Source organism: Ochotona curzoniae, unplaced genomic scaffold (assembly GCF_017591425.1).
Source record: "Ochotona curzoniae isolate NIBS_2020 unplaced genomic scaffold, NIBS_Ocur_1.0 contig_3622, whole genome shotgun sequence".
NCBI lineage: Eukaryota > Metazoa > Chordata > Mammalia > Lagomorpha > Ochotonidae > Ochotona > Ochotona curzoniae.
In genome coordinates, this window is record NW_024465926.1 from 21,791,726 (window position 1) to 21,913,621 (window position 121,896).

Genomic DNA, 121,896 nt, shown 5'->3' on the forward strand with positions numbered 1-121,896 from the left:
CAGAGGGCAGCATCATAACAAGAGAAAAACACTTCATGCCATGCTGAGGCTCCCTCAATGCAGGTGACAAAATATTGTACAACTTAAACAAAACAGTTAAATTAGAAACTAGCACTAAATATTGTTATCCCTTTTTTCTGTAATATTTGGAAAGGGGTAGTTTATAACTCACTACTTGGAGAGGATGACTGAGATGATTCAACTGAAATGGGACAGAGGTTGGGTCTGCAGTAGTTCTCTTACTCTAGTTTTGTTTTTGCTATTTGTCCCTGGGAATTGTCTCGGATACAAATGCAGGAGTGTGCCCAGCATCTCCTAAAACCACCTGATCCTTCTCCTCTGTAGTGGGCCCTTTGAATTCTAGCACTTTTGTCCAGTCCTTAAGACCAGAGTTTCCCTCTCAGCGTCTGGTCTGAACCACAACTTTGTTCACTTCTATTTAGCTCACTCTCAGGCAGAAACTGAGATGAGAGTGGGTGGTACAACCAAGCATTGCAGCTAGGACACTGCCCTGTGTTGTGCTGCTCCGGTAACCCTGCCCCAAGTAAACACCCTTCCCATAGCTAGGACAGATGCCATTTAGCCATAATCCTGTGCTCTACTAAAAGTTGTGTAAAGAGAATGTTCAATTTTATTCCCTGTAAAGGGAAGGGTAGGGGACGGTAAAGCTTACCTTGATTTGTGATCATGTCAAAATGTAAGTCAAAGACATTCATTGGGGAAGAGCTACCATGCTCCAGTATGGACTGGAGCTCAAGTCTAGACGTGAAGAATGGGTAGGAAGGGGAACAGCCTCCACGGATGTGCTGGAATTGTGCCCGTGAATGTGCAGTGAGGATGAGGGGCTGCTTGGTGGGCAGTGCTGGCGCCAGGTTGCTAAGAGACAGCTGTTATAACTTACCCTGCAGGTGAGAGACTTTCTTATTTTCAGGATGCCAATACTAGCCTGTTTTCTGTTGTTATAACAAATTACTTGAGGTTGAGTGCTTTGTAGTGAAAGAAGTTCACTTAGCTCACAGTTGCAGCAGAAAGATGAGGAAGGCATTTGTGACAGATGGCTCTCCCAAGGTGAGAGCGTATGCACAAGAGATCACATGAGGAGACAGGAAGCCACAGACCAGGCAGGCTCTGGGCTCACTGTGGTTTTTTTGCATTTTTTTTTATTATATTTTGACAATCTTTACATAGTTAATTAGGGTAAAAAGTTTCAAGGGTTACAGGAAAGTGGGTAAGACTATTATTTTTTCCATATTGTTTCCTTCATGTTTAAAGGGGGGTATTAAGGGAGAAGGCCCACCCAATTTCCCACCCTCCCCAGGTCCCGGATGTAGGGTATGCTCTGAGGTTCTTGTTCAAGTGGTTTTGATATTTCGACAGTTATGAATGCTGCCAATCTTGCCACTCCAAGCACTATGAGGTCTTTGAAGAATCCACTGATCAACATAGTCCATCATAGAGTCTCTGTTTGCCCCGTATTTCGCTGCCCAAGGTATAGCTGAGATGGTTGGTTGACTTGTTCTGTCTTCTCTCTTTTCTTGGTTAGGGTTCTGAGTCCAGCATTTTGATTGGGGAGATCTCCAAACAAACTTTGAGGTTTTCTCAAACCACATTCTTGTATGTGCTTGGCAAGTACAGGGCCCGGCACAGCCCATCGCCCCGATCAGCTGGTGGTTGCAATTGCTGGGTTGGTTCTGTTTTCAGCCCCAACTTCCACTGGAACCAATGGGTGTTGCAGTCCAGCCTCGTTCTGCCCAGCACATACTTGGCCCACGCATAAACCAGTGGGAGCTGCAGCCTAGTTGAAGCGACCCGCGATAACCCCCACCAGGCCCGCCCCCTACCCTGGTTTGCCAGTATGTACAGCAGTAGTCCAGTCTGTCCCACACCCCATTCCACCCCAGCCCCTGTCCTAGTTTTATGCCCCCCACCCTGTGGAAGTGGTAACCCAAAAGGGAGGAGCCCACTGTTTCCCTCCCAGGCCTCTCCCACTCCCAGATTATGCACTCTCCAGATAGTTCTGTGGTTTGACTTGACAGAACTAGCCCCCCAGTGCCAGCTTCTGCCAGCTGATGCTGTGGCTGAGCCCAAACAACTCTCACCCACTCTAATTTTGTTTGCACCAGTAGGAGTAATCAGCCCAGCATGGCTTTTCCCTGATCTAGTCCACATGAGGCATACAGGTGTTGTAGCCCTGCCTAGTCTGGTCTGCCCCCATCCCAGCCCAAGCTCTCCAGCGGGAGTAGCTGTCCAGCAAAGGAACCACCCCTCATTCCCCTGCCGGCTCTGCTCCCTCCCTTCCTCCATTACTTGTAGGTTTCTCCAGGTGTCAATATCCACACCAGGACTTGGCTGGAGGGGGAGGAGGCACTCAAAACACATGCAGAACAGGGATGATATGAAAAAAAAAAAAAAGAAAAAGAAGGGCTGTTTCTCTTCTTTCCCTCTCTCTGTCCCTATATCATTGAAGTTCTGTTTACTGCCTGAATTTCTCATTTATGCGACTTTCAGCTCCTCTGCTCCACAGCAGTTCTCCTTGCTCTGTTGACTTCCAGCTTCCAAAAAGTGACCCTGACCTCTACATCTGTGTGTCCAGATTTGTAACTTTAAAAACTTCATTTCAGTCCTTTCAAAAGTGTTTGTGAAGAGAAATGGTCCCTCTTTAGTCACAAAAGTGGTGAAGCCATTGTTACATAAACGTTTTTAAAATGGTGTTTTTCTACATTGCTGACAGCTACGCTGCATCCCGTGGTATGAATATGTAATGAATTACTTAGCCTTTTACTGTTGTTAGTTATTTGATTTATTTCATATTTTTACTATTGGCAGCTTCATTGAAGTTAAATTCTGATTGTAGATAGCTTCTTTCAGCTTCTTCTAATTCTTTCAGAGTTACTCCTAGCAAACAGTGTTTCAAAATAACAGGTGCTATTAGTATTTTAGTACAGCAAGCTCAACAGATCAGCAGACTGCCAAGATTCTAAGAGCAAGTGGCACCCCAGGCCAGGGAGGGAAAGGATTGTACAGGACAGCACCGGGTTCGGTCAGAGAGGGCATGGGGTAAGGAGGGAGAGTCTTCACTGAGGTATTTGCAGGAAGGAATAGCAAGCAGGGTGTAAGTCAGCTTAGGCTGGCAAAGTCTGTGTAACTTCAGTTGGGTCTGGGGGAACCCTACTGTGGGGCGATGAGGGCAAGTGGTTCATGGTCCAGGGAGTTGAAAACCTACTGAGAGGTGATTGGAGTAGGGGCTCTGGATTGACTAGGCTGTGTGTGACAGACAGGTTCACAGCGAGTGGCTTATCATTTCTAGGAATCAGTTCATCCTGGATGGGGCAGTCCTTCCAGGGCCAGTAAAGTCCCAGAAGTCAACGCATCAGTATAGTGGTCTCCTTGGAACTGTACCTACAGAATGCATAAAATCTCTCCTTTTTATCTTAATTTTTTTTTAAATGGGGAAAATAAAGAATGTAATCATACAAATAGCCAGAGTAATGAAATTTGTGTTGGGGTAGATTTTCTTTTTCCAAATTGCTCCTAAGAAGACTTTTAGTTATTCAACTCTCTTATTGGTAATGTATGTTTCTCATCTTCCATATTCTCAATAAGACTTGGCACTGGCTCTCAAGGCATTGTGGTAAAAATTTCTGCCAATTCTATGGGTACAACATGAGTATCTGCATCTGCAGATCCCTCTGTGTAGGTTATAGATTTTCTAAAATTGCATTGTGTCTGTGTGCAGCTTGAAGTCCTGGGAACCTGGTTGATGGGTTTGAGGAGAGGCCATGAAATGACTCATCCCACCCATACCTGTATCACGCCTGGTGTGCTCCTGGCCTTCTTACATGGTAGGTCATGTATAAACAGAACCGATGGTGAATGTGGAGATCACAAAAGGGCTGCTGAGCAGCCGAGGAGACATGCTAGTTATTTCATACCACCATGACCTTCTGACATGAAGGCTGGAGACCAACATCAAAGCTCTGCAATTCAGATGAAGTGAGGTGCAGTCCTGCTGTTTGGAGAAGCTCCTGCCATGTGTTCTCACGGAGTGTTGTATGAACCCGAAAGGCCACGCTTTCACACAGGATTTTCTCACCTCTAAAGGGAAAGTTTGTCTTGTACCCTCTGGATAAGCCTGTAGCAGGTTTTCTTTCAGATTACCCCTGCAGGTTCCTCCCATGGCTGGCCTGCTTTGGCCAGATTTTACTTTTGAAAACACCCTTTTCAACTTGCCATTCACACACGTGCTTAAAGGCTTTCAATGACTGTCCACTCTCTGGAGATAAAGTGACTTATTAGCTTGGCATTCAAACCCTCCTTCCTCCATTCACCTTTCTGGTTCAACTTGCCTTCCCAAGATCGCTCAAACCTGTTTTGAATCACTACTATTGTCCTCTCTTCTCTGCACCTCCAATCCCTATTTATCTTTTAGTGCCCAGTTCCATTAGGAAACAGCACAGCCAAAAGTTTTGAGGCAACAGCAAATATAAAAACCGGCAATTTTCAGAGGAAAGAGATGAAATCATTCTCCATATTGAAGCTCCTCTATCCCCCCAGTGTTTGTGTGACATAATCTAAAGTTTGAATGTTCTGAACGCTTTTGGATTATAATTCTGTCTTCAATGATGGGTGGAAGAGTTTACAGGTTGTTCTGAACTGCTCTTTTTCTTCTTTTTATACTTGAAAGGCTGAAGGAAACCTTTTAAGAGCAGCCCTAGCAAACAGGGACTATTTTACAATTGAATTCTTGGTTTCTGAATCAAAGAAGCATTGTGTACTCATTCCTGGAGTTATGCAAGATCACTTTAGATGATGCAAAGGCAAACTTAAAAGCAGTTATGTAATGGTTGTAAATTATCTGTACAGGAAAGCAATATCTTACATAAAATTTATGATTGAATGTGTATTACTTGCAGCATGGGTTGAGAGATGTTTGCTAAATTCCAACTCGCTTAGTTTGGCTTGCACGCAGACCATATTTGCTAGCTTTTTTTTTTTTTTAGTAAAAGATTAACCGTATGACTACATTCTCACCAGTAGTACATGGAAGGAAGTGAGAAGTGTTGCAGTCAAACCTGATCTCTAAAACCCTCTCATGGTGGAGTTGGGATCATGGCATGGCAAGTAAAGCTGCTGCCTGCTGTCCTGGCATACCATATGGGTGCCCATCTCAGCTGCTCCATTTTCTTTCTCATTTTTTACTTCTTCTTTTTCTGTATTTAAAGACTTATTTATTTTTATTGGAAAGGTAGCTTTACAGAGAGAAGGAGAGACAGAGAGAAAGATCTTCCATCTGCTGGTTCATCCCCAAGTGGCCAAGATGGCTGGAGATAAGCCTATCTAAAGCTAGGAGCTTCTTATAGGTCTCCCATGGACCTTGGAAGATATAACTACCAGCCCCATAACCTGAATGTCAAAAAGAAGGCCTTGCCTGAAGCTGCACGAAGTGACTGCAGGGACAAAGCAAACCGATGTGTCCTCACCTGCCAAGACTGTGAAGGCCTTTAATTATTCAATATCTGTCAAGGGTTCATTTTTCCCAATGAGCAACTCATTTGGGGGAATGCACCTGCAAATCAGATGTAATTACTTATTTTTATCCACTTTTGTTTTTATCATTATATAATCTTTTAAAAAAAAGTATGTGAAGTGGCATACTTTTCTTTTTTTATTTATTTTTTTAAAGATTTATTTTTATTATTTTTTCATTGGAAAGGCGGATATACAGAGAGGAGAGACAGAGAGGAAGATCTTCCATCCGATGTTTCACTCCCCAAGTGAGCGCAACGGGCCGATACTATGCCGATCCGAAGCCAGGAGCCTCTTCTGGGTCTCCCACGCGGGTGCAGGTTCCCAAAGCTTTGGGCCGTTCTCGACTGCTTTCCCGGGCCACAGGCAGGGAGCTGGATGGGAAGCGGGGCTGCCGGGATTAGAACCGGCGCCCATATGGGATCCCGGGTGTGCAAGGCGAGGACCTTTAACCACTTGCGCCACCGCACCGGGCCCGAAGCGGCATACTTTTCGTAAGATTTGACAAGTAATATACATTTTCTATTTATGGAAATGATATCAAATCTCCTTAATGAATCCATGTGTTGAAATTTTTAAAAGTTAACCCATTTAACCAGAATATAGGGGGTCTCTTGATATGATGTCAGTATTTAAGCACAAAAGAGAAAAAGAAATCTTGTAAACAGTAATATTTACTTAGAAATAGTCAGGAAGCCCTTCAAAGTAGAACATGCATAGCAAGAACATTCTTGGCATTTTTGAAGGCGGCAGGGTAAAATGGAAACTTTAAACAAGGCAAAAGGAAGAGGATTATGTAAGTTATTTTGAAACAATAATCTTTGGCCACAGGATTAATAACAGCGGTTTCAAATAAGCAGAGGCAGTAGTGGTTGCCCTTGGCAGAACTAGCTGGTGTCTCAAGTGAACCTGTGATTGAACATTGATTTGAAAGAATAATTCATTGCTACCTTTTACCTTTTGCTAAGGCAGCACTGTAAAATCTCCATTGACAAAGAATTGGGGGTTGTTGGCCAGTTTGCAAAGGCCAGCTGGCTGGGGCAGCAGGCAGGTTGGTTATGCCTTAACAGGTGTGTATATGTGTGCTGTGCTAAGGGATTAAAAATAGCCTTGTTGTCTCCATATGGGGGCTGTCCGAATGCCCCATGTGGATAGCGGTGGGAAACACTTTATGACCTGTGTTTCTCTGCTAGATAAAAAGTAAGGGAGCATTCCCAGCCCAGATCAGTGTACCCCGAGTCCATCTTTTCTGAGCACTGGTTCTAATACTGTCATGATGTCTTGACCTCTAGCACAGGGCTTTCACACCCCAACCTTCAACTGTGACCAGAATGAGTACACACAAGCATTTGCTTTTGAATCTGTGTCTGTACAAGCCTCCTTCCATTTAAAAGCCTATGGCCTTGGACTAGGATACATGGGCCACTCTGGGATTTTTAAGTTTGTACTTTATGTGCCAATTGCCCAATCCTTACTGATACCAGTGTTGATCTGGCCTGGGCATGAACGGGCATGACAGGACACACTGGGAAAAAGAGCTCATCTCTCCAGATACCAACCTCCTCCTCTGGCCTTTTCCAATCCTTCACCCCAATCTCCTACTCCTGGATTAAGGAACAGACAACTCAATCATGCACAAAATCCAGGTATATTTTTACCAGATGATAAGGCCAACAGATAGATGTTTCTCTGATGTTTTAAAACCAGAGAAAATAATACTCTCCCTGCCCCCCAAAAAAATGTTGGAAGTCAAAACCTGTGAGTTCTGCCCATACCCAAGCCTTGGTTCCCTCTGGATGCATTTCTTTGCATTGTGTTAGAACTCTGTGTTAGTCTATTTAGGTTGTCCTAGCAAAATAGCACAGATCAGGGGACCTACACAGAAACTTCTTTTCTCCTGGTGCTTGTAGCTTGGGAATCTGAAAGGAAGGTGTTGCCCAGGTTTACTCTGTTCTGAAGTTGGAAGGGGATTCCACTTTCTGCCTCTGCATATGGTCATCCCACTGTGTATGTGTCCTCCAGTCTCTCCGCATTCTAACACCCACTTCTAGTGAAGATACCATTCATACTGGCTTAGGGTTCACCATGATGGCCTTGTTTAATATTTTTAAAGATACATTTATCCATTTTTTGGAAATTCAGAGTTACAGAGAAAGAGGAAGACACACAGAGAGGGATCTTCCATCTGTTAATTCTCTCCCCTACATGGCCACAATGGCCAACGCTAGGACAAGCCAAGGTCAAGAACCAAGTGTTTCAGCAGGATCTCCCATGTGGGCCTTCATCTGCTGCACTTCCTAGGTAATTAGCAGGGAGCTGAATCCAAGAAGGAGCAACTGGGACATGAAGCAATGAGCAATGCTCATATGGGATGCTGGTGTTACACGGGTTGTTTTTGTTGGCTATAGTGCCAACACCCGGATGGCCTCATTTTAATGCCATTACCATGTCATGGATTTTTATCTCCAAATATACCCAACATGCTGCGGTCCTAGGAGTTTGTACCTCAACCTCTGAGTTTTGATTGAATACAGTAAATTAGATGCATCATTTGCCTAAGGTGTTAGGGATTTTTGTCTTATTTTGTTTGCCCAGAAGTGGACCTGAAACAAGGACTCAAGTGCCAACAGCTTCCTAGAAAGCTCAGGAAATGGTGCCAGGAAGGAGAATGGGTGTGGTGAAGAGAAAGCAACTGACAAGGTCCACTGTGAAGCCAGTTATGCTTTGAATGACTGGAGCTTGGACCTGGGAGGAAACTGTGGGAAGGAATTTAAGTTACACAGTTCTACCATCAGTGGAGTGAGAGAAGTCAGGATAGATGCACCTACTCCTCCCTGTCCTTGCTTGACATGTACTACCGGGGGGCAGGAGGACCAGCAGATTCCTTCAGCTTTCCAGCATACAGTGCACTGCATGGTCTTGGCTGACACCAGGAAAGCCCCTCAAACAGAGAGGTTCTTCTGGAAATTGAAAGTCATTAGGGATTACTGAAATGGTCAGACCTCAGGGCGAATGGCCAGCCTCCTGCATAACCAGCACTGTGTTCTAGTGCTGAACTCCATGAAAAAAGCTGTGTGAGCAAATGTGCACACATGCACAGGGAAGGGAGTAGGGACCCAACTGACATCCCTTACAGCACTTTCAAAAGTATTTCCTAGGGCCCGGTGTGATAGCATAGTGGCTAAAGTCCTCGCCTTGAACATGCCAGGATCCCATATGGGTTCTAATCCTGGCAGCCCTGCTTCCCATCCAGCTCCCCTTGTGGCCTGGGAAAGCAGTCAAGGATGGTCCAAAGCCTTGGGACCCTGCACCCACGTGGGAGACTCATAAGAAGCTTCTGGCTCCTGGCTTCAGATTGGCTCAGCTCTGGCCAATGTGGCCACTTAGGGAGTGAACATTAGATGGAAGATATTCTTCTCTGTCTCTCCTCCTCTCTGTAAAACTGCCTTTCCAATAAAAATAAAACAATAATTCTTTTTTAAAAAAAGTATTTGCAATCTGTCTATCTTCACCAGGATCAGGTTACTGAAACCTATACAATGGCTTTCACATATAGGCATTTATTTTCTTGTTCGCATCAAACCCAAAATGTAAAATGGAGAACAGCCTTCATTCATGTACAGACTGGAGAAGCACACTCCTGCCACTCTGTAATTTCAAAATCCCTTAGGTGTTAGAGCCTCTGTCTCCAGCTGGCTGTAGGGAAAGAGTGAGCGTGGAGAAGGTCCAGCTGCCTCTTCACTGCACTGTCCTTGGGTCAACCCTGCCCCTTACCCTGTTGGCAGCAGACCTAATTTGATGACTCCAGTCACATTCCAGAGAGCTAGGTCACATGCTTTCTCACTGGACAGTGCTTTTTCAGTGATTCCCCCTAGGAAAGGGAGAGCATGAAGTCATAATGGTTACTAACTGATCACCTGCCCACTGTCTCTGCCAGGGACCTTAACATTCATGCTTCTATCCGTGAGTCCTTCTCTGAATAGCTCCACTCAGCCAAACCAGCTCTCCATCCTTCATGCAGCCTGCAGGCTTCAGGAGGGGTCCATGGACAAGCTTTCAGGGAAGGCTTAGAAATGTTGAAGGAATGGAAAAAGAAGAGATCCCAGAATCGAGAGGCCACATGAGATCACCCACAGGCCAATCAGGCATGTACCTACCATGCCAACTAAATCAATTGTCAAACATTCTGGCTCACAGCTGTGGTTCAGGAAGAGTATGGGTAGGGGCTGATGATGTGGCCTAGTGAATAAAGCCACATCTGGGACCTAGCATCCCCTATGAGCACCAATTCACCTCCTGGCTGCTCCACTTCTGAACCAGCTCCCTGCTAATGACCTGGGAAAATCAGAGGAAGACAATCCAACTACTTGGGTACCTAAGCCCATGTGGGAGAGACCCAGATGACACACTTGACTCCTGGCTTTGTCTTGGCCAAGTCCTGGCCGTTGCAGACATCAGGAGAGTGAACCTGAGATCATCAGAAAATGGATGATCTTTCTTTTTATCTCTCCCTCTCTCTCTGAAACATATTGATACTTTCATTTTAAATAGGAAGAAAAGGGGCCATAAGACTTGCTATTTTCCTCCGTCCTTCCTCTTACTTTGAGGTCACCTTGGATGGGGTCCTTAGCACCTGAACCATCTGCCCCTTTCTCACAGGTTGTTTAGAGCCTGTGCACAACACACTCAGCACAGTGTGTGCCACACATTAAGCACTCAATAGTACATGAGAAGTACATGCAAAGGAATGAAAATGGCAAAAGCAAGTATCTAAAACCACTGCCAGGAAATGGATGCTGTAATGAGGTTTATAATCTTACAGAATTTTTCTCATGCAACTAAAGACACAGATTATTACCAAAATGAGATCACCTTACAAAAAGTTTTTATTTGTATATAGATGCAAAATGTATTCCTTATTTTTAAAGACGTGATTCACACATTTATTTAAAAACATGTATAATGCAATGGTTGTTCTTATGATCACAAAGCTGTGCAAACATCACCACCATCTAATCCTAGAACATTGAATTCACCCCTAAAGAAACCTAACATCCATCAGCATCTTTACTTAATTTGCCCCTAATTCATCTCTTCCTCAGCCCCTAGTAATTACAAATTTATTTTTTGTCCCTCTGAAGTTTCCAATTTGGGAAATCTCATATAAGTATAGTCATACAGTGGGAGGTCTTTTGTACTGTCTCCACTCATTTAACGTAATGGTTTCAAGTTTTATCCACAATGTAGCATGTTTTTTTTAATGCCTAAATAATATCTCATTGTATGGATAGACCACATTTAATTTATTCATTTGTCAGTTGATGGACATTTGGGATATTTCCAATTTTGTTGAATAACATTGCTAATGGTGTGTCATTTTTTAACTGACAAATGTTCAATGATCTATACCTGTTTTTGAAAGGCACTTAAGGCTACACAATGGCTTGGTTTAAATTTCTAAGAAGTTGACCAACTGTTTCCTGAAGCTGTCATGATGAGGTTATATCCTATTTGCCTCTTCAGAATTGGTCAAGCCTTCTTTTCCATGTCAATGAATACACAGGGACATTACTACTTGGAGTTCCCTAGTAATTCTGTAACCAGCTTTCTCAGAGTGTCTTGAACAAACTCCCACTTGTTGGACTTTCAATGATTCTGTCCAAGAGGCTCTCCTTGTCATCTTTGCATTGTCAGAAGTTTGTAGGTTTCCAGATCACTTGGCACTCCACTGATTCGGAGCATTCACATCGAATTGATTCCTCCTCTCATCCCACACCTGCCCGGTGTACTGTATGATGAGCTCTGTGAGAAGAGGAATTCCACCCATTTCCACCATAACATCTGTCAAGTGCCAGGCATTTTGGCAAATGTCCGAAGAAGGAATAGATAAATGCATGCTTGGGTGAATAGGACTGAGGACATTAGAGAGATGAAGCTCACCAGCTGTAAGAACATTCTGTCCCCAAATCTCTCATTTTAGGTAGAGAGTTCCTTGACCCTGGCCAATCGCTCAGGGTTCTGGGTCACTTGTCAGGGATATTGCTAAGTTAATGGAGGCATCAGATGGGGGACTGGGTGGAATTTAAGATCACTCCCAAACTCAAGACCTAGAACCCTATGAAATTGAAACTCCGAGGAGCCAAGAGCACCCCTCAAGCCTTATGTCATTCAGCTTGTTCTGAGGAGACCAGGCCCAAGCTTCTCTATGCTTGTGTCTGTCTTTAAGCAATTCATGATGCACCAACAAGAAAGTCCCACAAAGGAGAAAATCTTATGTAACGAGAGTTGTTCCACCAGTATTTGGCTGTCTGTAATCTGAGAATTTGTTCTGAACTGTAAAGATAAAAGACAATGGGTGTGGCTTAAAGGCCACTACCAAACCAGATGGTGCTGCCTGCAAGGGGAAGAGCTTCTCAGGCACCTCGATTATGCAACCTGAGTTGAGGGGGGTGGAGGCTGGGGCGGGGCTCTGCCTCTGGAGCTGGACAGGCACAACACAGAGGAACAGCATCAGAAGTAGCAGAGCTCCAGACCTCCGACAAGGCTGTCCTTCAACCATGTGGCTCTGTGCATTGGCCTTGGCCTCTCTCACCACATGCGTGGCTTGGGGTGAGTCTTTCTGAAGGACAACTATTGAGGGATACATTTGGAATCTTGCCCTGGTGAGAGATGGGTGGAGAAGCAGAGAAGGCCTTGCTCCGTGAGGTCTCAGGCTGCAGCAGTGGCACGCTCTGCTCTCAGACTTGTAGCAACGGAGCCCTGCTGGCTCTGGCTATTCTGCACACAGGTGCATGGCAGGATTAACTCTCCAAGCCCATAACTGCAGGAATGTGATGAGCTGAATGCAAGCTCCACTCATGAGGAATTGAGAGATTTCTGTTTATTTTCCTCTTTGAGTCAGATATGGCCCAGGACATCAAGCCTGAAGACAGATGGTATGGGTGTGAGTCCAGTTCAGCACTTCCTGAGCCTTGGTTATCCCATTCCTAAAACAGGAATGATAGCTGTGCCTATCTCAAATGGCTGTATATAGGAAAGTTCCTGGCTAGGAGAAGTGTGGAGAGACTGGATGAAGGGGCTGATTTACAAGGAGGTGATTTAAAAGGGGTGGTAATTAGAAAACTCCAGGTATGGCGAGGTTAACGATTCAGGAGCCAACCGCTGTGAAAAGGAGCATTTGTGTTTCCCAGTTGTCCTGAGAGGAGGTACATCAGCATGGTGGGATCAGGGCTATCGGGGAGGATCCGGGTCAATTAAGGTGGGGAGAGGGCGGTGAGTGTAAGTGAATTGGGTGATTGTGGAAGGTAGAGGTAATGCCAGGTCAGCCAGCATGGATCATTTCAGGGAACTCTGAGGCAGCAGATCCACCCCTACAGCTTGTGGCTGTCCATGGGGAGTTTAGGGAAGGGAGGAAGGATAGCAGCTTGGAGTGTTAAAGCCTGTTGGGGTATGGACCCTGGATTGGATGGTCTCTCAGTTTGTCAAAAGTTGGCAAGGTCAAAACATCAAATAGAAAATGAAAACATTGTTAAAGCAGGGTAGCAGTGAGGTCTTCACCCTGTCCACATGCCCTGCTGCAGATGGACAAATAGGCTCAGAGCAGAAAATAAACCTGGCCCAGGCCACTTGTAATACTATGCCCTGGTCTAACTGGTTCCTGAACCCTGGGCCAGTGTTTGGACCCTCAGTGCCCTGTCAACCCAGGCTCTGTCAGTGTTTTATCTGCCTTCAGACAAGGTGATACTGAGAGGCCTGAGCCTGAGTGTAGGGGCAGAGCCAGGAAGACCCAAATGTGGAGAGGAACTTTCCTTTCTTACTGGCTAGGCCCCAGTAGTGCCTCCACACTCCCATTTAAGAAATGCAAACCAGCTGTTTTCATCTCTATAAAATGGCTGAGAATGCATGCATAGCAGAACCAGTGCGCTTCCCACATGCCTACTAATGTCACCCACTTGTTTGTCTCTTTTTCACACTTGGCAACTTTGCACTGTTTCTTGCAACTCTACTGAAAGTGGTCACTGATCCAGCTCTGGCACATTGATTTACATACATCCCAGGCAGTTTATCTCTGCCTTATTTGTGATAAGCAGTGACTCCAAGCAAAGAAAGAAGACCATATATGTCCATGGTAGGGGATTGGCCATTAATAACATGAGATAGGGATATTGCTCAGAATTTTTCCTGTTGCCTCTCTCCTAATAAAAACCAAGTTTCAGCTTGACATACAAAAATCTTCTCATTCCAGGCTTCCTTCCCATGAACCTCATCCTTTCCCCGGGGCATACCTTGAGTTGGCTGTCCCCACATCTCTGGACCTTCTCCTCCTGATACTGTATATCTCTCCTTCCATATCCCATTACACCAGCCTTCCTCTACCACAATCCCAGATCCTCCACTAGGCCACACTGCTAGGGAGGCACACCCTCTCCTCTTCCTATAGCAGTCTGCTGGTGCCACTCCTGGGACAGCAGTACTTTCTTCCTGGCATTGGGGTCAGTACTCCCTACAGTGTTGAGCATACTGCTCATCAAGTCTGCAGTTCAGTGCCCGAGAATCAGTGGGTAAAAGTCTCCAGAGGCCAAGAGGGAAACCAAACATCATATTAACCCCCAGAAGTTCTACTTCCTGCTTTTGCTTTTGTATAACTGCCTTACTTGTGCAGCTAAATTTGTTCCTTCAAGTAGCCCTATGGTTCTGGAGGACAGCTCCCTGGATCCCACTATGACATAAGCAGAAGCAGAGGCCTTGAGGGCTTAGGTAACTAATCAAGGTCGCTTGTCCACTTATGGAGTGCAGGTCAAACTTTCCCCCTCTAATAGATTCTCACTTCTCTCCAAAGGGCACCCATCTGCAGGACCTGTGGTGGATACCAAACAGGGCAAGGTCCTGGGAAAGTTCGTCAGCTTGGAAGGAGTGGCACAGCCTGTGGCTGTCTTCCTGGGAATCCCCTTTGCCAAGCCCCCGCTGGGATCCCTGAGGTTTGCTCCGCCAGAGCCTGCAGAGCCATGGAGCTACGTGAAGAACACCACCTCCTACCCTCACATGTAAGCCACACATGGGGCCAGCGTCCACCTCTTTCAGTGGGGGACTTTGGGGTTATTCTGGAAGGGGTTAAGGTAACCTTTTGAGTAGTCTGTACATTTTCCTAGGATTCCCCCAGGATAGAACCTTGAAAACATTCCATGATGTTCACCCATTCTAAAGTCTTTTCATTAGCACTCTTTAACATTTTTTGAGCATTTGGTTAAGGACTGTCACATTGGCTCTGTTTCCCTTTTTTGTGGTCTCAGTTTGGTTTGGTCTGGATATTACACCCTTAGATGCCAGTAAGGGAACCTTAAGTCATCTTTGGGATTCAGCCTCTTGACACGGCTATGTCCTCTGGCTTCTGAGGTCTCCATCAGCTCAGCTGCATCTCAGGATAGCTCTGCCTGCCTTACGATCACCCTGAAATCTGGGATTGGTGTTGTTCATGTACTTGAACATGCAAAGCTCTCACAGCATGACTCTTCCTGGATAAGCAACCTCAGAGATGTTTTATAAACTCTTTGTAACTCAGTTTTCTCAATGATAAAATGGAAATAGTTATAGACCCTCAGTCATGAGACCGATCTGAGGCTCAGGTGAATTTTCTCACAGAGAGCTCTTTTAAATGAGTGACCAGCTCACTGGAGAGCCTCCACGCACCTAGAAGTGCTAACCTAGATCAGATCTCAGGGCAATTGGTTCTCATCAGAACAATCACCAGCGCTTTCCTGCAATGATAGGGCATTAGCTTGTCAGGCCTACAACCCTTAAAATGCCACTCTCCTCCCTCAGACATGGAGATGCCAGCTCAGAGCAGGAAAGGGACCCACCCACCATCACCCTGCCAGACAGTGGCAGGGGTAGTAGTGAGGCACAATTGTTTTACAAAGATTTCAACCCTGATCTGCCATTTTAGGGGCTTCTTATGGGTTACAGACGTTTTCCAGGCATTGGAACACACTTGTATGTTGAAGAAACATGGTCATTGAATTCGTGACTATTTTGAACTCTACTGAAACATGTAAAACTCACTCATCAAGAGAGAAAGTTTATCCTGGCTCATGGCTCAAGAGTCAAAAACTTGAGTGGCTCATGGGTTGGGTATTTGGTGAGGGTGTTCTAGCTGGTAGAGTCCCAAGATGACACAGAGTGACACATGGCAAAGGGGAGCACCTTTTTCTCTCCCTGCTAAAAAAGCAACCAGGATTTCCACATGCAGGCCCCACCCTGACAACCTAACCCCTTCTAATCCTTTCCCAAAGGTGTTACCCTCAGACACCACAATCAGATGAAGCTTCTAACCTCTTAGTATCTCTCACATAAGACTGGCAGACCAGGTCTTCAATGTGGGAGCCTGGCAGAGGGCAGAGATGTATCTTGGGAGTGCAGGGAATGTCACCTCCCAGGGGCAGGGGTCAGCCCATGGACCACCTCCTTTTCTTGACTCAAGGAATGCCACAGACGATGGCTCAGGGAAGGGAGGAGGTGCCGAGGCCTCCTCACTCTATGTGGTGTCAGAGACCTGAGTGGCCCCAGGATCCCAACCACCCACTTCAACAGATTTCCACCTGTTCTAGTGCCTGCAGTCACAAACAACAGCTCTTTCGACTGCTATCAACTCCCCTCCCAGCACCCCTGCCCCGCCCCACCCACCGCAGGGCCTGGCCACAGGTGACTCTTGTTTCCATCTGGCTGGACTTCAGGGTTTTTCCTTTGCCTCCCCAGGTGCTCCCAGGATCCTCTGGGAGGGAGTTCGCTCTCAGAGCTCTTCACCAACAGGAAGGAGAACATCCCTCTCACGTTCTCTGAAGATTGCCTTTACCTGAATATTTACACCCCTGCCGACCTGACGAAGAGAAGCAAGCTGCCTGTGAGTACAGGAACCACCTGGTTGAGGCTGGAGAGCAGTGGAAAATGGCTTGAAGTGAGGGCACTGTGGACCAGGAGCTCCTTTTGGCACAAGTTTTAACCCCAGATTCCCGCAGCTCAGTTTTACCTAGTGATCCAGAGCCAGCTGGGGGAGTTTGTAATACACCTGCCTAGCAGAGTGAATTCCTTTAACTCTCTCCTGCTAACATAAAGGCAAGGATGCTAACTGTGTGTTGCTTTATTACCAATCTGATATCCAGGCCTGCTAAGACAATGTTTCCAATAAAGACAGAGTTGGAAGAAATATCAAAGGAAAGCCAACAACTCAACTGTTCCATTACAAATAGGGAAGTTGAGGCCCAGGCAGGGAGAGGGAGCTCACTCAGGAGGGTTGTCAGGTCAAGAGATCTTGTAATCTTCAAATCAGGGATCTCTAACACAAGCAAAGGAAGGCAGTGTGTATGTGCACATCCCACCTCCCCACACACACACACCAAGATCCACCTGTGACAGAGATGTGGGGGCAGAGCCTCATCAATTATCTGGCATTTATTATAGTGCATTTTCTGCCCCTTCCCCCCAAACCCAGCAGTCTTGGCAGAAGCTGATGAGTCAGTGAGTCAGCATTTCCTGAATGAACAAAGGCCAACATGGAGCAGGTCGTGTTACACCGTAGAGACAGGGGTGAGGATAAGGTCTTTGGGACAGGAGGTGTTCCCAGGATAGAAGAGGGAGGGGTGTCAGCACCCAGTCGGTCTCACAGAAGCATGCCCTGCTAGCTGGCCAGAATGAGGAGAAAGTGTGTGACATTGGAATTTGAAGATGTTCCAGGGAAAAAGAGGTTAAGTTTCACTCATCTGCTCATGGCCTTGTTAATTCACTCATTTGCTTATTCACTATTTCATTCTGCTATTATGTACTCAGTGCCCTCTTAAGCATGGATGACCTTACCGGTTAGTGGAGAAGGAGAAGCAGCCCCTTCACCCCACAGGCCCTGCCTCCAAGGACCTTGCCCCCTTGGCTATACCAACAAACAGCTCATTGTTGCCGACCAGCCCTGGCACAGCCTTCACTCAGGATGACTGGGATTCAGTCCTTCTGGGGTGGCAGGCAGGGGTCAGGGCTGTCAGAAAAGGGGGCTCTGGGAACCTGGAGACAAAAGAACCTCTAGCTAAGGGCACTGGCTCCAGAACTGTGGGGTCTGGATTTAACTCTGGCCTCTGCCTCGGACTGACTGAGAGCTGAACCATTTCTTAGCGTCTGTAACAAAGCTTTTCCTTCCTCAGCATGGGGATCATTGCCTAGGAGTGTTTGAGGATGACCATCAGGTTTAGCTGAATCGAGGCTGAGGACATGAAGCAGGGACTGATGATACAACAGTTAGAGTTGAAGGGAGATGCTCACGCCTGCTCTAACAGCCAGCTGACTTGCTGTGGACATGAGCAGTGAGTGGGCATGTGCTACAGGCAGCCAGGAACTCAACATACGGATTTAGAAGCCAGACAAACTTGTCTGAGTTCTAGTTTAACTACCTGGTAACTACAGTACATGGACCGGTAAAGTGCCACAGTTTTTCTATTTGTCAAATGGGGCGATATCAATACCTAGTTCATGGATGAGCTATCTTAAAGTTTTTGAAGAAATACTTGGTGCATAATTTACGCTATCAGATTTTTTAAAAATTATTACGGCATTGTTCCTTTAGCTATTCACATCTCCCCTGTTATTTGGTCCTTAATATTTTTAAAATCTGAAGTCTGTGGTTCAATTAAGGGTTATTTATCTCCTCTTAACCTTACTTCTTAGCAAGTCCTGGTACACTGCTTCTCAGAAAACATTAGTCAAATGATTGAAGAACTCTTTTAGGAGGTGGAATTGGGGCTGGCATGGAAGCATGTGAGGATGGAATCTGGGAGTTCATAGACTTGGAGGGATACCATCTATGTGTACCTTCAGATAATCATTCATGCACTGTGAAGTTTACTTCACTTCAGAAATTTTAAACAAAGTGAACCTGATTTTCGATGTGTCCAATGTGTAGGTTGAGCCGGGTGGATGGTAGGAATGGTGGGAAGAACACACATTCTCGACCTTTTCTATTCCCACAATAGCGTTTTTATATTTATTTGAGGATCCTTGGAGTGGGGGCACTTAGAGCTGAGCATAACAGCTGGTGTCACCATGGTACATAGAGTGGGGCTGTCACTTTGGCACCATGTGGAAGAGTTAGGCAGTAGAGAGACTGCCGTTTGCAACATTGCTGGGCTGTGATGGACTTTGGTCAATGTCTGTCTGAGTCATGCTCATGATCAAACTAGAGAAGTGTTGAGGTCATTCAACAACTTGTCTGTTTGCCTCCTCCCTGGGCAGGTCATGGTGTGGATCCATGGAGGTGGTCTAATGATAGGTGGAGCATCGACCTATGATGGCCTGGCTCTTTCTGCCCATGAAAATGTGGTGGTGGTGACTATTCAGTACCGTTTGGGTATCTGGGGATTCTTCAGGTAAGATACAGAATTCTTCTTACTTCAAAGTCTGCACAGTGACCACACCTACCATGAGGTTGCAAGGATCTAGCTCTGGCCATGTTAGCAAGGGGACCTTTGCTAAATTCCTTAGTACAAAATCCAAACTCCTTCATATCTATTCACACCTATCCTCCCTCCCTAGGAAGCACTTGTGTTACCTGCTTTCAAGTGAACAATACTTTCTAGAAGAGTGTTGGGGACCACTCATTTCAATCCTAGGATCTGGATGTGCATAGGTCAAGGCTGGAGCCTGGTCTGCATACCTCCATGGGGACAGAAAGTTATTTTCCCTAGAGACTCAGTTACTATTTGCCTTTTCTTGAATATGACTGACCCAGAACACCTGTCCCAATGACTGGTATATGTTCTAAGGTGGGGATTTCTGCTCACCAAGGAGAAGGCTAAGGAGCTAGAAGAGGGTTCAGGTTTACCTGAGGGCTTTCCCAGCCCAATCATGTCCCAGAAAACCCAAGCTGACTATACTTTTTTAGTATGCTTTGGACCCAACGTGTTTTAGATTTCAGATTTGGAGACATTTGTATATAGATAATGAGATAGGTGCAAACCTGTTTCTAAGTAGAAAATTTGTTTTTATTTTACATACAACTTACATAATTCTATACAAGGTTTTTTTGGTGCACTTGTGTTTCAGTAGGAACCTGTCGTGCGAGTATAGTTGTAGAATCTTTCTATATGACAATGATTCAACTTTCAAAGGGTTTTCAATTTTATGGTCAGCTCCACATTCTGTGCAGCCGTGACTGGTGTCTCTGCTCCCAGGGAGTGAAGCCGCTGTAACTGCCATGTCCAATGCCTTCTCATGGTCTTAAGCCATGCAGGCTCCCTGCCAGTCATGTCACCAGGCTCTAAAGCCTCTCACTTTTCTCTGGGGCCTCTTGCATGGATGCTCCCTCTTCTGTGCTTTCTTAATAAACCAGCTGTGGCAGCCTGCTTTCTTCTCACAACCACATCTGTTCAGCCTACAAACCCTTTTGATTCCACCTTTCAAATACATTCAGATTTCAATCTCTTATAATTTTTTTGTTGCCTCATATTCTGAACCCTGTATCTCTAGTCTGGATATTGTTATAACAACACACATTTACAACCTTGCTACTTTTATCCTGTGGCTATCCACCTAGTAGCCAGAGGAATCATTGAAGGCATACAAAGAGTCAGGTCATACCTCTGCAGTGAGTTCCCATGTCACCTACAATGAAATCCAAGTCCTTCCCAAGGTCCATACCAGATTGCATCGGCTGCTTACACACTTCTGTTCACAATGCCCCCAGGCCCTTTCTTCTTTTTGTTCTTCTGACTACAGGTCCTTTCTTGGGAAATTTGCTTGTCTATTGTCAAGTTCTACTGCCTCGGACACCTTCCTCAGTCAGTCACATGACATGAAGCACCACTCACCCAGACTTTTCATTTGTCTAGCTTTATATGTTCTTTAAGTACTTTTGCTACTTGTCATTATACTCTGAATTCATCTGTGTTCTGTAGTATGAGCTCAGGGTACTGCAAGATTTTGATTGTGTTGTTCTTAAATGCACTGCAGCTTAAAGCATGGCTGGGCACATGGCGGATGCTCAGGTCATAGCTGTCAGGTAAAGACATGGAAGGCTTAACCTGGAGCTAGGCTATAGCAATGGAATGCAGATGAAGGCACCTGTGTTGGGGATGTGGAAGGTAGCCCTATTCTGGAAGCCTGACTCAAGTCCCCAGGCCACTCTGGTCCTGAGAGTCCTGCCATGACATCCCCACTCCACCCTGCTCTCTTATTCACAGCACAGGAGATGAGCACGGCCGAGGCAACTGGGGTCACTTGGACCAGGTAGCTGCACTACGCTGGGTGCAGGACAACATTGCCAACTTTGGAGGGAACCCCGACTCTGTAACCATCTTTGGAGAGTCAGCAGGAGGTCAAAGTGTCTCTATTCTTGTAAGTTTCCCCTGCCCCTGGGTATGATGGCTACTAATAGGATGTCTTGGAGACAGACCAACCAAGCCTTGGGTATCCTATTCCCTGCACAACTTTATAAGGTAGCAAGTTAAAGATCCTAGTGTCCTTGGTCCGCAGGAAGCTCAAGACTCACTTTCCTGTCCCGAGACCATCAGAATCCCTGCAGCAGCGATGCTTCTCCTCTTCCCTTCTCTACCTTGCCTCCCTTGGTTGAGTTCTGTCTCTCCATCCTAATCATTTTAATGTGAGGACTTTCCTCACTTCTGTCAGGGAAGTAAGGCTGAGTATAAAGTACATATAGACAGAGGTGAGGCTCCAGCTGGATGGAGTGTCATTGCTTTATTTGAAGACAGAGCTACAAAACAAAGGAATGTGAGCAACAAGAGCAGGCCAGAGCTTCCTCCAAAGGGGTATGAGGGCTTCTGTGTCCCAGAGGGAGCGAAGCAGTCTGTGTGGCTGAGGAAGGAGGCTGGTGGGGGGTAGGTAAGGAAGGTAGTACAGAGAGGGAGGGCACAGGGGACATGGAGCATGTACCATGTGTAGGTGACATTTTGCTGGTGTGGGCAATAGGGCTGGGAAGGCACTGAGGGAAGCTAAAGGTGATGCCTCACAGACAGGAGGGCAGCCCTGTCACTGGTCTTCATGCATGTATTGTTTTCAGAGTTACATTTGCCAATGAAAATATTTTCATATTTTTAAATTACTTAACAAACAAAAGTACTAATCCTCTCAAAGAAAGATTTCTTTTTCTTTGAGATTTTCTTCTGACCCCTCCCTACAGTGTCTTCAGGAGAATGGTCCAGGGCAGAGGAGGAAGTCTTAAAAAGCTCATATGTCACTGACTCTCTCCCTGTGACCATGGCTTCTCCTCTTCTTCATCCCTTTTCTAGGTGGTATCTCCCCTGGCCAAGAACCTCTTCCACCGTGCAATTTCTGAGAGTGGTGTGGCCCTCATTTCTTGTCTTTTCAAGAAGGACATCAAACCTGTGGCTGAGGTAGGTCTCACCCTGGATAGTTCCCACACCCTTTGCCCTGCTCTGCTCAATCCTGTGGGGCTCAGGTGTGAAGCAGCTTCTGTACTTTTTTAAGTGCCTTTGTGGCATTGTGCTACCCAGGCTGCTGCATATCTACACATGTAGTGTGAGTGTGTGATAGGTACACAGCCTAATCCACCACACAAGACAGGTGCAACTACTAGCACTCCCATCTAGAATGATGACACTAAGACTCTAGAAATTGAGTGGCATCCCCAAGGTCAAATAGCTAGTAAGAGGAGGAGGCAAAAGTTGAATCCAGACGGTGCTTTCTGTGATACAGAGCTCGTCATTTCACTCCACATTGCTTCTGTTGAGACACGAGTTTTTAGACCATTATACCCATTTTTACAGAGATCAGATAATAGAAGCATGGAGATTGTGCAATTAGCTCCCATTGCAATCCAAATAATAAAAGCAGCAGCAGCTTCCTCTGAGACCCGGAGTCCACACCTCCAGGTCTGGAGTGTTTCCAGCTACTCCCTATACCCTTCAGAAGTTGATGTGGCCTAGAACAGCTGTCTCCATATGGATAGAGGAGAGGAACAATGCTCTTGATCTTTGCTTGTGTCTTTGATCTTTACAGAAAATTGCTATTGCAGCTGGGTGTAAAACGACCAGCTCAGCTGTCATGGTTCACTGCCTGCGCCAGAAGACAGAGGAAGAACTCATGGAGGTGACACTGAAAATGGTAGGCCTACCTGTTCAAGTATCCCCAGACTTACACAGACTGGGGTTCAAGTTTCATCCTTTTGGCTATTCTTTTTATATTTGACAAGGGGGAAATCCTGGAACAGTTCATCACCTCACAGGAGCAGCGTCAGCCTCCACATCTGAAAGGGAACTTTAATTTTCCTCTTTACTATTAAATATGTCAAATATTAAGAGAAGTCCACAAATGACATGATGAATAAGTACATTCCAACCACACAGAGTTATAAAAGCAATATTTTGCCATTCCTGCTTTCCCATGTATTTTACAGAAAATTTGTGTTCTGTATTCCATAAGTAACCACATTCCTGTCTTTGAGAAAGGGCAATGTTAAGCACAGATAGTTTCAGAAGAGTGTCACCATTTGTCTTGGCTGATTTGGAAGCTATCAAAATTATAACCCTTTAGTAACTCCATATTATAAGTTTTCAGAGATTCTACCTCCAGTGTTATTCTAAGATAACAATGTATCCATACATTCTTTCATCTGTTATCTCTCTGTTCATCATCACTCAAATATCCACTAATTCATTTAATCTACCAATATAACTTAGTGTAATATTAGTCAAGTCTTCTCATCTATTCATTTTCAACTGATTCATAATCCATGCATCATTAAGTTCCCTTCTATCTTAACTCTGTCATTAGTTTTTCCAAAATTAATTATCTGCTCATCACCAATTGCTGATTATCATCATCAGTGATCCTTCGATCATCCATCTTCTAGCTACCCATTCAATTCACCCAGACTGCATGTATTGTACAACTCAGTCCGTTCATCCATGCTAACTGGGATATCAGAGGTGGTGACGGTTAGATATACTACTGTTCACAAAGAACTATCTAAAAAGAAACACCAAAATGCCCTAGGATTTGAACTGTGGAAGCACAAGCTGGGAACACACTCAAGCTAGCAAGCAGCAATGTTTCGCAGGCAAGATTACACCTGAGGGTTGATGGATGGTGCTGTCAGTCTGTCGCCACAGAAGCACAATAAGACACACCCAAAGAACACAACATCCTGTGACAGCAATGGTGTGACTGTGAGCTGAGGAACAGTAGGAGACCTTGGTCTCTGTGAGCAGACCCCAAGCACTTGTCCCCAGGCAAGGCCTCTAGCACAGATCTCTTCCACAGCTTATATTCAACTTAGCTCTTGAGTTCTGGCTCATTGGGCTCCAAAAGGTTGATCAGGGTGTTCAAAGAATTAACAGGTGAATGCTTGCCTCTGCTTGGAAAGAGTGGCTGTCATCCTTTCTCTGTCTCTGTCTCTCTCTCTCTCTCTCTCTCTCTCTCTCACACACACACACACACACACAATGGAAATGCTCTTACTTGTCACTTCTTCATATGCTGTCCACTACAGTATATAAAGGAAGTAACATTACATCACTACAGTTTTGCTGAATACATACCATGGAGGAAAATGGAATAGGATGAGTTTCAGTCAAGTTTATGATTCAAGGTTTTCAAATGTGTAAGAAAATTAATCTCATGCTTCATTGAACAGGAAGGAAACTGTGCTATAACAATCTTGAGGCAACTGGAAAGTCCAGTAGTATAAGATTTTAGGTTTGGCTGGATCCAGATGCTTCCAGAATGTTATTGAGAATAACTTCTCTGTCTTGGTGTGCACTCGTGTGTGTTGACTCCCCAAGAATATCTGTATCCTGGAGAGGTTACATCTGGCACTGCTTAGAAGTATCTACTCTGCTTGTCAGTAATTCTAGCAGAAGCTCTGAGGTTTAGGTGACAGAGTTGTGTTCCTATCTTTGAAAAGGTGATTTCTGCATCCCAGACATAGAGTACCTCTCTGTGATGTAGATATTGATCTTACCAGGTCAGAGTGGGAAGAGGAAGTTCCCTAGAGGACAAACAGGACATTGTTGCCAGGGAACAAGCAAAGAATGAATGCAAGGAGGCACGCACTAGCAGATGTCCTTCCAGAGCCTGACACTGGAGCTGGTCCCAGGGCCTGTGCTTTCCTTATTGATGCCCATGTTTCACCCAGCTCAGGCCTCAGTGCCAAGCACAGCATGCATCCTGCCCACTTCCTCTCAGCTGGACAGGGAGGCCCTGGGAGGGAGTACCTGATAGCTCAGTGTCCCGTTCACAAGATCAGCTTTTCCCAGGAAGCCTCTTCACCACATCCTCTGTGTTTGTCTTCACAGAAATTCTTCGTTCTTGATTTAGTTGGTGACCCCCGAGAGGTAAGAAATTTTTGGTTTCTTTACTTCATATTTTGAGCCGCAGGGTCTTCAAACTCTGATGAACTATGAATGGCACATTCTCCTTTGCGGAATCAGTCATGCCTTGTGTCCATATTGCTGAGGTCCAGAGAGGGACAGGGACTTGCCAGCATCACGCAGCTGGAGTAGTGGGAGGTCCCTGCCCTGCACCAGTTCATTAACTAACAGACCACCTCTAGTCTAGGCTGCTGGTGAGCAGGGTTGGAGTCAGGGCAGGGAAGGAAGTGCTGCTGAGATTGGCTGAGGAACAGGCTGTGAGGTGTGAGACAAAAGAAATAGGGACACACTAGTTCCTCACCCCAAGCCTATGCTTGTGACCTCCTTGGGACAGCCCCTGCAAGCCAGGAGTGGATAGCAGCATGACTGTGGTTCTCACTGTTGCTGAGGTCACTGCTGCCTCACTGATGTCACCTTCTCAACCCTCATTGTCTCTTTCTGGCCTTCCACCGTCTTCTCCCACATTTTCCTGTCCCCAACTGAATGCCTAACTTGCTCTCTTAATACAGGCATATGCTTTAAAGCTGACAATGCTTGCTTCTTGAAAAGGACAACACAAATGTCCTTGTCCCCTCTTTGAGTTAATTCTTTCACCCATGTCTGAGTACATACCGTGCAGAAAAAACACCCCACCCTTAGACCCTAGTCAGGCCCTGCCCTGTGTTACTCTTCCAGGCCCAGGACACTTTGATCAGCACTGCATGGTGACACTCCTGTCCCTTGGCTCCTGCTATTCCTACTGTTTGGGCAGTCCCACCCCCTTATTCACCTGTCAGTTCCTGCCCCTCCCCAGGGCCCAGCACGTACAGGAAGCACGTGCCGCTCCTGGGCTGCATTGTGTCTTCTTTCCAGATGAGTGGTTCTCTTGTTGACTCCCACAGGTGCCCTTTCTGACCTGACTGCCTGTGTAAGGTAATAGTCACTGCACACAGATTCTGTTCTCCACTGTCTGCCTGTTAGATTGGGGTTTGCATGTGTGCTAGTCTTGTCACCAAAGTATTTCTCTTTCATGGGGAAGCAAGCATATACTGGAGCACTTACTATGTGTAGAGCTCAGTGCCTGCTGGCAGAACAGCCTTTGTCACTGAGAGCTCCTGTTTAAATGCAGACAGATAGGTACAGTCAACACTCATTCGTGTTGGACTCTGCAAAGTCACTCACTCATGAAAATGTACTTGCAATTCCCAAATTCACACTGTGACACTGTGGTGGCCACTTAGAGACATGAATGGAATGGTCTCAAGTTTGTCACACATGATGTGTATATTTCCTTCTTGGCAAAAGTGGTATACCATGTTCTCGTCTCATCTTCACTAACAAGAAGTGTCTGTCACATGGTCATTTCGTGTCACAGTTTTGCATCTTGAGTGCATGTTCAGTAATTTTGCTGTATAAAGTGACCCCCCAGGGCCATGCCCAAGTATTGTCAGGGTTTCTGAACACAAGAAGGCCATGCTATGCCTCACAAAGAAATGCTGTGTTCACGCGCTAGTCATCCTGCCTGGGCAATGAGCTCAGTGCTAATGAATCAACTACTCGGTCCATTCAAAACAGAAAGAGGGAATTTGCTTATCTGAAGGTTAGACCCTTCTGGAAAGTGTGTGATGAAGTTGCAGAAAGGATGGAAAAACAGCTAACATGTGGACTTAGGAGATGATAAATATATATATATATATATATGAAAGAGTGGACAGCATTATTGTGAAACTGGAAGTCAGAGACATTTACAATTTCTTTTGTGACCAGGGTCAGGAAAATGTTATTTCCTTCCCAAGTTGTACTATAAATAAAAGCTACATTGACTTATTTCAATTAGACCTGTGTTACATAGAATGTCGTTCAGCAAGAGCCCACACATTAAAAGAAGATTGGCAAAATGTGACTGGAGACACATAGCAACCTAACCCTGTATTTGTCCTTGGGGTGACAGCTTAGCTTACCTGTTTTGTAATTCAGCATTCACTGTAACTTCACAGAATATGACATAATCAAAACTGACACTAGAGAAAAAGATAGACCTGTATAGTCTTCACATGTATTCCTTGGAGTAAACATCTGCTGCCCACCATGCCTTACTGTGAGCCACGGGTTGAAGTTCTTCCCTCTGCTGTTATAGTTTCCTTTGTTGTGATTCTGAGCTGCTGCTGTCCTCACCCAGGTCCGTGCTGGTTCTTTGTGCAGGTCTCAATCTCAGAAAGAGGGAGTGAAGTGGATGTTACCTGGGGAGGGGAATCCCAACCGTTGTGTTGCTCTCTCTTCCCCAGAGCTACCTCTTCATGACCACTGTGGTGGATGGAGTGCTGCTGCCCAAGTCACCTGAAGAGATTCTGGCAGAAAAGAAACACAACATGGTGCCCTACATGGTGGGGATCAACCAACAGGAGTTTGGCTGGATTATCCCAATGGTGAGAATGTGCAAGCCACTTGAATCCTTGCACCTGCTGACCCTCCCTCTTCTGGTTGCAGGAGCTTTTTCCTTCTCAGACCCCACACTTGAGTCTAGAGCAGTAGCCTCCGACTGTAGGAGTTGATATTTCCATTGAAGCATTCTCTGGAGTGACTCAACTACCCCTTAGATTTCTCAGCCCTAGCAACGTCTCCTCCTAACACTTGGGTGGTCTTCTAGTTAAAGAGCACTGAAAGAGCAGGTCTGGGATGGCCTGTGACGAGAGTAACCATGCACATGGAAAAAACTGTGGGCACACAGAATGAAGAAGGAGTTTGGGAATGGCAAGAATTTGGTTTGGGACCCAAGGCCTTCTCACGTGGACTATTGTTCATTTGTTCCAATAGATCTGCACTAAGACTCTTATTCATTTCGTTGGAATGATCCAGAAAAGATTTTGCTTCGTGAATTAAGCTTAGTTCTTAAATGTAAAGAACAACTTTTTTTTTCCACTGAAGATAAAGAAAGATAGATACTAGCTAAGGCACTGGACACGTTGGCTTGATTAATATGAACTCAAGTATGGAAAATATGTTAGCAATACCTGCATGAAATTTCTGGAACAAACAGATGAACATGTTTAAAGGATGGAGTGTGCTGGAGAAGGAAGAGTAGAGTGTTGGAAGGAGGGGACATAGTCTCTGTCACTGGACCGCCTGGATTTGTGAATCCATGCCTACCTCCAAAAGAAATGGTTCTCCTATAGGGATGACAGGAAGCAGTGGTGTAAGTTAGAGTAAGGTCTCTGCTCAAGTTAAGCCTTCACTTTCCACCAAGAGGGGAATATCATCAAGCCTTATCTCCTGTTTTCATTTTGATAAATTAAAAAAAAAAAGTGCTATCCTAACCTTCAGGCCATAGGTACCTTTACATCTCAAAGAGCAGAAAAGATGTATTGTTGCACAGTTTTTCAAGGAACTGCTCTGAGAGCTTTAAGAGCATCTCTGCACATCACCACTAGATTTTTTTTTTCCTGCGGTAAAAAGTAAATTCATCCGTCAACACTCACATTTCCAGGCAGCCACCTGCTAGGAAGCTAAGTTCGCCATAGCACCCTGGTTCTTTCTTACCAGAAGCTTTGCTGCAGGTGGGTGAAGGGTCTGAGTGTAGAACTTTGAGTAGAATCATCGTGTCCTGAGTTTTGTAATCCTCACTTCAGAATTTCATAGGTTATTCCAAAGCACCAAGGTGCAAAGGCAGGATTTTGGCTTTCTCCATCATCTGAGGCGGGTGCAGATGTTTCTGTATTCCTACACTGGCCTGACCTAAACCTTCCTTCATGGTCAGAGGTCTGCCATAGCTTCAGCTAAGCTTTTTTCTTAAAGCTATTTTTTGGATAGTTTAAATTTCTGAATATATAAGTCCACTTGGGTCATTGTTTTTATCCAAATCATCAAATATACATATCCATAATGAACAAAGCAAAAGGGCCTTCAGTCTGTATTGGTTTGATTGTTTTTCTAGTTAATTCTTGGTGATTTACAAATATTTAACTTATGTTTTAGCAAATGCTGGGCTATCCACTCTCAGATGACAAACTGGACCAGAAGACAGCCACAGAACTCTTGTGGAAGTCCTACCCCATTGTTGTAAGTGTTCAGCGGAATCAAGCGATTGGTTGAAGCTTGCAAAGCAATGGGGGGCGGGGAGATTTCCCCAAGTCCTAGCCATATTAAATGACATCTGGAACCTGGGGCTCTGCCCCCATATTTCTGCTTTTCCCACTTCAGCACACCTGTCGGGGTGGAAGGGAGTATTGCACTGGTTTCAGGAAGTTCACCGCTGACCCAAAACTTCCTCACTGACTGGGGCTGCCTGCTCACTCACCAGAGCATGGTAGTGACATTCTTGATCCGTTTCAGGGTGTCGCTAAGGAGCTGACTCCAGTGGCCACTGAGAAGTATTTAGGAGGGACAAATGACCTTGCCAAAAAGAAATATTTGTTCCTGGATATGCTTGCAGATCTGATCTTTGGTGTCCCAGCAGTGACTACTGCTCGTTACCACAGAGGTGAGTCCCAGAGGTCGGGTGAGAGGAGACAACAACTCCATCCTGCTAGTGCCCATTGCCCTTACCTCGGACACAGACACAAGTGAAAACTGTTGAGAATCAGGTCTCAAAAGCTGATGCCGTTTGGCCTGGAGGGGTGAGATGTTCCACATGGTTTTCTCTCAATAGCAGACTGAGTGAGGAGTTTGTGTGTAAGGGAGGTAATCAGGAGATGATTCCAGAGAACATAATGAAGGAGATAAAATTATGACACAGAAAACAGCTGGAAGTCAGCCAGGGACACACGGTTGGACAAGCATCCACTTGCTCCTTGCTCCTGGGGAGGCTTGGGGAATTAACTGAAACATCTCAGGACTCTCCATCTGGATGACAAGGGGACTGGCATACTGATTCACCAGCTTTCACATGCCATCGGTTGGAGACTGCTCCAAAGGACTGTTAATTCCATAGTGCTTTAACTCACTGCACATGAGCAGACCAGTGTCCAGGGACTGGACGGGCCCCTCAACAAAGAGCTCCAGGGACTGGACTGTTCCGGGTTTTATCAACTCTCGATATTTCATATATGTCTCTTTTTTATAAGAAGAACTTTCTGAATATAAATTAATATATTAACATTGCACAAAAATGTGTAAAAACGGATTTTAAAAATAAACTCTCCTTTTTTATGTCTATCGCCTTTTTGGTACCAAGGACATCTCTGAACATAAAACTAATAGGTTGTAATTGTAGAATGTTATGAAAACATGGAACTCCTCATAGAAGAAACACCGTGTCACTGATAATTCTTTCATCTGGAGGTTTCAGCTATATTTTTTCCTTTATTTTCTTCTAATGTTTTGTTTTCTTTTTGGAAGTCACTTTAAATGATATATATATGAAGTGTGAGTTTATTTTTTCCAACTTTTATTTAGTATTTGGTACAATGACAAAAAAGTTGATGGAGAGATAGAAAATTTCCATTTGCTTTTTCGTTCCCTAAATGCCTGCAATGACCAGGATCGAGCCAGGCTGAAGCCAGAAGCCAGGATCTCAATTTAGGTCACCCATATGGGTGCCAGGTACCCAAGTATTCAAGGTACCATCTCTTTTCTCCCTAGCCACATTATAGTGGAAAGCTGGACAAAAAACAAGGGCAGCACTCAATCCCAGGCCCCTCGGTTGGAGTACAGGTGCCCCAAGCACTGACTCCAGTTACTACACCACAATGTCTACCCCAATATGATGTTTTGATTCACAGATCCATAGAGTAAATCAAGATAATTAATATATTCATCCCCTCATAAATCAACTATTCCTTTCTCATGTGACAATTCAGAAATCTTTCTTATTGATATTTTGGAATATGCAACACTATAGGGAAATGGACTTAAAAGGTATAAGTTTATTTTGGTATAAAACATTTTTAAGTCTAGACTATTTTTGTAATATGAACTTCTGTAAACTTTTTTGAAGATCACCTGTGCATTTTGTGTGTTATAGTCAGTCTGTGGTGCAATAGAACAACTGAACAAATAACTAAAACTTGATGGTATTGGCCAACTTCTCCCCAGCCTCCCACTTCCTCCTTCCCCAGTTTCTAATAGCAACGATTGCATCTCTGCTGCTATAGGGTCACCTTTTTCAGATTACAAATGTAACTGAGATCATATAATGTTTGTCATTCAATTGGCTTGTTTCATTAATCACAGTATCTTCTAGATTCATTCATGTTGTCACAATTGACAACATTTCATCCTTTTGTGGTTGAGTAATATTTATATGATATGACATACATCTGACACATATGGTAGAAATATCTATCTGGTATTTGAATCCTCTTGAGTTTTATGCATTAAGATTTCAGTTTTCAGTGTTGAGATCTTTTCCCTTCTTGATTAGATTTACCCATGGGATTTTAATAGCTACTGTAAGTGAACTAGCTTCTTGATTAATAGCTCAGAAAGTTGCTAGATTGTTGTATGTTGATTTTATATCCTGCAAACATACTGAATTAATTTATTGACATAACAGTTTTAGTAGCACTTGGGGTCATCTGTGAACAAGAATTGAACCTCCTCCTTTCCAGTTTGGGAGTCCTTGGTTTCTTTCTTACTCTGGCAGCTTCTGGTGCTCTTTTGAATGAAAGTGCTGAGAGGACACTTTCTTGGCATGTTTCAGAATCAGAGAAAAAAAAGTTTTTTATTCTCATTTTCTTAAAATGTGTTTTTAAAGAGTCATTGCGAGCCTGAGTCAAAATTTTACCTAAAAACTCTTGGTCAATGATTCAGAATTGTCTTCCAGTTTTTGAGAGTATGGATTTTCTAACTTTCTTTTTCACTTGGGACACTGAGATTAAAATGTAAAAACAATGCTGCCACTGTCATGCCTTCCTCCTTAGAATTATAATGAAATTGATAATTTGTACCACTTCAATTATTTTACCACTTTAATTATTTCACTTAATTTGCACCATTACAATTATTAGCTCTCTTTCTCTCTCTCTCTTTCTGAGTTCTATATGGTTACTATTCATGTCTATGCTTTTCTATCCTTTGAAGACTCATGTTGTATTGTACATATTTAATACATCTCAATGCCTTTAGGCAAAAAGTTCAAGAAGTATGTTTTGGGGGTAGCATGATTCACTGATTCTCAAAGGAGTCTTCCTCCATGGTTAGGTTCTGAGTTCACTTATAAAATGATTGATTGGCAGGGACATGTTCCACCTTTTAGCAATTTCTGCTTGACCTTGAAGTTACTTTAACAGGTGGATTAGCAAGCCATAGAAGGGTTTTTGTTCTAAATGACACTGCTTGCTAAATCAAGGGTGCAGCAGTGCAGGCTGAGGGTGTGTTCAAATAAATCATTATACACCCTTGTTCTCAGAGTGGCAAAATTACGAGTGTCTTTTTCTTCAACTAAAATGTTGTTAAATTTCTCCACTAGCATGACTCGAGATTGACCTTTCCCTCTTCACATCATATTTCTGTGTGCATTGGAATATGTGGAGCACTGAGCTGCAAAACAAGGGGCTCCATGAGTTAGCCCTGAAAAAAACGGAATGGCACCTTCAATGACCCATTTGGTGGGAATACTGAGGTCTTCCTGGGCTTTGGTGGTAGAGCTTTGGCTGTGAGGAAGGAAGACAAGAGGCGAGGAAAGCGAGCTTGAAAGGCTCACTGTCCTTGGCCCACTTCTCTCTTCTGCCATTATGCTGATAACCTTCATACCATAGCCATAGGCCAAAGAGCAAGAATAAAGAAGTGTACAGTGGCAGAAGTATGAAATGCTGAATATTGTAGTTTCTTGAGAGGCAAGAGACACTTTTTCTCTTTACTATGTTTGTTTTAAGTATCCTACCATTTAGACAAAGAAGTTGTACTGCTGCTCTCAGAAAGGATGAGAGAAACAGTGGAAATGTTCAAAACTAGGAAGAATAGAAAAGCCCAATCAGGTCGTTGAACACTTGTCTGTAATCAATGACATACACCCAACATGAGATGGAAATATATTTCTGGCATATGATTGTATCAGGAAACAAACCGACTCGGTATCTTTGCCATGTAATGTTATCTTAAACATATTGACTCATTTATTTATTCAGCTTTTATCAAACTCAAACACAGTTGGACTTCATCTGGAAATGCAGCCCTAAGCAAGGATAATCTCTTCCTGAAACTGTTTCTCACTGGTCTTGCTAACCAGGGGTTTCCGTAGAATATACCTTGATGTAATTGTATTCTGCAGATTACCAGAGAATATCTGCAGGGCCAGAGATCTGAATATCAATTAGGGATGCATAAAATATTTAAAACAATGAACTGTTCATGAATCTATATCTTTCAGATGCTGGTGCTCCCACCTATATGTATGAGTATCGATATCGCCCAAGCAGCGCATCAGACTTGAGACCCAAGACGGTGATAGGTGACCATGGAGATGAGATCTTCTCCGTTTTTGGGGCCCCATTTTTGAAAGGTAATGGCTCTTGACTGGCTCTGAACTTCAGATAGCAGGGTTAACTTACAATGGCCAGTCTCCAATATTTTGCCTACTCTAAACTGCATGAAATAGACTGTGTAACCATGTTCCCTCAGAGAGTCACTCAGAGTCTTAGCCCTCAACATGAATATGACAGGTGATTGGTCTTTGAAGGATCCTGCTCTAGGATGCCAATGCCATCACTTGGTTTCTCAATCCTAGGAACATATTAGAATATGAATCAGGATAAGGTTAGCATATATGTCTCTGTTTATCTAACATAGACATTTTAAATGTATTTAATGATATAGTATGTAAAAGAAAAAATTCTCACAATGGTCTTCAATATCTGAAGTCTCAGCAGTTACGTGTGACCATCTCATAGCTGTTTATGATGCATCTGCCTCTCCCTGTTAGGTGACTCCTTAGCGTAGTTGCAGCTCTATTTCTCAGAGTTGAAGCAAACTTAGGTGTATGTAGGTTTGGGAGAAAATGCCCAAGATAGAGCAGCTTGGGGAGGTGCCCTTGGTTTGTGATGCTATGCCAATTAAGGGGCACTAAAGACAAGGACAGCTAGTTGGAACATTAGCTGCATGCTTACTGCTGAGTCCTAGCTCATCCAGTCTCAAACACAAATGTATGCCAGTTAACCAAGTTCTAATGAAAATATAGGTGTTGACTTAAATGTGTGAGGTAAGGGAAAAGGTACTGTGTTTCAAATAAGTAGTGCTAATGTTTCTAGCCATGGGTCACATTTTGGGTAACCAAGGATCTTCCTCTTCCCCACAGGGGGTGCTTCAGAAGAGGAGATCCAACTCAGCAAGATGGCGATGAAGTACTGGACCAACTTTGCTAGGAACGGGTAAGACGCTGGCGAATTAGCAAAGGTGGAACAGACTTAGTAGGGGGTAGAATGTGTTTATTGGGAAAGGAAAGGTTGTAATGCTTGAATGATGAAACTCTGTGCCCTGTTGCCAGAGCATTCTGACAATGAGAGCTCTGTGACAGGGACAGGCTGCCCCAAAAGATGCAAAGTTCCTTTTAGCAGGTGCTATCTGAGCCTCTCAGTGGAGGGAACTTGGGTGTCCCTGTAAATCTGTGAAACGTCTGGGACCACACATCAGCTTTGGAGACATTTCTGTTTGATTCTGTTTCCAGGAACCCCAATGGGAAGGGGCTTCCTCACTGGCCAGAATACGACCACAAGGAAGGATACCTGCAGATTGGAGCCTCTACCCAGGCAGCACAGAAGCTGAAACATGAGGAAGTGGCTTTCTGGAATGAGCTCTGGGCCAGAGAAGCAGCAAAGTCACCTGGTTCAGAGCACACTGAACTGTGAATGGAAAGCCCAATCAGCCTTGGCACCTGGAGATTTCAACCTAGGAGTATTACAAAAGAAATATTTGTAGACCAAAGAGGCATCTTATTGTAGAAGCCAAAGAACCATCTAATGGGGATGGTCAGAGGTCATGGTGGGGTAGGGGGTACTTTTGTATTTGTGGTGTCAGTTTGGGGAATAAAGGTTCTTTGGGAGACCAAATCAATGTCTATATCTTGGGCTAAAGATTGATCCAAACCTATTCAGACTAGAGAGGAATAGAGAAAAAAAATCAGTTTAACCCTCTTTCCTTGAGTATCACTTGAAAATGGTTACCTGAAATCTAAGGGAACATAGGCATTTTGGAGGAGAGGCAGATGTGCCTCTTGGATCACCTTTCTGCTCTGTGGGGAAATCAGCACAGCATGAATTTGAGCAGAATGACTCAGAGCCAGGTGTGAGGTAGTAGAAGAACATGAACTCCCTGGAAACCACAAAGGTATCATGGCAATTCATACAGTCTTCTCTATGAATATTTACTAGGTGCTCACAAGAAAGGTTGGAAACAGGTAGTGAGATCAGAGGAAGCTTGACTCGGGGATGTAGATACGATGCTACTCAGCTTCTATGCTCCAGCTACCAAAGTCCTTTGAACATGCGAGAAAGAGCAGTAGATGTTTCCCACAGGGTACTACTGACAGAAGACTAAAACTCTGTGCCTTAGGCTGTGGGATAACACACTCTCCTGGATCAAGATGAGCATGAGCAGCACAAGACTAGGGAATATTAAGCCTCTATGGGTTTGAGGATTGACAGGATGAGTCATTCCCAAATGCCATAATTAAGTCAGAAATTACCCAGTACCACGTTCCAGACTCATTCCACATACCAGACTCATACCACTGGGAGAGGATGAAAGTGTGAAGAGCATCTCTGAGTGGCAGGTGCACAGGACATACCTGTAGCTGAGGGTGTAATAAGACATTAAAAATATACTTCCAGAGCAAGTGTTGTAACATAACTTGGAAAGCCACAATACCAGCATCCTGTGTGGGTATCAGCTTGTGTCTGGCTGCACTTTAAGTGTTTGGTCTAGTTTGACTTTTTTGTTGTTGATGAGAAATAGTGGTCTATTTACATTCTGTCCCATGCACATATCCAGTTTCCTCAGCACCATTTATTAAAGAGAATGTCATGTCTCCAATGCGTCTTCTAACGATCACAATCAAAACTCAGTTGGCAGGGGCCTAGTGTTTTGGTGCTGTGGATCATGCTGCTGCTTGAGCTGTTATTATCCCACAGTGGGTCTATTTTTGAATCATAGATGCTGTGTTTCTGATCCAGCATCGGTGGAATGTATGGATGCTACTGTTCTCTCTCAAAAAAAGAAGCAAACCAATTAGTTCTCATCGATCTTTCGTATTCTTAGTCTTAACTGTATCTATTTATTCTCTGATCTTTATATCTTCATCTTGCTAAGTTTTGCCATTGTCCCTTAGTATTTTATTTACTTTCATTTTAATCTTTATAATTATTTATTGGGACTTACACTGTGGCATAGTAGGCTAGGTATCTACCTTTAGTGCTGGCAACCCACTTGAGCACCTGTTTGTGTCCTGGCTGCACTACTTCCAATCCAGCTGCCTGTTTACAGCCTGGAAAAACAACAAAGGGTGGTTCAAGTCCTTGGGACCCTACACCTACATGGGAAACCCAAAACAAGCTCCTGGCTTCAGATCTGCTCAGCTCCAGCCGAGGCAGCCATCTGGGAAGCGAGCCAGTAGATAGATTTTATCTCTCTGATTCTCTCGGTGGTTCTGCTTTTCAAATAAGAATAAACAATTAAAAGGATTAAAAATATTTTTAGAAATAAGGTAAGCAAATATATTTGTTCTTTATAATTTACTTATATAAGATGAGCAGATTTCATGTACTTCACAGTACAGATTTAGGAGAAAAGTCATAACTTCCCAGTCATCATCCTCCCTCCTTATTTTTTTTTTTTAATTTTAAGAATAACGTGTATTCAGTTCCCTCACCAGTCAGGCTTACCCCTCCATTTGGTAAAGAATTCAGCACATAGCAAGTAGACACAAAAACACTGTTCCTCAAGAGTACATGCTAAGACAATAGTCAAATCTCAAACTGCCCAGTTTGTTCATATAGGTTTTTTTTTTTTACTCTATTTTAGGTACCACAGATCAGAGAAACGTTTTTTTGTTTTTGTGTTTTTTTTTTTTTTGGAACTGGCTTATTTCACTAAACACAATGAATGGTTTCTAGTTGCATCCATTCTGTTGAAAAATTTTCTTTATCCGGCCATCCACGATGGACATCCAGGTTGATTCCATGTATTAACTACTGTGAACTGGGCTGCAATAAATATGGGCACAGTAACTCATCAATTTTACTTATTTTGGTTCTGGTTTGTCCTTGCTTTCTGTTTCTTTGAGTTGGACCATTAGGTTGCTAATTTGAATTTTGTTGTTGTTGTTGTTGTAGGCGTTTATTGCTAGAAACTTCCCTCTGTGAACTATTTATACTGTCGCCCTTAGGTTTGGGCATTTTGTTTTTCCATTCTTACTTCTTTTAATATTTATTTCCCTTTTAATTTCTTCATCAACCAGTTAATATTTTAGGAGCATGTTGATTCGTCATTGTATATATGTGCTACTTCCACAGTTTGCTTTGTTGGCTTCTTATGATGTTGTAATCCAGTGAGCAAAGACAGCTGATGTGATTTCGGTTTTTACAATTGGTTGACAAGTGCTTTGTGTCTCCTGGAGAATGCTCCATGCCCTGGTAAGCAGAATGTGTATTCTGCACTTGCTGGGTGAGCAGCCCTGTAAGGTGAGCAGCTTTGAAAGTGGCAGTTAGTTCCATCTGCTCCAGAGGGTGCTCCCCAACTCTGGTACGTCTTGGTTTGTTTTCTTTAGAGATGATCTTGCAACTGACCAGTTGGATGTGGGAGTCCCTGTCTCTTTGCTCTGTTGATGTGTAGCTCTCCATTTAGAACTAATAATGTATATATTTGAGTGATCAGATTCTGGGTGTCTGTCTGTTTACAGCTGTTGTACTCTCTAGCTGAATCGACCTCTTACCCATAGCTAATGACCTTCTTTGTCTGTTTTCCTAAGTTTTTAATTAAAGCTAGGTCTATTTGGCGTGAACTGAGTGCGGATGTGTGTGTTGGGCATGGGGTGTTGCATTCTGGGTGGACTCAATAATGTGGTCTCTGGGAAATGTATTCAGCTGCAACCGCCATCAGTGAAGTTTGTGTTGCATTAGTGGCATAGGTTGCTGTGGTTCTGAACAAGATGCTATGACCTGTTTGTGCTCGGCTCAGGCTGCTGCTAAGTACAGACAGACACAGGTGCATGCCAACTGGCTGTGAAATAGGCACACCACAGGCTGGGACTTTCATCACCAGATATGGAGAAGAACTTTCAAGGAAGAACTTAAGAAAGTCTTTTTTTAACTTTTTTTAATACAGGAGGTCATATTGAGAGAGAGCGAGAGAGAGAGATCAATCTTCCATGCTCTGGCTCACACCCCAAATGGCTGCAATGACTAAAGTTGGGCCAATTAGAAGCCAGGATCCAGGTACCTCCTCCAGATCTCTCTCAAGGATGCAGGGGCCCAAGCACTTGAGCCATCTTTCACTGCTTTCCCACACCATATACAGCTAGCTGGATCAGAAGCAACCAGAACATGAACTGGTGTCCACATATGATGCCAGCACCACAGGTGGAGGCTTAGCTTGCTGTACCACCGTGCAGTCCCTAAGAAAATCCTTAATGAAGAAGGGAAATGGTACAAAGCAAAACATTAATTTCTGTGGAAAGAAGAAATGGAACTCTACATCAATCTTTAAAACAAAGGTGAGTGTAAAATTTTAAAAATCACTATCTAAAATGAAAGGAGTAGCAATGAACTGTGGGTTAGAGCACAAATATGAGAAATACATGACAAAATATTGACCAAAAGATGGAAAGCAGACACTTAGAGCCCATTGTGGTACTTTATGCAATAGGTTCATATGGTTTTAAAGCGCAATGTGTACCTTAATCAAAAATGTATATTCAACACCCCAAGCAGCCACTAGAGATTTAAATAAAACCCTAGTAGTGGAGATAAGTGAGTCATAATAAGATCTTAAGTCCCAAAGCAAGCAGACCAACAGAATGAAGATAACAAAGAATGCATGAACACATGGAAAGTCCTCCTAAAATAACCAAATTTAAACCAACCATATCAATAATTACATGAGATAAACATGCCTTAAATGTACCAGTTAAATGAGATTTTCAGATCTTGTGAAATAAAAGCAGGACTCTAATCCTCGTCCCTTCCGACCACTCTTGTCTCTTATCTGGAAAAGCTGATTAGAATGCTTGAGGGCTTCCTTCTTTGGTGCCTATGGTCGGTAGAATGTGGAGAGAGCTGACCATGGCCCGCCCGTAGGCCCAGGGGGAACTCCCAGCTAGCCCCCAGTCTGTGCTCTCTCAAGCCACATGGGAACTGCATGGGACACCCTCCTGGCTCGCCCAGTGATCTCAGTTACGCAGTCATCTATGTGTGTAATTGCTCATTGTGTGTGTGTGTGTGTGTGTGTGTGTGTGTGTGTGTGTGTGTGTGTAATCATTAGCCTTGACTTCTAAACCAAACTTGGGCAAAAATGCAATTTTAAACACAAGGACATGGATTAATAGACATAAAAGTAAACAGACAGCAAGAAAATATACCGCACTGGATAATAATAAAAAAAAAATGTGTGGCTGTATTTAGAGAGAGGCTGTGGATACTACTGCAAAATGTCAAATCATCAAGAAAACAGGAGGGTTAGTGTGCATGCACCTGGTGACAGAATCACAGAGACGTTACAGTTTACTGGGCTTTGTGCCTTTCAAAGTGGCTCTTGAGACCAGGATTTGACAGCGATCATTCCTTTGGAAAGTGACCTGTGGACACAAAGGTGGAAGAACAGCAAGGAGACACAGGCAGCAAATGCAGATGTGCTCTATGGCAGCTTCCCTATGCACAATGGCATTCAGTCCCACGGGGGACCAACAGGAGAGGACATCAAACAAACCCAGGGTGGTTCCTGAAAACAGGCAAAGAAGCCTGGGTATTTACACACCAACTCCATCTGTGATTGACTCAAGGATGCTTTACGACTGGATAAAGAAGGACCACGCCACATGAAAGCCAATTGGAGATCCAGTGGCATCTGAAGGTGAATTTTCTTCATGGCTTTTTTTTTTTTTATTGTTGCTTACACTGTATTGTGTAGTACAGTTTTATAGGCGCTGGGGATTCCCCCCACCCCTCCCCATACCCCTCCCCCCATGGTGGATTCCTCCACCTTGCTGCATAACCATAGTTCAAGTTCAGTTGAGATTCATTGCTTGCAAACACATGCCTAGCATAAAGTTCAGCGTCTTATTGTCCAGATAAGTTCAGTGGCCTCCTGGGGAGACCTTCTATGGTCTGAAGATAGGTCTAACAGAGTAAAGATCCGGTCGGTTAAAAGCCCCAACAAGGCCTCAGTATCAATATACAACATTATGGAATTAATTGACATAGTATTGGGTAAACAATATGTTAAAAATAATGCAAGTTCCATTCTTCGAAACATCTGGGTTGAGACAGCATCAATGACACGTTCAAAAAATAACAAACAACCAAACAATAAATTACAGGTTAAATCAAGGCGAACATGTGGTATCTAATCTTTTGGGATTCACTCATTTCCCTTAGCATTATAGTTTCCAGTTGTGCCCATTTAGCCACAAAGAACTGCATTTTGTTTTTTTTAACAGCTGAGTAGTATTCCATGGAGTAGATGAACCAAAGCTTTCTTATCCAATCTTCTATTGATGGGCATTTCGGTTGCTTCCATGTTTTTGCAATTACTGATTGTGCTGCAATGAACATGGGGATGCATGTTGGTTTGTCGTAAAACAGGTGTTTTGGATATATTCCTAGGAGTGCTATTGCTGGGTCATATGGTATGCAGATTCCGAGTTGTTTGAGTGTTCTCCAGACTGATTTCCATAAAGGCTGTACCAATTTGCAGCTCCACCAGCAGTGGAGTAGGGTTCCCTTTTCCCCGCATCCTCGCCAGCAAGCGTCGTTGGTGTTCTTGTTTATGTGGGCCAATCTTACTGGTGTTAGGTGGTACCTCATCGATGTTTTAATTTGGATTTCCCTTATTGCTAGGGAGCTGGAACATTTTTTCATATGTTTGTTTGCCATTTGGACTTGCTCCTTTGTGAAATGTTTGCCCATTTCCCTTGCCCATTTCTTGAGTGGCTTGTTTGTTTTGGTTTTTTGGTTGTTTTGAAGTTCTTTGTATATCCTGGAAATTAGCCCCCTATCGCCTATATCGTGTGCAAAGATCTTCTCCCACTCTGTGGGTTGCTTTTTTACTTTGTTGATTGTTTCCCTTGCTGTACAGAAGCTTCTTAGTTTGATGAGGTCCCATTTGTTTATTCTGTTCTCAACTGCTATTGCTTTTGGTGTCCTTCTTAGAAAGTCGGAACCTACTCCTAGGTCTTGCAGGGTATTTCCTACATTTTCTTGCAAGAGTTTGAAGGTTTCTGGATGTAGGTTTAGGTCTTTTATCCATGTAGATTGGATCTTAGTGTATGGTGATAGATGTGGGTCTATCCTTTTGTTTCTACAGGCTATCAGCCAGTTGTCCCAACAACATTTACTAAAGAGGCCTTCCCACTTGCTTGAGCTATCATTGGTCTTTTTGTCAAAGATTAATTGGCTGTATTTGTGTGGGTTCCCTTTTGGTGCTTCTATTCTATTCCATTGATCTTCTTTTCTGTCTTTGTGCCAGTACCAGGCTGTTTTGATAACCACTGCTCTATAGTATGTCCAGAGGTCCGGGATTGTGATTCCCCCTGCTAATCTCTTATTTTTCAGGATGGTTCTAGCTATTCGTGGTTTTTTGTGTTTCCAGATGAACTTTTGAATCATTGTATCCAGTTCCGTGAAGAATGTTTTGGGCAATTTGACTGGAATTGCGTTGAAAATGTATATTGCTTGTGGTAGTATAGACATTTTAATGATATTGATTTTGCCTATCCAGGAGCACGGGATGTTATTCCATCTTTTGAGGTCTTGTTCAATTTCCTTTTTAAATAGTTTGTAGTTTTCTTCGAATAGGTCTCCTACGCTTTTGGTTAGATTTATTCCCAAATACTTCATACTTCTCTCTGCTATTTTGAATGGTATCCTGTTGGTTAGATCTTCTTCCATCTTGGTGTTATTTGCGTACACTATGGCTGTTGATTTTTGTTCATTAATTTTGTACCCCGCCACTCTGCCAAACTCTCGTATAAGTTCTAGCAGTTTCTGTATTGATTCTCCTGGTTTTTCTATGTATAGGATTATGTCATCTGCATATAGTGAAAGCTTGACTTCTTCGTTTCCTATACGTATGCCTTTGATTTCTTTTTCTTGTCTTATGGCCTCTGCAAGTACCTCTAGGACTATGTTGAATAGCAGTGGTGATAGCGGGCACCCTTGTCTTGTTCCAGATCTCAGTGGGAAGGGTTCTAGCTTTTCTCCATTCAGTATGATACTGGCGTTGGGTTTTTCATAAATTGCTTTAATTATGTTGTGGATTTTCCCATCTATGCCTACTTTGGCTAGAGTTTTTAGCATGAAGAGGTGTTGGATTTTGTCGAAAGCTTTTTCTGCATCTATTGAAACTATTATGTGGTTCTTGTTTTGCAGTTTTTGGATATGGTTTATAACATTTATGGATTTCCGAATGTTGAACCATCCCTGCATTCCAGGGATGAATCCTACTTGATCCGGATGAATGATCTGTCTGATGATTTTTTGAATTCTATTGGCTAGGATTTTGTTGAGAATTTTAGCAGGCTTTGGGAAGATCAACAGCACAACATACATTTACGATAAAGAAATACTCAGATGAAATGACGAATGACAAAATGACATCACACATATTTTCATTCCACTCATGATCCATACATTCCCAAATATAGCTTCAATTTTGGCTGGTGTCTATCCGTGGAGGACACATTTCCAAATTCCCCAGACGTAAGATCCTCTCTCTGTCCACACACAATCATTTTCCTCTTACTTCTGTCAGTGGTTTCTGGCAGTGATGTAACACGCATCACATGAAGGACTTCCCCACATTTTCCCAAGCCCGGCTGTAGCAGAATCTGTCCCCAGGTGCACTTCAGTCCCCAGCTGCTCTGACACAGCTCTGTAAGGGCCCCGGGTGTGAACAGCGTGGCCTATGTGTACTCCAGGATGCTGGGAGTGCTCCAGAACACCTGCTTTTCTACCTGCCTGATGTGGCTCCGCTTCCTCACTGTTAGTCTGATGCTGAATGTTTGTGAGTAGGATTTGATGAGCAAGTAGCAAACTGAGCACTTTCGCTGTTTAAATGCTATTTTTGACATGCAGATTTGCAGAAGATAAAAGAGGGCTAAGTCCAGGTCTTTTGAAATTACTCCTCTTACATTCCTTACTTCAATGTCCCAAAGCTCTGTGTCAGCTAGTATTAGCTATGAGAGAGTACTACGTATTTCAGGATTATCTCTGGTTTGCTATCACTGGGGACATATCACCAATTTACTTTTTTCTTATAGGCAATATTTTGTATGTCTTCTTCTCTTTCTCCAACAGTCATGGAGCTGATTGATTCGACCAAACCAAATTGTAACTTATAATTATAATTATAACTGGATCCACTTTTATCTGTGATTCTTGCACCGTCCAGAAGAGGAAAGCATTACAATAGAGGCAAAACACTTCCCTCCTCGCAGGCCCGCGGGTAGCTGGCAATATAACAGTGCACAACTTCATTGGAAAAGAAAACCACAAGATAGTTTATAATTGGAGACACATACCATATGCTTCTGTCCCTTCCTGTGTCACTTACTAAAATTGTTTACTATGCTACAATTTTGTGGGTATGGGGGTTCTACTTCTCCCTCTTTTCCCTCCTTCTCTATTCCCCCTTCCACCATTTTCCCCCTATTATCACAGTAGTTTAACTTTCTGCATGGTAGGTACTGGCAAAGGTAGAACATCCAGAACCATACTCTAAAGGTGCATTTAGATGTTTCGTTGGGATTCCTACTCTGATTCTGGAGTGGAGACACGTATTGCAATGTATCATTATTTCCTGGTATGCTAGTCTTCATGATACAGTTCATCTGTGAGAATATAGGTACATATTGATTTTCTATATTTATTTCGTACTTTGCAAAAAAGGTGTCATACATCAGAGAAAACATACAATATTTGTCCTCTAGGGACTGGATTACTTCGCTATTTTTAAAGGACAAGTGGTATAATCTATCTCTGCAAAGGTTATCTGAACAGACTAAATTCACAGGCCAAGAAGCAGGAAGCGGAAGACTACAGTGTTTTTCTTGTTTTTGCACTGACCTGCAGGGGCCAGGGACTTTGTTCAATGTCTGAATAACAAATGGGAATATGGGTGAATGATGAGTACTGGGAACAATGCAGTTGCAGAGTTCATTGCCAGCAAGGCTCTCCTCTGCAAATCTGTCTGCTTTGAAAAGGTAGTGAGCTCACTGGCCATGGAAGTCTGCAACACAAAGCTAACCCACATGTCAGCCACTGGAGGAACTTTAATATTGCTTCAAACTCACCAGTATAGTTCTGTGAAAGGCAGGTGCAGGGTCAGCTCAAGAGAGGATTCTTAGCAACACAGCAGAACCCTGTGGGCTGTGAACTCCCTGATGCAGCAGAGCCCTGTGGGCTGGCAACAGCCCTGCACTCTGCCAAGCTCATTCTGACAGCCCCTAAAATCAAGGCATCTGCTCGCCTGCCTGTGTGCACCTTTAGGAGGCTTGTGAGCACTACGGTTCACAGCTGACCTGGGAGGAAGCCTTATGCAACAAGCTGTAGGACCGGTTTGTGGGATCTGTAATCTCAGAGTTTACCTGAGATAAAAGAGGGTAAACTGGATGAACATGACTTTGATTCTCAGCAAATCCCTCTGAGATCTTGGGAAGGAAGAGTGTTTTTCTGACATCCCATGAGTGGTCCATGGAGCTGTAGGGGTGAGGATGCAGAGGCAAGGATGAGGTGGAGCCCTCCAAGAAAAGATCTGCAAAGCCTCTCAAAGACACCCCGAGAACTCCCGGGTCCTTCCAGAATGGGGCTCCAGGTTCTGGTCTTGACTTCTCTGGCTGCTTCTATGGCATGGGGTGAGTTTGAAATACAGACATCAGGGGCACGTATGGAAAATTTTCCCTCAGGACTTGGGGCTACCGAGCCAGCAAGCCTGGCCACTCTGCAGAGAGCCATGGAGCATAGACACCCCATGACTGAAGAGCAGGCTGGGCAGTGAGCTGGCCTCCTCTAGCACGCACCAGGAAGGAGAGAGCTCAGGTTGTTTCCTTCTCCACTGCCAGTCCGCTTCACAGCTGCACTACAGTGACTCAGGAGGCAGCATGATTCAACACTTCCTAGCTGTGCACCCTCAGACGAGGTACTTCTGGGGCCTCCTGACCCTGCCTCTCGCATGGGCCACCCACAGCCTTGAAAGGCTGTGAGGAAGGAAGGGGGTGCTGATTCGCAACTGGGTAGAATGGGGCCTGGTAGAGAGAAGATGCAGAGAAGGCGTGGAGAAGGGTTCAAAATGATGTAACACGTAATGCCTGCAGAGAAAACTGGAGAAACGGTCAGGCCAGCAGAGTCGCTGGAAGATAGTGTGTCCTTGCAGAGTAGGGTGGCAGAAGGTCAGAGGGAGGAGCAAGGCCCAGGCAGTTCAGCCCCAGTCATTCTGGAGATGGGCAGGAGCCTCCATCATGAATTTCCATGTAGAGGAAAAGCAGGGCATGCAACCAGGCTGATTGACCAAGGGGAGTTGTTTCTGGAGACTCTGGGGCCCAGAGTTTGCCCTCGGGTGTCTTGTACCTGGCTCCGGGTGATTAGGGCAGGGAATGGAGTCTCTGGGCATGAACACTTGGTGAGGCAGGAGTGCTGGACTGGTTGGATGCTGGAGGACACACTTCCCCAAGGGGCAACAAGGTTTCAGCCTCCTAAAAAGGAAATGGATTCATGGTTTAGACAGGAAGTGTAGCATGGCTCCTCATCACACACTCATTTATTTTTTAAAGATGTATTTTATACTTTCCCAGGTCATAAGCAGGGAGCTGGATGGGAAGTACAGCAGCCAGAATTTGAACTGGCTGCTGGTGCTGCAGATGGAGGCTCAGCTTATGATGCCATGGTCCCGGCCTCACCTGTGTCCTTTTACAGCCAGAGAAGCTAAGACTGAAAGAGGAAAATGAACCTGCCAAGGTCCCCATGCACATCATGCCCTGCTTTATCTCTGGCACCTGAATGCAGATCTGGGGCTCTGATCCCACTAGATCTTTATCTTTTCTTAGGTGGTGGGACTCTGGGAGAGTCTCTGAAGATACAGCAGGAAAGGACCCAGATTTGGAGAGGAACTTTCCTTTGCTTCTTTGCTTCTAGCCAGAACCAATTCTTCTTGGTCCACAGACAATGCGTTCTTGATCCTGTCTTCATAAAGTCTGTCTCCTTTTCCTCAGTTTCCTCATCTGTAAAATGGGCTTGCTATTGCTTAGCTGGCATGGCTTTGGGAGGCACGATGTAATGAATAAGAATGCACTTCAAGCACATGGTGCCTATTCAGCAGGTGCATGTCCTGTGTGACATCCAGGCTAAGCTCTGCCTCCTACACCATCTGTCCACTTTTAACCCTAAAGAGGCTGGCTTCTGCCCACTTCATCTCTGTCAAAAGTGAACACTTGGCTTACACAGGCCGGGCCCAGGAGTTTCAGGTTCCTTCACCTCTTTGATGCACTCAGCCCTCTGGCTCACCACCACTGTTCTGTCTGGGCCTCCACGATGCAGTGCCACCCTCCTCCCATCCACCTTGGGGGTTGACTAGCCTCACTACCACTGTCCTCAAGTCTCTTTCCCTGCTCTCACACTGGCGTCCGCCATGAGGTCAAACACACACAGGGTGTGCAGCCTCACCTCCAAGTGGCTGATTCTCCAGTGTCCCCTTCCAGTCTTGAAAAGCCCTCCTCCCCTGGCATCATCCTGTCTGGACAACTTGCTGACTCCCCACCAAGCATATCCACATGGAGCCCAGTACTCCCAGCCAGTTCTCTTGTATTCTCTTTCCTGCCCACGGATTTGAAAATCTCTTGTGCACATAAGTGTCTCATAGAGCAACGTTATTTTCAGTGCTGCAACAGACATCTCAATTTACAGGTGAGATTGAAACTGATAAACTCACAGTCATGAAGCCCAAAGTTCAAGAACCAGAACATGGTAAGTTAGTAACTGACTCATGCGCTGCCCAGGAAGTTCATCTTGGTGTCATGTTACCACAAGAACAATGAAAAATAATTTATGTATCAATGTTTATGGGGTTGGTTCTTTTTTTTTAAAGATTTATTTTTATTATTATTTTTTTAATTGGAAAGGCAGATATACAGAGAGGATAGACAGAGAGGAAGATCTTCCATCCGATGATTCACTCCCCAAGTGAGCGCAATGGCCGATACTATGCCGATCCGAAGCCAGGAGCCTCTTTCGGGTCTCCCACGCGGGTGCAGGGTCCCAAAGCTTTGGGCCGTCCTCGACTGCTTTCCCGGGCCACAGGCAGGGAGCTGGAAGGGAAGCGGGGCTGCCTGGATAGAACCGGCGCCCATATGGGATCCCGGGCGTGCAAGGCGAGGACCTTAACCACTGCGCCACTGCGCCAGGCCCTGGGGTTGGTTCTTAATAACCAGTGGGGCAGATACTGTTGATAACCTGATTTTAAGTCATTTCCCACCTCCTTGGATAGTCTTTTATAAAACAAAATCCAGATCATTCCTTTGCGTTCTGGCCACATGCTTTTGGGTGTTGGCATATGGTCTGTATTCAACAAGAGGGAAAACAAGAGGCTGGAACTAATTTCCTGTCATGGATGCTGAAACAAGCTGAGGTTGTTGAGATCAGAACACAGAGGTCTTGAGGGGCTGGCTTGGTCTGTGGAGAATAGTCACCTGTCTATGGAAAGAGAGATCAGGTGGATTCCCTACGGTCTCATATGCAGTGCAGGCAGGACTGAGGTGGGAGACACTGGGGAGATGAATTCAATGCAGAGGAACTGTCTGAGTGGTGGACTGTCTTGTGGATGATCCTGCTCAGACACCAAAAGAACTTCTTCTAGGAACCCTCATACTTATTCCAGAAGAGCAGCTGCTATTTGTCCATTACAGAAAGCCCAAGCCCCAAGTCTGGCCTTCCTGGACCTCCCTGAGATGCACTTGATTCAGGATTCCTTCCTGTTCCCCAGGGACTCTGTCTGGTGCATTCAGGCCACTCGCTGTTCCCAGAGCAGGCCCTGTGCTGTCTCCAAGCTTCCACACTCTCTTCTCTATGGCGTATGTCTCTCCATTACTCAGTGTGCTCTCCACCACACACACACACACACACACACACACACACACACACACACACACACACACACACAGAAATACCAGATCCTCCAGGGGACCCAGTCCTGAGGCCTCCCTTCCTTTTCTTACACCTTACTGGGACAGGAGAACTTTCTTCCCAGCAGCAGGGTGAGGTAATCTGTAGCTTATCCTCCCTTCAAAATTTGACATTCATGTTCAACTTCTCTCCATTTATGCAATTCAGAACTAGGATCCTAAAGGGTCAATATTTCCAGAAGCTTCTAACAGTGGGACCAAATGTCGCTGGCCAACAGTTCTTTCTGGCATGTAGTTGAGGCTACATGCTCAATTCTAGTTGGCTCCTTACACACTCAATTCCAGTTGGCTCCTTCAAGCAGCCCTCCTTTCTCTATTATTCAAAGATAAACTGAGTCTGGAAGATTTGGCTGACTTAGCCAAATCACCTGTTTACATGGTAGAAAAACCCACATGGGATGCAGGGCAATCCTTTCTCCTCTGATATATTTTCTCTTCATTTCCACGTCCCATAGGGCAGCTGTCTGAACCACCTGTGGTGAACACCAGGCAGGGCAAAGTCCTGGGGAAGTTTGTCAGCTTAGAAGGAGTTGCACAGCCCGTGGCCGTCTTCCTCGGAATCCCCTTTGCCAAGCCCCCGCTGGGATCCCTGAGGTTTGCACCACCAGAGCCTGCAGAGCCATGGAGCTACGTGAAGAACACCACCTCCTACCCACCCATGTAAGCCATGCATAGGACTGGCGCTGGCATCGTTCAGTGGCAGAAGTGATCTCAGGGTAATGCACATGCACACCAAGACAATACTCTGATTGTCTGTACTAGAGTACCCAAGAACATTCCAGAATTCTCCTAGCAGTCTATAGTCCTTGGTGTAACACAAGTAGGCAATGGAATTAAGTCCCTTGGGAAATAAGGCCATTTCTGGGCTCGTACGTAGAAACACAATCAGTAACTCTGCTCACTGAGTGTGAACTGCAGTTTATAGTTATCCTCCTGGGTCTTGGGTTCCACCAGGCTTTTAAGACAAAAGGTTGGCATGTCATGGATGTAAGACTCTTATAGAAATCCCTCCCCTCATAAAGATCTTCCCAACTGGAGCTGAGTGTAGGAAAGAACCTTATTCAAGTTGCCCAGAAAATTGGATGGCAGAGGTAGGCCTGGAATGTAACTCTCCTGAGGTTGTCACACGAGGATGCCACTGAACCTGTTTTTTGCAGGCTGTAAGTGCCTGCCACTTGGTGTCCTCTCTTGGTTTGTGGAAGTCTAGTATGAAGTATAGACTAGAATTCATATTAATGGTGGGAATCCTGGTAATACTGCAGTCCACAGTTAGAAGCTGAAAAGAGAGAGGGTTCTGGGAGTGTTATCTCCCAGAAGTGGTCAGTGTAGGGGCCTCTTTCTCTTGTTTGTCCAGGGCTTCCATAATGTCCTGGGAAGGAGTGATGCTAAAGCCTTCTAATGTTGCAGGGTCTTTGGAGACTCCTGTGAGTTACAAAGACCCTACCTGAATCCCCCAAAGAACCTCCCACTTATGCCCTTATCTTGAATCTGCACACAGAAACATCATTTACAATCTTAAATCTCTCAAGCCAGGTCTAGCCTAAACCCAGGTACACCTTTCCTGGATCTGATTGAATCTCAGATCTTCCTTCCTTCACAGGTGCTCCCAGATCACAGGGGCAGGGCCAGTGCTCTCAGAAGTGTTTGCTAACAGACTGGAGAACGTTTCTCTCGTGTACTCAGAAGACTGCCTTTACCTGAATATTTACACTCCTACAGACTTGACGGAGAAAACCAGACTGCCAGTAAGCATGGGACTATCTGGCTAAGTGTGTGATGTTCAAATTTTATGCTTCTTTCTGCTGAGAACTAGAAAGGGAACAAGGACATTTGAAGTTGGGGGGAGGTGGCGGTCACAGGCCAAAGTTCTTTCAAGTAATTCAGGGTTCCCTTTGAAAAGCAAGTTTTTCATAGTTCAGTTTCCTTCAGCGGCACTGTGTGATCTGAGCCTGTTTGTGACACATCTGTCATGCACGACTTAACTTCTCTAAGTCTCCCATGCTAAAGGAAGGACCAAAAAAAGCTTACTTTACTTCCCACATTAAAATTCTGATATCCAGAGCAACTCAGACCCAGTTTCCAATAAAATGGAAGCTGAAAGGAATATCCTTTATTTACAAGGAGAGAAACTAAGGCCCAGGCAGAAAAAAGGGAGTTCACACAGTAGGGCTGTCAGGATGAGATATCTTATCATGATCAAATCAGAAATATCTGACATGGACTAGAGAAGGCGGCATGTGTGTGGCCTCACTGTCCCCCCAAGTTGCACCTGTGACAACTTCCTCTGTCCAGTGACACAAGTGTAGGGGTAGATTAGAAGGACTTTGCTTTTGAGATTGCAATGGGCTCACTTTGCCCTGTAACTGTCTTTGGCACAAGCTGGTGAGCCAGTGAGTCAGCATTGCCCAAATCAACAAAGGAACAGAGATAGGGCAGGCTGCCAGGTGCAGCAAGCAGAGAATACGAGTTCAGGTCTGCTGGAGGGGGGTGGGGTGTAAACACCCAGCCAGGTTCCCAGGAGCACGCCCTGATTGCTGTCCAGAGTGAGAAATGAGGTTTTGAACTTGGCACAGAAAGTTGTCCCTGTGCATGCTTTGTAAGGCACAGCAAGGTGGGAACAAATGTCCACACATTCCTTCAATCATTTATTTTTTTATTGTGTAGCCAGCTTTTATTCTACATTCATGGATGGCTTTGCTGGTTAGGGGAGAAGGAAAAACACAGCAACCTTATCTGTGTTTTAAGGACCTTGCCCCCTTGGCTATACCAACAAACAGCTCATTGTTGCTGACCAGCCCTGGCACAGCCTTCACTCAGGGTGACTGGGACTCAGTCCTTCTGGGGAGGCAGGCAGGGGTCAGGGCTGTCAGAAAAGGGGGCTCTGGGAACCTGGAGACAAAAGAACCTCTAGCTAAGGGCACTGGCTCCAGAACTGTGGGGTCTGGATTTAACTCTGGGCTCTGCCTCGGACTGACCAGAAGCTGAACCATTTCTTAGCGTCTGTAACAAAGCTGTTCCTTCCTCAGCATGGGGATCATTGCCTAGGAGTGTTTGAGGATGACCATCAGGTTTAGCTGAATCGAGGCTGAGGACATGAAGCGGGGACTGATGATACAACAGTTAGAGTTGAAGGGAGAAGCACATTCCTACTCTTACAGTCAACTAACTTGCTGTGGGGATGGGCAGTGGGCATGGGCTCTGGGCAGGTGGAAATCTCCATGTGTGGAACTGGAGCCACACCACCTGACTCAATCATTCTTGAGCCACCTGTTAGCTGTGAGAGCTTGGGCAGCTCTCTATCTGTGACATGGAACAATAGCAGCACCTATCTCATGGAAGGTTTGTTTTGTCATGATGTTTGCAACAATTTATGTGACAGAAGTCATGTTGTATATTTTTTCACTAGCAATATTATTGCAATGTTATTATTACGACAATGATATTATTCTAGCCATTCTTCTACCCTTCCATGTGAGCTGGTTAATGTAGAAATCATGAATTATATACAATGTTCATTCTCATGATTAAATCTTGCAGTCTCTGGCACACAGTAGTGTCTCAGGTGATGGGAGTTAAACAACTGAGCAATTCCTGTGCAGGTAGATTTAGGATAGGGCATTGGAAGGTGGATGGGACTTAGGAGATACAGGGGAGGCAGAAGAGAGACACAAGAGGAAAAGAAACTCTCAGATATCTCTGTGCTCCTTGAGACAACCTTTGATGCATAGAGAAATTTAATTCACTCTGAAAAGAGTTCAATGATATGACCCAGTGTGTGTTAAACTGGATGAATGGTCCAGACACGTGGATCACAGAAGTGTTGAGGAGAACTTGACAATTTGAACTTTTCTATTCCCATAATTACACTGACAACCTGGAAAGCCTTGGAAGGAGGTGGCCATTAGTGATGAAGGGGAAGCCAGAGGTTGCCAAGGGATGCTGGGTGGCTTTATGGCCTTGGCCCCAACAGGGAGAGCTAGGGAGAAGAGAGAGACTGATCTTTGAAACGTTGTTGAACACTGGTGGACATGAGGTAACAACCAGCTGAGTTAAGGCCCATAGCTTGGTAGTCAAACTGACAACTTCTGAGATCCTTCTCAGCTCTGTTTCTTATAACCTGTATGGCTTCTTCCTGCTATCCAGGTCATGGTGTGGATCCATGGAGGTGGGTTACTGTCAGGTGGTGCATCAATCTATGATGGTGTCGCCCTCTCTTCCCATGAGAATGTGGTGGTGGTGATCATTCAGTATCGCTTGGGCATCTGGGGATTCCTCAGGTAAGGTGCTGGAGTCTCCTCCTGTGCAGTGGTCCCACAATGAAGATGCCAGGACCTATTTCTCGTCTTGTCAACCTTCAACCAGACCTTTGTTAAGTGTCTTTTTAAAAAGATTTAATTATTTGCATTGGAAAGGCATATTTACAGAGAGAAGTAAAGATAAAAAGGAATATCTTTCATCTGCTGGTTCACTCCCCAAGTGGCTCCCATGGCTGAAGCTGAGCCAGTCTGAAACCAGAAGCCAGGAGATTCTTCCAGGTCTTCCATGTGGGTGCAGGGTCCTACGGCTTGGACCATCTTCCACTGCCTTCCCAGGCCACAGTCAGGGACCTGAATGAGAAAAGGAGTAGCTGGGACATGAATCAGTGTCCACACAGAATGCCAGCACTTAGAGAGACTAGCCATTGAGCCATTGTGCCAGTCCACTGTTAAGTGTCTCAATGAGGCGTCTAAATCCCTTCATAGTTGAGCTCCATGTATATTCTCATTCTGCAGAGACACAAGTTTAGTTGCTTATGAGTTACAAAAGTATTTTTGCTGCTGCTGGAATGCCTTCTTTGCTGTATTCCTAATTACCCTGCAAGACTTACTGCTTCCTATAAAACAATCATCTTTTTACCTATATGACTCCAGTACGTTGCATTCCTCTGATGACAGCCAGTAAGCCATACCGTAGTTAAGCACTCACACACTTCCCAAGGCAAAGAAAGGAGAGGGAGACTTGCAGAGGGCATGCAGTGAGTTCTTGTGTAGGCAGAATGGGTGGCTACAGATAGAACGTTGTCAGAGTATCTGACCCAAGATATTGTTCCCTGGGGGAGCTTTGATGGTGATTCATTCCATTTCTTCTGGGGTCTGTACATGCAGGAGTTATGGCTAGCACCATCTCTTCCAGGCCTTTATGAGAATCATAATCAGGACTGCAGAGCAGTTACTCTGAACATTTTCTGAATGTGTCTGACCCAGAATCACTGACCCTGTGATGGTTGATGGGTGGGCAGGTACATGAGTTCCATGCACCAAGGGAAAGAATTCAATTCTGCTAAGCAGGAAGAAGGGCTCAGGTCTGCCAGTCCTAGGCTGTTCTTTCTTAGTCCCTTTGCTGGTCCTGCCTCTTCCTCCATTCTCTTCTTCAGGTCACTGTATGCCCCTACTCCCCCTTGGTGAATCACCAGGTGATCTCACTGTTGTTTTGAAAACTCCCTTCTGAAATTTTGATCTTCAGTAAAATCCTAGAGCATGGAGTCAGTCTTTGTGATGGTGAAACAGGGTCACATGTACTTCCAACCCCAATCAAATATTCAATTCCATCAGAGTCAAGTTCCCCAAATGTCCTTGTCTTCTGAGCCCTCACCAGAACTGCCTCTCTTCCTCCCCTTACAGCATTCTAAACTTCCTGTAGTCTTCCTGTCATCCCCAACTCTTCCAAATTCTGCCCTCACTTGAAAATGCTTTCCTATATTTTCACAAGTAGTTGCCACAGTGATTCCACTCCTTGGTACCAATTTTCTATGATAACCTTTTGTCTGTAGCTCTAAGAAGATACCCAAGATGAGGTACTTTGTGTATAACAGCTTCTTTAACTCATAGTTTTGGAGTCTGCCATTTCAGGGAACATAGAATTGGCTTTGGTGAGGGCTCCCTTGGCTAAACTACATCATGGAAGACAGTATCATGGCAGGATCACAGATAAGATACAAAGCTAGAGAGTGGATAAGGGACTACTTTCTCTTTCATAAAAAACCCTGTGATGGCAACAAGCAAGGGTCCTGAAGGAACCACACTGATTACTTCCAAGGACAAAATATTAACAACCCATTCACTTGGTTCCACTTACTAAAGGTTTACCATTTTCCCATAATTGCCATTTTGAAGACCAAGTCTCTAGTACAATGATCATTGGAAGAAATAAGCATATCCAAGTCATGGCAAACCCCTATCCAACATGTGATCTAGTATCTGGCCATGGCAACTTTTATCTCCATTCCCACCCTCTTCACTTGCAGCACAGGAGATGAACACAGCCGAGGGAACTGGGGTCACTGGGACCAGGTGGCTGCACTGCGCTGGGTCCAGGACAACATTGTCAACTTTGGAGGGGACCCAGGCTCTGTGACCATCTTTGGAGAGTCAGCAGGAGCTGAAAGTGTCTCTGTTCTTGTAAGTGTCCTTGGCATCAGGTTTCATGCAGCTACTTATGTACCCTCTTAAAGACCAGAAAATCTATTCATAGCTACCTTTGCCTTCAAGATTTGCACTCACACCAGACTCTGCTCACTGCACAGCATCAAAAGCTGAAGTGCTAAGGATCAAATCGTCCTTTGAAAGGAGGCTCAGGACTCACTTTAAAGTAACCAGGGCTGCAAGAAGCTCCATTTGAGGGCCTCCTTGGTGATAGTCCTCCCCTTCCAAATTGGCTCAGGTCACTCTCTCAATCCTAATCTTTTCAATGCTAAGAATCATCTCACTTCTTTTAGGCAGAAGAGTTGGCATAAAATTTGAGTAAGAAGAGTCAAGAGCTTTTGGTGGGCAGCTTATTGTTTGGCTGGAAGCAGATCTACATGTCAAGGATTGCAGCTTCTAAAAGCAGGCAGGGAGCTTCCTCCAAAGTGATCAGGTGGCTTGTCCACACCCAAAAGAGAACACAGCCAGCTCTGGGACTGGATGATGAGGTGTCCAGGAAGGGGGAAAAGAGGTGAAAGGGATAGTTAAAGGAAAGAGGGAAATAAAGACAGGCGATATGGGATAAAACAGACTGGGGTGTGAGGTTTCTTGCTGGTGTGGTAATGAAGCTGGAGAGACACTGGGGGAAGTTAGAGAAGTGCTGGGAACTACAGGACTGCTAGTCTAACTGCTTCTAATTCCCTCAGGAAGAGGACTAGTTCTACTACTGTGATTTTTCGAATGTGTATTGGTTTCATAGCTGCATACTCGGAGGGAAATTGTTTATACAATAGAGGGAAATAAACAGAATGAGTAAGCCCTAAAAAGAAAAAAAGCACCCACCATCCTACTACCCAAAGACAGACTGTACGTATTTGACATATATTTTCCTAGTCTTTATTTCATTACTGTTATGTATCTAATCATCAACCATCTATTATATATATATATAATCTACCTATTTAATCACCTACCACCTGTTACCTTTATATCTATCCTATATTTATCATCTATCATGTGGGTTCTCTCTACCAATGTTTGCTTGTTAGCATTTATCTGTTTACCTCTCCATCTTCCATCTATCTTCTCATACAAAAATCTTTCCTCAATACCACAATATAATATAAATATGTCCTCCAACATAATAGCTTATGGATAATTTTATGAGTTAAGAAAGCAGGCTAGGCTTGGTGAGGTGATTTAGATCCCTGTATCTCCAGGGAATGGCCTAGCACAGAGCTGTAGATGAAGGAAGACTTGAAGTGCAAGCACAGCCCCCAAATACTCCATGAGTCGAGTATGAACTCTCCCCTTTCCAGGTTCTAACTTCGTTGGCCAAGAACCTCTTCCACAGGGCCATTTCTGAGAGTGGCGTGGTCCTCACTCCCTGTCTATTCAGGAAGGACACCAGACTGGCTGCTAAGGTAGGTCTCTCCTCAGAGAGCACCTGTCTGCTACGCTCTGTTCTCCTCAAGTCTCAGGAAGGAGTCTTTCTGAGGGAAGAATGACTGAGGAAACAGGATAAGGAAGCACCACACCCTAGCTTCTAATTCTACAACAAAACAAAGTATGCAGAATGTAGATGTGATTTGCTATGAAGAGTGAGTTGAGCTTCATGCATGACTCTGAACTCCCAGAGCAATGCACTGTCCATGGACTGTACTTGTCTCAGTGAGCCAAGATGTGTGGCTGGACCATGGTCTGTGAGTATTCTGTGATGGTCTCAAAGTATGAATCTCACTGGATGTTGATCTGGATCTGGATCTCGAGATCTTCACTGGGGGCCTTTGTTGGGGGAATTAATTTACTGATTCATTTATTCATCCAATACATAATTTAGTTTTGTTACACATGTAATGACATCGTGAAATTCTACTCTGTTGGATGAGACTGACTAATGACTTCAACATCACATGAATTAGTAAATGTCAACTGTAACAAGAACAATAAAGGAAAGATTGAAGTCTGATGTAACAATAGAGTCTTAAAGAGCATCTAGGTCAGGTATAGGGAGAGAGCATCAGTGAAGTCTTCTTGTCAAAGTAACCAATGCATCAAGATTATAAATGTGTCCTGTGAAGTATTTTGAGTGTAAGAGAGTGAGAGAAAGTTGGTTTAGCCAGAGATTAGAAAGCAAATAGAAACCAGAATGATCTGAGGGTAGAGGCCCATCAGGGATCCATGGAAAAGATCTTATCATTTTTATCTGGAGAGTAAGAGGAAGCCCAAGAACTGGGTGATCAACAGCATTGGCTTTGCTGAGAAGCACCTGTTGGAGCCAATGATGTGGAGAATGTTGGTAGAGCTGTGAAATCTAGGGTTGGTGGGATGGTGAGTACAGCATCCATAACCCAGGGACAGATAAGCAGGATGGGAAATGTTTAAAATTTATGAGAATGCCTTAAGAATCGGTTTCTCATGCCAGCAGATGTCCATGTGACCAGCAGTAAGTCAAAGAGAGAATATTGTTAAGGAAACAAAAGTGATAAGAGCAAGATTGAACTGTGTAAATAACTAGGAGCCAGAATTCGCAAAATTAAGGGAATCCAGGACTCTTTGTGTATTGCTCATTACCACTTTTTCCCCTCTAAGCATTGATTCTGGATTGTACCCTGAAACAGCCTATCTGTTCACTCTGACCCCACCACCATAAAGCTACACTAGCTGTCAGTATCCTCCACTATGATTAAACCTCAAGTATGCGTTGAGATTGCCAATATGCTGGTTTCTTGGCACTCATATTTCAGTGACATTCTGTGCTTTGCTAAGTTTTTTTTTATTAACCTTCTTTTCTAGGCTGCTATAATTCTTCAGTTTAATATGCTAGTTACACAGTGTTCTCGTAAGTGTTACACACGTATTAGTTCATCTCATAGGAGAAATGCAATCAACATCTTAACATTTATGGTAGAGAAACTAAGGCAGAGAAATGTAGTGGTTTGCCTAAAGTGCAATAGCTAATGAAGTACAGGAGGCAAGACTTGAAGGATTCCATGCTCTTAATTCACTCTGCATTGTCTCTGATTCATCTTTGAGATGTTTATTCCCATTTAATAGAGACCAGATAATAGAGACCTGGAGATTGTAATTGGCTTGTGTCATAATTCAAATTAGTAACAGAAGCAATGTTCTATGAAACCCAGAGCCCACAACTGCTTGTCTAGTGTATTTTCACAGCTTTTGAAAGTTGGACATTGAATATGATACCTCTTTGCTATGAATGGATGGAGGGGACATCACACTTGAACTGTGTCATTGCCCTTCATCTCTGCAGCAAGTTGCTATCGCTGCAGGTTGTAACACTACAACCTCGGATGCCTTGGTTCACTGCCTGCGTCAGAAGACAGAGAATGAGCTCTTGGAGGCAACATGGAAAATGGTAAGCTTGCCCACTCAGGTGATCCTGGGAAATGGGTTTCAGGCTTCACTGCTCGAAAAATTACCTGGCACAATGTCAGCACCTGGATGTCAATGTATAATTTAATTTTCTTTTCTTTTCCATTGTGAACTGTTTCAAATGTCAGAAGTCCAAAAATAATAAGTAAACATATCCAAAGTAAGCGTCATCCTGAATGTTGCATTTGGAGATATTGATCACAAAGAGCTTCTGAAATGTGTCACAGATTATCTTTGCTGGTTTGGAAATACATAAATCATGCAGTGTAATTGCCCATTCTCTAGATTTTCTGAGACTTTGCCTCAGTTATGACTTTAGGTTGCTTGGCCAACCATCCATTCCTTCTTTATCCCTCCTTATATGCATGTGTGCATCCATCTGTTCAACCATCTTGTGATTCATCTATCCATTGATGAACCAATCCAATCCATTGACATCATTCTCTATTCTAATAATGTAATAATCATCTAAATATCATTAAGCCATAAAATATCTTTAATCCATCATACATTTGTCTAAAAGCAATGATCTATACATGTCCTAACTGCTGGTTATCATCCATCTATCCATGTACACATATGATTCACACAAACTCTGTCTATTGAAAACTCCCATCCATCGATCCGTCCATCCATACAAATTTTGTAATGGGGTTGTTATCAGGGATGGTGAGGAAGGCTTCAGTAGGACATAGTCTTTACTCAAAAAAAAAACCTGTTCAATGAGAAATACACTCATACCCACTGGACTGAGTTGGGAGTAGAAATTGGAGGGCAAGGGACACATCAACTATGGCCAGCTGGGCAGCTTCCAAGGGAAAGCAACATTTGAAGATTGTTGTTAAGCAAGACAAAGACCCAGCAAACACACAAAATCCAGGCCAATGGAAACCACTGTTAGTAAGGTCTAGCCCTGGGCTCTGCCTGTCCATATGAAGGTTGTAGCAGATATAATTGCTGTCAGATAAAGATACTATTAACTGGGCTCCAATGAGGCGACTACAATTTATTTCAATGCCTGGAAACATTCAACTGCTTTGACTGTTCTACGTATGGCACAAGAGTATCCCCTTCTGGAAGTGAAGATAAAGCAATAAGCAATTTCTCTAGAGCTCCAGTGTCCCTTGTGCTTGCTCCTAATGACTGTCCTTCACTTACTGATGCCTACCCATCTCTTGACTCTCACATTTGTCCAGTAAAGCCTTTGTCAAAGGAGTCTGCCAAGCAATGAGAAGCAATAGACTCTCAAGTGTCCAGCTCACATCATCAACTTTCCCCCACGTAGCCTTCTTACCACATCTTCTATCATTGTTTTTGCAGAAATTTTTCACTCTCAATTTACTTGGAGACCCCAAACAGGTAAGCACCTGCTCCACAAGGCCAGCACTGTGTCTTTCTTGCAGGTAAGATCATTCTTTGCCAACTTCCCATGGCTCTCCTTTCTGCCTGCATAGCCTATCTGGGGCAGCAGCTACTGCCTCCAATTCCCATTCTCTATTGTCAACCTGGTTAAACTGAATTGGGGCTTTGTATGTCCTTCTTGATCGGGATCTCTTTACAGAACTTATGTAAATAGCCAGAATGGAGTCATTATTTATTGGTCTTTGCAGAACAGAGACAAGTTTGAGAAACCATAAGGTTCCAATCACTAGAGTTGTCTGCTTCCATGTACTACCCAGATATGGAAATATGGCCCACAGGGGCCATTGAGTATAAGGATGGTGCTTACATGAGGCCTCTGCCCTAACACTACCAATAAATGACATCTCACCTTCTCTAGCCCCTTCTCAGGACCAGGTACTATGCTGAACATTCACAAATTATTGAGTCCTTTAATCTCCCCAACTATTGTATTAGTCCATTTTCATCACTGTAAGGAAATCCTCAAGTCTTGCAATTTTATGAAGAATTGGAGTTTAATCAGCTCCCAGTCTTAGACATTTAGAGGTATGTCACTGTCATCAGCTCGGCTCTGGTGAGACCTGAGGAGGGCACTGCAGTGACAGGAATCATGTTGATGACAAGAAGCCTGAGATCAACTCAGAGCTTAGGCTTGCTCTTCTAACTCCCTCAAGAGAGGATTAACTCAGGGTGCAATAACAGCTGCCCTAGCCCCTTCCAAATTCAGCCCCTATAATGACCTCAAACTTCCTACAAGATGACACTGCCATCTCCTAACATCACCTCACCAAGGGCCAAGCCACCACCTCACAAATCCTTGGGTGATGTACTCCAAACAATATCCAAATTGAAAAGTTACCCACCCTGCAGATGAGGAAATGGAAGAGTAAGCAGAAAGCTACTTTCTGAAAGGAGGAGCTACTCAATAACAAAAGTAGGCTTCATACATAGGTAGTCTAACTCCAAAATGCGTGTTCATAACAACTTAACTCTTAGAGCCGCCTATGGACCATAGACCATGCTTAGCACCAATTGCCTGGATGATGATGACTTTTGAGTCAGCCCAGAGTCAATCTGTGACCCTGGAAGTACTTTTCATCAAGGGTAAAATCTAAAATGAAGATAATTTTGTGGGTCCATTTCTGATTCTTGTGTTTACCACATCCTGTCAAATGGGGAATCAAGTTTCAGTGTAGGTACCTTGAATATTAAGGAGCTAGCTATGCACTTCTTTGGAACAAACCCTCTCTCACCAGAAACCCCTGTTGGAGACAGATAAGATTAGTCCTCATTAATTATGGACTCTGTGCTTGCTGATTACTCATTCAAATGTATTTATTATCTTGAATGAAACGAGTAGTTCTGAGGAGGCAACTCACAGGCATGGACAGAGCAGACGTTGGAGTCATGAGACGCGCATGTTCCCATGTGAGCTCAGGTGAAGTGATGCTTTACCTTTTGCCCATATTCCATGCTGAGAAGTGCCCTCTTTGTGGGCTATTTAGGACCACATTTTTTGTATTTTTGTCCAGTTCTTAAACTGTTTTACCTGTTTAATGTGGCTCCCATGTGACATGCTCAAGTGCTGTCTAGTGTTCCTATGCCCAGGTAAATGGTGATGGGGTCCTACAGAGCATTTGGCTGGAGTCACAGCATGTTGGCTGTGAGTGCAGTGTCAAGCAGCTGACAGCACAGGACATCCAAAAAGGGAAAAAAGGAAAAGGAGACTTGTCAATATGTGCGTTAGATCTTTATACATTCTGCTAGAGTGGCATCTTCAATGTGTAATGGAAGGGGAAAGACCATAATTTATGGATTCATGAGATGGTAGGAATATCTAAAAATCTTAGCGGGTGGTGTTGTGAGATTGAAAGCCAATGGAATGCACAGGCACATTGCCCAGGGTCTTGAAAATGACACTCTGGCTGGTGTTGGACTCTTTATCAGAACTTTGTATTATGTATGGTGTTTAAAGATAGACCTACACATGCAGGTTGATAAAATGTGAAAAGAGGCTATCAGCAGCCAAAAGCTGTGTTTTCCCTTGGGGTAAGGCCTGTGTTTATGGACTCCGTGTCCCTACCACTGCTATGAGACAGAAACACCAGGAAGAATGAGATTCGGTGATAGGTAAAAAGGAAGATAGAATTCTATATATGCTATCTATGTGAGTGGAGGTTCGCATCCTCTCCTCCACCTGTGTTGCTGTCTTCCTTCTGCTAGCAATGGTTGAAGTTCTGCCTCCTGGAGTCACACAGACGCATCCCTTTAATTAGGACTCTAAACTTGAACACTGTTCATGGTCCCTAAGTCTATATCACTAGCCTTGTCCTCAAATCGCAGAGAGGATACTGTGAAAGTTACATGAGGTAGCGATCACAAATCTAATATCCTTTCTGCCTTAGAGCTTCCCGTTCCTGCCCACTGTGATTGATGGAGTGCTACTGCCCAAGGCACCTGAAGAGATTTTGGCAGAGAAGAAATTCAACAAGGTCCCTTACATTGTGGGAATCAACAAGCAAGAGTTTGGCTGGTATATTCCAACGGTGAGAATGTGTAAGCCTTTTAGATAGACCCATCTAAGCTCTTGTCCCCAGAGTTCTTCTTTCTCAAAGAAACTGTCCCTAACAACGTGAATTGACACTGTCATAGAAAGCTTCTCTGGGATGGATCAGCAATCACACTGGATGGCTTAGCCCTGCAAACACTTCTCACCCAAACACTCTGGTCATTCTTCATTAAAGATCCTGACTTAGTAAGGCTGCAAAGCCTAGGAGAAAAATGACTGTCCGAAAAAAAAAAAAAAAAACAAAACACCAAGAATGTTTAGGTTTATGAAAAGGAACTGGGAGTTAAGGAGAGGCAAGCCTGTGACCAAACAGATTATTATGTAGTCTGCCAAGCATGAGTGCCTGTAAACCTCTACAAAACTCATGCCTCTCCATATTTATCACCTCTGTGGGAGAACTCAGAGAAAGCTGCCACCTCCTCAATTAAAACTGATTTCTAGAAGTGAAGAGTGCCTTCCCTGACAAGCATAAGCAAAGTTATACAGGAGCTGAAGCACTGAGCTGATTTTGTGGTGTGCTATTGTTATAATTGGGATAAAAATGAAGCATTGGCTGAACTCAAATCTAGAAACCAGATGCTGGAGGCATTTAAATCTGCGGAGTGCAAAGGGAAGGAACTCGTGGATGTGTATGAAGGGGATGGTCCTTGAGCATGTATGTGTTCATGTAAGTCTTCGGAGAAGCAAACTTCTCTCACAGTGATTATGAGAAGCACTGGCATAAGTTTAATTAAGGAACCAGCTGAGTCAGACCATTATCCTCTCACAAAGACTAGGGAGAGCACCCATGGTTAGCTTCATGTGGTCATGTGTTCCAGAGTCTTCAAAAAGGTTAAGTAAAAATGTCCTCTCATGTCCTGCAGGAAACAGTTTGGATGATAGACGAACATCTCAAAAGATAGGAAATGGGTGTAAGTGAAAACTCTTTGAAGTAAGAGAGGATTAGAAGAAATAATTTCTCCTGGCTGAATTGAGCTTTCTCAAGCAGGCATTTTAAGGGAGACTAGGGTCATCCTACAGCCATAACCGTTAGCATCTAGAAGCTAAGTTAGAGTTGGGTCAAGCCTTTGCACATATAAGTTTGGACATTGGTTCTACTCCAGAAAGACACCCTTAAAGGATTGAAACTATCATGGCAGGATTTGGCGTTTTCTCAGCCGTCTGGGACGGTGGGGTCTATGCACTCTGTCCCGGAGTCCTTAACTTCAATACTGAATATCCTACACCTTCCCTCTGTGCCCAGCTGACCACTGTGCATGTTCTTGTCCGATAAATAGGCAAGTCTATATTTATATAACAAAGCTCCCCAATAGCTTCTGCTGGACATTTTTTTTATCCCCATTGTACTGGTTCTGTCCAATTCATCAAAGATACACATCCATAAGGAAGATCTAAGAGAATCTTCACTCTACATTGGCTTGGTGCACTAGTCAATGTATTTTTTTCTCTGTTAATTCCTGTTGATTCACAAATGCTTAATCTCACCTCCCCCTTTTTTTAAAAACAGGCTATGGGATATCCATTCTCTGAAGGAACGCTGGACCAGGAGACGGCCACAGAAATCTTGTGGAAATCTTACCCTGTTGTTGTAAGAGTCCAGGGAATCATAGGAATTGCTTGAGACCCAAGAAAAGGCTAGAAGTTTCCCCAAATTATGGCCTAATTAAATGGAGTAAGAAAGATGGGGACCCAGGTTTCTGTGCCCATTTTCTACTATTCCCATGCTTCCATATCCTGTGGTGGGGGATTCTTCCGGGGATCAAGAGACTCACCAATGACCCAAGCATTCCTCACTGACTAGGGCAGCCATCTCACTCATCCATGGAAGGGGATTCATTTCTTTATCCTTTTCAGAACATCTCTAAGGAACTGACTTCTGTGGCCACTGAGAAGTACTTAGGAGAGACAAAGTGCCATGCCAGAAAGTTAGACAAGTTCCTGGCCTTGGTTTCAGATGTGCTGTTTGGTGTCCCATCTGTGATCGTGGCTCGTCGCCACAGAGGTAAGTGCTGGGGGTTGGAAAGGAGAGGGACAGTGACACTATTGACTTCAGTCTCTGTGTTCTCTAACCTCAAGTACAGGCACTTGTTGAGCGGGTTGAAGGCAAAGCCTCATGACTGATTCCCTTTCCAGCAGAAGACTCTTAAAAAGAATCCAAATGCAAGTGGTGTGTCTGAGACATCCCAGAAAACAGCAGCAGGGAGACATGGAAGAAACAGAAGCCAATCAGAGATGCAATGCCAAGCAAGTGACAACTGTGGGCAGCTGGAACTGAGGAGCTCTGGGGAATGAGCAAAAGGCACACCTGAGGGCTTTTTCATCAGAATGGCAAAAGAGCAGGAGTAGTTATCAACTGACCCCCAAGTGTCACTGACTGAAGCTGTTCCAGGAAGTTGACAAGTTGACTCTCTGCTTTTCTTTTTTTTTTTTTTTTACCTGCACACATGTAGACAGAACAGGCTCTAGTGACCTAAGAAATTCCTGAAGCAAGTAGCTATAGGTTCTGGAAGCAGATCTCAGGCTGGCATGCCCAGAAATAGGGGATACAAGTGAGGCACCCACAGGATCCATTGCAGAAGTTCCTTATCAGAAGTGATGATGATACTAGTGTGTGCAAAGCGAACACCAAATGATGAGTCTGCAAAGATATACTAGTCAGAGTATGGAAGATGATATAGAGGAGGACATGGATACATAGAACAGAGATACTAATGAAGGAATATTCCAAGATTATTTTTAGAATATGTGTTTACTTGAAAGATTTATAGACAGAAAAGAGTTGGATGTAGGTCTTCCAGCTGCTAGTTTACTTCCCAATTCACCTCAGCAATCAAGGGTGAGCCAGACCCAAGCCAGGAGCCAGAAGCTTTATCCAGGTCTACCACACGTGCTGTTGAGGGTCCAAGTACTTGGCCCACCATCCAATACTTTCCTTGGTGCATTAGCTGGGAGATGGATCAGAGGAGGAGGAGCTGAATCTTGGCCCAGATCATATGGAATGCTGGTATTGCATGTGGTTGCTTAACCTCATGAGCCACAACAGTAGTCCCTCCTAGGAGTACTGATTCATGAGTCTGTGGAGATTGAGAAATCCCATGAAAGCACTCCACAGGTTGGAGACTCCTGGATTCCACTGACATGGTTCAGTCCAACGTCCAGAGGTCTCAGAACTAAGGAGGCCAATGATGTAACTGGAATTCTGAAGCCAAAAACTTCAAACTACTGGGGGCTACTGGTATAAATGCTGAATTCAATTGGCCAGGGATCCTGGAGTTTTGATGTCCAAGGGCATGAGAAGAGAGTCCTGGCTCTCGGAGAAAAAATGGAAAGTACCTGTTATTTGCCTTTTTGCACTTTTTGATTGGTTTCTGCCATGTTGACAGCCAGTCTTCTTCCACTCAATCCATTTACTCCCAGGCTGATTTCCTTTGGGAATATCCTCACAGACGGTGCAGAACTAGGGTACCACCAGCTCTTAGGAATTCCTTCATCTGGTTGAGTTGACAGATACAGTCATCACAGGTTTCTACGGTCACAGCCAGCTGAAACTTAGTTTGTTAAAAAGAAGGAGGGATGATGGAGGAGTGAGTGCCAAACCTGGGATTCTGCAGGACAAAAAAGGTGCAGAGGAGGGAGTAGTGAGATGTGGGGTGAAACGGGGAGGTGTTTGTGTCTGTTTCTGAGTTTGATTTTTAGTTTCCAGAATACAAATTTCATCAGGCTTTTTTTTTCATGTTCTTTGAGTAATGAAATTATGAACGTTCTTCCTTTTTTTTTTTTTTTTTTTTTTGCTGCATTTCAAGTTTATATAAACTTTCACCACCAGCCTGATGGGTGCTGACTCTTCCCTCTTCCAATGTCTCCTCTGTGAGCATCACAAACGATGCCAAGTTCTGAGTCATCCTGCTGGGGTGGTCCATGAATTATTCCTGAAGGAGCAGGGCATGCTGGCTCTGAGGATCCCAACAACTGCGACAGCTGATATCTTTGGACATGGACAGGAAGGCTTTGGTGGTGTGAGAGGAAAACACAGACTAAAGGAAGAGAGATCAGGAGAGACAAGCTCAGCTCCTCCTGACCTCTCTCTTTTCTGCCACCATCTTATAGCCTGAATGTCATAACTTTCTCCTGGGCCAGAAGGATGTAAAACATGTGAGGTGACAGAAATTGGAAAAGCCTAATCCTGTGATTTCCTGAGATATGGGACAAATTGCTTCTTCTCTGCCTGAGTTTGTAGTTACAGATCTGGTCCTTCACTTTAAAAAATGAGCATTGCTTCCCTTCTCTCAGAATGCGTGAGAAAAACTCTGAAAATGTTCAGCAACAGCTCAAAAAAGAAACCTATTATGTTGTGGTCATTCTCAAAATGAATACAATGAAGTACACTCATGTGTAAATAGTATGAATATAGTTTCTGGTTTATGCATTCATGCTAGTGAAAGAGGTTTATGAGAATTCACTTAGTGTCCCTTTAATATTAGTTATTTTAGATGGAGTGAACTGGGGCTTCAATACTAATTCATTCAATATTCATTCATTTATTCAAACAATATCAGGTTCAAATCCCAGGACCTCCACAACCAGCTAGGCTGTCCATAGCTTCCCTTAAGCAGCCTTTGTCTTCCTAGAGCCACATCTTGATGTCACTGCCCTGTTCTTACAACCAGAGGGTTCCTGAGATGACACGGATGTTGATAACGTCCAGGTGTATGTCTGCTAGCATGAACTGTGCGTGAGTCTGTGTCTTTCAGATGCAGGGGCCCCCACCTACATGTATGAGTTTCAGTATCGTCCAAGCTTCTCATCGATCATGAAGCCCAAGACAGTGGTAGCAGACCATGGCGACGAGGTTTACTCTGTTTTGGGAACTCCATTCTTGAAAGGTAAATCTCTTTGATACCTATGAAGGTGGCGTTAGGAAATCTGCGTCACAGCCTTGATGTGGTAGCCTTCAACACGCTTTTCCTTCTTCCTCATCTAACCAAGGAAGGAGAATAAGTGTTCATTTGCCCTCAGCCATAGCCAACCTCAGAATCATGCCTGCTCTAGGGTGAGACCACCTCCACTGTGTCCCGCTTAGGAAAAGATCAAATGCGAGTGAAGGGATGGCGAGAATTAGGATAAATTTTTGCATCACATCCAATGTGTATCTGTCTTTCTGTCTATAATATATCCCTTTCTCTCTCTGTCCCTTCCTCCCTTGCTCCCTACCTCCCGCCCTCCCTCCCTCTTCCATTAATTCATTCAGTCCATATATGGCTCAAATTCCAGTTTTATCTCAATCTGTTATACAGTCTTCATCTATCTATCTATCTATCTATCTATCTATCTATCTATCTATCTATCTATCTATCATCATCTAATCAGCTCCTTTTACATCTATTTCAAGCTCAAATTTAATCTAGAATATATTTAATTGCTAACTAGTCAAAAGCAAACTTCTCCCAAATGCCTTTAAAACCTCAACTTTCACAATTACGCTGTGACTCTCTTTTTTTAAGATTTATTTTATTTTTATTGCAAAGTCAGATATACAGAGAGGAAGAGAGATAGAGAAGATCTTCCATCTGCTGATTCACTCCCCCAAGCAGCTGCAGTGGCTGGAGCTGAACCAATCTGAAGCCAGGAGCCAGGAACTTCATCCGGGTCTCCCACATGGGTGCAGGGTACCAAGGTTTTGGGCCATCCTCGACTGCTTTCCCAGGCCACAAGCAGGGAGCTGATGGGAAATGGGACTGCCAGGATTAGAACCGGTGCCCATAAAGGATCCCAGTGAGTATAAGGAAAGGACTTTAGCCACTAGGCTACTGCACTGGGCTCAGCCCACCAACGTCTCTAAGCATCTCCCAAGAGACAGACTATTCAGATGGCTATAGCTCTGCTATTTTTCAAACTGAAAGTATGAGTGGGTGAAGTAGATGGAGAAAAATCCCAAGGAAAAGCAATGCTGGAATGTGAGTTACTGTAGAGCAGGGGTGGAAATGACCAGCTTTTGGGCCATATAATATGAAATCATTTGGTGTGGTCTTACCAATGCAGCTGCAGGTAAGACTGGAAATTCAATAAATTGAAAGCAGCCTTTTTGTGAGGCCCACAGTGTGGGTATAAACATCTGAATGGCCCTGCGTGGCAAAAACTTTGCCCATCTGTGCTATGGAGGAAATAATAAGGTTTGACATTGAAATCCTGGACAAGTGCATACAGAAGACCAAGGCAGTTGTATGAGTGCATGTCCATTAGTAAGTGTTAGGTCACTCTAAGACCAATTATTGAGAACCTTAGCAACATAAAGGTGTTGCTCAATAGGTGTGGAGTAAGAGCCAAGACCCTATTTCTACAAGCTCCCTAGTGATGCTAATGCTGATACTGCTGCCTCCTAGATCATACATTCAGTAACAAAGAATTTTCTTCTCTGCCCCAATAGAAGGTGCTTCAGAAGAGGAGATCCAACTCAGCAAAATGGTGATGAAGTTCTGGGCCAACTTTGCTCGGAATGGGTGAGGCTGATGGCAAAGACGGAGCAGGGTTGGATGGCTGGGAACATAAACCTAGTGTGAAAGGGTAGCTTCTGAGATTTGAGGACCAAATTCCCAACTCTACTTCAAGAAATTAACCTCCAAAATGATAGCGTTTACTCTACAAGAGGAAGGGCACCTCATAACTTGATATGAGAGCAAGGGGACCCCTGCATGCTTCAAAGGGGTGTGGTGTTGCACATCAGCCTTGAATAATTTCTCTTTGATTTTGTTTCAGGAATCCCAATGGGGACAGGCTGCCCCATTGGCCAGAATATGACCAGAAGGAAGGGTATCTGCAAATTGGTGCCATCACCCAGGCAGCCCAGAAACTCAAAGACAAGGAAGTAACTTTCTGGACTGAGCTTCTGGCCCAGCAGGTGCAGGAGAAGTTACCCTAGACTGAACATACTGAGTGGTGAATGGGAGGCCAAGCCAGACTCATGAATCTAAAGGAATCCAGACTGTGACATTGTACAGCAGTTTGCGGAGCAACATCTTGAGGACTTGTGAGAGGCAGAGGCCAGGAAAAATTGTACTTGTGACATCAAGGGAGGGAATAAATGTTCTCTCGGTGACCATATCATTGTCTTTGTCTTGGTGTTTGGTCCATCATCCATAGAGAATGATGATAAAGAAAGAGCAGCCAACAGTAGGCAAGTGACTTTGCTGGGGCTGACTTGATCACTTGGCCTGCAGAGTGCAAGCACAAGGCTCAGGGAATTAATGGGGAGACTCTCAAACTAAACTAGGCTCTTAGTTACTGAGAATTTGCAACAGCAGGATCTGGGACATTGTACTCCTTGCCTTCCGAATAGAAGACATCCTACTCCTCAGTTCAGAGCTGCCTGTGGAGATGAACACTGTTAGGTTGAGAAAGAGAAATGGAAAAGAAAGGGGCTGTGGTGATACTATAGCAAAATGATGTAACCTTTAGTGACCCTTGCACCTGTCTGATTATCTTCCTCAACACATGAAGTTAGCATCCAAGTTAGTATCCAAGGTCACCCTAACCTCAGAATCAGGCAGGTACTTCCTCAGAGTAAGCCCCTAGAGTGTTGCTCTGAATATGTCTCTTTCAGAATCTGAGGGGAACCTTCTGTCTTGCACAGGAATGGAAGAAGCTCTGATAAGTGAGAATTCCATTTTAATAGCAATAAGCAGTTAATTATTCCCCAAATCATAACTTGTTCTATATCAGTCAAAAATAAGAAATTGTAAGTTATGCAATCACCCCGAAATCTAAGGAAAATGAGGCGCTTTGGAAAAGTGAGGTGGGAGCATTGTCTGAACTTCCAACTGAAGTGGAAGAGATTGCCATCATGCATGTGAATAGACTTACTCTAACATGTTCAGTCAAGCGCTATGGTTCCTGTGTGGGCTGGAACGAAAGCTTAAAAGCCCTAAAGACTCTGGAACCAGGGGTGAGGCTGCACCCATCACAAACTTCTCTGCAATCGATCGTGAGAGATACTGAGTTAACAATTATAAGAGTGGAGAAAGTCTGCCTCTAAGGGTGTAGGGCATGAATCTCAGACCCTTTCTCTGAGGGAGAAAGAAACGTAATCCCTGGAGAAAAAAAATTACACACATTGCTCATCTCAGGGCACCGCTACAGACCAATTAAAGTTAGGGACTTGCCAGGGATCCAAATCATTGCACATATTTTCCTGTGGAGGGAGGGACAGGGTCACAGAAATGTCCCCATACCTGGACATCACACGCACAGCAGAAACTGGTCACTGAGCAGAGAGAGAAGCCAGCGCTGCTGTCAGAGGTGGGAGCCCTGAGCACTCTGGGAGTGCTCCTGGATGAGGGCCTGTAGTCAGGGGCTTGTGGAGACTGCCTGGAGTCCATGGCTCTCCCACGGCAGCAGTGCTGGGTGAGGCGATGGGAATCGGATGGGGAACAGCAGGTGGCATTGGGCAGGTCTCCAGCACTAGGCTTTGGAAGAAGCTGGAGGTGATTTTTTGCAAGGCTGTCAGATTGGACTCAACTTGAAAAGGCCCACAAGTTGCTGTGAACTAGTAGGGTTTAAAAGAGGCTCGTGGGGTTGCAGGTGAGCGAGATGCAGGGGTACTTGGCCCCAGAACACCTGCCCTGGCCTGGCACTCCTCACAGGGGCTGTGGGGAGAACACAGGACACATCTCCAGCGGAATGTGATAGTTGAGGGAGTGAGGCCCTGCTGACCTGGGGTGCAGGCACTGTGACACAGCAGGCAAAACCCCATGATGTCAGCACTCCTGAGAAGCCTGTGTCCTGTTTGCTGGCAGGTACAAGGTCTTTGAGTTTGGTAAAGGAGCTACAGCAAGGGATGGACAGGTCATCCATGGTTTGTTGGTTACTCTGAGAGGATCTGGCATGGCAACAACAAGCTTTGCCCAGTCCCATTGGACTGAATCCATTTGCCCTGGCCGTCATCATCCATGTATCCAAGCAGATCCCATACCCCCAACATGATCCTCTGCCCCTGTAGAACTCCTGAGCGAGGACCAGCTCTATGCCACCCCATGCCCTGGGATGCAGCCAGCCCCTGCCCAAACCCCTTCGTGTCCAAGCCCTGGGTTCTTAATACAAGGGGTTTCTTTCTCCATGGCAGATGGGACAAATAGTGGATGCTCTGCCTGCTCTACTGGGCTAATCCACGGCCTCTTGTTGGGATGATCTCTTCAGGCATGGCTACAGTAGCGCTTCTTGCCAATAAGAGGGACAGAACTGGGTAACCCGTGGTGAGTCTAGACTGCTCAACCACCTTGCTTTCATAAACTGTGGCTGTCTCTGCAAACCTTTTTTCTCCTTAACCCCCTGCTCCCTGTTAGCTCCAGCCCAAGAGAGGTGGCAGCAGGGACCAGGAAGAATGGAGATGCTCCTCGGTGCTGGGGAGAATATCCTGACAGTGCTGAGTGTTCTCAGGCTGTGCAGCTCCATGCCATGGTGGTTTTCAAGACACCCAGCACCAGCCTTGTTCCCTGATGGGAAACATCCTGTACCCACACCTGCTGCCACCATCTTCACGGGTCAGACAGGAATAGGAGCTCAAGGCACAGCAGCCTCTCTCAGACCTCAGAGGACAGGCACTCAGTTCCTACCAGCCCCCAAGTGTAAACATCCAAGTTTAGTGACTCCAGCCTTCTGCTGGAGTCTGCATGCATCCTCAGGCCTCATGGGGCATGAAGCTGCAGGAGAACAGGGGTAGGAGGTGAAGAGGCTCTGAGGACTCTGCTTACATGAGGAGACTGAGGTTTCTCAGGGAATCAGCTCCAGCCCCAACTTGCTGTGTGGCCAGGGGAAGTCTGAGAAACACTTTTCTGTCCATGACCAATGGCCTGTCCCCAGGCCTTCTGCTCAGCAGCATGCAGCCCACCCAGACTTTTGTCCAGCCACAACCTGTTGCTGCTTCCAGAAATCTACCCCCCTGTGTGGGCTGTTCTTGTTCTGTTTCCAACTTTCAGTTTCCAACCAGCAGGTGCTAGACTAGAAGACGTTCCTTTTCCCATCAAATGACCAAGTAGGGAACAATATGAGTGCACCAGAACTTTGAGAATTTCTTGTGCATGGTTTTTATGACAAGAACCAGGAACGGATGAGAAAAGGCAGCCTTCGTGTCCGAAGGTGCTCAGGCGTTCACTGAGCACAGGAGCAAGGCAGTCCCCTCCCTGTGAGCCACTACCACACATCCTGGAGATGCCAAAGAGTTCCCTGCCCACCATGTGGTTATAGGTAACATGACTGTGCCCATCCACCAGCCAATGCCTGCCTTTCTGAGTGAAGTTTCACACAAATGGTGGCTTTTAATATTTTATGCATTTCACTGTAATACTGTAACATTTATTGACTTGTGTTTCTGTAAATTTGTCACTTATTCAGTGCTGTGTATGCCCTGCACAATCTTGTGTACCCCATTTGTCCTGCAATTTCCTTTATGCCCTTGTTGCATAGTCCAGTGGATTGGAGAAGCACAGCAAAATGCATGAGCGTCCACTGAGCAGTTAAACCATTTGGGCCTTTCTGAAGTCCTGGGTTTTATTTGTCCATGAGACAAATGAAATAAAGTGCTAATTGCTCATGGAGATTGTCATTATCCAAAGGTTGTGTTTGCAGTAGAGTGTAAAACTACTGAGTAGCTGACATACTGAGTCCAGAAAGTGAGCCCTGCTTTTTCTCCCTAACACCCAGCCTGAATTGTGTGCAGAGCAAGGGGGCTCAGGGACAAGCTGCCAACTCTTCCCAACCCAGAGACTTGCTCAGAGTTAGGCAGCCCCTAGAGTAAGCTGCACTTGAAAGTCTGAGCTGGGAATGGATGAGTCACAATGTGTGCTTTTGGCACACACCATGCAAAGGTGCTTCCGACAAACATTTGATTTAGAATGGGGAAGGGGGAAGGCAGGAGGGGGGGAAGCCCATCCTATTCCAGGCTATGATGCTGCCAGGTTCAAAGCCCAGTCACTCCCAGATCTGGGGATTCTTTGCAACCTTGTGGATCATTGGCCTGAAGCCCAGAAATCTTCCTCCCTCCAGCTGGTTTTCCTGGTGGGAGGGAATGGAAGCTCTGAGGCACACAGGGAGAGGCCCTGCTGAAAGGTAGCAGCAAGGAGTAAGTGCAGCGTGAGAAAAGGCCAGCAGAGGGCGCGTTGTCAGCCACAGGAGTTACTGGTGGTGTGGGCTTCAGCAGCTGTCATTTGGTCTGTGGTGACGCTGCTTCACAGCCAGGCACCAGCCGGTCTCTACAGGAGTCCTTGGACCACACCACTGTCAGTTGTCCATCTGTCCTGTCTCCTCGTGCCAGGAGGGACCTCCCTTCCATCTATTCCACTCTAGGATTTTCTATCCGTCCCCTGGAGATATGGTCCTTCCTTTGTTTTTCTGGAATCTGTCTGTGGCAGAGTTCAGTTCAGCCTCTCCCTGTCCAGGCTGCTTGGATGCTTGCTGCAGGACATTCATGCTGGACACTGTCTCCTTGGGTTTCTATGGAAAGAACAACCTAGAAAGACCTTTATTTCTGGGGAGAGGGCAGTGGAGAAGGGGAGGTCTAGAGTCCACCAGCCACAGAGGGCCTCAGCAGCTCTTCTGTTCTCCCCCTCTCTTCCTGCTCCCTCACTCTACCTTTCAAATTATATATATATATTAATATGTTATTATATATATATATATATACATAAAAGCCTATATGTATATACGCTTTTTAAGAAGTTATGGTTCCATCAGTTGCCAGGAGCTTGAACTCCTTTACCATAATGCGGTTGGTGAAAGGGGGTCCCTGGAGCCCCACTTCCCAGAGTACCTGCCAGGCTGGTGATTGCTCCTCCCTCAGTGCAGTGAAAGCTGGGTACACTGCTGCCTCCCACTGCCCTTCAGTGGTGGCCTCAGCGAAGGACAATGCCCTCCGGGTTGGGCTGTTCTTCACATTCCTACCTGGAGCAGGGGGGCACCGTGCCCACCTCCACATACCATCAGTGGGGCATGTTCACCTTGCTACAAGTTCATGCTGGCCATGTGGATAAATTATCATCATGGACACTATTGTGAATCCTAAAGCAAAGTAACCCCTGACTCTCTTGCTTTCACAGTTCATCCTTGGGAGCCAGATGCTCCACAAACAAGTAGGAGCACCCTTGGCAACAACAGAGAAGGTGTTTATAAGTGATGCAAAGTTATCAACAGTGAGTTAACCACTTGCACAAACTCACGCAGCAGACGAAGAACAGATGATGTGACAGTAGGAATGATGAAGGGGGAGGAGCGAGAGGTGCCAGGAGATGGACTTGAAGGTGGAACACGGACAATGACCCAGAAGAGGGTCCCAGCCTCCAGAAGCTGGAAAAGGTAGGAAACAAATTCTGCCCCTGGAGGATGAATGGATTGAAATACAAAGTGGCAGAGACACAGAGATGTCTTCCATTTGTTGATTCACTCCTGGAACCCAGCCCAAGCTAGGTCAAGCCCAAGCCAGGAGTCAGGAATTCCATCCAGCAATCCCACATGGATGGCAGAGAGCTTACTACCATCCGCTGCCTCACCGGGCTCTTTAACGGGAAGCTGAATCTGAGCAGAGTAGTAAGACTGGAACTTGCCCTCTGATACGGAGTACAGGAGCCCCAAGAAGCAACTGGATGCAGTACACCTCCATAGCTGCCTTAGGATTCGGTTAAGATCTTTATTTGGGTTTCCTTGAGCTCTAATGTTTGGTTTTTCCAGGAACACCCACTTAACTGATGGATCTCTGCTGCCCTCTGCTGTGCAGTGACCATGTGGGCAGGCCTGCTCTGCAGAGGAGACTGCCTGTACTGACTCAGCCACTGGCCCCTTGGCTCCTTCACACTGGAATCTTAATTACTCAGGGACTATTTGGGTGGAGGCTCCCACATCTTATTCCTCTGTCAACCGGGGATTAAATGAGGCTAGCCCGGTGGCCTCCCAAGACTGAACCGATCTCACTTTGAACATTCAGGAAACTCCTTCCACACAGCACTTCTCTACCAAAGGTCTGTGCTGGGTCTCCCCAGCAGGCTGGTCTAAGACTCCTGAATAAGAGACACCCAACTGTCTCCTCTGTGACATCACACTGACCTCCTCACTTTGACTCGGGGTTCTTTGCCCAGGTAGCCATTTCCCAGTAGACACTAACAGAAGATCCTGCAACTTGCTGCCACTCCTATCCACCCAGCGATGGCACCAGATCCTGCAAGACGAGTCCTAGACAGTAACAGATTGTGTGCCGGACACTCACATGTAGCAAGGTACAACAAGTGGCAAAGCCAGCCAGGAATAATAGACACCCAGGATTTGTTATGAGCCAATCCCCCAAAGCTTGGGAAAGCTGCTCAGGACAGCTCACCTGCATGTACCCCACTTGTACCACTCAAGTGTACCCCAGAATACAGTTCATGCTGGGTTTGCACCCTGGGACATCATGCCACTCTGGGCTTGATCATGGCAGGCCAACTTGCAACCCAGGTTAACTGAGGCCATTGCCCACTGATACACTAGTTAATAGCCAAAGTCCATTACAGTGCTTGGTTCCTTTAAACGTTCACTGGCTTGCCATTGCCTTCTGGGGAGACCTGCATATTTATGCAGACCCTTATGCTCTCTAAAGAACCCTGCACCCACATGAGAGAGCCGGAGAAAGTTCCTGGCTTTGGATCAGCTCAGCTGTGGCTGTTGCTGCTGCTTGGCAAGTGAGCCAGCAAATAGAAGATCTTTTTCTCTCTGTCTCTCCATCTCTCTGAATCTGCCTTTCTAATATAAATAAATAAATGCATAAATAAATACATAAATTCACAGAAAAGAGAAAAAGGGTAAGCTTATTTTAGTTCAAAATGTTTTAAAACCTATGGGTGTTTCTTCATGTTGTCTGTTTTCCATGAACTTCTTGAAGATCCCTGGTGCTGAGGGGACCAGAGACGTGGGTTGCCAATGATTAAAGGCACAGACAGAAGCCACACTTCCTAAGTTTGAATCCCAATCCCAACAGTTATAAGCTGTTCTTTGTATCTCTCTCCCACCACTCAGAGGTGGGGCACAGAGCGAATGTAAAGCACTAAGAAAGCCAATGGGTATAGAAGAAACCAACCTGCTTGCTAATGAGGTGTCCACTCTGGCCGTTGGCCTTGTCCAAGGTGCTGAGGTCCCTTAGGTTTCAGTCCTCCTGGGAATTCATGGCTTGCTTGTGCAGCTGGGACATGCCCCATGTCTCAACTGGATTTTTAACAAAACCAGCTTTGTTGGGCAGTGCTTTCCTTCCAGTTCCAGAACTCCATGGAAGGGAGCTACAGGTGTGGAATTGGGAAGGACAGGGTGGCCCTCCTTGAAATCTACTCTGATCTTAACATGTTGCTTTGTCTGGCACAGCTCAGCCTCTGCAGACCTCAGGCTGACAGAGCTAGAGGTGAATAAATACCATGCCAGGACCCAGTTGGTTGCCAACTCATGGCGAGTCTCTGCCACCATACTTCTGTCTCTGCCCCTTTTGGGTCACTGCAAAGGTCACGGGCAGCCTAAAGGATTCTTTCTGCTGCCAGAGGATGCGGGGAGCAGGTGAGTCCCATGGAGGAGGGCAAGGCCTGTGTAAGTTTTCTGAAGCTTGGATTTCCTGCCCAGCCTGCCACCTGCTCTCAGACCAAAGGGCCCCCAGGTTGTCTGCCTAGCTACAAATTAGGGAGGGCAGGATACTGTTTCAACTGCAAGGACAGGGACACTGTTTCAACTGCAAGAAAACTGGGCTACTTTTGAAATGAGCAGTGGAGTGTGCAGGAAAGGATATTGAAGTTCAATATGTAGATGATAGAGACCAGATATGTGACAACAGGCCCTGTTCTGACTGCTATAATTCTAACACTGTATGCCCCCTTAAGTTAATCAGGGGGCCACTCTCACCATTTCCACTCACAGACAATGCACCCAGGCCAGGGGAAGGAGTAAATTGCCCAGGGCTTCCATCCATAGGGCAGGGCAACCTGGGCTGGAATATACACACAGCAGTCCTGAAGAACTTAGTCTTGTGTATCCATCATTGTATCTCATCTTCTAGAAGACCCCTGCCAGGGATCTGATTTCCACCCTTCAGAAGTGAGGAAGTCCCAGAAATGTGATATTGTTCACCTAAGACTCTACAGCAGTAGGTGGCAGAGTTGGATTTCAAGCCAAGGTTGGTCTAACTGCGGGTATGGAATTCATGGTTCACATGTTTCTCTGGCTGCTTCTGACACACTTATCAGCTCAGGGTGCACAAGGAAGCCTGGGCTGCCAGAAATCCCAAAAGAGCTGCCCTTCCCGCTTCTGGTCCAGCCTCCCTCCTCCACCACCCTTCATCACCCTGGCAGCTGGACCACTCCCCACCCTTGAGCATACACGGTGGGGAAGCAGGAAATGGGGCTGCCTTTCGTGAGATTCACTGTAACGAATTCCAAGTCCAACTGTGGGTGGAAGCAAAATGATCAGGATGACAATACCCTCATGGATATGTCTTCCTACGTCTTGTTTGACAGGCAACTCACAAGTGTAAGTGTATACACACACACACACACACACACACACACACACACACACACATCCTTGGCAGCCCTCACAGCTGCTGGCTAAGGTTAGGCTTGTGGTTCACCATGTAGCCTCCCAGGAGCTCCACACAGGAGACTTTGGAGGTTATACCAAGAGGCAGGGCCTGCCACGTGCTTGCATATCACCAGTGCCAAGAGCTGAGTGTATCCATGATAGTCCCTCCTTCATTCTGGTCTACATTTCTCGAATCCTTTTTGATCTCACCATTGGCTCTTGGGCTCACCCACCCCTGATAGCCTTAAAACATACAAAGACATGAATAGAAATGTGATGTGGTAATGCCTCCTGCATATGGGTGCCACCCAGAATGTGTACATGAGGGTGGACATTTCACCTGGTGGATAAGCTATCGGTTAGGGTGCCTGTGTCCCAAATGGAGCATCTGGGATGGATGTCCAGCTCCGTCCTCCACAACCCCCACTTCTGACTCTGATTGGAGCTTGCTGCACCAATGCCTGGGAGACAATGGTGAAGGTTCAGCTGGGTCCCTAACACACACACGAGGGACCTGAACTGATCTCTAGGCTCCTGGCTTTGGCCCGTAGTAGTCAGGGAGTGAAATCGTGTCTTCTCTCAAAGACATTTTTTAAATAACAAAAAGAATAACTATAGGTAAGTTTACAACTTTCCACAAGCAATCACAGGACTCCACTCTCAGGGCCTCAGTGTGGAAGGGCTTCTCCATGAGGAATCTGCACCCACACTAACCTGCACATCCAATTCAACCAAAACAGCAGCCCAACCCCCTTAGAAATTCAGCCCTAGAAAAGAGGGAAAGTAGCAAAAATAAATGGGATACCTAAACCTGCTGTAACCTTTTAGTGTCTTGTAGGAAAATTTAAAAATGCATGCCAGTTTCAGAGATGAAACTTGTCCAGTCCCCTATGTAATTAGGAGATACAAATGGTATAAAAGAAGTTATGTGGGTGACCAGAAGCTTCTTTTCTGTGCACAGGCAGCTGGTGATAGCCCAACCCTCATTGCCTTGCATAACCTGCAGCACTTTGTGGTTGCAGCACAAAGCAGTCACAACTCCGTCAGCAGAAACACGGCACGAGAGATAGCCTTTATTATTCTGTACATCTATTTTTCCGAGAGGAGAACAACTTGGAAATAAATCCAAACCAGACATAGCAATTGTCACGACACCGGGACAGTCTCTGGCACAGAGAGATCATGGCTGAAGCAGCCCTGCTTGACACAGAAGCAGCAAGGTGGAGGGGCGAGGCTGCGCACCAGGATGTGACGTCACATCACGGCGGGATGGGGGAGCGAGTGGCTTCTTTGGTGGCAACATTATCTCCATTTGCCTACCAAGAGTGATCCTGGGCCTTACAGGGGCCTGGCATGGAATTGCCCTGCAACTCCTCCAAACAAACCTCAAAACACAGTGTTTGGAATTAAAAAAATAATAATACATTAAGTGCTTCTGGCACCAGCTATAAGAAATATCTGTGAAAGGTGAAAGACTGGATGATCAGAGCAAAAGCAAAGTTCTGGAGGCGGGAACCTGGCACTCTGCTCATGCGCCACTGGGGCATTTGGGCAAGTTCTGCAGGAAGCAATGCACCTGTTTCACCAAGAATCCACACAAGACGTGAAGACGTGCGCTTGGTGAAACATGTAAGGGAGCTTGGATGATCTGATCCACCCGATTGTCCAGACAGAAACCTGGGAAGTTCTAAGAGACGCAGCTGCGGTCCCCAGGCCACCAGCTGCAGAGACAGAGCTGCACAACTCTAAAAGCTGCACAGTTGCCACCACACCACACACACTCTGCTCTTGCCCATCCCAGGACATTTAAGGGAAACCAGTAAAGTAAGCACAGTGGGTTGGCTTTTTTTTTCCACTAAGAAATGACTTCTTTGGCAAAAATGCTTCAGTCTCACGTAGCCAAGGCCAGAGCGCAGACACAGGGCAAGAGATGGGCTCCTTCCTGAGCATTAAGGCAGTTTTGAGGGCTGTTGGCAAGCACGGTATTTGGCAAGAATAGGTAGCTCCCCTCTCCTTGGTCTCATTTGCATCTAGCATGAAGGTGAATAAGTGAACAGCAGACACCTAGATGGGGAGTAGATGCTCACGGGATGGTCTCATGCAGATATTTTACATTTTGCGCAAATAGGAATTCCTTTAAAACTTGGCAACATAGCCAAAGTTCCAAGTGTCCCAGACAGTACACAGAAGCACCCTTGTCATGGGTGATCTCGTCTATTAAAAAATGGTAGGGGTGGGGAAGGGGGTCAGAAGCAGGGCACACAACAGAAGTGGAGCTTTAGCTAGGACAGAGCACAGAATCCCTCTTCATTCAGCCTGAGCAAAAGATGCACCAGACTCCAGGACTCCCAAGGACTTTCTGGGTGACCCTTCCCACCCCAGACTCCAGGAAGCACCATGGCATTAGTTGGTGTTGGGTCAGCTAGCACCACTTTTCCTATGCACCCCGGGGCAAGGATTCTGCAGCCAGAAGGACCATCGGAAGCTGGCAGCTCCCTGTCACACGGGTCCCTTTCCAACTCACCTTTTCAGGTCCCCTGTTTCCAGGAGCTTCCCGGAGCAGCTAACCTACTTCCTTCCTGAACAAAACAGCCACATCCTTTCCCCCACTTGCCTTCTTACAATACATGGCTCTTTGCTGAGAGCCAATCCTCTGGCACTCGAGGGCACTCTCTTTGAACATCAGCCCTGAATGGGGCGAGCCCCACTGTGCTCGGGGCTGAGGACTGCAGAAGGCTCACTGTGAGTCAGACTGGATCCCTTAGGAGCTGGGAGACCTGGAGCGAGACGGAGCTAGCAACGCTGGGCATTGGTCTTTTCATCTGGAAAATGGGGAGATGGAAACCAGTTCTGCCATGCTCACTGGGCAGAGAGGAAGCCATGTGGGTAAAGCTGCTTTGCAGGACAAAAAGGAAGAAGAAATGTGTTAACAGCCGTGAAGGCATCAGCACTCGTGTGAGGACTCAACCTCACTGGGGGGCCCAGACCCCCACCTTTTTGCTCTGTTGTGTTGGATGCTCTCCAGCCTTGCCTTTTGCAAAGAACCGAGATGCTTACCACTCAGGCTGCCTCAGTCTTGAGTGAGGACCCAAGAGAATTCCAGCCATAAATGGAAATCCCACGAAGATGCCACCCACTACTAAATCCCAATTTCAATAACTGAGCTAAAACCAACTGCCACTAGAGGGCAGCACCCGCAAGGTTGTAACAGAATGAGCCTAGCAATTCTGTGAAACCTGCTCCACCCACGGAGAATTTGCCCCTCCACTTGAGTGATGCGGTTTCTTTGTGCTTGGTCCCACCCTCCTCTCCAGGGTACCAACTCCAGTCCATGAAGAGGGACAAAGGGAAGTTTGCTGGAGACTGTGTGCAGGACAGGATTTCCAGAAGTCTGAATAATCAATAAACAGGCCATGACAACAGGCTGCCCGTGGGCACCCACCTGGCGTCATGAGGACAGAAGAGAATCCCTGGGGCAAGGAGAGACATCCATCCAGCATCAGAGTGTCCCTGCTAAGGTCTTGGGGACCACGGATGGGCTTCTGGGTCTCGTGTGTGGCAGCGCAAGTCCAGCACCTGGCCTTGGTGGACGTGGCTCACACCATGGTCTCTGCCGGCTGGTCTGGTGTAGCATCTGCTCACGGTGCTTCATCTGCATTCTTCTCCTGACACCATGGTGGTATTGGACCCTCTGGTGTCCAGAAGTCAGAGGAAGGTTCTGGAACACGCTCAACCCAGACTCAGATTAGCCGGGGTAGACACGAACTAGCTCAGGATCCTGCAAAGCCTCTGGTCCCTGGCTTCACTTGAGGGACAACCAGACCCAGTCTTCCAGACTGAGGCTCACAGGCCAGAGCACAGACCAGGATGGGCCAGGGAGACGGAGGATGAGTGGTACTTTCCCCAGAAGCCAAACAGGTTTTATGTCTGTTGCTTGCTTGCTCTCCATTTTCATTTTCATTTTCTCACTGAAGCCCCTCTTCTGTCTGATTTGGTGGCCTGACAATTTCTTCCTTGTCCCAGAGGACAAGCCAGCGTGCTTGGAGGTTCTACCTTTTGCTCAGACAGTCTCTCCCCAGTGCTGGGACTCTCTCAAACCAAGGGCTTCACCAGGAGCTGTCTCCCCTACTCTCTCTCTTCTCCTCTCCCTCGAGGCTGGCAGTCCTCCAAGTCACAGTCCAGAGGCCAGATAAACGGAAGATGAACACAAATCAGAGTCACTAAGTCATTTGGAACTGGGCAAAGGAGAGGGGTTCAGAAAGGACATCTTCCAGGAGGACAAGCCCCAGACAGACAGTGTCTGGGGCAGGAGCGGAGCGGATGCAGCTGACCTGGACACTGGCTTGGCGGGGCTCCACCTCCGCCTCCTCAGGGCCAGGTTCAGATGGCCAGCCAGTGCTGCAGCTGTGGAGAGAGACGTGGAAGGTTTTCAGACAGGGCTGGGGCAGGCTGGGGTGCAGGGAACCAAATTTAAAAGGAAGCACATAGAAGGTAGGAGAGGAGTATCATGCTCTCTTTCCAAGCTCAGAGGCTGCGCAGCCCTTGCCACTGAGCCTCATCAGGGCAAAGGAAGCCACCCCAAGTCACATCTCGGGGCAATCGGAGCAGAGCCTGTCCACCCCCAAATCCTGACCTTTTCAAGGGTAGGACATGTGTCACTTTGCTACTGATAGAGCTGCAGCTCTTCTATCAAGACAAACTCCCGGGCTCATTGGTGACAGCTCACAGGGAGGGGGTGAACATGGAGTTGTAGGGACATCTGGGCATTGGGCATTCTAAGGCCTGTGAGGCTGGAGATGGAGGGCAGGCTCCTCTCCTCCTCCTCCTCCTCCACTGCAACACCACATCCATGGGCATCTCTCTACCTGCAGCTGTTTTGACTTTGCTGTCTGTGTGGTCCTGCCTGTGTTGTGCACAGCAGGGAGCAGCCAGGGCCCACCCCAGTCTCATCCCAGCTGTGCAGGATGTGTCTACCTGGAACTGTTTGACGTCTCTCTGGGCCACCAGGTGGTGTTCATTCTCTGGCGTGATGCCGTAAGCCAGTCTCTGCGAGGAGGAAAAAAAGGAGTAGGAGGCCTCAGCTGGGCCAGGGCTACCTCCCCAGGCACCCCGCTGACACCCCCAGATGAGGGCCACCTGCCGACCAATCCCACACAGATAGTGCCTTGTTTATGGAGCTGGCCCATTGGCTCTGAGTCTTCTCTCCTGAGGACATTTATCAAGCTGCCTCTGTAGTGGGACACTGGACCAGACCATTGAACCTGGAGCTGGGGGAGGCAAGATCCCACACGAGGGCCTAGCACTGAACCAACACTCATAGACAATCACAGGAAGAGCTGCAGCCAGAGACCCCAGGCAGCCCCTGGCCCTCCGTGGAGGGCAAGGAAGACCTCCCCGGGATGCAGGCACAGAGTGCAGGTGTTGGGAGTCAAGGGCAGCTCACAAGGTCATGGAAACCCTCATCACTGCCAAAGTGTGAGGAGGGAACAAGCTCAATTCCTGCTTCCTACATCCAGGGTGAGCTCATGGAGCACAGGTCCGCTGGGGGGTGGGGAGGGGAAGAGCAGCTGGGGGCAGGAGACCAGGACAAGGAATCAGGGCCAGCCAGAAACAGGCAATTCCATGTGCCTGGGACATTCTCCCTGCTTTCCCTGCATTCTCACTGGGTTCCTCAGCAAGAGCTTCAGGCAGGGGCAGGGGGCAGGACTTTTGCCTTGTGTCTAGGACACTGAGCTGCGCATCCTGGATCCTCAGTGAAGTCCCATAGGGGATGGGGCAGAGGAATGAGGGAACCAGGTGTTTGCTTTGCATGTGAGGGTGTGGGGAAAAGGCTACTTCCAGGAATCTGTAAAAGAGAATGTATTTAACAATCAAATACTAGGAGCCACTTATCAGAGAACAGGGTGCCATTGCTGGTAAGATATTTACGTATGTTGATCATCACACCTGTGTATGTTAGAGTACTTTAAAAAGTTCAGGGGAATGGAATGAAGAACTCATGTTATATCTGTGCAAACTTTTTAAAAGATATGCATAGTATTTTGATACATACAATTTCTAAGAACTTTTTGGATTTCCTTCGTATGCATGATTTAAAAAAAAAAATTTATACCAAAAGAACCTTATATTTTAATCCTATTTTTCAGGTAAAACACCCTGAGAACAGTTCCTTGTGTGATTGGATGGGAAGAGTTAAGACAGCCCATGGAGGAAGACCTTCTCCTTAACCCCAGGGGACTCAAGTAGAGATGCACCTTGCCACAGAACCGTAGGAGCAGCAGAGAATGCATGCTGAACACTCCCTTTTCCTTCCATGGAAGGCAGCATCGTCCTAGGCCCACAAATGTATTCAGGAGGTCCAGGGAAATACAGAGCTTGGCCAGTGATATGGCTCTGGCTGGCAACCACTTCTGTTTTCCTGCTTCAGCCCTCACACCCAAGCAGAAATGGCTTGAAATGCCACCCCTTATCCCACCCCCTTAACCTGACCCAGAGCTCACCTCCCAAAGGGAACCCCGGATGCTGAGGAACTTGTAGATCACGTAGGCAGGGACCAGGACCATGGAAGAGACGGCAATGCCCCAGCCCACCCAGTTGGCCCAGGATGGGAAGACGTAGTCGTCGTAGGTGAGTGGTTTGAAGTTGATGATGCTGACCACGACCACAAACTGCAGGACACAGGGTGCGGGGTGGGGAGGGGGTGCCCAAGGAGGCAAGAGGGAAGTAGAAAGGAACAGACTCCGAGAAAGATGAGAGGGAAATACACAGCAGTGAGTGATATGGGTTTAGGAGAAAATAAGAAAATGAGGAAGGAGGCGGAAAAAAAAAAAGAGAGGAGAGAGAATTCAAGAAAGCAAATGATAATGAAAGGAGGTAAAGATATCAGGGACCAAAGAAGAAAAGGACCAGAAGGGTGCATGGAGTTGGCACACGGTCCCCAGAGACCTGGCCTAAGGCTTGAGACTCCCTGCTAAGGTGGAAGACTCCCAGGGTAATCAACAGGGCTGGGTAAGGCTTGCAGATCCCAGTGCCCCTTCTCCTAAGAAACAACTCTGCCAACCCACACCACCCTAGGCACAGCCTCCCCCCTCCTGCCCCAGGGCCCCTGGCTGGCATACGACTCACCAGGAGGAAGGCAGGGCTGACGAACTTCCAGCATAGTCTCCAGTACAGGCCTGGCTTAAACCCCATCATCTGCTGGATGTCGTTGCTGAACCTGTCCACACCTGGACACGCAGAGGACACTGAGACAGTGGCTCCCACATGTGGGCCTGGCAGAGAGCCTCAGACTCCCTATTGTCCTCCCATGAGATGCTGCCCCCAGTGGGCAACAGGGCAGCAGGGCTAGAGAATGGTACCCTGGGACCTTGGAAACCTTGGAACAGGTGTTTTGCTGACGTGGAACAGTTCAGAGGACAACTTCGGGAGAGTAACACCCCAGCACATTTATCTGAGGAAAGCAAGGGCTCAGAGAGAGCCAGGCTGGCCTGATTGCAAAGCCTGACTCTTTTGTCTGGCTCACTCCTCTCCATACACACCTTGAACTGCGCATGTGCTCATGTGTACACACTTGTACATCCCTGATGCCTATTTGAGAGAAGAACTCTCACACTTATGCTGCCATCTTTTTGTAGGTAATAGAGCAGAGTAAGACCAGTGAGTCTGATCTCCTACGTCACACTGAATAATTGCCATGTATTAGGGCCAAATACAAATGAAGCTTTAGCATAAGACGACTGGATACAACTCAGGAAACCCAGATAAGTTTGAAATATTTGGAACATACTTATACTGAAAATATTGCTCATTGTTTATCTGAAGATCAAGGTCAGCTGGGAGTCCTGTGCTTTGCTACATCTGGGAATCCAGCAGAAAAAAAAAACAAAAACAAAAAACAAAGAAACAAAAAAAAAACAACAGGAAAAGAACGAGTTCCATGACTTGAGGTCAGTCACATCGTGGGTTCTTCTTTAGAAGCGATATTAGGATGCCTGCAGGAGCCTCAGCAGCTTCCTGTTCTAGAGCACTCACCCAAAGGCCAGCTCAGGGCTGGGAACACTTGCCCCTGAGGATCCAGTGACTCAACTGGAACTGCAGGGGGCTGATTGGACACAGGCAGTCCCCTGCCTCCCCCAGGCACAAGGGCTCCCACGCTTGGCAGCACACCTACATACCGTAGAACCAGGACACTCCGATGGCCTCCACGAGCACAGCGAATAGGATGGAGGTGCCCGCCGCAAAGGTGTCCAGCAGAGTCACCACATAGATGCCACCCTGAGGCGCAGAGGGGAAAAGCGGAGGCCATCTGTGACTGGAAATGGGCACCCCCTGCAGCATCCATCCACCAGGAGGTGGCTGGCCCACCTCCTCTGGGCTTCTCTGAGAAGCCACCAGACCTTACTCATTTGCGTTCTATCCAGGGCCTTTGAGAGACACAGGGTCTAGGGTGAGTGTGTCATCCGCTGAGGGTGGAGATGGGTTTCCAAATCAAGATGCAGTTGGCAAAGTTGCCTGGAAATCCCCAGGCCCGAGGTGAGAGGCAGTAGTGCAGGGCTAATCTTAGGGAAACGGGCCACAAGGTGGGGATGGGATAATGCTGGTTCTGACAGTGGTGGCCATTGGCCCCAGCCTGGCCCTATCACCCCCAGGTCTGTAGCTATGAATATCTGCCTTTAGTGAAAGGTAGCCTCAGGATCTCCAGGTGACCAGGTCTCGGCTCCTCCTTACCTTGGTTATACAAAACAGGGCCAGAAGGAAAGTACTAATGGTGACAGCGAGTGTGAAGAGTTTCCGGTGTCGCTTCAAGATCTGGAAGTCATCAGCCAGGCCCGTGATGACAGCCTCCATGCCTCCCATCTGGGGAGAAGCAGGGAGGGAGGGGCTGCAGGTCTGAGGGTCTCCCTGGACCTCAAACTGGGGTTACCTGCAGCTGGGGACTCAGGCAACCTGGCTGCTCCCTCACCTCCTGTCTTTCTCCCCATCCTCTCATACATGTGTGCCCTGCTCCCAACCAAACTTAGAAAGCACATGGAAGAGGGTGTAGGGTGAACTCTGGGCTACTCCTACTCAAGAGGCTCATCTGTCTTCAATGCCTTGGTGCTGATAAGCTGACCTGAAGGGGAGCTGGTAAAACAGACAACACTCTTGTATCATAGTTGCATAAAGAGTTTTAGTGGTGGAAACTCAAGGTAACCATTTGGGATGATGACTGTTGACGCCTTTCTGGCTATCAGGCCAGTGGGCATCTCAAACTTGGGACTCTCAGAGTCCAAGAGGGTCTCATACCCCAATACTTTGAGAAAGTGCATTCTGCGTGAGGCTCCTGCTATGGCACCTAAAAAACAGACATGTCATCATGCTCCCTCTTCTCTTGGAAGATATTACATTCATCAAAACTGATACTCTTCCCTAAGAGCCTGGAGGTGGGCTCAGCAGCCCTCTCACGGCACTCCTCCCGGCAGGGCTAGCAGCTGAAAGGTAGAGGCAATGAGAGGAAACCTATTTGTCAGCCCCACCTTGCGACTTTCTGCTAACTTCTTGGTATAGTGCACTGCTAAGGGTGGCACCGATTGAGAAAAGTGTCAGTAAATCTGATCCCATATGGGGTAAAATAAAAGGCTAAAAGGCTCTGTGTTGGTTGTTGATGGCAAAATACACAGGGAACGTACTTGCTTAGAGACCAAGACTGTGTCTCTTCCAAATCCAGTCTTCCCATCTCCAACAGGAGAGTGTAAGGCAAGTTTGTCTGAAGTCCCATCTATCAGGAATCCTTCCATACCCAGAGGTCTCTATGAGGTCTTGACTTTGACCTTGGTCTTATATTTTTGTGCATGAGGACTCACTTCTTTGTTTGCATCCCAGTAGGGCCTTCTGGAAACAGCTACTCATCCTGGGTACCCATCAGGGGATGTCTGACTGAGAACTGTGTGTTTGGGGATGGTGTTGGGGCTGCCTGAGTAAGATCAAGGTCACTCACTGAGCTGTCGAAGCCCAATGCCAGGAGCATGATGAAAAACACGACAGCCCAGAAGGTCGACCCCGACAGGGTAGAAATGGCTTCCGGATACAGGATGAACACTAGGCCAGCTCCTGGAAGAAACATCAAGGACCTCATCAATGGCTAGGACCTTCTATCTGAGCTGCAGATTGGAGAACATTGTGAAGCCCGGTCAGCTACAGCCCAACCCTGTGCTACGTGGTTGGTCATGTGTGGGCAGCACAGGCCAAGGATGTGACAATGAGTTTTCCTGAGCATCAGTGAGCCATGCTAGGGAGCAGTGTCTTGCCTGAAAGTCACAGGCTCTTTTCTGTGAACTTCACCTCATCTCCTACATCTTATTCTCTAATACGTGAAGTCCTCCATAGCCCAGAAGAGGCAGCTACTCCTCTTCTGCCTCTCTGCCATGAGTTGGACTGCATATCCCTCAGCACGAGCTAACCAGATGTTGGCCCCCTACTCTCGAACCTTTATGGCCATGACTTAAATTTCTTGACGAATCCTGCAGTCTTAGATTTTCTGCTATCGCAACAGGAAATAGACTCCTTAGTCTATTGGATATTAAATTCTTAGCATAGAGACTGAAACAGAGTAGACATTTCAAAGTCTCTCCTTTCTAGCCTGACCCTAAGGCAGGTTCTGTAACACACTCAGAGACAAGAATTTCCTGGAATTTCTATTTACAACAATCTCCAAGGACAGTCCATAAAAGGAGTGGTTTGGAAAAGTCCCTTACAGTTCCCTAGTCACAGGAAAGCTGCACAGCCAAGAATGAGATGGCTTTCTCGGCCCCTTCCATGGTAGGCTGGGCCCAAAGTGGTCTGCCCACTCACCTTCAGTGGCAACATCTTCAATGTTGACCTTGTGCTCGTGGGCCATGTACCCAAGGATGGAGAATATAGCGAATCCAGAGACGAAGCTGGTCACGCAGTTGATGGTGCTGGTCAGGAGGGCGTCCCTGGGAAAGGAAGCCTTATTAGTTAGTTCAAGTCACCTGGCTTTCCCATGAGCCACTGACAATCCATGGGGACTGCAGCCTGGGTCCAGCCTTAAATGCCATCTCCTCCTTTAGTCACCCTGCTCACATGCATCTCAGCACCCATCATCACCGGGTTGGCACCTGCTAATGCAACCAATAGGCTAGCAGTTTGCAGATGGACTAACTCGATAGCAGAGTGCTGCATCAAACTCCTAGAGAGCTGATCACTAGCCTCCTTCACATTGCACCCCAATACCTCCAGATCCCTGATGCCAGCATCTCAGAACTTTGCTGACTCAGCCTTCCTTTTGGGCTCACTTTCTGTGACTTCCACCCATGCACTCTTTGAACTAATCAAACCTCTCTGCTTTCCACACACTGCCTCCTATTATTCCATGCCATGTATGCCATCCACTCCATGTTTCTCTCATAATCTCAACTATTCTCTCAGGATCACCTCAAACTTATCACCATGCTCATGATGGTCTTCTGCTAGGGTGTCTTGCCTCCCTATAGCCTGTCCCACCAGCAGGCATTCACACTATTTTGCTTTGTCCTAAATGTCCCAAATTTCTGCCTTAAGCCATTGATGGACAGTGACAGAGGTATATCAGATTGCAGTCGTCATAGCACTAAGCAATCAGGAGTCAGGATTAATGTGTACACATTCAGATCACCGTGGAGTCTTCCAACTTCCAACCTGTCATGTTGTCTTAACTTCTGCAGGTCCTTACTACCCTATCTACCTGTACATGTGAAGCACAGAGCCAGGTAGCATTGCCTACTCTGAAAGCCACACAGTCCTCCTCTGTCCCAGCCATTCATCCCTATGATTCCCCAGCACCAACAACTTCAGCATTCCTCACTCCGTCCTTTACATCTATTTCAGAGGGATCCAGAAGTGAACTGTGTTGATCAGGACCCCATGGGCCATGTCAGGTTTCACAGAACACCCAGGATAATGCATGCACATCAGAAACAGAAACAAAAACAAAACAAACGAATAAAAACCTGTTTCACTCAAGGAAAATGGACCCCCTCTTGACTCCCATCTCCAGCACTTAGCAGAACTTTCCAGGACTCTGAAATGGAGCTTACCTGTAGCAATTGTTGTCAAATTTGTTGTAGCTGGCAAATGCGATCAGGACACCAAATCCAGCCCCCAGGGAAAAAAATATCTGGGTTGCAGCATCAATCCACACCTGAAAAACCAGCAGGCAAAAGCCACCACCCTCAGTTTCCATCTCATTGTTCCAGAGCAGCTGAGGAGTCCCCGGGATGCTCTTACAGCTAAGGAAACAGGGACTAAACAACTCTACCCCAGAGAAGAAGTGGGGTGTCTAGCAGTGTCTGGTCACAGAAGTCCTAACGGACTTCATCCTGGGAAGACTCATTGGCTCAATGTAATCCTGTTCTAAGTTCTTCCAACTGTGCTGACAGAGGGCATCCCAGAGGAGAACCCTGATAGGGGAAGGCAGACCTGCTCCAGAAGACCACGCTAAGGGCACAGTTCCCACAGGTCTGAAAGAATAATGTGTGCATGGGAAGGGGAATGCGAGGGCAGAGAAGGGAGTAAAAATTGCAGAATGAGTAAAAAAATGCAGAATGAATGGAAATTTGACATTTTTTTTAAACAATTCACAAGGCTGACTCCCCCCATAGGCTATATTACATTCTTGACAGCTAGTAAGAAAATAACTTTCACTTGGCCACTGGTGTGCAATACTGTGGCCTGTTGGGCTATCAGAATCATGAGAAAGCATACTGGATGTCTTCTTCCTAATCCTGCATAGCTTCTGCCAGGATTATCACTCACTGAGCACCCCACAGCCCTTGAGATTATTGAGGTGTTCTTGCTGACAGAAAGAGCTGGGGAAGGAGGTTGTATATAATCTCAGCCATTATTTGAAGATGCTCAAGGTACCTGGAAGTCTCTAGATCTTCCTCACCCTATTCTTTGGACTCCACTGTCAACTTCTTTCTATTCCCTTTATTGTAATTTGGGTCTCTGGCCAGGATAGAGAGCTGGATGGGACCGTTGGTAAGGAACGGACCTCTTTGGTGGCTGAGGTTATTCCTTGTATTGATCACCCTGGATGCCAGGGTTGGGAACCAAAGAGCAGAAATAGGGCACAGGTAGCTGGGGGATGACTAGGAGACCTAAGCACAGGGTAGGAATAAAGACTCAGAGTTTCCAATCTTCTTCGCTGAGTGTGGTTCTAATGTACAGAGTGGTCTAAGGGGACCAGGAAATGGAGCTGCAGAATCCATACCCGGAGAACTAGACGGGCTTCTGGAGATCAGCAGGCACAAATCAGAGCTGGTGAGAGGGAGACATTTACAGCTCAGAGGGAAGGGTCCTTTCCAAAGCTACACTGCCACCTTGTGGCAGAGCTGAGACAGATGAGATTTCCCACCACCACCCGCCCCCAGGAGCCCATCCATAACCCCACCCAAAGCTGGGTGGTCACCGGGCCCTGACCGTGGCCTCTTTGAGGCGGTAGAAGTCGATATGCAGGTAGGCATTAATGCCATTGGAAGCACCGGGCAGCGTGATGCCATGGATCAGGAGCACAAACAGCACAAGGTAAGGCAGCGTGGCTGTGATCCACACGACCTAGACAACAGACAAACATGGATGAGAGCATTGTTTTGTCCCCAGCTCTGGACACAGAGTCCTCTACCAGAGAGTCAGCCTCCCCCTCCCCCACATTCCCTCACCCCATGTGCATGCTGTGAGCTGAATCCCAAGGCCAGATCATGAGCCAAACTCCAGGAACAGTCAATAGACACAGGTACACCAGAGAGAGAGGCTCAGAACCATGGGGACAGTGGGTCACACTGGAACAGCACTACAGTGGAAGTGGAGGCACCAAGGGCAGAGCTCAGGTGCTCCTAGCACCTGATGTCTTGTCTTCTACAAAGCTGCCTCCTTCCACCCCTACAGGCTGCCTCAGGTGCACACCTGCCTGTGTACTCCTCCCATTCCCACCCTACCCCAGTCCTGTATCCTTCACTCATTAGTGTTGGTAGTTGCACTCCATTCAGGCACATTGTAACTACAACAAAAAGCATCCTGGGAAAGCCTTCCTCCTAATCCTGTGTTGCTTCTGCCAGGATTATCATGCATTCCAATAAAGCATGGAAACACCCTGGAGAATTATGAAAAAAATAAATGTTGCCATGTTCTCGATGGTGGGATATTCAGAAATCTCACTCTCTCCCTGCCTTTCTTATACCGTCTCTCTTTCCTGCTCCTTTTCTCATCTCTCCTTGTCTCTCTCCTCTTCACCCTCACTCTAAGGGCACTGCCCAAGAAACCATGTAACTGGGCAGAAAGCAGAATCTATAGACGGCCTTCTCCTGGGATACATCCCAGGGGTCTTGTTCCAAAACAAGGGGAGGTCATCTCCCCCACTAGAAAGATACTCCCTGCTTCCTTGCTGAGGCTGGAGGGACCCAGGAGAAAAGTGAGTGCAGGGGAGATTGATGTGGTCTTCCTTGCAGTTCCTTCTCACTCTTGGCTATGCATTAGAATATTCTGGGGGAGTCACAGACAAGAATGTTCAAGTTCGGACTCCATTCTGATTTCCCTGGTCTGGTGTGGTGCAAGGACTGCGGGTGGGAGGAGGGCAATGCTGCGTTTTCATATTTTAAAGCTGTTAAGACGCCATCAATGTGAAGCCAAGGGTGGAGGTCAGTGCTATAAGCAGATGCAGAAAGCGCAGTCAGAGCCATAAAGCCTCAGCTGCAAGAAAAGTGGACACATAACTTAAGGGCCAGAATGTTCCTCCCCCAAGCCCTGGCACCGTCCACCCCTGAGAACCTTTGCACATTCTTAGGAAGAAAACAAAAACCTTGAAACTTGACTGAGAACAAAGTTCTTTGCCAACCTAGAAAGATACAGTCTCAACACAAAAGTTGAAATACAGGACATAAAATGGGATGTTCCCTATCAGTGTTTGGAATACTGGAGTGTATCCTCCTTGTTTACTTGCTTGTCTGTCCCACTTGGCCATGAGTCACTTGGAACCAAAATCTTCTATTTTCAGACCTGGATCTCCAGCACCTGGCATAAAGTGGCCTGCAAACATATTTGCTATGGGTGGTAATTGGCATAATGTCTACATTGCCACTTGGGAGGTCTGTGTCCCACAGAGATCCACCTGGTTTGAGTCCTGGCTACTCCACTTCCAGTTCCAGATTTGTTGGTAATATACACACTGGAAGCCTTGGGTCTTTGCCATTCACACAGGAGATAAGAATGGAGCTCCTGGCTCCTGACTTCAACCTGACCAAGCCCTGGATATTACCAGCATTTGGAGAGTGAACCAACAGATGGAAGACATCTCCCTCTCCCTCTTGCTGTCTCAAAACAAAAATGAATTTCAAAAACAAACATATTACTTGGCTAAGTGATTGGGCAGTTGCAAAAATGAATGGTTGGACAGCTAGGTGGATGAATGCATGAACATCTGATTGGAAAGCTGGGTGAGTAGCTTAGATCATTAAATTGATGGATGACTAGGTAGATGGAAAGTTGAGGGGAGAGTTGGATAAAAGGATGAGTAAGTGACAAATCAAAGGGTTAACATATGGCTAATTTAGCATGAGAACATGAGCAAGTAAATGAATGTGCAATGAGTAAAGGCATCAATGATGGCCACATCTTCTGGACTCGAGGGTGTCAGGGAAAGCATCTTAGTTTCACATTATCCACTTATGCTTCTATCAGCCCTTGTTCTCTGGAAGGTCCCAATAGATGTGGGGTTTTGGCTTTTTCTTTCTTTCAGCAGGGCAGAAACAAGAAAGACAAATTTCCCATAAATGAGAACAGAAACATGCCCTGGAAAGTGAAGTCATTGCATGTGGGTGGCCTCACATCTCTCTTGAATTCATTCTCCTAAACTGGAACAAAATGGATCTGAGTCCTTAACAACAGGCACACAAAGGAGCCCTCACGTACTCCAGTGATGGTGCTAAATGTCAGGATGCCCTATAATACACATCACAACTGCAGCCCAGCTGCCCTGCCCAGCCCAACACAACGGGTGTGACCCATTCCTACCATTGACAGACAACACCCTGTACTCTGACTTCAGAGTATCTCCCACAGGGCCTGGAGGTGGTTCTGCATTAACTATGCCTGAGGCTCCAACCTGGATTCAATTTCCACCCCGCCCCCCAGGAACACATCAGGATATGACCGGGCTGATTCTGGCTACAGTCAGACACCGACAAAGGGTGCTTATTCTGTCCAGGCACATGTGTTCCAAGCTAAGCCATCTGGGACTTACGAAGGTTCCCAGAATTGATGGCAGCTGCCAAGACCATTGGAATGCTCACTGATTTCTTCACCTCATGCTCAGGGTTGCACCCAGTCCATCTTCTCAGGATGAGAGATGCACTGCAAGTTGAGATTCTGAGCTCAGAGAGGTCCTAGATGGAGAGGACAGCGCCCATGTGCCCCTTCTCTTTGCCCTGTGTGTATACACGGCCCACATGAGCTCCAGTGAGCTGTTCAGGAGCCTCGTTCTCAACATAAGATCTGACCTCACAGCTCACATCTGAGCTTACATCTACCAGATCAGGATCCCTTTCTGGATGCCTGACCACGTGTTCTCAGCCTCCATGGCAAATCACTGCTTTACGTCACCTTAAGCCCAAATTCTTGCTCACATGATGTTCTTGTGGATAATTTGCAAAGTTCCCAGGGGACCAGCTCAAGCCAAAGACAGGAAATCAGAAAAAAGAATATGTTGGCTTCATAACAGGAAGAATTTTTGAATGAACTGAGATTTTAATGGGAATGAGCTGCTCATACAGTAATTGTCACTGAAGGTCTTCAAGCCTTCATAGGAATTCAAGAATCAGGCCGAGGATTGCCTAGATCAAGGTGAGGCCTCCAGTGCAACAACAATAGTATCAGCCAGGGATTGTCAGATATGCAAATTCACAACCATTTCCAATTAATCAGCCCCTATCAAGGAGAATCCCATGGGTCCACGCTTTAACAAGTTTAAAACTTGCTGTAACAAGTTGATTCTTATGTGTGTCACAATATGGTTAGTGCTTGACCTGCCCCAAAATATACTCTAGCACTCAGGTTATGAATGCCTGCATGCCATCACTGTAAAACTCCATCAGCCGATCTTCACTGGTCTAGTTGTGTCAGCCTCTAAAGTGGGTTTTGGAGATATTTTCATCAACTCTAATGGTTTTCAAATAGAAACAAAAAGACTGAGCTGTGGGGTATGCATTGATAATGCTTAAAAAACCACCAATCTGTAAATATTTTACTACATGCATTGCTCACTGGCAAATGGTACTATTCATTACAATTGTGCCCAACCAAGTCAGTAAACAAACCACCACTAACCCATACTGGCAAGTTACTGGGAGGATTTGGCTAGAATTTTGACCAGTACATAGAAAAAGACAAATTATTTACCTATTTAAATGTTTCAGAACTCAAATTTTCTTTGAAGTATTCTTTCTCATCTATGGTTAAACCACCCTGAATGTGTCTGACCTTACCTGGGTTACTCTCTCTCTTTCCAATCTTACAGACTTCAGCAAAAAACAGGAGGTGCTCTAGCTACTCCCATCTCCCATACCAACTGGGGAACTGGTGGAGAGTGGTGGCTTATCTTTGCCAGAGAAGTCCAAAATTTCTGGAAGTACATATTCCAGCACCAAACAGAGCAGGTCGCGTCAGAAATGCACTCTTTGAAACTTGGTAGAGTACAGATGTTGACGAAGGGACAAATATAGGGACCATTTATTATGCAGTCGCCACCTGTCAGCCCTGCACACAGGATCTTTCACCCTGCCTTGGCTACAGCTGCGTGGCCAGCATTTGATGTGAATCGCCTTAAGTGTCTAAGTGAGGAAACTAAAATTATGGGGGGTCATCAGTCCCTTTGCCCCAGGTGGAATGACCCAAAACTCATGTTCTTAGCAACTCACTCTTCTCAGGGACTGGTGTGAGACCCTGTGCAAGGAGCTTGGCATCATCTTCCAGCTCTGACAGCAAGCTCTTCAGTTACATGTGGCTGCTGGATGCCAGCTCCCCCAAGAGCTGAAGAGGCAGGGAGGCGTGCAGGACTCCAGGAGAGCAAGTGGTGGTGCACCTATGGTTGCAGGCACCCTGGGGGCTGATCAACTTCTGTCCTGGAAATGCTCCATGGGCCAATACAGACCACACAGGGAGTGTGGTCTGACTCTGCCCATTCCCTGCCCCCCACCATCCCAGAGCCATGGCGTCACTCATCTCCTCCCCAGGCATTGCCTTAGTTTGCCAAGCTTGGAAGTGTGAACATTTGCAATGCATTTCAGGCCGACGCTGTGGCTGTGGATGCTGGCCAGGGAGAGCTCAGTGCCCTGTTCCAGACACCATCTGGGAAACAATAAGCAACACTCTGGATTTCCTCATCAGCAAGTTTATAAAATCAGCTAGAGACATGGCATAGGCATGTCCTAAGTGAATCTCCTCATTCTAGAAATTCCCTTCACACAGGCTGTCTGGAGCACCTCCCTGCCAGAAAACCGGGGGACTGACGCAAAATGTGGGCTGTGGCTTTATTGACGCAGGCAAGGGGTACGCATATTCCTCAGTCCTTGTGTTTCCACATGGAGGGACTTCCCCAGTGTGCTGCTCCTGTTCCACCCCCCATTGCACTCCTCACCTCTCAGGGAATATTTGCAAATAGGAACTGAGCTTGCTCAGCTCTGCTCCTGGTCTCTTTTAATCCCTAGTCTGCCTAAAGACAGCTTCTGCTATGCTCTGACCAAATATTATGCCAGGTGGCATAGGCTGTGCCCCTGTGGCAATGCTGCCTGGGGGATCTTAATCTGGACGTGACAGACTAGAAGCCCTGGGTGGGTTTTTGACACAGAAGTTGAGAAGCTGTTGAGAGTACTCTCCTTTATCAGAGACCCAGGGACTCTGCTCTCAGTTCCATTTCCTGTTGATGTGCAGAGAGGCAGCAGGTGATGGCTCAAGGACTTGGATTCCTGCCACTGAAGTGGGAGATCTGGACCGAGGTCCTGGTTTCTGGCTTCAGCCTGCCTCTCTTTGGCTCTTGTGGGTATTTAGAGAGTGAAACAGGAGATAGATCTGTCTCTCTGCCTTCCAAATAAAAATGAAAATTAATATATGTTAAGATTAAAAATATAAATGAAGCCCACACTTAGTCCAGTAGCTCATTCATCTTTGGCAGTTCCCAGGGATAGACTGTGATCCGAGTGGGGATATCAGAGAGGAGGGCCTGGCTCCTGGTTCCACAGAGGGGACTAAACAAAGCTGAACTGGGGCTTCTTCCCTTGACAGTCTCTCCTCTCTCTGTCCTGACTCAACCTGTGCCTGCCCTTATTGATCCAGCTCAAATACCATCTTCTCTATAACCTAAGTGGAGGTTCTCACACAAGAAAGCTTCCACTGTGGAAATTCCATCTGCATTTAAACAATTACTTACACATAAAGACTGCCCGGTACAGCCCTTACTTTAAGCTCTTACATACTATGCGCAACATATTTCTCTTATCTAGTCTATTCCATTTGTAAAAATTGTGGTATCCCATTAAATCGATTTCATGACAATTGCAAATCTCAGTTTGTATTTCTATGAAAGAATAGACTAAGTGTGGAATTAACCCCCTGGTAAAAATTTTTTTTTAAGTTTACTTATTTGAAAGAGAGACAAGAGAGAGGATCTTTCATCCACCAGTCCACTCCTCAAATGTTGAAACAGTGCAACAGCTGTGGTTGGTCCAGACAAGAACTAGCAACTCAATCCAGGGTTTGTTAATGAGTGGCAGAGACCCAAGTACATGATCTGTCATTTTCTGCCTCCCAGAGTGCATATTAGCAGCCAACTGGATTAGACACTGAGATGGGACTCAATCCCAGGCATTACAATACAAGATGTGGGCATCTCAATCCACAGCTTAACCTTCCATGCCATGACACCTTTCCCCAGTAAGGTGAGGCTTTTAAAAATTAAGACATAGAGTAATACAGATATAAAGGCCTTGTGGAAGCGACACAAATGGCTGACTGCTTTGCCTAACTCCTCATCAGTGTCAAGCATCAACAATGTGTGTGCACCATGTAGGATATTCCAACAAAGACCCCAGATATGCAGCCTAAGCATTATCACATGGAGCAGAAGAACCACCCAGCTGATCCCGGTCAACTTACAGAACTGTGAAAACTAATAAAATCATTACTTTAAGTGAGATGATTTGTTACAGACCAATAAGCAAATCAAAGCACCAGAAATAAGATTTCCCAGATAGCATTCTCCATATGACTCCAGAGGAATTGTTTTGTTCTTACGATATTCTTCAGGCTAACAACCTTCTAAGGCCACTTTCTGAACCCTGAGAGACTGGCATTGCACCCAGTGTCACCCACATCACCCATCGTCACCAGAATGCCAGCTGTGGACTGGCCTCACTGGCCATCTCATCTCAGGTGCTTCTCTCCAAGTCACCTCGAACCTAAGGGCTGCTCAGCATCCCATCAGAAGAAGCTCACAGCCCCAGAATACATCTAAACATCTAGAGAACCCTCTTGGGTTCAAAAATTCTGATGAGGGATCAATTCGCTTCCTAGTGAAGCAAATGATTATGTTCCAGAGCAGGGGTCAACACTGTAGAACAGAATGAATGCTTTATTGCAGACACGTGAATGGTTGCTTTAGGCTTGGCCCCAACACTCCCAGACCCCGCTCTCTGCTGGTGCAAGAGCTCTCCGGTGAGAAAGCAGAAGGAGTCATGATCTACTTGAACCCCCTCACCCTGCTACTGAGGACACTTAGGCTTCAGGAACAAAGCGCAGACTTTGTTCAAGCCAGTGGCAAAAACTGGGGCTGGTAACCAGGCTTTGTATCTCCCAGCTCCACCTTTGCGTTTCAGCAATGGCATGGCTATACCTCCCAACTGAAAGAGAAGCAAAGAGACATTACCTTTCCTGATGTCTTCACTCCTTTCCAGAGGCTAAAATACAGGACGATGACAACGACCATCAGACAGAGCAAGAGCTGCCACTGGGGCAAGCCAATGTCGTGAATCCCGCTGCTCTCGTGAAGGTGCAGGACGCCACGCCTGCCCAGGGGAGAGGGAAGGAACCGGGGAAGATGGTGTCAGGGAGGACAACCAAGACTGTAACCGCAGGCAAGTGCACATTGAAGGACATGGAGCTCGTCCATTTTCCCCTGACTCTGGGGTCTTGGCCAACAACATACAAGAGTACCTCAAAAGTTTGTTTATTTTAGTATAAAAATCTTTACAAACTGCATAGATTTTTTTTTTTTTTTCATAATATGCCTTTAGTGTGAGCTTTTAAGAGACTTCTCTTACAGATACTGTGTGGGCCTGCTCTGGTCAACCATGGCCTGTCTCCAGGATGGCTATAACCCATCAAAGCAAACTGTCCAGGGAGAGTTCAAGTTCAAAGCTGTTGTTCAAGGACAAAAAATATTTTAAATGTCTACTGCATGTATAGCTCTGGGAACAAGATGACAAATCAAACAGGGAAGGCCCCTACCCTCACAAAGTTCATTGTTCTAAACCAGCAGTTCTCAACAGGCAGGAGCAATTTGCACACCAGAGGGTGTTCAACAATGTCTAAGGTGCTTTCTATTGTCATACCTTGGGTGGAAGTAGTGTTACTGGCATCTGTGGATAGACCTACTTGCTGCTAAACACACTGCAATGCACAGGATAGTCTCAAAACACCGACTTATCGACCTGTTCTAAATGTGCATATGATCAAAGTTGAGAATTTCTAATCTAGAAACTAACACAAAAGTAAACATCTTGGGGCCCGGTGCCATAACACAGCACACTAAGTTTCCATGTGCAGTGTCAGCATCTCATATGTGCCATTTCAAGTCCTAGAGGCTCCCTGTTAATGGCCTGGGAAGGAAGCAGAAGATGGCCCAAGTAGCAGGACCTGCACCCACCAGGGAGACCTGAAAGAAAGGAAAAGTCAAATTCCCACACTCTGACTTCTCTTGGAAGCTCCTCCCCCCTTGTGACAAATTCCTAGCCTTTTATTCTAGCACTTTCCCAGGGAAACCACCCATTTCTCCATATAGAAACTTCCCTGTGGTTCACTCCACAGGTGTTTACTCTCAGTCAGGGAGGGGTCCATTCAGAAAGTGGTGGATTAATGAATTCATACGGAAGTGTTATAGGCAAACAGGGCTTAATATTTTGTCCTTCCCTGTAGTGGTCCTTTAATCTGAAAGAGCAACACATGAGCAGCAAAATCACCACCCCCCTGAAAAGGACATCAACATGTACTTGCTTCTCTCTCTCTTTTCCTTTTTCTCTCCCTCATCTCCTGCCCCACCACAAATTCCAAGGAGATCAAGGTTTAAGGGTTGATAGTTTGAGGCCTATCAACAAGAATGGGGCTTACAACCTATATGTGAGACTCACCTGGGGAGTTTTTAAAAGTTAATAATCTCAAAGTTAACTTTTTAATAAATCTTTGTACCATAGCATAGAATTACTGATATTCCGTCTCTGCTCTCAGCTAATTAAGTCAGAACTTTTGGTGAATGGGACTTGGGCACCTGGCATTTTTCCATTCCCTAAGTAATTTTCAGGAGCAGGCAAACAGCAATGCCCTGACTACTCCTTTAAGGTCAGCGGAGGCATTCTGGAAACTGTGCTTAGCTTCCCAGGAAACTAGAATTGGCTTTCTATGCCCGAGGAGGCTCAGAAGAGGTAGCCTTGCAGAAATCTTGAGGCTTGGTTGGCCAGAGGAACCCACAGCGTAAGAGGCAGATGAATGCCTCTGTTGGAAGCAACAGGAAAGATGGAAGGATTGGAAGGAAAATGCCCCCTCCAAAGCTGGGAACTCAGTTTGCTTCTCCTTGGTCAGGAGTCACTTTTTCTGTTTCCCCTGAGCATGTGAAAGCATGGAGGCCAATGCTCACTCCTTCAGTTACTCAAATCAGAGGTCCACTCTTCGCAAGAAGAGAGAGAGCAAGAGAGAGAAGAATGTGGGCCAGCAATCAGACAGACTCTGGGTTCCAACAGGTCCAACTCTGCAATCCAGCTGCTGTGTAATATGCATCCTTTTACTGTTTTCACAGGTTCTTCTTGCATCTCTTCTCTTAGCTGAGCAGCATGCTACAGGCTGGTCACAGGAGTATGGACAGGCTACAGCCCATGTGAGGTTCACAGGCAAGGTGCATGAACCCTCACCTCTGAGCCATCTTCCTTTACCATAAAACAGCTTTGGTAAGAACTAAACTACAGAACATGAAGCAATGCCATGAATCCAGGGAACATTCCCCACATGGTCATCCCATCCACCATCCTGACTGAGTTCCAGGTCCAGGAGCAGTAGACATCAGCAAAGCAGCTAAGGAATATTCACCCAGAAAGCTCAGCTGGGCGGGCTGCCCTGAGGAGGTGGCTGGTGCCTTCTGCACTGGCCAGAAGGAATCCAGGAGGAATGACAGGAGCGGAGCAGGGAGCATTGAGAAGACTTGGAAGTGAACACATGAGAAGGAATGAGCAAACTTGTGTGGTTATGAGTGGCCAAGACCTAGAAAGATTCATGTCCCTTCACTTTGACCCCACCATGAATAGACCCCCATCCCTCAGCCTCCTCCAACCTCCACCTTTCTGTCTCCTGTTGGCCCACTTAAGTGCAGTATCTGTGCTCCTACATGAAGCGTCTTCTCCACCTTGTCATTTCCCTGAGCCCAAATCCTCTCCTCAGAGGTTCCTATCACCAAATCACTGGAGGCGATTTTGCCCTCTTTCTGATCTGGATAATTGAGGTTACTACATCTGTAAGGTAGGAGGTATCCCTCCCCCACAACAGGTAGAGTCAGAGGTGCTGTCAAACCTCCAAAATGCACAGAGCAAAGCCCACCTGCCCGCCAAGGAATGAACCAATGCCAAATGTCAAGAGCATCAGGGTTGTGAAATTCTGAAGGATATAAATGCAAGGCTTTCAGAATCCGAGGCCTTTCGCAACCCACCCCCACTAACTCCATCACTTTTTTTGTCACACCCTGCCTCTGGCTCCTGGCAGTGGGAAGCCACGTGTCATTCTCCAATCAAAAGATGCCCCATGGCTCTGGGCCTTATGACCTTCTGTTCTTGCAGCCTGGAAAGTGCCTCATCTTGCTCAACTCAACTCAAAAATGAGCCTGTGAGGCTCTGGCTTAGACCGTCTCCCATGCGGGGGTGGGGGATGGGGGGAGTGGAGGAAAGAGAGAGAAAGAGAGAGAGAGAGAGAGAGAGAGAGAGAGAGAGAGAGGAAGTGAGATAAGGTGTGGCAGGGTTTTGGTATCTCCTAACAAAAAGAACCATAATCAAGTACTGACCTCACCCGACATTGAATTCTGCTTCTTTCCATGGTTTAATGAGCCAAGTGGTGAATGGTATCAATCACCATTTAGTTGATTTAACTGGTAAAATCTTACAAAGAAGCAAAGAAGGCACTGAACCAACTGGGCTTGCCCTAGAACTCACTCAAATGTGTCTAGTGTACAAACTGCTAGCAGACATGCCCCTTCCCTAGGCCCAGGCAGCCCTTCATGCGTGGGAGGGGTTCTTGCAGGGCTGAGGTGGTTCCTATGCATCTTGCCAGTGAGGTAGACCAGACCCCAGAGCTAATTCCCAAGAAAACAACAACGAATCCAGCTCCTCTCTCCAAACTCTGAGGATGCATTGGTTTGCTTTTGCCTTCCAAAAGTTTCATGAAAATGAATCATCATGAAAGGGAACATCCAGGCTTTCTGAAGTCTACAGGCCAAAAAGACTCATTTTCTCCCTTGACAATAGGCAGGGGAGCTTTGTGTTGGGCTGGGAGGAGAGCTGTGTTCCTCACTGTGAACTGAAGTGCAGTAGCAGTTTTCTGGTACCAGACACACGAATACCCCAGGTGCCTCCTCACAGACCAAGTTTCAGGCCTTAAGGTCTGGTTTAGCCATGGGATTGCTTGGCTGTGGGCCAGAGCTTGGAGAGCCGAGCCAGTCATTCCCTGGAACAATGGGCTCAATCCATCAGCTTAAATGAGTACAAGATGGTAACAAATTGGCCAGGAGGTCTGGGGAAAGAGGGAAAATCAAGCCAATTTCCTCAGGGTTGGCACCGGGAGTGCCACTTGCTGGGTTCCCAGAATGAGTCAGGATGGCAGTTTCAAAACTGAAACATCAGGAGCCAAGAACTATGTGCTATTTTTAAAAATCCACAGGGACACTCCAAAGAGATGAGCATAAGATGGGCTCCCGTCGACTGGCAGAGGTGCTGGGACACCTACATCAATTGAATCCCACCTCAAACTCTAACAGGGCAGAGGAGAAAGACGGGAGTTGGGCCTATGCATGGAGTGAGAACACTGATTAAACAGCTTGTCTCAGATCCTAGCTTGCCATTTGCTCTAACCTGAGCCTCTATTTTCTTATCTGTAAAATGTGAATGCTTGGGGCTGGTGTTGTGGTACAACAGGTATAGCTGCCATCTTTGGCACAAGCATCCCATGTGGATGCTGGTTCAAGTCCTGGATGTTTTACTTTATATCCAACCCTATGCTAATGACCTAAGTGCTTGAGCCCCTGCCATCCACATGGGACAATGGATGAAACTCCTGGCTCCTAGCTTCAACTTGGCTTAGCACTGGTACTGTGGCTATCTGGATAGTGAGTCAGGAGTTGGAAGATCTCTCTCTTTCTCTCTCTCTCTCTCTCTCTCTATATATATATATATAATAGATCTAATATCTATATAGACATTATATAGACATTATATATCTATAGATACATCATATCATATATGATGTCTATATGTCTAATATATAATCATATATTTAACTATATAATATATAGATATTAGATATAGATAGATACATGCATATATACTCTCACCATTCACAACTACATATATCCTTCTGTCTTTGAAATAAATAAATTAATTAATTAATAAATTCCTGAAAAGTAACCAAGGTTTCCAAACTCCACTCACGCTGGATGACTGCTGCAGCAAACATGCTGGCCATTAAGACGCAGAGGAGGAATCAAATATGACCTCACCTTGAGAGGACAATTCTACCATTTTCTGTTTTAATTTATAAGGACAAAGATTGCCAAGAGCAAAACGGAAAAATCATGCTTTGACCTCCGTGGGAGGATAACACGGAAGCATGCACCTCATAACACAGATCAGCCACTGCCTCTGCCCTGCTCCACTGTCTCCCCATCCAAACCACACTCATAAAACAACAACAAAAACAAAGACTTCAAACCTCCACCCACACGCGCTCCAGACATTCTGGGGTTTCCTGAGGCCATGATTATCAGGAGAAAAGTGGACAGGACCTAGAGTTCTCATGACCAGAGGTTACAAAGGTGTCAACCTTGTGCCTGTAGAGACTTTATTCTGTGACAAGTTCAGGGGTTAAGATGGGCCCCCACCCTGCGGGGACACTAGAACTGAGGGAGAAGCTGGCTGCACCCTGAGCTTCTGGGTGCTGGACTCAGGCATCTGTGCTGTTTAAACTCTCTGGATGATATTAGCCCTTGTGCAACCAAGGTTTAGAACCACTGTTCTGAGAGCTTGGGCCTTTGCAGACAGGTTACCTGGGTCTAAACCCACTTTTAGACTCCTCAGTCTTGCACAAGTCTCTGACTGTTTTGTGTCTATTGTCTCGAGCAAAAGGATAATTTTAGCTCACAGTGTCTAGGACTAAGGAGTATATTGCACAATGACCGGGATGCCATTTAAGCAAGATCAAGTCGAGCTGTGAGTTTAACAATTTATCTCTGAGTAGGAAGTCACTTAGAATGCCTTTTTGACCAACATAGTACAGAGGTTTTGGGGGTAGGCACTGGGGCTTCTCTGCCTAGCAAGGCTGGGACATAGTAAACAGGAGGCAGGCTCGAAGGGTACACACTGTGAGGAAATGCTCACTCCAAGGAAATCCTAGGAGTGCAAGTCTCCTGGATCCAAGCCTTGGATCTGCATCTGGCTGTGAACTTTGCTATCTCATCTGTGAAACCTCACCTCCTCGTGTGTGATTAGAATAAGGTTACAGAAAACTCCTCATGTTAGGACGAGGCATCTCTATGTGCATGTATATATGAGAAGGCAGAGGAAATCAGAGACTCAGGGTAAGTGGGTAATTCTTAGTGTTGTCACAGTCAGAGAGACTGGATGCTGCTATTGCTTCTAGCCGGTGCTCGCTTTAGTGGCTGTAAAGGTTTCGAGAATTTGATGACTGCTGTGATCCTCCCCCAGAAAAATCCCCAGTACATAATTTTGCACAGGACAAAGCTTTCTGGAAATCCAAAACAGTCATACTTGGAACACAGGTGAGCATGCAGGCACAGGCCCCCTAGCAAAACTTCTACAATGCATAGCGATTCAGGAGATGCTCTTGGGTCCTGAGAACATTCGCTCCTCTGCTCCTAGCAGGTGGTGTATTTTCCAGAAGTCACTTTCAACCAAAATGAATTTTCTTGGTCCCATTGCACCAAGATGGCCCAACTGGAAATGACTCTGTGTTAACCCCAGTACCGATGCAGGATTCCTTCTTAGGTTCTTGACTTAGGGAATCCATAGAACTGAAGGACATTGACTCTGGTGTTCTAGACCTGTGCCATCTAATGTAGCTACTGGTTAATGAATTAACTTAAAGCATATTAGAATCCCATGCCACATTTCAATTATTCCTGAAGTACATGTGATGAGTGACTACTGCATTGAAACACGCAGACACAAAACTGCGGAAAGTTTTAATGAGACATCTTGCTGTAGAATTACAATTATCAAATCAATATACCTGGACCGAATCTGGACTGTGGTCCATCTAGGTTCGACCTGCTTCAAAGAAGAATATGAAACAGAACCCGGCACGATTGCCTAGTGGCTAAATCCTTGCCTTACAATTGCCAGAATTCCATGTGGACACTAGTTCATATCCTGGCTGCTCCACTTCCCATCCAGCTCCCTGCCTGTGGCCTAGGAAAGCAGTACAGGATGGCCCAAAACCTTGGGACCCTGCACCTTTGTGGGAGACCCTGCACCTTTGTGGGAGACCTGGAAGGAGCTCCTGGATCCTGGCTTTGGATAGGCTCAGTTCCAACCTTTGTGGCCACTTAGGGAGTGAACCAGAGGACAGAAGATCTTTCTCTCTGTATCTCCTCTCTTTATATCTGCCTTATCAATAAAAAAAAATGTTTTTTTTTTAAAAAAAGAATATGAAACAGAGCTATATGTGGCCAACACACTACTGTCTGGACTTCCACCAAAAAAAGCGGGCAATGGAGGGATGGCTCTCTGCTTCAGACTTTATGTACCCTAAGGATGGGATTCCTACGAGATTTATCTCTTCCAGCCTATAGTTAAAGACATGCACTTTCTGTGTAAATGCTAACAGTTATGTAAAGATGGCTAAAATGAGACTTGCTCATATTGGAATAATAAAGGCAGATTGGACTATGCAAACACTTTAAATGAGCAACTAGAAACAAGTTGTCCATCACTTTCCTCCAGATCATAAACATACTGCGGCAGCTAAGGGGACTCAAGGGAGTGAGAACTTAAATAACAGAGGTTAGGGATGGATTACAACCATAGGACAAAATAAACATCTGTGAGCTCACACTGATGTAAATCAATAATTGAATAAGTATGAAATTAGGGAAGAAGGGATAACTCTTTGCAAAAGAATCCTAAGTAATTCATCCAGAAGGAACAGTGGGGCTAGAAAACCACAATTAGGCAAACACTGCAACAATCATCCTGGCCTACCAGAATCATCAACGGGATCCAAGAAACATGGGTAAACATATGTTGAGAAGCAAGATCTTTATACAATCTCAGAATATCTCCCCAAAGGACACTTATTAATTGCAAGAGAAAAATGTTTTCTCTGCACACGAGGCCCCACATTTGCCAAGCATCCAAGCTCAATATCACAATAGTAAGACTGACAGACATCAAGACCCCTCTGAACATATGCATTGAGATAGACATAGCATCATCTCCCTGGTCATCTTTCCAAAAAAGATGTACCTGTACCTTTGATGTCAATTTGAAGACACTACAAGCAAATCCATTGAAGGCTTAGTGCTCAGAAAGACCAGCGAGTACTTCGCAAAAATGATCATGGTCCTGAAACTCAAGGGAACACCAAAAAATGCTCACACTAAGGAGCCATAGCAACCAACAACCTGATAACGACACTGATAGGAAAACAAGTGGAATTTGAATAAAGTGCACAGTATATCCATTCATGGTGCCTATATGTTCCTTTTCTGGTTTCAGATTTGGTACCTTGATTACAGAAGGGACCAGCCTGCAGGGAAGGGAGGGCAGGGTCTATGTACTATTTTTAGAATTCCTCTTTGTATAAAATCATTGCATCATACCATAGTGCCTAGATTAATGGTGCTCTGTCTTCCACCACAGGCCAGTGTCCCCCAGGTTCACAGGGCTCAAATAACTTCCCTGAGCAGCATGTATCTGGCCTGCTTAGCTTGTCTTGAATTTTGCTCACAAGTTTAATTGCCCCAGGGACATCCCAGGAAGATGGCAGCATGGGGTGAATCCGCCAAAAACATCAAGATCAGACTGCCTTGGCTTCCCACTGCAGCTTCTTCATCTGCCAGCTGAGCCCTAGGCCTTCCCTTGGTTGACTGTAGTGGCTCCTAAGTCATCTCTTTAAGGAGGCCTACACTACCCACCGGAGTTAAGGTTCCTTGTCCCCACCACAGTTTCCCCATATACCCCCAGTTTTAGGTCTTCAACAGCATTATCACTCTCCAGAATGCTATTTCTTTCCTAGGGGCATGCACTCCCTAAAACATTCTTGCATCCTTATCCGGTGACTAACATATTTTCTTCCAAACTCCACTTTCCTAGCCCAGGACAAAGGCTCCATCAGCTGCCTATCCACAGCCCCAAGCCTAGGGTCAGATACATGACGCCTACACAGCCATTAAACATCTTAAAAGCTGTGTTCCTTCCTCTCTTACAGTTTCCTATAGTGATTGGCTCCCACCTTGCCTAGCACAGGCCTCAGGATGCACCAGTCACTGCCGGGTTGAGCTATCCATGACTTACTCATAAAACTCTGCTGCTGGCGTGAACTTATACTTGGAGTACTTAGTGTGGTTGCCCAGCACAGAGCCATTGAGGAGCTTAGGGTCAGTGCAGTTGGGGCTGTTCCAGGCGTGGCCACAGTCAGTCCAGGGCAGGTTGAAGGCAAAGGAGGAGAAGAGGTAGTAGAGCGACCAGGCGATGATGACATTGTAGTAGAAGCCGACGTAGAATGCGATGAGGATCACAGCGTAGCCGACTCCTGGTTGGGGACAGAGGAATCAGGCAGTGCCTTCCCCAGGTCCAGGCCTAGGGTCACCTCTCTTGGGGAATCAGCTATAGCCACTTCACTTACCAAATCCTAATTATCTGATTATCTGCAGTGGATTGCCAGAGTTTCACCCCCTATCCTGTAGGCACCCACCATCCTTTCATTTGATGGCTTCTCTTGCCACTCAAGTTTCCTCTGTCCACTCATCAGATAGGAGCAGCTGGGCCAGGAAATAGAGCATGAGTCTCCCTTGTCCCTTTGTCAGGGTAAAACAGAACCAGGTCTCACCCTCACTGTCAGGGAACTGAGTCCCTCGCCTCTGATCTCATGGCAATCCCTCTATAGCATTCTCTGACCACAGCTGAAGCTTCCTAGGATCTCCCCCAGGTAACTCTCAACACCTACCTCAGCCCATTGTATTCTCTGGGTCAAACTTGCTACTTCTTGGTTCAAGTGCCAACCTCACCTTCCTGATTGTGTCCTTTGGCGCTAGTTCTTTGGCTTTTTCTCAGCCTAAGAGTAGACAATATTTTTGCCAGTCCATCAGCCTTAAGTGATTATTAGTCTGTGCAGTCTGGCTTAGGCTAATCCTCTGCTTCCTTAATCAACTCAGGGTATGTGATGCAGGCATGGCCAATCAGAGTCCTGTTTCCACATAGCCACAGTGATTGGTCGACAGATGGGCCCAGGACTCGAGGTAAACCACTGAAAGGCTTCTCCAGGTCCTTGACTGGAACTGTATGTTTATAAGGGATGTATGTTTTTGCTTTGGGTTACTGTACAAGTCGTTAGGATCTGAGCCTGGAGCTGCTGATGGCCACTTTGCTTCAGCAGAACGTACCCGAGATCGGTGCTAACATAGAGGAAAAGAGAAAGATATTAATTCTGGGCATTATTCAAATGTCTGGACTTTAGCTCTAGTCCAGACACCTGGCTTTATGGAAATGTAATTCAATAGATTCTCTTTTACAGTAAACCCAATTTGAGTTGGATTTCTGGCCATTAAACAAACAAGACACTGAGTAGTGCATTTTTTTTCTAAGACTCTTACACCAGCCTTTATACAGCACAGGATGGAGTACACCTAAGTACTTGGAGACATGTGCTAGCTGGGAAGTGGTACAGGACCTTCATTGCCATGAGTTCTAAAATGGGTGTTTGTGAGACACCAGTTCTTGTTCCAGGCCCTTCTCCCTGCTTTCCAGAGGCCAGGGAATGTCATTATGGCTACTTTCTGCAGATGTGTTCTAAGTCCAAGTGCAAGTAGGCTCCTCATATCCCAACTGCTATCAGTTAGTTATGGCTGGAGCTTGAAAATATCCATAATTTACTGATCATGTCTGTCACGAGAGAAAGAGTAGTGTGTGTTCTAAAACCTTTTGAGATTTCCATAATTATTTCCTGTACATGAAAATAGACTTGGGCCATCTAGACTGCCTGTGTTAGTACCCTCTTTGGCATACCAGACACTCCCCGTAATTTGGAATGGTGAATTCTTTTGACCTTGTTGATCCCTCTGAACCCTCCAATGGCAGTGGTCTCCTTCAGATCCCCAGAAGCACACGGACACTTTAGGCAACAACCTTTGGCCTCCTCCAGGGCCTTTCTTTACCTTTGAAGAGTGGGCAGATCTTCCAAACGGTGGCTGCCCCTTCCCGGTTGTACTGTCCCAGAGCCAGCTCCATGTAGAATAGGGGCATGCCAGCAATGATGAGGAAAAGGGTGTACGGGATCAGGAAGGCACCTGGAGGACACAGAGGCGGAGTGTGACCTCAAGACCCCACCCTCAGAAATTCACATTCCTGTAGGACCAACAAGTGTTCCCTGTCAACCACTCACCTGACCATTTCCCAAGGAATGGGAATAGATTACACAAAGCAACGAATGAAAATATTCACAAGAGAGGCAGTAACCATAGCCATCATAATGAGGTTCAGTGGTCCAATTAGTAAGATCTGGGATGAGGAAAGCTGACTAGATTCTTCAGGCATCTCCTAATCTTTGATGCACATTGCATGCTGTGAAGCCACAAGGAGGATTGCAGGTATATCCTTTATCAAATTTATGTAGATACAGAAGCCTTTTCTTCATGAATCGGGAAGGGCAATCTAACCCAGCTCTTCTTTTTACCGACAAGAAAGCTGAGACCAGAGCAGGACAGTTGCTGCTTAAGTTACATATGACTGCACTGCTAATTTTGCTCAGATCGATATCAGTTGAAGGTCACACATGGCTTTCCCAAAAGTGACTCACTAGATTCTTTTCCGAGTCACACGAGAGCCTGCAGACGTAACAAGCACTTGGGGTCATGATGTCCCCCTTGGCACTGGAGGCTGAGGAGCAGAGAAGGAAGAGCTGACCTGTGGCGTGTTGGTACTGCTGCTGAATGGCAGACACAGGTGTCACCTTCAAATGTTCCAATCCATTAGCCTGGCCCTATTACAGCTGGCTGAACATAAATGTTACAGCATAGGAACCAAGGGGTTGATTTTCGGACCAGGAAGATGCCCATCAAGGGTGACAGAAAGTGGAGGGGACCCTAGGCAATGGGCAGCAGCAAATCCTGGAGACAACCCCTAGTGGAATCAGCAATGTCCTAAATCTAGTTACCATTCCTGGGACACCCTGGCTGCCAAGGGTGAGCTGAGCAGGACCTGTCACTATCAGGTGACTCACTGGGCTTCATGCCAGGTTAGCCCAGACTGCAAACGTGAGCAAAGCAAAACACCAGCTCCTTTTGCTGACGCAACGGGGCTGGCCAGGTCAGGTGCAAAAATTCCTTCTGACATTGACTTTTGGTTTCCATGCTGTAACCCTGGTAACCAAACATTTTCTCTGACTTGCCCACACCAAGGAAGAGGAAAGCCAGGAAGTATTGCAAGATGGTGACACTAGAACACCAGCAGTCTTAAAAGCAGATGCCTGCAGCTCACACAGAGATTCTTCACTGCATGCTAGGCATTTCCTGAGCAAAGTCTCATCCCATCTTCACATATCTGCAAGATAGTTCTCGCTGTCTCCATTTCACAGAACTGGAAAATGAGTTTTGCAGTTAGCTAACAACTGTGACAAAATCACATGGTGCCCTATGTCAGTCTCTGCTTTCATTAGATTTCTCACTATGAAGCTTAGAGCTCTTAAGGAGGAAGCTTTGGCCTCAGTGGTTGAAGACCCAGCTCTTTCTGGGTCTGCTCAGAGCAGGAGATGGACCAGCAGGAGGGCATTAGGAAGAACAATTGGGAAATGAGCACCTCCCACGTATCAAGTGTTGAGCTCTAGCCACCCCTATTCTACTAGATGATCAGTGGGATACCTGCTATGTCAGAAACCCCTAGGGATGGAATTGCTACACCCATTTTTCAGAGAAGAAGCCTGAGACTTGCAGAAACCAAGTGACCAGACCAAGTGTATGTAGCTGGTGATTGTTGGGTTTGGGATTTGGGTTCAATCCCACCTGGCTTCAGAACCCCAGAGCCATTCTCAGCATACATTATGATTCCAGAACACTCTAGCTTAGCCGAGGAAGACATCTGAATAACGCTGGACGTAGGAATGGGCCTCGGAAGTAGGCTTGTTCTGAGCGTGGGGATCTGAGCTCAGCTGAGCCTCCTGGCCTGTTGACCACAAGCCAGTGCAACATCCCTGACCTCTGAAATACTGCATGCCAACCTGTCTCTTGTCTTCCTCATTTCTTCCTTTCAGTCTCTAGCATTCTTGTTCTCTCACAGAAATCCATGCCCACTTCCACCTCTGGCATCAATGGGGAAAGGCATTAGGCAAGAGTGCCGGTGTACTGTTGCTGAGGAAAGCAGGCTACAGAACTGCTAACAACAAGAAGCAATGCTTGAGGACCTGCTATATGCCAGGCCACGAACAAGTTTCTATATGACCATCCATTCAAAACCACCCTCTGAGAGAGAACAGATACTAATGGCATCTCCACAAGGAGACTGGGGATTAGAAAAGTTACTGGCTTGTCTAAACCAGGATGTATACAAATCTGAATCTCTCCACACCTTCCTTGTCTCAAGCTGCTTGGCACCCAAGGGAGGAAATGGGAGATGAGCACAACAGCCTAACAGGCCTGCATACTGGATTCAGTGGTCCAGGGGAACACACTGAAAGAAAAGTCACAGCCAAGATCTCGGCCCTAGGGTTTGCCGGTAGTGACTTGGAGTAACCAAGGATGTGAAAGAGCAAGAGCAGTCAGGTGCCCAGGCTTCCCATACTGGCTGGTTTCCCCAACTCTAAGCCTGGGCTGGCAAGTTGCCTACTTTGGGATCTATCTCCACTTTCGCTGGCTGGGAGTTCCAGCAAAGGGAGAGTTATATGCAAGAAGTGAAACTACAGAAGTATTCATTTGGTGCCTGCAGTTCTACTACAGGCTGTTATTGCCTGTGACTTTCACAGAGACCCAGGAAAACCACAGTGTCTGTGGTGGCTAGATTCGTCTCCTTCCTGCCCCAATACCCCAAGGGTACAGAAAATGAAGAGCTAGGGAGAGTGACCACTGGGCAGGATGGGTGCGAGAATGCACACAGGGTCAGCTTCCTTGTGCTGACATATCAAAGATGACAAATTGAGCTGTGACAGGTAAATCAACCGTGTCCTTATCTCCCTACTTTGATATGGGACCTTTCTTTCTAAGGACTCCATGGCCAAATTCAAGTTTGGAATCCTTTGCTCTTGGAGCTCAAAGCTGGAATGTGGGCAACCCATGAGGAACTCTGTTGCCTGCCTCCCCTTCTTTCATACTATAGCTCAACCCCATTACATGAGAAGCCTTTTGTATCCATGTCTGAGCTCTGTCTGTGCTGCCTGCAGACTGTGTATCCCTGGCATTCCCTCAGGCCTCGGGCTACACAAACTGGGCACACATATGTACTCTAAAAGAAGGATGGAATGTGAACCCCATGCAGACTTAAAGGAGTTAGGGCTAATTGGGCAGGGAATTTCAGAACCTGGAAACCTGGTGCATGGTGGCATCGGGTGGCAGGCAATTTTGTGGCTGGGCAGGACTTGGTTCTGGTGGAAGGATGAAAATCGCAGAGCTGGGATGTCCAAAGCACAGGGCCCAATCTGAAGATGACCCTGGTACCCTACCCCTGCTGTCCACAGCTCCAAGACCTGGGTAAATGTGCTTCCTCAAAGCCTTATGCAACGGGATAAGAGCACATATTCAATGGCTTGCCATGATTATTTCGAGGTATCAGAGTACAGCTCCAGGCCCTTTTTGGGTTCTCTGTCAATCACACACAAGAACAGCTGTAAAAGCACCTGTGCCAAATGGCAATAGCCAGTAGAGTTCACCAAGTGGCTGAGGGACAAGGACACTTCATAGAGTACCTGCTGGAGCCTCTCCCACACCGGATCCAGGCTGGAGGCAACCTCTGGGATTCCTCAGAACCCCAACCCCAGAGAAGTGACACCCCAACTTCTTTGAATCCCAACAAGCATGGAGACTGTGTGCAAGGATGGGAATAAGGATGCTCATAGGCCAAAGCCAGCCCTATAACCAAAACAATCCCCACCCCACCCCACCCCCCACCGCACCTTTCCTGCAGGAGGGAAAGATGTGTTTCCACAATCACTCAGCTCTTGGCTGCCTGTCCTTTGGGAATTACCTCCAGTGAAGACAGTCACCCAGTCCATGGTCACTTCCTTCCCCGCAGCAGCTGGCACCCAGGGAATCATCATAACAGGTTCTAAAGCCTCAATGTCCACATGCCATCCTGACTCCAGAGTACTGGGGTGGGCCTGACAGAGATCTGGCCAAGACCAACTGGCTGCGCAGCTACTCCTTCTGGCCAATGTTCCTTGCTGCCCTGCCCTGAGCTCTTCCCTCTGTAGCCTCCACCACCACTGTCTCACTAGTCCTCATCCTACTCTTCTGTTCAAAGCAAAGCAGATCTTTTTTTTTTTTTTCCAGGAAAATAAAGATGGTTAAATAGCAGTGTAGAATATTCGTTCTTAAAATGTCCTTGTCATATTTCAGAGTTTGTAAAATAAAAACATTCTAACCCTCAATGTTAATGATATGATTTTTTTTTCTTTTTCTTTTCTCTTATTGTTTTATGATACCATTGAATAGGCACTGGAGTCTCCCCTTCTCCTTCCCAAGTTCCCTCCCCTTCAGTCTTACAATAGGTGTCTTTTGTGAATTTTCAGTCCATCATGCTGCCAGTGAGGCATTTCATTTTGAGTCCATCCTTGTAGTGCATGCTCGAGGACCTACTTCTTTCTGTTTCCACCTATGAATTGTACTCAAGGGGATACCTTATGGAAATGCAGTGGAAAATAATATGTTCGAAGAAGACTTTTCTAAGGCAATTCTTTACACATTTGGTATCTGACAGAGGAGGCCTCCAAACAGCTGTTTCCTGTGGCCATATCTGTAGGCAAATACTCTGTTTCCATAGTAAACCAACCCTAGATCCTTCCAGGTTGATAACACGCAGAGGCTCCCCCGCTGGGGTGGAGTGCATGAGGCACGGGGTGCCAACTAATTCCTCTTCCTCCCCAAGCCCTATCTGCCTCAGGGACTCACTGACCACTCAGGGCCAGTGGGCCCTGGCCACTGGCCTTGGAGCTCCTGAAGCCTCATCCTAAGAGGAGTCCTGCTCCCCTCCAGTTCTGCACTTCAGCCAGCCAGGAGCCTCTCCCTAACCCCTCTCCTGGGAATTATACACAAGATAAAAGCACCTTTCTTGGCTGCAGAAGAAGTGGTTCCCTCTCCCCCTTAAATCTCTCCAGCTGTCCCCTTACTCGAAGTCTGAGACCTGGAAGCAGTCCCAGAGGAGACTCCCCCATACACCCTGAAAGGCTGAACCCAGTTCCTGCAAGGAGAGCAAGGAAGGGTTGAAACTGGGGAAAATCAACCCCAGAGCCGCCCCTCTGCAGCCAAAAGTTCTCCCTCTGCTTTGGAGGATCTGGTCTCAGACTTTTACTAATAAAGCTCTGGCTTCAGCAGAAACTCCGGGAATATCCTGGCTTCCCATCTCCTCCTTCCTGGGCTCTCTAAGAGGCATAAATTCCAGCATTTTGGGATGTTTATGACCGCATCCTAGAGAAAAATAAGGTTTAGGACAATCAGAACATGGCCTCACTTCCCTACCGGGGATATAACATGTTCACTAATGCAACCAAATTTGACATTGACTTGTCGGCTATCCACAGTCAACCACAGGCTCCCCACAGGCAGCAATTGCCTTTTGTTCATCTCTGTATTCTTGCCACATGATAGTCATTTAGCAACTGGATTTTTGAGGTTAAATAAATGGCTTCAGCAATGACTCACACGGAGGCTACAGCTAATGAAAGTCCCAGGCCCTTTCTCTACTTGTGCTGTGACCTAATCCCAGCTTAGGCAGTTGATTTTGAGACTGTAAGGCAAGATGAAACATTGATCCCTGTTAAATTCCACCTTGTTGGGAAGAGACCCTGCAGACCATTTAGGCCAGCTCAGAGTAGTGGGTCAAATACTACCTTGATCCCATATTCAGGACCCAGAAAAACACTCCACTGCTCCAAAGGAGTCTCCAGGTTTTTCAGCTGGATGCCCCGCAGCAGGCTGGCTCACTGTGTAAGTGAGCTGGCTGATTTGAAGCAAGCTCAGCAAGCTGAAGTCAAGGAGGGCCCCTGCCGGCAGGTGTGGTGTGAAAGGACTGTGTCTGGAAGCTCCTACCCTCATCACCAGCCTTCAGTCTCAACCCTGATATTTTGGCCAAGAAGAATCCTAGTGGCCTGTGGCTTTTCTGAACTTGTATGGAAAAGGAAGGGGGACTCCGAAACCACAGGAGCTCATGGAACTCCATGCAGGAATGCTAATTCCCACTGCCTAGGTAAGGGATTTACAGTGAGATGAGGTATGCTAGGCTTGGAGTAGAGCCCAACTGCAGACTCATGCAGCTCTGCATGCATGGAAACCAGCCCCAGACAGGACTATTTTCTGCCAGACTTCTGTCATCATCATCCTCTTACCACAAATTCTTTTCCCTCCAAGATCAAAACCCTACCCCACTCCAGGACCTGGCCCTGAGTCAGTACCACGGAGCAACACTATTAACGGTGGCAGTTACACTTAGTGAACCCCACTATGGAGTACCATACGTGTAAATTTCTGGTGTCATCCCACCCTACAGCAAGGTGAAAGAGAAGCTGAGGCTCAGACCAAAGATGGTGCACGACTTGTCCAAGGCCACATGTCAAGTGCAAGCTCAAGTTTGCAGTGATTCAAAGTCCTAAAATGCCCATGAGACAGAGGGCAGAGCAGGCAGGGGGACAGAGCTCAAACAGAAGCAACCACATGCAAAAGAGAGCCTACAGTGTCCTCTCCCCAAGGTAGGGTGACAGATGTGGGTTGCCAGTCAGCCCGGCCCATGTCTCCCTGGAGCTCAGCACAGCCCAAGATCACAGGTGTGGAAGGGACATGTAGCACCCTAGACACAGCCCCACTGCCTGAGACTTCCTCCCTACTGAGGCCAGTTGTTTGGGAAGGCCTGGGATTTGCAAGTGTGATTTCCTTTCTCACCACCTCCCAGCGGCTGGCCTTTGGGATGCTGTTCAGACAGGCTGATCTCTCCTGGTAAGTCACTCACACAGGCCAGGGGCCTAAACTACTGGCATCTTGATCATTTCAAACCGTCCTCCAGTCTGGGCCAGAAAGAAAAGCTGGACTGAGAGATGTGACAATGTAAATCCTGGCAAAAAAAAGAGTACACACACCTGCAGCTGTTATTAAATAAAATGAGTCCTGGTTTGGGGGCAAGTTGAACCAAGGCACTGGTCAGGGATGGATCTTGGTCTCACCTGAGTTCATGTCCAGTTTGTCATGCAGAACTTGAAACTCAGAGAGGGTTGTGCAATGCCTAAGGTCACACAGTGTGTGGCAGAACTGTGAGTTAAACTTGAATACCACCTGCCTGCCTGCTTACCCTCCTTTGAGCTGGCTTCCGAATCACTAGGTGAGAATTCTTCACAGGAGCAGCCAGGAAATTTCAGCAGAAACAAAGCCCAGGGGAGACAGTCCCCTTAAGAGTTGAAGGGGACTTCAGCAAAAGGAGCTGTAAAAATGAGGAACATCCTTGCTCCCCAACCTCAACTGTGCATCTTAACTAGAAATGGAAATTCAGCGCAACATCCACCCTCCACCCCCCACCCCAGCATAGCCTGGCATTCAAGGCCCCTGCAGTCCAGCTCAGCATTGTGTCTACATCCTTATCTTCCCCAGCTTGCCCTGGAGCCAGCCTCACTCCTGTTATCTGAGATGGCTCCATGCACAGACCAGGTCACAGCTGCGACAGCTCCTCTTTTCCTACAGTTTGGCAGCATCCTCTCTGGGCACTCTCTGTCAGTGTCCAGAGCAATGAGCGTCAATACCAGCCCATATCCTCTGAGTCTTCCCTAATCATCTTCTTATCAGACCTTCAGAGTGCCCATCCTGTCTCCCATCCATCCCATCATCATCACAGCAGCGCTAATAAAAACAGTAGCCATCCCACCTCCATGCTAGGCTCTTCATGGCACTCTATCTCTGCACTTGGTGCCCACAACCATGCTCTCAGCTAAGCATCATTATTTTCATTTGGCAGGTAAGGAAACTGAGGTTGGGAGGGTTGCCCAATGTCATGCAACTGGAAATGAACCCAGGATTCTGGAGATGCTGAGAGCTAGGCCACCAGTTCCTCCCAGCTCATTTGCCTAGCTTTGTTCGATATTATTGAAAGGTTCTGGTTTCAGTAGTGGATAATGGGAACTTGGCCCATGTCATTAATTTATTCCTTCAACGGATTTTGGGGCACCTTCTACCACATTACAAGGATCTAGGTCTTATCTTGGGCATTAGAAGTATGGGAATAAAAAGTCACAGTGTCTACCCTTAGTGTGTCCCCAACCTGTTCGGGAGAAATGGACCTGTAAAGGTATAAATCACAGAAAACCCAAGATATGCTGTGCTCAGGGCAAGCAAGCCTAGAAAAGCCAGCTCCTGGTCAACTTCCCTTAGAAGTCAGAACCTGTGATAGACTGACTTCAGGTTTACCGCAAGGCATACAGCGGGTGTTATCTGCATGGGATTGGGGTGGCATAGTGGGCAAGTGAGCTCCTTGTGGATGATGGCCCTGGATGATATCCAGCAAAGAGACTGCCAGACTGGCCTTCCACATGCTTCTAGTTTAACAAATACAGACAGTAATGGAAAGGACTTGTTTCAGCATGGCAATGAAGACCTTGAGTGATTAAAGCTGCCAGCAGTCACAAGTGTTGGTTCATACATCCAGATGATCTCTGCAGAGCTGAGCATCGGGCCTCACACCAAGAGGACCCAGACAAATAGTACTGATTGATGACAGAGCCTTCCACTGTCTAAGGATAAGCTGTTTTAGATGGTCAGTGAGGACAAGCAAGGATGGCGTTGTCCTGAAGTCTCAGTCTGTCATTCATTTATCATCTGCCTGCTAAAAATACAGAAAAACCTACCTCTTCTCCCTGCTTGGGTTCAAAAGGTCACAATACTCAATGCTGGGTACAAACCCTTGCAATGCCATGGTGGCCAAAGGCAGAGAAGTCTCACCTCTGGATTATGTTTCCTATCTTCCTCCCTCTCTCTGCCCATGGTCATCCTAGGACCAGGCTCGAGTGCTGAGCCTGCAGACCGGTGAGTGCCTCCTGACATCAGGGATCTGGGATTAGGGCTGGCAACTCAGACATTCCTGATGCTTGGGACTGTTGCCCTGGATGTCTCATCTCAGAGGATCTCGCTTTGAGAGTCTTATCTCAAGATACCCCCAAGGATATCATAGACACATTCGAGTTCGGTTTCAGAGTGACAGCAAGATAGAGGGAAATTAACACTTCCCGACAGAGTATTCTCTGCTCAGAGCCACCTGCTCCCTGAGATTACCACTCCCCGAGCATGGCCTACACCCCAGCAAGTGTCTAGAATGCATACAGGAGCAGCGAGCTGTAAGTCCAAGATCTCACGGAACAGGGTCATGCACTTTCCCCTCACCCAAATGTGAATCGTACCCTTCTTTCCTCTGACCTGCCCTCAAGGTCTGAGCTGGAACTCCTCTCAGGCAGAGCACCCGGTAGACAGCGGTCTCCAGAACAGAGACATTTCTCCATTGAGAGGTTTTTTTGTTTGTTTGTTTTTACCTGAGATCAGGGCAGCAAATGACAGGAGCAGGACTGGAGTTGACTTGAGCATTCCAAGAGCAAAGGACCTCAGCAATTAGGTGGGGGTCTTAGGATGCCACCCTGACCCCAGACTGCTTCCCCCAGGTTCCCACCTTATCCCTTTCTGACTTGGGTTGTAGGTGAGTTCTAGGCTCTCCTTCCAGGGCAGGTGGTAATCTGACCACCCAGAAGTAAAAAAAAAAAAAAGGCGAGGGTATGGCTACTCCACTGCCAAGCCCTCCAGGCCCTCTCCCACTGCTCCCTACGATGTTGAGTGGGACCTAAGGAGGAAGTAGCATCACCCCAATAACCCAGGCTGCCTGCCTCAAGGACCAAGCCAGTGCAGGACACCTGGTGCCACATCCCAGCTGGCCATATCCCACCTCGTCTGGGCACATGGAAACTGTGAGTGAAAACAATTGCCAATCTAGGAACTGTGTCATCTCTGACCCTGGCTTCTGTCAGCATGCTTCTGTCACAGAGTCCCCACCCCAAGAATGCAAGCTCTTCCCCCCAGATAATCTTAATCCTTTCTTCCTTCTTGCCCAGGGCTTCCTGCCCCCAAGGCTCAGCATGCTGGGTTTAGGGTCACCTTGCTTGTGGTTGTCACATTGGTACACTTCTGGAATCTTCAAGAGCTCCCTGAATCTCCTGAAGATTCCAGCTAAAGGAAAAGATTTCTCGCCCAACAGAGAACCCCAGATTCTGTTCTGTCACCAGCACCTGTCGCTGTCCAAGGTCATGCCATCATACCTTAATTTCCCTCTTCCACTTGCAGACTTCCACCCTTTTTCCTGAAACCCCTTCCCGTCCCTTCTCTGCCCACTAGCCTTGCCTGAAAATCTCCTTATTCCCCTTCCGTGTCTGTCCCAGCTCCTTGCCTGGTCACCGCTACCCACAGGTAGGTTCCCATGGCCAACCCCCAGCAAGCGCGTGCTCACCACCGCCGTTCTTATAGCAGAGGTAGGGGAAGCGCCAGACGTTGGCCAGGTCCACAGCGAAGCCCACCACCGACAGCAGGAAGTCCATCTTCTTGCCCCATGTCTCCCTGGGCTGCGAGTCGCCGCCGCTGGGCGCCAGGAGGCACTGAACGCCGTTACTGTCCTTCACCACTACCACATCCGCAGCTCTGCACCCCTTCAGGGGATGCTGGGGTCCCGGGTCCGCCCCGCTGTTCTCTGGCTGCACCTGCGAGTTCATTCGCGCCAGAAGCATGGGTGCGGCTGGCGGAAGGGACTTCAATGGTACTGGGGCGGCGCTGATACTCTGCTTGGGCAAAAGGAACAGATGTGGTCACCTGGGCCGTTCTTGCCTGCAGGAGCGTTCCCAGACCTCCCGGAGTGCCAAGGACGCCTGGGTCAGGACGTGCTCAGCTGGGTGTACTTAGGGTTACCAGAAAGACGCGCGCGTCTGTTGGAAATTTTTGGAAACAAGCGGCTGTTGCGCACCGAACCCGCGTGGGACTCAGAGATGGAACCCTCCGTGCCTTTTTCCCCACCATCACCCCTGCAGAGCTTTCTCTGGCTCGTCCGCGCTCTCCCGCCCTCAAAACCCAATCTTCGGTCCCACAGCGGGTGAAGTTTTCCCAGATCATAACGGGTTTCCAAACCGCCCCGACCGCCCCCTTCTCCAGATCAGGGCTCAGTCACCTCCAGTAGCCCCGGGAGGGAGCCTCGGCGGACACGCGACACTTGTACATTTTAAACTCCGGGACTCTAAAGTTCGTACAGCTCGACTGGGGCCACCCCGGCACACCCACCCCGGTCCCGCGCACAGAGCGCACTCACATGTCTGGCAGCCAGGGAATCCCGGGTGTGTGCGCCCTGCCAACCCCAGAAGGGCCGCGACTGGGCCGGCTCCCGGGAGCGGGCAGAGTACTGCCGCGTGGCGCTCGGGCGCGGCCGGGGGAGCACTGCAGGCGCGGGCCGTTTGGCGGGGCTCAGGCTGGCTGGCTGGCTGTGGCCGCGCCGGACAAGGGCCAGGCTGGTAATGTAGCCTGCGCCCCAGGTAACGCGCCGATTGCATTAACCCAACGCTCGGGCGGCCCAGTCTGGAGGCTGTTAGCGCTAATGGAGACTGACAGCATGGTCGGTGGGGACTGTCAAGGGCGGGGGAGCCACTCAGGGGTGGCTGGCGGGAGCCGGGCGCGCACTCCCTTGTTACCTCTCCTGGCCTGAGTTCCACTCCCAGTTGCAGAGGCTCCAAGCTTCTGCTGCCGGGAGAGCGTCACACTCCCCAACACCGAGGTCCGAAGAGGAGGCAAAGAGGAGTCCAGGGAAAGCACTGGAGAGGAGAAGGTAGTGCCTGCTGACACCCTGCGCTGTGGCACGTGAAACTACCTGGTCAGAGCTTCTCCATCAGCCCAGTGCATCCTACTCAGTGCCCAAGGCTACAGGTCACTGAGCAGTTTGGTTCGCTGGCTACTTACGCCAAAGTCTCCTCCCAGGCTGTGACCTCCGGGCTGTAATTCTGAGAAGGATCCTTCTTTCATTCATTTACTCATGCATTCATTTCCTCATGGCTTCATTCTTCCATATGCTGCTGTGAGCCAGGGTAGACACTTGGGTGACATTAGGGGACATCATACCCAGGGATTCCCCCCACTTGATGGTGTTTACAATCTGGCAGGTGAGAGTTGAAGAAAACAGGAAATATAGTAAATAAACAAATGAAGTCATGGGTGACATTGTGATGCTATGGGAGACAAGCAAAGAGCCATAGGGAATGGGAGGAAGCAGACTACAGCTTGAGAAAGTTGAGAATTTGGGAAAGCCCCCTGGGGATGGTAGTCATTCCCTGATGCACTTGCTGACGAAGTCACTCATTCAG

At 46.3% G+C, this 121,896-nt stretch overlaps 3 protein-coding genes across 5 annotated transcripts; 2 read left to right on the plus strand and 1 right to left on the minus strand.

Moving 5' to 3' along the window:
- Window positions 1–12,013: 12,013 nt before the first annotated feature.
- Window positions 12,014–34,859, plus strand: LOC121157751 (liver carboxylesterase 1). Its single transcript, XM_040982123.1, has 14 exons — window positions 12,014–12,135; window positions 14,366–14,570; window positions 16,279–16,423; window positions 18,793–18,926; window positions 20,739–20,892; window positions 21,804–21,908; window positions 22,534–22,638; window positions 24,831–24,869; window positions 27,170–27,310; window positions 28,857–28,940; window positions 29,214–29,361; window positions 33,190–33,321; window positions 34,114–34,186; window positions 34,483–34,859. Exons 1-14 carry the CDS (start codon window positions 12,084–12,086, stop codon window positions 34,661–34,663), a joined length of 1,698 nt encoding a protein of 565 aa, XP_040838057.1. The 5' UTR covers window positions 12,014–12,083; the 3' UTR covers window positions 34,664–34,859.
- A 9,965-nt stretch (window positions 34,860–44,824) lies between these two features.
- LOC121157752 (liver carboxylesterase 1-like) lies at window positions 44,825–69,045 on the plus strand. Of its 2 annotated transcripts, XM_040982125.1 has the most exons (15): window positions 44,826–44,877; window positions 45,505–45,512; window positions 48,656–48,855; window positions 49,796–49,940; window positions 52,339–52,472; window positions 54,479–54,632; window positions 55,955–56,059; window positions 57,910–58,014; window positions 59,352–59,390; window positions 61,838–61,978; window positions 63,509–63,589; window positions 63,856–64,003; window positions 66,753–66,884; window positions 68,426–68,498; window positions 68,755–69,045. In XM_040982125.1, exons 1-15 carry the CDS (start codon window positions 44,826–44,828, stop codon window positions 68,915–68,917), a joined length of 1,680 nt encoding a protein of 559 aa, XP_040838059.1. In that variant the 3' UTR covers window positions 68,918–69,045. The 2 variants fall into 2 exon arrangements, with proteins under 2 accessions (XP_040838058.1, XP_040838059.1); XM_040982124.1 differs by lacking the exon at window positions 45,505–45,512 and having other exon boundaries at window positions 44,825–44,877; window positions 48,651–48,855.
- A 12,181-nt stretch (window positions 69,046–81,226) lies between these two features.
- SLC6A2 (solute carrier family 6 member 2) lies at window positions 81,227–121,545 on the minus strand. Of its 2 annotated transcripts, none has more exons than XM_040982686.1 (15): window positions 121,496–121,545; window positions 120,009–120,333; window positions 109,505–109,636; window positions 107,646–107,883; window positions 98,516–98,654; window positions 91,027–91,161; window positions 89,643–89,746; window positions 88,399–88,523; window positions 87,545–87,657; window positions 86,296–86,424; window positions 85,743–85,842; window positions 84,694–84,794; window positions 84,069–84,236; window positions 82,543–82,614; window positions 81,227–81,972 (listed from the first exon to the last, which is right to left on the minus strand). In XM_040982686.1, exons 2-15 carry the CDS (start codon window positions 120,280–120,282, stop codon window positions 81,949–81,951), a joined length of 1,854 nt encoding a protein of 617 aa, XP_040838620.1. In that variant the 5' UTR covers window positions 120,283–120,333; window positions 121,496–121,545; the 3' UTR covers window positions 81,227–81,948. The 2 variants fall into 2 exon arrangements, with proteins under 2 accessions (XP_040838620.1, XP_040838621.1); XM_040982687.1 differs by lacking the exon at window positions 121,496–121,545 and adding an exon at window positions 120,855–120,876.
- Window positions 121,546–121,896: the final 351 nt, after the last annotated feature.

What these genes read in the sequence shown, in the direction of transcription:
- LOC121157751 (XM_040982123.1), top strand. Translation starts at nt 12,084, where the DNA reads ATGTGGCTCTGTGCATTGGCCTTGGCCTCTCTCACCACATGCGTGGCT. An exon ending in GTCAAAGTGTCTCTATTCTT is followed by an intron (nt 20,893 to 21,803) that starts GTAAGTTTCCCC and finishes TCCCTTTTCTAG; the next exon opens with GTGGTATCTCCCCTGGCCAA. An exon ending in TGGAGGTGACACTGAAAATG is followed by an intron (nt 22,639 to 24,830) that starts GTAGGCCTACCT and finishes TTGTCTTCACAG; the next exon opens with AAATTCTTCGTTCTTGATTT.
- LOC121157752 (XM_040982125.1), top strand. Translation starts at nt 44,826, where the DNA reads ATGGGGCTCCAGGTTCTGGTCTTGACTTCTCTGGCTGCTTCTATGGCA. An exon ending in CTGAAAGTGTCTCTGTTCTT is followed by an intron (nt 54,633 to 55,954) that starts GTAAGTGTCCTT and finishes TCCCCTTTCCAG; the next exon opens with GTTCTAACTTCGTTGGCCAA. An exon ending in GGGAACTCCATTCTTGAAAG is followed by an intron (nt 66,885 to 68,425) that starts GTAAATCTCTTT and finishes CTGCCCCAATAG; the next exon opens with AAGGTGCTTCAGAAGAGGAG.
- SLC6A2 (XM_040982686.1), bottom strand. Translation starts at nt 120,282, where the DNA reads ATGCTTCTGGCGCGAATGAACTCGCAGGTGCAGCCAGAGAACAGCGGG. An exon ending in GAGTGAAGACATCAGGAAAG is followed by an intron (nt 91,162 to 98,515) that starts GTAATGTCTCTT and finishes TCTGTTGTCTAG; the next exon opens with GTCGTGTGGATCACAGCCAC. An exon ending in CGGAGTGTCCTGGTTCTACG is followed by an intron (nt 84,795 to 85,742) that starts GTATGTAGGTGT and finishes CTGCGTGTCCAG; the next exon opens with GTGTGGACAGGTTCAGCAAC.